Source organism: Mirounga angustirostris, unplaced genomic scaffold (genome assembly GCF_029215605.1).
Source record: "Mirounga angustirostris isolate CCGP_5_RB_7025 unplaced genomic scaffold, mMirAng1.0.hap1 SCAF_2, whole genome shotgun sequence".
NCBI lineage: Eukaryota > Metazoa > Chordata > Mammalia > Carnivora > Phocidae > Mirounga > Mirounga angustirostris.
In genome coordinates, this window is record NW_026991710.1 from 190741904 (window position 1) to 190886082 (window position 144179).

The window sequence follows — 144179 nt, forward strand, 5'->3', positions numbered from 1 at the left end:
CAGTCTATAAGACTGGATTAAAAAACAACCCATCGATATGCTGTCTGCAAGAGACTCATTTTAGAACCAAAGACACCCCCAGATTGAAAGTGAGGTGTGGAAAACCATTTACCATGCTAATGGACACCAAAAGAAAGCTGGGGTGGCAATCCTTACATCAGACAAATTAGATTTTAAACCAAAGACTGTAATAAGAGATGAGGAAGGACACTATATCCTACTTAAAGGATCTATCCAACAAGAAGATCTAACAATTGTAAATATCTATGCCCCTAACATGGGAGCAGCCAATTATATAAGGCAATTAATAACAAAAGCAAAGAAACACATTGACAACAATACAATAATAGTGGGGGACTTTAACATCCCCCTCACTGAAATGGACAGATCATCTAAGCAAAAGATCAACAAGGAAATAAAGACTTTAAAGGACACACAGACATATTCAGAACATTCCATCCCAAAGCAACAGAATACACATTCTTCTCTAGTGCCCATGGAACATTCTCCAGAATAGATCACATCCTAGGTCATAAATCAGGTCTCAACTGGTACCAAAAGATTGGGATCATTCCCTGCTATTTTCAGACCACAATGCTTTGAAACTAGAATTCAATCACAAGAGGGAAGTCGGAAAGAACTCAAATACATACAGGCTAAAGAGCATCCTACTGAAGAATGAATGGGTCAACCAGGAAATTAAAGAAGAATTTAAAAAATTTTTGGAAACCAATGAAAATGAAAACACAACTGTTCAAAATCTTTGGGATGCAGCAAAGGCAGTCCTAAGAGGCAAGTATATAGCAATACAAGCCTTTCTCAAGAAACAAGAAAGGTCTCAAGTACACAACCTAATCCTACACCTGAAGGAGCTGGAGAAAGAACAGCAAATAAAGCCTAAACCCAGCAGGAGAAGAGAAATAATAAAGATCAGAGCAGAAATCAATGAAATAGAAACTAAAAGAACAGTAGAACAGATCAACGAAACTAGGAGCTGGTTCTTTGAAAGAATTAACAAGATTGATAAACCCCTGGCCAGACTTATCAAAAAGAGAAGAGAAATGACCCCAATCAACAAAATCATGAATGAAAGAGGAGAGATCACAACCAACACCAAAGAAATACAAACAATTCTAAGAACATATTATGAGCAACTCTATGCCAGCAAATTAGATAACCTGGAAGAAATGGATGCATTCCTAGAGATGTATCAACTACCAAAACTGAACCAGGATGAAATAGAAAACCTGAACAGACGTATAACCACTAAAGAAATTGAAGCAGTCATCAAAAATCTCCCAAAAACAAAAGCCCAGGGCCAGATGGCTTCCCAGGGGAACTCTACCAAACATTTCAAGAAGAATTAATACCTATTCTTCTGAAACTGTTCCAAAAAATAGAAATGGAAGGAAAACTTCCAAACTCATTTTATGAGGCCAGCATTACCTTGATCCCAAAACCAGACAAAGACCCCATCAAAAAGGAGAATTACAGACCAATATCCCTGATGAACATGGATGCAAAAATTCTCACCAAAACACTAGCCAATAGGATCCAACAGTACATTAAAAGGATTATTCACCAGGACCAAGTGGGATTTATCCCTGGGCTGCAAGTTTGGTTCAACATCCGCAAATCAATCAATGTGATACAATACGTTAACAAAAGAAAGAACAAGAATCATATGATCCTCTCAATAGATGCAGAAACAGCTTTTGACAAAGTACAGCATCCTTTCTTGATCAAAACTCTTCAGAGTATAGGGATCGAGGGTACATACCTCAATATCATAAAAGCCATCTATGAAAAACCTACAGCGAATATCATTCTCAATGGGGAAAAACTGTGAGCTTTCCCCCTAAGGTCAGGAACGCGGCAGGGATGTCCACTATCACCACTGCTATTCAACATAGTATTGGAAGTCCTAACCTCAGCAATCAGACAACAAAAAGAAATCAAAGGCATCCAAATCGGCAAAGAAGAAGTCAAACTCTCACTCTTTGCAGATGATAGGATACTTTATGTGGAAAACCCAAAAGGCTCCACCCCAAAACTGCTAGAACTCATACAGGAATTCAGTAAAGTGGCAGGATATAAAATCAATGCACAGAAGTCAGTGACATTCCTATACACCAACAACAAGACAGAAGAAAGAGAAATTAAGGAGTCGATCCCATTTACAATTGCACCCAAAACCATAAGATACCTAGGAATAAATCTAACCAAAGAGACAAAGGATCTGTACTCAGAAAAGTATAAAATACTCATGAAAGAAATTGAGGAAGACACAAAGAAATGGAAAAACGTTCCATGCTCATGGATTGGAAGAACAAATATTGTGAAGATGTCAATGCTACCTAGAGCAATCTACACATTCAATGCAATCCCCATCAAAATACCATCCACTTTTTTCAAAGAAATGGAACAAATAATCCTAAAATTTGTATGGAACCAGAAAAGACCCCGCATAGCCAGAGGAATGTTGAAAAAGAAAAGCAAAGCCGGCGGCATCACAATTCCGGACTTCCAGCTCTATTACAAAGCTGTCATCATCAAGACAGTATGGTACTGGCACAAAAACAGGCACATAGATCAATGGAACAGAATAGAGAGCCCAGAAATGGACCCTGAACTCTATGGTCAACTAATCTTCGACAAAGCCGGAAAGAATGTCCAATGGAACAAAGACAGTCTCTTCAACAAATGGTGTTGGGAAAATTGGACAGCCATATGCAGAAGAATGAAACTGGACCATTTCCTTACACCACACACAAAAATAGACTCCAAATGGTTGAAAGACCTCAATGTGAGACAGGAGTCCATAAAAATCCTAAAGGAGAACACAGGCAGCAACCTCTTCGACCTCAGCCAAAGCAACTTCTTCCTAGAAACATCGCCAAAGACAAGGGAAGCAAGGGCAAAAATGAACTATTGGGACTTCATCAAGATAAAAAGCTTTTGCAAAGCAAAGGAAACAGTCAACAAAACCAAAAGACAACTGACAGAATGGGAGAAGATCTTTGCAAATGACCTATAAGATAAAGGGCTAGTATCCAAAATCTATAAAGAACTCATCAAACTCAACACCCAAAGAACAAAGAATCCAATCAAGAAATGGGCAGAAGACATGAACAGACATTTTTCCAAAGAAGACATCCAAATGGCCAACAGACACATGAAGAAGTGCTCAATATCGCTCAGCATCAGGGAAATCGAAATCAAAACTTCAATGAGATACCACCTCACACCAGTCAGAATGGCTAAAATTAACAAGTCAGGAAACGACAGATGTTGGCGGGGAGGCGGAGAAAGGGGAACCCTCCTACACTGTTGGTGGGAATGCAAGCTGGTGCAGCCACTCTGGAAAACTGTATGGAGGTTCCTCAAAAAGTTGAAAATAGAGCTACCATAGGATCCAGCAATTGCACTACTGGGTATTTACCCCAAAGATACAAAAGTAGGGATCCAAAGGGGTGCATGCACCCCGATGTTTATAGCAGCAATGTCGACAATAGCCAAACTGTGGAAAGAGCCAAGATGTCCATCGACAGATGAATGGATAAAGAAGAGTTGGTATATATATACAATGGAATATTATGCAGCCATCAAAAGGAATGAGATCTTGCCATTCGCAACGACGTGGATGGAACTGGAGGGTATTATGTTGAGTGAAATAAGTCTAACAGAGAAAGACATGTATCATATGATCTCACTGATATGAGGAATTCTTAATTGCAGGAAACAAACTGAGGGTTGCTGGAGTGGGGGGTGGGGTGGGAGGGATGGGTGACTGGATGATAGACACTGGGGAGGGTATGTGCTCTGGTAAGCGCTGTGAATTGTGCAAGACTGTTGAATCTCAGATCTGTACCTCTGAAACAAATAATGCAATATATGTTAAGAAAAAAAAAAGAAGAAGAAGGTAGCGGGAGGGGAAGAATGAAGCGGGGGAAATCAGAGGTGTAAACGAACCATGAGAGACGATGGACTCTGAAAAACAAACAGGGTTCTAGAGGGGACGGGGGTGGGAGGATGGGTTACCCTGGTGGTGGGTATTGAGGAGGGCACATTCTGCATGGAGCACTGGGTGTTATGCAGAAACAATGAATCATGGAACACTTCATCTAAAACTAATGATGTAATGTATGGGGATTAACATAAGAATTAAAAAAAAAAGAACAACACTGAGAATTGATCATCACGAAACTGGTAATATTAGTAAGGGACAAATAAATATTAATGGATGAACAAAAGCAATCTTAATACTAATATTCGGTAATTTAAATATCAAAAATACAAACAAAATGGCAAAGACTTAACTCAAGATACAAATATGTAAAAGCTATTAACCTATATAGCTCATAATAAAAGGACCAAAATGTACAAAGTAGGGGCACCTGGGTGCCTCAGATGGTTAAGCGTCTGCCTTCAGCTCAGGTTGTGATCCCAGGGTCCTGGGATTGAGCCCCATGTCGGGCTCCCAGCTCAGAGGGGAGTCTGCTTCTCCCTCTGTCTCTGGCTTTCTCCCCTGCTTATGCTCTCTCTGTGTCTTTCTCTCAAATGAATAAATAAAATCTTTTTTAAAAAAAGGCATTCTTTAAAAAAACAAAACAAACAAAACCAAAATGTACAAAGTAACAGGCCAAGGTAACATGAATTCCTGGACAATACCATGCTAAAAAAGGTTTTATTATTAGTTTTTTAAAATTTTTTGAAGTATCTGTTGTTAAGATCTACATCACCCTCATGAGATATGGACTTTTAACATTAATAAAATAGGTATAATAATTTAATAGAGCAAAGGGATATCATTAATATATAAAACCATTAATATTTAAGATCTTAATATTAGTTATGCCCAAGTGGCCCAGAGGAACAAAGTACAAGTGTGGAAAGAAGTCTATGTTCAAAAATGACACTTCATGAGAGCCTCTCATTTGACTGGATTTGCAGCATAATTACTTTGTATGTAAATAAAGGGGTAGATCTGTTTCTCTTTTATTTTTCTTTTTCCCCTCCTTCTCTCTTCCCCTCCCATTCCTCTTCTCTTTTCCCTTTTTCCTCCATAAAAGCATGTGTACCTTCCATGAATCTAAAAAGAATGTCTGAAACACTGAGAACTTTGTACAGCACTGAATATTAAAAACTGCTCCTAAGGGATACTTTTGTTAAATTTCGCCTTTGGCTACACTGTTATAAAATCTAGTATTAAAATCATCACGGTGAGCAAATATGCAGAGGGGGGAACTAGTATAATGTATAAGGGAAATAATTAGGATACAGATATTGGGATTGGGGCATCCTGAATGCCAGTCAAAGAATTTTCAACTTCATTCAAAAAACAGTAGGATACCAGTGAAGGTTTCTGAGCTGCGTGACATGGCCAATGTCATGTGTTAGAAAGAAAAGTCTGACAGCAGTGCTTGGATCCTTCAGGAAGGAGAAAACGAGGAACCAGGAAATTATTTAGGAAGCCCACTGAGCCATGCACAAAATAGTGCATGTGTCTATCATTATTGATCAAAATTAGATTTACAATATTTCTATTGCTTTGCAAATTAATCATTTCAAAATTTTGCCTAATATCACTGATTATGGCATTAGGCATTAATTATGCCTTGAGTCATAGGATCATAGGAATTAAAGAAGTTATCTTAAGGAATAATAGTGTTGAGGCATATTTAGAACAAAACTACCCCTTAGAGTTTAAGAGGGAGAGGGGGAGAGAGAGAGAGACTGTCAGAATCCTGTGAAAACTTGCCTTCTGCACTGAAAAATTAACCTCCAGTGAATTGCCTTCAGGCTGCATTTTCAGAAATTATATTCTAGTAGTGGTCAATTTTTCAACCCGAAGGGTGATACTTCTCTCCATAAATTTGATTCCAAGTCAATATTTCTTATGTATAATATGATCTAGGTATTTCACAGTTAAAAATAACCAAGGTTAAAATGCCTCATAAATACCCAGTATCATTAAACATTGGCCACATAAGGTGAGTGCCGGTACTGGGCTGTTGAGCTAAGTGTGTTATAGACCTACTTGTTATTCTTTCTTCTTCGACAATTTCAACAAATAAACACTGAAGCCCATTATTTACAGTTCCCACAGTCAGAAGCTGCCATTCTTATCCCTATCCAAATAGGAGAATGTGCCAGTTATTTCTGTAGGGGACAGGGCTACTTTTTATGATGCCCAAAACATGCTATAATTACAGTGAAGCTGATCACATCCAGATAGATGATAAAGACATGAACGATGAAGTTTAGGCTCATTCCAAGTACATGTTTATTTCTTGAGAATATAGCCCTACTACATGTGTAATGAACCTGCACACTCCCCCCCTTCCCCCCACTATATGACACATCAAATCCACCGAAGCTAGATTCTGGCACAGAACTGTGTACGATAGGAGGGCACTGAAATGGCCTGAGAAGCTGATATAACCTGGTTTACAGTATCTAAGAGCAGTCCATTCTCCCCTCTCCAATTCACTTATTCAACTCGGGGGCAATCATTCAGGCAAGTGACTTCAATCACTGCTTCTCTGCTTTAAGAGACTTGAGTCTCCAATACTGAGTTTTCAACCAAGTTCGTTATTTACAACTTAATAGGAAGCATTTAATTTGTTGCTATGGTTCTGAACTCAAACTTTTGTCCGCTATTAAATTCATTCTTTCCCTCCACCCCTCCACCCCCCCCCCCCCGATTCTTCCTCACCACCACCCGCAAGGCACTGGGCTGACTGGTGATATCGAGAAACTTGGAGCCTACTGGCAACTCTGGTCTCATCAGCACCCAAGTCCAGAGCATTATTTTTTGAGTCCTCCCTTTGCAGATTCCCTTGGATGTGCTTCTTCCTTGCTTGTCACGTTAATAGTGGAATACTTTACTCCAAACAATGGCGAGAGCCTTCTAGCTGTCTTCTTGGCTTCCTGTCTCTCCCTGCCTGTCCACCCTGTTGGCTGCACCACCACACAGAGCACCATGTTTATCACGACTCCCCTGCTCAAGAATCTGACACAGCTGCCTTTGTCCCTGCTTAGGTGGCAGACGCACCCGTGAGAGGTCTTACCCAAGAGAAAGGGCCTTTGTAAGTCCATGAATTTAAATGCGTTATGAATTATGATTTATCATGAGCATTCTATGGGAGGTCAAAAGAAAAAAAAATATTAACAGCCATTTCCAAATTAATCTTTTAGGCTTTTTACACCTGCTGATTGTTCTGGTTAAATGTATATTGCCAGGTAAAAATTTTTCCACTTAGATCTACACATCATATGTCACTTGGAAAGGACTGTCAAAATAAAAAATGGAGGGGGCAGAGATTTTCAACAGAGGGAAATCTGTGTGAATGGTAGAAACTTTATCCATTTACTTTCTCCTGTGAACTAAATTCCTTTTTAAGTGACATCTAAATATTAATTTACTTTTAATCTCGATGTTTTATATTCAATCAATATTGTAAAGAAGGTCCAGCTCAGGGGCTCTGTTCACTTTTATTTATGAACAGAATATACATGCATGCCTGATACATGCATCACCTAGAACATTTTTTTCTGGATAAGAGCTTCTGTCCTCTAAGAACATTTTATCTACATAGTAACAATAATCAACCTTTCCTGAACATGTAATTATGTGCACATATCGTACCTTGATTTATCTACAGTACCTTATTTAAACCTCACCATACCAGGTGAGGTTTAACAGATGTGAAAACTGAGGCTTACAGAGATTAACTTGCCAAGAAAACACATGAATAAATTTCCAAATGAGAATTTTGATATTATTTTCTGACTTCAAAGCCCAGGCATATAATCTCTATGCAATACTAACTATGATGCCAGTAGTAGGATATTTATCTTAATTTATCTTAATTATAGAAAACCATATGCTGTCCCATTTACTTGTCAGATATGAGCTTGAGGAAAGAATTTTGCTATCAATATTTAGTTTCAACATAATCTAAGATCTACATAGCAAGCAGCCCAATTACCATTGAACTGAACAAGCCCTATGTCAAAGTTAGCCCTGCCTGCCAATGGGGTATTCGATGCCCATGTCAGCGCAGAGGAAGAACAAAGCACATCCAAGAGAATCTGCAGAGGGAGGACTCAAAAAATAATGCTCTGGACTTGGGTGCTGATGAGACCAGAGTTGCCAGTAGGCTCCAAGTTTCTCGATATCACCAGTCAGCCCAGTGCCTTGCGGGTGGTGGTGAGGAAGAATCTGGGGGGCCCGAGGGGGAGGGGAGGAGGGAAAGAATGAATTTAATAGCGGACAAAAGTTTGAGTTCAGAACCATAGCAACAAATTAAATGCTTCCTATTAAGTTGTAAATAACGAACTTGGTTGAAAACTCAGTATTGGAGACTCAAGTCTCTTAAAGCAGAGAAGCAGTGATTGAAGTCACTTGCCTGAATGATTGCCCCCGAGTTGAATAAGTGAACTGGAGAGGGGAGAATGGACTGCTCTTAGATATCCATTTACTGTAAACCAGGTTATATCAGCTTCTCAGGCCATTTCAGTGCCCTCCTATCGTACACAGTTCTGTGCCAGAATCTAGCTTCGGTGGATTTGATGTGTCATATAGTGGGGGGAAGGGGGGGAGTGTGCAGGTTCATTACACATGTAGTAGGGCTATATTCTCAAGAAATAAACATGTACTTGGAATGAGCCTAAACTTCATCATTTATGTCTTTATCATCTTATTATACTTTGGGTTAGTATACAGAATACCTATTCTTTTGTGTAGAAATATAATATCCCATAGATTAAGTATATTATAATCTTAATATTTTACAAGAATATTTTAAAGGATTTTCTTTACAAAACACCAAAAAGTGCATTTTAAGAGGAGTGGACCATTTTTTTTTTTTCTGTGAAAGGCAGTGGGTTAGTGCAGACTAAAGGGAGCAGCCTGTGTGACATTAGAACAATGACTACAATCTTTTTGTGCCTCATTTTCCTCATGTGCACAACAGGACTGACAAGAGTAAAATGTTTGCTTAGTCTGATAGGAAAATTAAATCAATTAATACATACAAAAGCACATAGGTCACTGCCTAAGGCGTTGTTAACACTAAATGCTAGCTATTATCATTACTTACATGTAACACAGCCGTTTTCAAACATTTTGGTGTCATATGGGTCTTATTTTCATCTTTTTTGTCCTTAAAAATTAACAACATCGAAGAGCTTTTATGTGGGTTATATCTATTGTACATACCATATTAGAAACTAAAATTGAGACTATTAAAAATATTAACCTGAAATATTGATAACCCTAGATATTCTGACAAATGCTCATGACAAAATAACATTTTTCAAACACACACACAAAAAAATACTGAGGGGAATGCCATTATTTTATATTTGTTCAAGGCAACTTTTTTTTTTTTGCATTTTTTGTGCTGTGGTGAGCACTGTGAATTGAGTAGGAAGGGAAAAATCAAGTCAGCTTTTGCTTTATGATACCACACATTGCAGAGCCTCTGGAAAACTCACTGGACTTCAGTGGATGAAAAAGGCAAATGCTGTCTTAGCTGTTTCACTGGATGCAGTGGTTTTGAGCTTCAAGACCCCCTGAAAGGAGCTCAAGGAACCCTAGGGCTTCCCAGATCACACATGGTGAGAAGTGATGCTTCACACAAAAGGTTTTCTTTAAGCGGGTTGATTCTCTGGAGTACAATTGTAGGGGCTGCATAAATCCTTTGGCTGTGAACACTAATGGTTAATGCCAAGTTCTTCCGTATGTATCCAATATCGTCTCCGCCAAGATTTGGGCATGTAATACTGTTTACTTTGGGGGAAAAAAGGTAATTTTCTATCCATTAGGACAAGAAAATCAAAACTAAGTAGTCTTTCCCTCTCAACAGCTACTGGGCCATTCTGCCCTGCTCGACTCACTGATGTGCAGGATATGCCTGGGAACCTTCCTTACAGCCTTCCTCCAACACTTCTCTGGGCTGAGGCTATCGCCAGAGATGATCTTTCCAAATTAGAAATCTGAGCATGTCCCGGCATGTTTAAAATCTCCAGTAACTTTTCTTGTCCGCAGACTAAAATTGCAACTGTTCCGCATATTAGGCGGCACGAAATGAGCGGCCCTCCCTCACCTTTCTCTTCTAGGTTTTAATGGATGTCCTCTCTGCTCCCAAACGTTTCAACTCTTCAGACATTCTGCAGTTTTGGAAAGCACCATGTACAGAGTGCACACCGTCTTTTTGTGTGCCTGGGATTCTACCACTCGACTCCCACTAGCTCCTACTCACTTTTTAGGACATCTTGCCTCACAGAAGCTTTCTCTGACCTTTCGATTCCACTACTTTGTTCTTCCTCCACGCTGATATCAGGCTTCGATATCCCATTGGCAGGCAGGGCTAACTTTGACATAGGGCTTCTCTGTTTACTTGACTCTTCTCTCCACTTAATGGAAAGGATGGGACATGCTCATCTTTTCATCTCCAGCACCTGCCATACAGATGCCCAATAATTGTATGTTTAATGAAAGTTAACTTTATAAAGTTAAATGAACATTTTCTTTTTCCTTTGCTATGCTTAAAAAATACCTAATCAGATAATTAAATACTGGATCAATTTAAAATACTACTTTTCAGCAGTAGTTTAACAGTAGTAAGCTGAAAAAAAAGTTGAATCTCCTTTCTAATTTCAAATGAAACTTTTAGAATTGCTCTTTTTTATTTTTATTTATTTTTTATTTTTTTTAAAAAGATTTTATTTATTTATTTGAGAGAGAGAGACTGAGAGAGAGAGCACATGAGAGGGGGGAGGGTTGGGAGGGTCAGAGGGAGAAGCGATGCGGGACTCGATCCAGGGACTCCAGGATCATGACCTGAGCCGAAGGCAGTCGCTTAACCAACTGAGCCACCCAGGCGCCTTAGAATTGCTCTTTTTTAAATGCCATACCCTGTGTTCCCTTAACAACATTCTCAAAGAATCCATTCATCCATTAATCTCCAAAAAGCAAGGTTTGCATTGGTTTAAAAATATTTCAAAAAGCATTTTTTTAAATACATTTGGCTGCAATGATTAGAGGGTTCTTAGAAAATTTCAACTGTTCTGTGCAATATGACACATCGCTTAGATCATTGGTTCTAGAGTTAGCTTTACCTGGATTTCAGTTTTAGTTCTGTGATTTCTTAACTGTGCAGTTTTGGGGGAAATTAACCTCACGGAGGCTCCATTTCTTCAGCTATAAAATAAGGGCAGCCATAGTCTCTACCTCTTCAGTTGGGAGACAGACATAAAAGAAAGCATGTGTAAGACTAAATGCTTTGCCAAAGTGAGGCTCTGTAAGTGACTCCATTTGTTGATTTCATTTCCATTTATTATAACCTCAAAGGTACACTTAAAATTGACATTCCTTTGGAACCTATTCCATGGAGTACAACTTTATTCATAACCCACATGTGGCTGGCAGCACTCCTGAGCTGTGGCATTATCAGCCATGTCTTAAGGGGCATAGAAGTAGTTAGAGCATCTGGCTCTTCAAAACCAGCTGGCCTGTCTCTTAAACCCTACCTCCTGGTGTCCAAATTTCCAAAGTCAGCATGAAACTCAGGGGATTCAAGGAGAAGACAGTGCCGGCACTAAAGAAACAATAGTTTATGATTTGACGGGGTCACAATTCACTGTCTTTCTCAAGATGGGAAGCTCCTGATTTCACAATAACTGTTTTTGCCTAAATTACTCTATCAAGGCTTTCAGAGATGAGTTCTCTACTTAATGCCGGTGTAGAAACAGATGGTTAGCAGTGCCTGCACAAGGAATGAGTTAACTTATTTCAGGGATAAGGGCATGCAAATTGTCTGGATAAAGACCAGAATGGCATAATGATGAGGACCACCAGCCAGGTGCACTGTAACTAGGATCAGAAAGGACTCTTTATTCCTAGTAAATGGTCTCAAAGCCAAAGACAAGGACTAAAAGAATACCAGATGGAAGCAAGATATTTCGTCATTCCTTAATTCTTGACACCTCTTACTATTTTTATCTTTCTATTAAACTATTTGTATAACCATTTTACCAATTCTACTTGCTTGTGAATTCCACAAAAGCGGGTTTTATGTCCAATGTTGCTATATATGTGAGGACTGACAATTTGCCAAAGAAAGATGAGTAAATCAATTGGTAATAATGTATCTGCACTTTGGGGTGTCTGGGTGGTTCAGTCAGTTAAGCGTCTGCCTTCAACTCAGGTCATGATCCCACCGTCCTGGGATCGAACCCTGCATCAGGCATTCTGCTCAGCGGAGAGTCTGCTTCTCCCTGTCCCTCTGCCCACCTCTCCCACTCATGCTCTCGCTCTTGTTCTCTCTCTCAAATAAATAAATAAAATCTTAAAAAAAAAAATCTGCACTCAAACTCATATTGAATTAGATTAGATTCTCATATATGTTTTAGATATTAGAAATTAAGCCAAATAAATATGAATATCAATGGGATAATCCCAATTGCTCAAACTATTACAATAATAAAAGAAAATTGTCACAATTTATATTTCATATTTAAGTAAGAAGAAAAAGAAGTTAAAAGTAATGTTCTAGAGTAATTATAATTAGTCCAGTATTTAATCAGGGTTAATGGGGAACAATCTCTTCAATGATTGTAAGTGACTGTGTCTCCAAGACTCCATTCAAGATACTGTGAGGGAGGAGGTAAGATCAAAACAAGATAAAATATGGGATGAAATAGGCTAGAAACTCATTTGCAGATAACTCATTGCAGATAAGGAACATGTGTGAAAAACTAGGTGGATCAAATACCTGTTGTCTTTTTTTTGGGGGGGGGCTACCTTTGATTGAGTAGGCATCTCTAGAGAAAAAATGAGAGGAGTAAAATGTGTGAAAAAAATGTAATGATGTGTATAAAATCCCTAAAGACTAACAGGGCTTATAATCTACATTAACAAGGTCTACATTCAATGGAGGACTCAATTAGGTAAGATCAATTATAACAACTGCCCATTTTCAACAAGTTAAAAAAAGAGGGGCAAAAGTATATTATATCTACATGACATGTGACTAAAATTTGTTTATATTTCATGATAAGATTCCTGGGGCAGTAAAAATGTGACAACACTGACGAATTAGTTAGGAATTTCATAGATACTGTTTCTATGAATGTACCTAAGTTCCTAATAGATATTTAACCATATAAAAATACAAAGCTAAGTTATAAGTAATTCTTTCTGCTCAGGACAACTAGATAAGAGAGGTGGCCAATTGTTTCCCTTAGTTAATCACTGTTTCATGCTTTGCTGAAAGGAATTAATACAAATTACATCCCTTTCATTGGCAGAAAATTATCTTTCAGTTTCTTCTTCTCTATATAAGTGATAATCTCTAAAAATAGTTGGAAGTTTCTTCTGTACTTAGAGAATCCTAGAGTACATGTTCAGTGGCATGTAGATATTTCTTCAAATTGACCCTCTATATCCGCTGGAATTTCAATGAGCTCTCCGATATCTGTAGCAATTTGTTAAAAAAGAAAAGATTCCTCCTCATGAGAAGAAGGAAGGAAGGAAGGAAGGAAGGAAGGAAGGAAGGAAGGAAGGAAGGAAGGAAGGAAGGAAGGAAGGAAGGAAAAAGATATGGAAAAAGAATAAGAAAAAACTAACAAAGTTAATCTTCCAATACAGATTTTTAATATGTTTTCTACATAGGAAACTGAAGGATAGTATTAGATAGATAGGAAATTGAAGAATAGTATTAGATAAATAGGAAATAGGTAAATTTTAAGATTTTTTTGTATTTTTAAAATAAGGATCTCTGATTAATGCCTATTTATTGAGCTAATTATATACTATATATATGTATATATATATACATACACACATACACACACGTATATATCAGCTAAAGCTTTACACAATCTAGTTCTTTGGATGTTGAATTTTTATCCCTTTTAATAGCACTGTTCTTCCTCTGTGTACAATTCTCATAAATACCAAAATAAAAAACAAAAACAAAAGGATAGATGTATAGAGACAAGCTTACATTCTCTTGAAGAAACTGGAAAAGTTAGTCAAGAGTTGATTACAATTTTATGCACATGTATAGACTGTTACATCTCTTTTGACATTGAAACTACATAATTCTATCATTCTTTAGCCACTGTAGACAATTTAAGTATTTTTATATAATGTAGTACCATATATTTCAAACTTTAATGACAGTGACCCAGAGTAAGAACTATGATGTACTTGGCAACCTAATGCTTACATCTATTACAAAAGTTTTATGAAACATATACACCCTTACCAAATACAAAGTATAATTTTTTTCAATTCTTTATATTCTGTTCTAAGTCTAAGCTTATATATTCTTAGTCTAAGCTAAGTTATACATTTTTAAAATAATTTTTTTACAACACCATTAAAAGTATGTGAATTCAATGGGGTCTGAAGTTCATTTATGAAGGCAAGGTATTCTCTTTTTAAGTATAAAGGTCTAGAAAAGCCAAATATAAGATTCAGAATATCAATTAAAAGCTGATTCCAAAGGCAACCTTCAAGCAGTATGCAATAGAGAAATGTTAATTTGTTATAAAAATAAGAAATTTATAAGAGTTTTTAAAAGATATCTAACAATCACTTATGTGATGATTATTATATGGCAGGCACTGTGTTAAATGCTCTGTGAATATCATGTCACTTAACTCTATTAAACTCATGAGGTTCCCATTCACATTTTAGGGAACTAGAGTACAAAGTGTTCACTATCCAAAAAGCTGTCTATGAATGGAGGTTAAATTTGCAAATAGAGTACTAGAAACAGGGATGTGTGGTGGTGAGTACTGAGTATTCAATCATAAAAGACATCCAGATGAGACCTAAAATAACTAGACATTGGCCAGGACAAATATAGGGAGGAAAGTATTACAGATTAACCCTGGTATAAGCTAGGGATTCATGGAAGCAGATATAGGACATCACCTTCATTACTGAGGGAATAGGGTGCTAACAATAATAGCTGTAAGGATGCTTAAAAGTTTCTCACTGGTTTCAGAATTGGCCTGAAGATTTAGGTTTAAAATGCTACTGTGTATAATAATACAAACAATTGGTATTGACATAAAACAGACATGTGAATCAATAGGACAGAACAGAGCCCAGAAATAGACCTACATATATACAGTCAATCTATGACAATGGAGGCAAGAATATACAACAGGGAAAGCACAGTCTTCAATAAATGATGTTGAGAAAACGGGCCACATGAAAAAGAATGAAACTGGACCCCTATCACAAAAATGGACTCAAATGTATTAAAGACTATAAGACCTGAAACCATAAAAGTCCTAGAAGAAAACAGTCTGGTAAGCTCTTTGACATCAGTCTTGGCAATGATATATTTTTTTAATCCTACACAAAAAAGCAAAGGCAATAGAAGCAAAAATAAATACATGAGACTATGCCAAACTAAAAAGTTTCTGCACAGGGGCGCCTGGGTGGCTTAGTCGTTAAGCATCTGCCTTCGGCTCAGGTCATGATCCCAGGGTCCTGGGATTGAGCCCCAGATCGGGCTCCCTGCTCTGTGGGAAGCCTGCTTCTCCCTCTCCCGCTCCCCCTGCTTGTGTTCCCTCTCTCGCTGTGTATCTCTCTGTCAAATAAATAAATAAAATCTTAAAAAAAAAAAAAGTTTCTGCACAGCAAAGAAAACTTTCAACCAATGAAAAGGCAACCTAATGAATGGGAGAAAATATTTACACATCATGTATCTGTTAAGGGATTAATATCTAAAATATATAAAGAACTCATACAACTTAATGGCCAAAAGAAATCCAATTTAAAAATGCGCAGAATATTTGAATAGACATTTTTCTAAAGACAACATACAGATGGCCAAAAGGCACATACAAGATGCTCAGCATCACTCATCATCAGGGAAATGCAAATCAAAACCACAGTGAGATGGCACCTCACACCTGTCAGAATGGCTAATATCAAAAAAGTCAAGAAATAACAAGTATTGGCAAGGATGCAGAGAAAAGAGGACCCTTGTGCATTGTTGGTCGGAATGTAAATTGGTGCAGCCACTATGGAAAAACTGTATGGAGTTTCCCCCCAAAATTAAAAATAGAAATACCATATGATCCAGCAATTCCATTCTGGGAACATATCCAAAGAAAATGACAACACTAACTGGAAAAGACATCTGCATTCCCATGTTCATTTTTGCAGCATATTTACAATAGCCAAGATATGGAAATAACCTAAGTGCCCATCAATGGATGAACAAAGAAAATGTGGTACACACACACACACACACACACATACACACACACGAATATTATTCAGCCATAAAATGGAATGAAATTTTGCCATTTGCAACAACATGGACAGACTTCAAGGGCATTATGCTAAGTGACATAAGTCAGAGCAAGAAATATTATTTCACATATATATGAAATGAAAAAAAAAGTTCCTAGATACAGAGAATACATGGGTAGCTACCAGAGATAGGGCTCTGTGGGGGGGTACGCAAAATAGCTGGAGAGGATGAATGGTGCAAACTTCCAGTTATAAATAAGTCACAAGGATGTAATATACAGCATTGCGGATACATTTAATATTATATTACCTATTTGGAAATTGCTGAAAAAATAGAAAAAATTCTCATTACAAGTTGAAAAAATTGTAACTAAGTATGGTAACAGATGTTAACTAAACTTACTGTGGTGATCATTTCTCAGTGTGTATACTTATATTGTACACCTGAAACTAGTGTTATGTCAATTATATGTCAAAAGAAATGCTACCATGTGAACTTTGGCAAGTTTTTTTTTTCTTTCTTTTTTTTTTACCTCTGACTCTTCTAATAGAGTGTAACATCAACGTGTATATAATTGAGGATTATAATGAAAAGCATGTCCAAAGTGTTTAGTAAAACGTCTTGGACATAGAAAAACCATTATAAATAGTTTATGTTATATTTCAGTTTATTTTATCAGTTTACCACTCCCTCTCCAAAGCCAGACTGGGATAAAATTGTGAAATAAAACTAAATCCACAGAGTGGCCCTAGCTTTAAAGTAGAGGATGTACCGGTATTACGAAGGGCACGTGTTGTGATGAGCACTGGGTGTTATATGCAACTAATGAATCACTGACACTATATCAAAAACTAATGATGTACTAAACAGTGGCTAACTGAACATAATAAAAAAAAAATAATAAAAAATAAAGTAGAGGGATGGGAATCAGACTGGCAGTGTGTATTTATACTATATAATGACTAACTTGAATTTCTGTTTTGGAAATTCTTTAAATTTGGTTTTACATCAAGTGTTTGCTTCCATCTGTTTTTGAGTTTGGATATGTTCCCAGAGTGGAATTGCTGGATCATATGGTATTTCTATTTATATGTTAATATGTTATTACATATGTCTCTCTTGAAAGAAGGATAAAGGTTATATAACTGCCACTTCCCAAGGAGAGAGGTGGGGAAGAGATTAAACTAGTCTATTTGGTTAAAATTGTCAGGTGAATAGTGTTTTATTATTGGGTTTATGGTATTTAATGAAGTAAAATTTCAGTTTTTCTTTCCTTTTTAAAAAGAATAATACTCTCTACTGCATTTTTCCCAAAGAAAGCTAGGAATTTGGTATTTATGTCACAAGGGATATACGGTCACATTTTTTATTTAATAAATCATTTTGATTTCTTACCTGCTTCGACAATCTTTCAAAAATTGATAAGATTGATAAGTACTAAAGAAGTTGTACCCTTAGACTAAAGCCACAGGGAAGAAAATGCAAATTTTTAAATAAAAGATTTTTGAAAATACTTTTATTTTTTCACTAGTGAAAATTTGATTAAGAAATATGCCTAAAGATGGTGGAGGAGTAGGAGACCTGGATTTCGTCTGGTCTCAGGAATTCAGCTGGATAGGGATCAAACCATTCTGAACACCTACAAACTCAACAGGAGATCGAAGAAAAGAAGAGCAACAACTCTCTGAACAGAAAAGCGACCACTTTCTGGAAGGTAGGACGTGCGGAGAAGTGAATCCGCGGCGATATTCGGGAGGATAGACGGCGGGGGAGGGGCCTCCATCGGCCGCTTCTGGCAAGTGATAGAGCCGCGGAGCAAAAATCGGAACTTTCAAAAGTCTGCTCCGCTGAGGGACGTCACTCTGGTGGCTAAGCGGGGGGTGGAACCCTCGTGGGACAGTGTGGTCTCAGGACCCTCGGGGTCACAGAAAGACCAGGGGTGCCTGAGTGCGGCAGAGCCCCCAGGTAATGGAGCAGGGAAGCCGGCTGCAGAGGCGGAGCCCAGGCGCAGGCGCTCAGCTCGGGGTTGTCATAAACCGTGATCCACGACACAGTTGGGACACTGCTCCTCCAGCAGGGACTCAACAAGCAGCATATCTGGGGAGACTCACCTTCCCCCGGGAGGAGCGGCCCGGGAGCACACCGCAGGGATCTGCTGGGTTTGGAGACTCGACATGAGGTCAAGTGCCAGAGATAGAAACGCATGGTCACAGGCTGGGTGAGCATGGAGTGCGGCCAGAGACCGGGGAGACGGGAGTGACTGGCAGCTTTTCTCTGGGGGCTCACTGAGGAGCGGGACCCCGAGTTCTTGGCTTCTCTGGGGCGGAGATTGGGAGGCCGCCATTTTCACTCTCAGCCTCCAAAGCCGAATGGAAAGCTCGCAGGGAACAAAAGCCGCGGAGAGCAAACCCGAGCAGATGACTTAGCCGGGAGGGGGCAAGGGCGGGGCACTTCCGCCTCCGCAGAGACATTTGGGAACCACGGCAACAGGCCCCTCCCCAGAAGATCAGCGAGAACAGCCAGCCAAGACCAAGTTTACCGATCAATGAGAACGGCAGAACTCCAGCGCTAGGGGAATACTGCACATAGAATTCACGGCTTTTTTACCATGATTCTTTAGTCTTTCAAAGTTATTTTTTTTTTAACTGTCTTTTTTTTTTTAATTTTTCTTTTTCCCTTTTTCAACCAACATCTTATCAATCTCTTTTTTAAAACAAAACATTTTTATGTTTCATTTTTACTTTTCATTTTTAGAGTCATATTCAATCCCTTCATAGTAGTTACCCTTATTTTTGGCATATATATGTAAGTTGTTCTCTCTTTAAAATTTTGAGATAGTTTCTTCTAACAGATCAAAATATACCCTAAATTTCTAGTGTATGGTTTTTTTCTACTCCCCTGCCTGATCACATTCTTTCCCTTTCTTTTCTTTTCTTTTTTTTTAAATCCTCTTCTTTCTTTTTTCAAACAACTTCTTATCAATTCCTTTTATAAAATTTTTTATAATTTCCATCTTTACAGTCATATTCCATCCCTTCATCATATCAACCCTTATTTTTGTACATATATAAGTTTTTCTTTCTTTAAAATTTTGGGAGGCACTTTCTTCTAACAGACCAAAATACACCCCAAATCTAGGGCGTGGCACTGATCTATATACCAGCCTGAGCACATTTGATCATATTCCGTTTTTTTTTTCTTGTTTTGTTCTGTTTTTGTTTGTTTTTAACTTTTTCTTTTTCTTTTCCTCTCTTTCCCTTTCTTTTCCCACTGCTTCAGGTCTTTTCTGTTTGTTTAGAGTATATTTTCTGGGGACATTGTTACCCTGTTAGCATTTTGTTCTCTCATTAATCTATTCTCCTCTGGACAAAATGACAAGATGGAAAAAATCACCTCAAAAAAAGAACAAGAGGGAGTAACGACTGCCAGGGACCTACTCAATACAGACATTAGTACGATGTCAGATCTAAAGTTCAGAATCATCACTTTAAAGATACTAGCTGGGCTTGAAAAAAGCATGCAAGTTATTAGAGAAACACTTTCTGGAGAAATAAAAGAACTAAAATCTAACCAAGTCGAAATCAAAAAGGCTATTAATGAGGTGCAATCAAATATGGGGGTACTAACTGCTAGGATAAATGAGGCAGAAGAGAGAATCAGTGATATAGAAGACCAAATGATGGAAAATAAAGAAGCTGAGAAAAAGAGAGATAAACAACTATGGGGTCACGAGGGCAGAATTCGAGAGATAAGCGATACCATGAGATGAAACAACATTAGAATAATTGGGATCCCAGAAGAAGAAGAAAGAGAGAGAGGGGCAGAAGGTATAATGGAGCAAATTATAGCAGAGGCTTCCCTAATTTGGGGAAGGAAACAAGCATCAAAATCCAGGAAGCACAGAGAACCCCTCTCAAAATCAATAAAAATAGGTCAACACCCCGACATCTAATAGTAAAACTTATGAATCTTAGAGACAAAGAGAAAATCCTGAAAGCAGCTTGGGAGAAGAGATCCTTAACCTACAATGGTAGAAATATTAGATTGACAACAGACCTATCCACAGAGACCTGGCAGGCCAGAAAGGACTGGCAGGATATATTCAGAGCACTAAATGAGAAAAATATGCAGCCAAGAATACTCTATCCAGCTAGGCTGTCATTGAAAATTGAAGGAGAGATAAAAAGCTTCCAGGACAAACAAAAACTAAAGGAATTTGCAAACACAAAACCAAACCTACAAGAAATCTTCAAAGGGGTCCTCTAAGCAAAGAGAGACCTTAAAAGCAACAAAGACCAGAAAGGAACACAGACAATATACAGTAACAGTCACCTTACAGGCAATACAATGGCACTAAATTCCTATCTTTCAATAGTTACCCTGAATGTAAATGGGCCTAAATGCCCCAATCAAAAGACACAGGCTATAAGACTGGATTAAAAAACAAGCCATCGATATGCTGTCTGCAAGAGACTCATTTTAGAACCAAAGACAGCCCCAGATTGAAAGTGAGGGGGTGGAAAACCATTTCCCATGCTAATGGACACCAAAAGAAACCTGGGGTGGCAATCCTTATATCAGACAAATTAGATTTTAAACCAAAGACTGTAAAAAGAGATGAGGAAGGACACTATATCCTACTTAAAGGGTCTATCCAACAAGAAGATCTAAAAATTGTAAATATCTATGCCCCTAACATGGGAGCAGCCAATTATATAAGGCAATTAATAACAAAAGCAGAGAAACACATCGATAACAACACAATAATAGTGGGGGACTTTAACACCCCCCTCACTGAAATGGACAGATCATCTAAGCAAAAGATCAACAAGGAAATAAAGACTTTAAAGGACACACTAGATCAAATGGACTTCACAGACATATTCAGAACATTCCATCCCAAAGCAACAGAATACACATTCTTCTCTAGTGCCCATGGAACATTCTCCAGAATCAATCACATCCTAGGTCATAAATCAGGTCTCAACCAGTACCAAAAGACTGGGATCATTCCCTACTATTTTCAGACCACAATGCTTTGAAACTAGAACTCAATCACAAGAGGAAAGTCGGAAAGAACTCAAATACATGGAGGCTAAAGAGCATCCTACTGAAGAATGAATGGGTCAACCAGGAAATTAAAGAAGAATTTAAAAAACTTTTGGAAACCAATGAAAATGAAAACACAACTATTCAAAATCTTTGGGATGCAGCAAAGGCAGTCCTAAGAGGAAAGTATATAGCAATACAAGCCTTTCTCAAGAAACAAGAAAGGTCTCAAGTACACAACCTAACCCTACACCTAAAGGAGCTGGAGAAAGAACAGCAAATAAAGCCTAAACCCAGCAGGAGAAGAGAAATCATAAAGATCAGAGCAGAAATCAATGAAATAGAAACTAAAAGAACAGTAGAACAGATCAACGAAACTAGGAGCTGGTTCTTTGAAAGAATTAACAAGATTGATAAACCCCTGGCCAGACTTATCAAAAAGAGAAGAGAAATGACCCAAATCAACAAAATCATGAATGAAAGAGGAGAGATCACAACCAACACCAAAGAAATACAAACAATTATAAGAACATATTATGAGCAACTCTATGCCAGCAAATTAGATAACCTGGAAGAGATGGATGCATTCCTAGAGATGTATCAACTATCAAAACTGAACCAGGAAGAAATTGAAAACCTGAACAGACCTATAACCACTAAGGAAATTGAAGCAGTCATCAAAAATCTCCCAACAAACAAAAGCCCAGGGCCAGATGGCTTCCCAGGGGAATTCTACCAAACATTTAAAGAAGAATTAATATCTATTCTTCTGAAACTGTTGCAAAAAATAGAAATGGAAGGAAAACTTCCAAATTCATTTTATGAGGCCAGCATTACCTTGATCCCAAAACCAGACAAAGACCCCATGAAAAAGGAGAATTACAGACCAATATCCCTGATGAACATGGATGCAAAAATGCTCACCAAAATACTAGCCAATAGGATCCAACAGTACATTAAAAGGATTATTCACCACGACCAAGTGGGATTTATCCCTGGGCTGCAAGGTTCGTTCAACATCCGCAAATCAATCAATGTGATACAATTCATTAATAAAAGAAAGAACAAGAATCATATGATCTTCTCAATAGATGCAGAAAAAGCATTTGACAAAGTACAGCATCCTTTCTTGATCAAAACTCTTCAGAGTATAGGGATCGAGGGTACATACCTCAATATCATAAAAGCCATCTATGAAAAACCCACAGTGAATATCATTCTCAATGGGGAAAAACTGAGAGCTTTCCCCCTAAGGTCAGGAACGCGGCAGGGATGTCCACTATCACCACTGCTATTCAACATAGTATTGGAAGTCCTAGCCACAGCAATCAGACAACAAAAAGAAATCAAAGGCATCCAAATCGGCAAAGAAGAAGTCAAACTCTCATTCTTTGCAGATGATAGGATACTTTATGTGGAAAACCCAAAAGACTCCACCCCAAAACTGCTAGAACTCATACAGGAATTCAGTAAAGTGGCAGGATATAAAATCAATGCACAGAAGTCAGTGGCATTCCTATACACCAACAACAAGACACAAGAAAGAGAAATTAAGGAGTCGATCCCTTTTACAATTCCACCCAAAACCATAAGATACCTAGGCATAAATCTAACCAAAGAGGCAAAGGATCTGTACTCAGAAAACTATAAAATACTCATGAAAGTAATTGAGGAAAAGACACAAAGAAATGGAAAAACGTTCCATGCTCATGGATTTGAAGAACAAATATTGTGAAGATGTCAATGCTACCTAGAGCAATCTACACATTCAATGCAATCCCCATCAAAATACCATCCACTTTTTTCAAAGAAATGGAACAAATCATCCTAAAATTTGTATGGAACCAGAAAAGACCCCACATAGCCAGAGGAATGTTGAAAAAGAAGAGCAAAGCTGGCGGCATCACAATTCCGGACTTCCAGCTCTATTACAAAGCTGTCATCATCAAGACAGTATGGTACTGGCACAAAAACAGACACATAGATCAATGGAACAGAATACAGAGCCCAGAAATGGGCCCTCCACTCTATGGTCAGCTAATCTTTGACAAAGCAGGAAAGAATCTCCAATGGGAAAAAGACAGTCTCTTCAACAAATGGTGTTGGGAAAATTGGACAGCCACATGCAGAAGAATGAAACTGGACCATTTCCTTACACCACACACAAAAATAGACTCCAAATGGTTGAAAGACCTCAATGTGAGACAGAAGTCCATCAAAATCCTAAAGGAGAACACAGGCAGCAACTTCTTTGACCTCAGCCGAAGCAACTTCTTCCTAGAAACATCGCCAAAGACAAGGGAAGCAAGGGCAAGAATGAACTATTGGGACTTCATCAAGATAAAAAGCTTTTGCAAAGCAAAGGAAACAGTCAACAAAACCAAAAGACAACCGACAGAATGGGAGAAGATCTTTGCAAATGACCTATAAGATAAAGGGCTAGTATCCAAAATCTATAAAGAACTCATCAAACTCAACACCCAAAGAACAAAGAATCCAATCAAGAAATGGGCAGAAGACATGAACAGACATTTTTCCAAAGAAGACATCCAAATGGCCAACAGACACATGAAAAAGTGCTCAATATCGCTCAGCATCAGGGAAATCCAAATCAAAACCTCAATGAGATACCACCTCACACCAGTCAGAATGGCTAAAATTAACAAGTCAGGAAACGACAGATGTTGGCGGGGATGCGGAGAAAGGGGAACTGTCCTACACTGTTGGTGGGAATGCAAGCTGTGCAGCCACTCTGGAAAACTGTATGGAGGTTCCTCAAAAAGTTGAAAATAGAGCTACCATATGATCCAGCAATTGCTATACTGGGTATTTACCCCAAAGATACAAAAGTAGGGATCCGAAGGGGTACATGCACCCCGATGTTTATAGCAGCAATGTCCACAATAGCCAAACTGTGGAAAGAGCCAAGATGTCCATCGACAGATGAATGGATAAAGAAGAGCTGGTATATATATATACAATGGAATATTACGCAGCCATCAAAAGGAATGAGATCTTGCCATTCGCAATGACGTGGATGGAACTGGAGGGTATTATTCTGAGCTAATAAGTCAAACAGAGAAAGACATGTGTCATATGACCTCACTGATATGAGGAATTCTTAATCTCAGGAAACAAACTGAGGGTTGCTGGAGTGGTGGGTGGGGTGGGAGGGATAGGTTGACTGGGTGATAGACACTGGGGAGTATATGTGCTATGGTGAGCGCTGTGAATTGTGTAAGACTGTTGAATCACAGATGTACCTCTGAAACAAATAATACATTGTATCTTAAAAAAAAAAGGAAGATAGTAGGAAGGTAGAATTGAAGCGGGGGGGATCATGGGGGAGACGAAGCCTGAGAGACTATGGACTCTGAAAAACAAACTGAGGGTTCTAGAGCGGAGGAGCGTAGGGGGATGGGTTAGTCTGGTGATGGGTATTAAAGAGGGCACATACTGAATGGAGCACTGGGTGTTATACGCAAACATTGAATCCTGGAACACTACATCAAAAACTAATGATGTAATGTATGGGGATTAACATAACATAATAAAAAAAGAAAGAGGAAAAAAATAAATAAAATAAAAAATAAAGAATCATATCTCAGAAACTGATATAAAAGTCTATGGAATCACACACATACACACACAAAAAAGAGTTTATCAATCCAATCTTTTATCAAGGGTTGAGAGAACTACTTTTCTCTGCTACATTCTTTAATGTTTTGGTGACTAGTTTGTGCCTAGCTTTTAAAATAAATTCTGTAAGACAAATAAATAGCACTGATATGTAGTACAAAAATAAAGTTTGGCATTACATAGAACTTCACATTTAATTTCATTGAGACTTCTGGTGTCCCACGGGTATAGCCACACAAAGGCTCTATTGTAAGAGATGGACATAATCTTCATTTCTCATATTTAACAAGAAATTTATAGATTGCTAAAAATGAACTTTGATGGAAACTACTAGAATATTCAGAAATTAGATTAAAATTTAAAATTACATGTTTGGGTTTCTTCAGAACAAACACACAGAAGTCAGTGTGCCTACATGGTAGGGCTAACTTCCTTATGCTTCTGTAATCATTGAATTGAAACCTGCTTTTCCAATCTCAGAAGGAGTATTCACAGAGTAGAGGAAACACAGAGGAGTGGCACATGTTCTTTATTTGCCCCTGAAATTCATATTGTATGATCTCCTTTATTTGAATTTTTAGAAAAAAAATTACAAAGATAAAATCAGATCAGCAGTTTCTGAGAACAGAGGGTTGGTGTGGGAACTAACTGCAAAAAGGCACAAGGGGGATTTTTAGTGGTGAAGGTACTTTAAACTTGAATTTTACACAAATTTACTGTAATTCATGAACTTCAAACTTAAAATGGATGGATTTCATGCTATGTAAATTACACGTGAATAACACTGTTTTAAAAATTGAGTTTAGTTTACATTTGCTCTATTTGTTAATCTATTTAACTTATTTCTATGGTATTCTATGATTTATATTTATTAAGCTTTCTTCATTAGAATTGAACAGATCAAATTACCTTCGGTTGGCTTAACAGTAATAGCTTAGTTTATTCTATACCTAAGTGATTGAAATCCATTAAATTTTCAAATTTCCCCTATAACTAAATGTCTTATCAAAATAAACATCCTTAAACACTGAGCCAGACTATAATCATATTATGCTTTCACTTCTCCCTTATCATACATGAGAACAGTCTCCTCATCTTCTGCCATACTGGTGTTGCATTGAAAAATCCAGATTGTTATAGGAACGGTGTTTCATATCACCATTCATTTAGGTAACAGTGTATTTTTCTAAAGTCTTTTCTCACTCACACTTTTTCTATATTTGCTACTATATTCACCTTTATTTCCAGTTCTGGCATCTCTCAGGTTGAATTTGGGGAAAAACCCAAGAGCTCATGTCAACTCATGGTTCTCAAGCCCTTCCCCATGCACTGTATTACTCAGTGAATGTTCATCATCCTGACCTTTGTTAGCACTCACCAGCCACTCAATGGGCAGCTAATATGTATTAATTTGCATGCTTATTTCTAGTTTGATGCATATTCCTACCTTCTCAAAAAGAATATTTGATGAGTCTTAGGTCTTCTCTTGATTCCTTTTTACTCACCAAGTTTACCATAATGATTCCTCCACACCCTGCCCCAGGAAACTGTCTTCGGTAATGTTGATGATGATGTCTAATGACAGTATCACAATACTTCCTATTTCAGGTATGTTTTCTATTCAATGAAAAATAGTCCAGAGATGAAGTATCATTAAAAAATAAAACGTGGTCACTTTTAGAATTCAGTCTTAACCAATAGATGCAAGGTAGAATTTTGACCCTATCTTTTTTTTTAATTTTTTTTTATTATGTTATGTTTATCACCATACATTACATCATTAGTTTTTGATGTAGTGTTCCATGATTCATTGTTTGCATATAACACCCAGTGCTCCATGCAGTACGTGCCCTCTTTAATACCCATCACCAGGCTAACCCATCCTCCCACCCCCCTCTCCTCTAGAACCCTCAGTTTGTTTTTCAGAGTCCATAGTCTCTCATGGTTTGTCTCCCCCTCCGATTTCCATCCCCTTCATTCTTCCCCTCCTGCTATTTTTTCTTCTTCTTTTTTTTAACATATAATGTATTATTTGCTTCAGAGGGACAGATCTGTGATTCAACAGTCTTGCACACTTCACAGCACTCACCATAGCACATAGCCTCCCCAATGTCTATCACCCAGCCACCCCATCCCTCCCACCCCCCACCACTCCAGCAACCCTCAGTTTGTTTCCTGAGATTAAAAATTCCTCGTATCAGGCACCTGAGTGGCTCAGATGGTTAAGCGTCTGCCTTCGGCTCAGGTCATGATCCCAGGGTCCCGGGATCGAGTCCCACATCAGGCTCCCTGCTCAGTGCAGAGCCTGCTTCTCCCTCTCCCTCTGCCATTCCCTCTGCTTGTGCTCTTCTGTCTATCTCTCTGTCAAATAAATAAATACAATCTTTAAAAAAAAAATTCCTCATATCAGTGAGGAATTTTGACCGTATCTTATACCTCATCCAAACTTTAAAAAACACAAGGTTAAAAAAAAAGAAGGCTTGAGATTCTTGGCACTCATCTTATCTATGATGGAATACAACGAGAACCCAGCCAGCAGGTAGTGAGCTTGCCAGCAAAGTATAAATTGGGAAGTAGAATTTAATTATACCCAAATACTGTAAATGTATAGAAATGAAAATAAAATCTGAGATTATTTAACTTGGATGAGATTTCCATTTCTGATTTGTTTTATGTTACAGGGATAAATATTTATGCCAAAATATCCCAGTGTGTTCTAGAAGAGAATCTATTTTTAATTTTGCTTCCAATATTTAAGGTCACTTGTGTGTGAGAGGTTGGAGAAACTAGTTTTGCTTTTGTTTTTGTTTTGGAATAGTGTAACCAACAAATGGGGATTGTGGACAGCTTTAACACCAAAAAATTTTAAGAGATTCAGAGTAAGCTGATTAGACCCCAAAATTATAGGCATGTCAATTAGCAGACATACCTCTTTATTATTTTTTTTTTTTAAGATTTGAGAGAGAGAGAGTGAGCAGGGAGAGGGAGAGAGAGAATCTCAAGTAGACTCCCCACTGAACAGGGAGCCTGATGCAGGGCTCAATCTCACAACCTTGAGATGGAACTGAGCCAAAACCAAGAGTTGGATGATCAACTGACTGAGCCACCCAGGCACCCCAATATACCTTTTTTGTATTAACAACACTTTCTGTTTTAGGAGACAGGGCATGGTGACTACTGGCAACCTGGTAAGTACCAAAGGATGATAGGGCAAAGATACTCCCCTTCATTCTAAGCAAGATGCAATAAATTCAAGGTGTCCATAGCCAGGATGCACCTCCTACTAAGACTTCTGACTTTCTCCCTATTTGTTCAAGGAGTCTATGATGAAGGGTTGGAAATCTGCTTGCATAGAAATAAAGGGGATCTTGAATTTTTTCAGAGAAAGGAGTAGGAAACCTCTTATCCTTAAAGAGAGCATAACTAGCAGGGCCTAGGCAATGGCATCAAAACCAGGCTTGCTTCTGAACAAGAGTTTGTTTTCATGTTGTTGTTGTTTTTAAGGAAAATTCTTTTAAAAACTCTTTTAACTTCTGTGCTGGGTATTGGTATCTGAGATTTTACTGATTAGAAACGAATTTTAAAAATATAGAGATCAACAACATGCAGAACTTGCTATTATAAGTGAAAGTGACAGTTTTCCTCTTCTTTTTTAGGCTACTAACCTACTGGTAAATTACCAAAAAGCTTGAGAAAGTGAATTTCTTGTATATTTTCACTGACCAGCGTGTTTTCACTTATCTGGAGATTTCCCAGGCTTGGCACTAAAATGCCTGCACCCCAGCCAACTTCTCTATCCCATGTAAAACCAGACAGTTGGTTACTTTAGGATGAAAAGCTTAACTACAATAGACTATTTTGAAAATGATAACTACCATAGTTCCATTTTGAAAATGATAATGCCATCTTTAGACATGAGAAGGAAGAGTCTAGAGGACACAAGCTTTTTTTGAATAACATATGGTGAAGGGCTTTCTTGTCAAGTAAATGGAAATTCTTCATCTCAAATATGAAGGCATATGATGTTCTTGATTAATGACTATCCTATTTGCCCAATATGTTCCCTAGGTCTATTGTGCAGGCCAGATGCCAACCACTACTCATGTCCCTTCAAATGAAAAACCAAAAGTATTAAGCTAGAACACTTTATTTCTCCCCAGACTTAACTCAGTATTCAACTCCTGACATAAACATATCACTGGACCTGGCATACTGCTCAAAAATTATTTTCAAAGTATTTATTTACTTAAGTATTCAGACATATTACTACAATAAGACCTAACTGGTACATAAAAAATAACAGAGCCTATTGCTCTTCACAGAAGTTATACTGGAACTTTTGACTACTACCAATATTTCCATGATCTGTGCAAAAATATAGAATTTTTCAGGGTACTGACTACACAGGGACGAAATGTGCATTCACTTAAGGTCAGAGATCCAAGAAGGCAGTTGATTACTCTATAGTTGTGTTATATAAATCATGCTCTAATGTGTTACATGAATAACACTTGATCTGAATATTTCTTGACTGCATCAAATTTTCCTGACTTATACACTAAAACATTTCTGATGTGACTACTGCTTCAATAGATCAACAATCTGGTTACAAAAAATCATATCAACAGTGTTCTAAATGAATTATAAATTAGGACAAATGTACAATCTTTAAACCATTTGGAAGTATGAAATAATGAAAGATTATTAAACGGGCTGAATAAACATGACAATGTCAGTCTTGTGTGAAACAGAAAAACATCCTTACCAACATTGTAAAAATTAAATTGGTTCTCCAGATATTTTAGAAACATTCAAATGTTCAAATGCACAGATGTTTGGATTCACCATCTAGACAAAACATCCTAATGATTGCCTGAATTGATTAAATTTATTCACTGTCTTACAGATGCCAAGCACTATGTGGGCAGTCTACATATTTGACAGTTTGTCTAATGATATCTTGAAAAAATAGAATTTTTCTGGAAGAGATTTTTTTTTTCCTCCCCTAAAAAAGCTGATGCTTTCAGTCTTGGGAAACTTCAGATGCCAAAAGTGTTATTTTCTTCTTTTTTTCTTTGAAAGACATGAGTAAGAGGCTAATACAAAACAATTCATTATTCCAGGCTCTCTATATATAGATTTGAGCAGATCTTGGTATAATTTGATTTTGAAATAGTCAGTAGTATAATTAAGATCACAGATTTGGAATACATTTTCTACTATTCAATAACCATTTCTAAAGTACCCTTTTTCGGTCTGTGTTTAACACTGTAAGTTATAACCACCACATGCTTGTTCCTAATTCTAACAATATTCATTGCAAAAATCCTTCAAATAAGTGCAATTCCACGACCACATTTCTGTTTACTCTATCTAGAGTAAACAGCACTCCCAGCTACACATACATTCAGGCAATGATCAGGACTGGACTTTCTAGCTCGCCACGCTATTGGTGTTAGAAGTGCAGGAACCAGTATTTTGTGGATATTTCAAATTACTGGATGGAGTAGTCTTAAATGCAATAAAGGAAATTATGTAATATTATATTATATCTATATTATAAATGTTATGTTCTCATATTTCTCAGCATAAAATGTGGTTTTACATCAAATCTGGGGAAACAGATCTTAAGATACATGAAATCTCAATATCTTGTTTACCACTTTAACTGTATCATAAAAAATGTTATGTAGACAGAGCATCTTTCTTCCAAAAAAATATTGAGTTGCTAATCAAAATGCCTTCCATACAAGAACTTCAGACTTTAGAACTCAGTTAAGTGAGGAGAATTATGAATTACTAAATTGCTCTACTCCCAACTGGTCCCTACCACCCCCTTGTCTAAGTAACTCCTTTGTTACTGTTCATTTATAAAAATCACTAGTACTCTTGAGTATTTGTGACCTTAGAAAATCTGATCACTTCCTCAGCACACATTTTGGGAACAAAATTAACTACGCCTTTACTTTAGTCAAACTTCTCCCTTGTCTTCTCTATCTGCTTAAAGCCCCAACTTGTAAATGCAAAGACTAGCTGCCCGGAAAAACACCATAATGGGATAATTAACATTTACTAAAAAATCTCTTGATTCTTAACAATATTCTCAGTTTTATGCCTTTTGTATTATCTCTCAGGCACAAAATCTATGTTACTGATGAAGAAAGTAAACTCTGAAAAGATGTATCTAGAAATTTGTTATATTGTATTATGTATATTATATATTATAAGTGCCAGAGCTGATATTCTAACTGACGTGATTTCAAGGTCTTTGTTCTTTTCACAGTAATATACACCTTAAGAAGTGAAAGATTATAGATCACAAAATTGCTTAATCCCTTAGATCAAGATGGAAGATTCCTGAAAATCTTGTCCAACTTGCATGTTTTATGACCATATGAAACTGCTGGAAACTATGGTTCCCACCCTTGGTCTCTTGCTAGTAAGTACTGTGGTCTTGACCAAGTCATTTCACCTTTTCAGACTTAAGCATCTGTAAAATAAGAGAATTTAAGGTGAACTACTCAAATAGGAAACTCCTATGATTACATCTCTGATACAAGATTATTTTATCATTATTCTGCCACTAATCTCAAAGTATTTTCGTGAAAATATGTTGATTATATCATTTTTGAATTTTTTTTCTCAGTTTGAACACGAGGGTTATAATAAATGACATTTACTCCTTGTGAATCTTATTTATGATTCAAAATATAAAATTTTAAGTCACTCAAACAAATATCAATTTGGGTAAATATGCTATACATACAAGGACTCAGAGGAAACTGTTCATTTAAATGTGGAGAACATTATGTTAATTATACTTCAACAGAAAATAATTTAAGGAGGTATTAAGAGAATACTTGCATATCCACAAATGATGAAGATACTTACATGGAATTCAGCATCTCACAATAGTAATTGGCATAGTATAATGCATAGTTTTATAGAAGTACAGTATTTATGTAATATACCCACACAAAACAATTCGTAGCTAAATAACATTCAGGACCTTATGTGTTAAATCCACAAATTAAGTCGTATTACGTGTCATACAAATAAAATTAATTCAATAATTGTCATCTTTTCTACCTCTCTCTTAGAAGCAACCTAGAAAATGCTACTGGCCAGGGCTAATACACTAAGAACACAATGACAGTTGAGACAAATTAAAAAAAACAAAATAATTTCTAAGGGTTTTAGTTAATTCCTAGAAAAGGAAAAGAAAGCTGTATCAACATTTATGTTTTAAATTACATTTTCAGAAATATGGAAATTTCTGAAATTGAATCTAATGAAATTTATGGGACTTCTCCTGGTATAAAATATTTATTTTAACATTTGTTAAATGAAGCAAGGTAGAAACATATAAGTAACTGAAAGTTATTTGGCTGGGGGGAGGATTCGTGACTGTTCAATTTATTACAGACAGATAAACAGATAAATTTGTATGATGAGAATGTGTGATGTACCAAGGGTGAATCAATTCCCTATAATTGAATTTTCTTAAAAATGCTAACAAACCAAGTAGAAACTTGTATGTAATTATTTTTGTTTATCTTACAATATTAAGCTAGATAAGAATTTTTGTTGAGAAACGAGTAAATAGAATTTCTTTAAGAAAAAAAGGATTAAGCACATTTGGGTAATTACTGCAGATGAAAAAAATAAAATATATAGTTTATATATTGACAACTCATTAACATGCATAAGTTAAAACTTAAAAGTACTGGACAGTATAATTGTTGAACAAGCATTTAACATGGTGTTGCCAGTTCTAGTCATAGTGTTTAACATTTAAGTTAATTCACAATTAGTGAATGGAAAATGCATGCTCTTGTTGAAAATAAGGCATTCTTGTTCATAGCAGCAATGTCCACCATAGTCAAACTGTGGAAAGAGCCAAGATGCCCTTCAACAGATGAATGGATAAAGAAGATGTGGTCCATATATACAATGGAATATTACTCAGCCATCAGAAAGGATGAATACTCAACTTTTACATCAACATGGATGGGACTGGAGGAGATTATGCTAAATGAAATAAGTCAAGCAGAGAAAGTCAATTATCATATGGTTTCACTTATTTGTGGAACATAAGGAATAGCATGGAGAACACTGGGAGAAGGAAGGGAAAAATGAAGAGGGGGGAATCGGAGGTGGAGATGAACCATGATAGACTATGGACTCTGAGAAACACACTGAGGGTTTTAGAGGGGAGGGGGGTGAGGGGGATAGGTTAGCCTAGCGATGGGTATTAAGGAGGGCTCGTACTGCACGGAGCACTGGGTGTTATATATACAAAAACAATGAATCATGGATCACTACATCAAAAACTAATGATGTATTGTATGGTGACTAACATAACATAATAAAATAAAATAAAATTTTAAAAAAGAAAGAAAATAAGGCATTCTTTTCTATTCGCACGGTCCTTTGGAAAGCAAGTTAAAACAAAGCACCTTGGAGAGGAGGCTGAGGATTGAAGAAAAACAGAATTTGAGAACTAGATGTGTTCTGATCCTTCTTTAAAAAACACCCTTAAGGAAATAGGAAGGCATCTAGCCCTCACTTTGATTAATTAAGCATGTGTTAATTAAAGTTATCCAAAAATCACCATATCCATGGTTTACGATGGGCAGAGAATCTAAGTAAGACATTCTTGATTTATCACTATCATAATCAGCATCAATGTCACCACATTCTTCTTCCTTCTCCTCCTCCTCCTCCTCATTGGCATGATTCTACTCTAAAACTCTAACTCAAGGATGGCAGTGTAGGGAGCAAACATAAGTTCATCTGAAGTGTGGAGGAGAAACATAACGTTGAAATACAACTTTAAACAAGACAGCATACGCTATTTACTGCTAAGAGATGGCAGCATCAGGCAGCACGCAGTAATCTAAGTGGCCATCGGTCACTGGCCACAAAAATAGAGTAGAGCTTCTAAGGTGAAGAGATAGAAATATGAGCAGCAGTTGCCCCTACAAACCACAGCCACAGCTGCTACCCAGAAGACATACTACGAGTGAGCTCTCAATGCAAACTATTTAACTTTAAATCACACAGGGAGGAGCCACACTTTCTTCATGGTCTAAATGAAGTTCTGTTAAAATCAGTGCAGTGTTCAAGACCAGGGATTATAATTTTATCCTCAAAATATAAACACATTTCCAGTATGATTTAATAATATATATGAGTCAATATCTAGGAAATTTCCCTGGGATATTCTAATATTTTGAACCACTTCAAATCTGATCCAGGTTTTTAAATATTTAGGTCTCATGCCCTCATTTATTTGGCAGATGCCGAAAATACTTGTACCATTTGGTCTACTAAAGATAACATTATCAAATTCAGTATATAACACTTAATGTTCTAATTAGTATGTCCTATTCGGTTATTTTATCAGCACTATTTCATTGTTTATTGGGGGGGACTTATACCTCATTTATATTAGGTACTATTTTAGGTACCATACATACAATTTTTCACAAGACAAAGTACCTGCCCTAGGAAAACAATATTCTCAAGGTCAAAAAAGGCAATAAATAAGTAATAAATATTTAATTTATAACTATAAATGGTATGAAAAATACTGCATTGAAATGAAAAAAAATGCTTTGGAAGTATATTGGTCAAGGCAAATATTTCTGAGGAGATAGTATTTAGGAAAAAACTGGAAGGATGGAAAGGAAGGCAGTCACGTAAAGAATCGGGGGGACAAGTTCTAGGGACACGGAACAGCCTTGAAGCAGAAGAGAGCTCCCTTCGCGTATCCTAGAGTGCAGCATGCAAGCCAATGTGATGGGAGAGAGAGAACATGAAGTTAGAGAGGGAGGTCAGGGACCCAGCAGGGCATGTTAGACTGGAAAACAGATCGGACACAATGCTAACTTCAGTAGGAAGCTGGGAAAGGGATTTAAGCATCATCTTTTTCAAAGGTGATTCCAGCTTCTGGGTAGATACTAAAACTCAGGTTACAGCAGGGGAAAGAGATGATTGAAACAGGAAGATTTGTTGGGAGGATACTGCAAGAATTCAGGAAAGAAGCAATATTGCATTAAACTAAGATCAGTAAAGACAGACAATAGGGGCTGGGTCGAGGACGTTTTCAAAATAGGAACTACATATATACTACATATAGATACAATATGGGCAGTTATCCTAAAGGGGCTCAAAATAATGGCCTTGTACTAGTGTTTGGATGCATGATTCTATTCATTATGATGGGCGAGAAACCAGTTTAGAGGGATTGAAGGGTTCTGGCTTGGATATGTTATATGTGAAATGCCTATAATACATCTGATGAAATGGGGTGCCTGGGTGGCTGAGTTGGTTAAGCAGCAGACTCTTGATTTCAGGTCATATCAGGATCCCAGGGTCTTCAGATCAAGCCCCATGTTGAGCTCCATGCTCAGCAGAGAGTCAGCTTGAGATTCTCTTTCCCTCTCTCTACTGCTCCCTCCAGCACACTCTCTCTCTCTAAAATAAATTTAAAAATGTTAAAAAAAAAGACATCTTAGGAAATGGAGTTGCATATACACATCTAAAAATCAGAAGAGAGGTCTAATCTGGCCTTATAAAATCAGGAATTGTGGAGAAGTAGATGGCAGTTAAAACCATGGGCAATAAAATAACCCAAGAAAAAATATGAATTGATAAAAAGAGGTCAAAGTGGTTAATGTCACATTCTTCAAGATTTCAACGTACCAAAAATGGGTAAAGGAAAACAGAGAAGGATACTAATGCAAGTTGCCAGCAAATTCAAAAGGATGATGTGAATCTTTGGAAGTTTCAAGAAGAAAGAAGTGATTGTGCTGAAACCTGCTGGGAAATCTATGCAAGTCTGATCAGGACACACAGAATGATGCAGAATCCATCACTGTTCCTAATGAGAAAAATTCCAGGGGACTGTTGCATGAAGAATTCAGTTTGAGGTGGATGGAGGAGTTGATGGTAGTGGGAAGAGACAGCAAATCTAGGATATACTCTCAAGACAAGTAACAGGCAGATAACCAAGGGAAGAGAATTCCTTAAATAAGGTTGAGGAAATTGGGTCCAGAACATCTGAGAGGAATTTTAACTGGAAGAAAATGGAACAGATTGGTATAGAAGCAAGTACATTTACAGTTACAGTGAACCCTGAGAAGACAGCTGCCCAGTAACTTCCATTTCTCCACTACATGTGAGGAAAGGGTGCTCTGGAGAGATATGGATAGGAGGCTATACGAAAGATTTTAAGAGAAAGAATAAAGTTTGTCCTCTCAGAGTGTGGGAAAAGAAAATGCTAGAACAATAGCATGATTGCAAGGAAGTGATTATCCATGTAAGTTTAATGATCTGTGAATTTAAAGGAAAGTAGTGTATCAGTCTCTCTCTCTCTCTCTCTTTTCCCATCCCTCTGTCTCCCCTTGAACTTAAAGTTGTTTGTGTTTTAGGCACAGAGAACCTGGACTGGATCCAACAAAGGAAATTTACTTGCAACCTTGGCATTTTCCTCCACTGTTCCAAATATCTGTATGGTCGACTATTCAGTAGTGTGAGGATTAGGGGTACCCACCTCCCACATAGTTGAACATTTGTGTATAACGGACTCCCTGAAAACTGAACTTACTAATAGCCTACTGTTGACCTGAATAAAGCCTTACCAATAACATAAATACACACATTCTGTATGTTATTTGTATTATATTTGTATTCTTACAATAAAGTAAGTTAAAGAAGATGTTCGGAAGAGAAAATGAAATTATAGTATTACCCTGTATTTACTGAAAAAAAATCTGTATATAGGTGGACCTGCATAATTCAAACTGGTGTTGTTCAAAGGTTAACTGTGTACCCTTATGCCTACCTGATATCTTTTATGGATTTGGTATTTTCTAATTCCTTCTGTGCCTTTTTTAAAACCTGTGTCCTTTGTTTCCATTAAACTTGTTGTATCTCAGTTTAAGTCAGTATATGAATATATAAGATATATGTTATAATGTATATATGATAGAACCATATGTATTAGATTTTAACTCTAAAGCTAAACAAATGTGTGGGAATGGTGTGTGTATGTGAGTTATTATCCCTCCATTTACAGTCTTTCAATGGCCTCTGGCTGCCTTCAGAACAGACACCTTCAGAACAAACACCTTTTCATACAAGGTTTTTATGTTTTGCAGTGAGAGTGTCTCTGATCATCCTTTATATGACAGGGAAAATTGGGATACTTGCAACACTTTTTATCTTAAGATAATCACTTTAAAAATTATTTTTCATTTAAATGTGTATCTACCTAAGGGGCGCCTGGGTGGCTCAGTTGGTTAAGCGACTGCCTTCGGCTCAGGTCATGATCCTGGAGTCCCAGGATCGAGTCCCGCGTCGGGCTCCCTGCTCGGCAGAGAGCCTGCTTCTCCCTCTGACCCTCCCCCGTCTCGTGTGCTCTCTGTCTCTCTCATTCTCTCTGTCTCAAATAAATAAAAATCTTAAAAAAAATAAAAATAAAAATAAATAAATGTGTATCTACCTAAGACAAGCATAAATAACTGAAATACATATATATTCACACACACACATTTTCCATTTATCCTTAATTGACAGATATTTTCCCATGCCATTGGCCACTCCTACAAAATTATCATTAATTTCACAATACAGCAGATTAGGGGCATATATATTGCTTGTAACTATTCACTTTTATAAATAATGCTGTGATAAGTATGCTTTCACATAATTTTTTGATTCATCTCTGTTTATTTCTTAGAAATGAATGACTTAGCCAAAAGATAGAAGGATCCTGAACACACTGACAAATTACCGTTTAAAAAAGTTATATTAGTGGACACCTGGGTGGCTTGGTTGGTTGAGTGTCCGACTCTTGGTTTTTGCTCTGGTCATGATCTTGGGGTGCTGAGATAGAGCCCCATGTCGGGCTCTGTGCTAGGTGTGGAGGAGTCTGCTTGAGAGTCACTCTCTCACTCTCCCTCTGCCCCTCCCCCCACCTCACGATCTCTCTCTCTTTTTCAAAAAAATGTAAAATAAAATAATATCTTTGAAAAAATTTATACTAGATAATACTCCATCATAAGTGTATGAAATGGTCTATTTTACCACATCATTGACATCTCATGTTATTTAAAAGATGTTACTCAATTCCTATGAAAAAATGATCAATACCACCTATATACTTCACTGATCTATCTTTATGACTGAGGAGTATAGTATATTCAATGTGGGCACCTGGGAATTCTTTTTTATTGTTGAAGGATTAGAGCACTCAATGTTTGATCTTGGAATAAACAAACTGTTTCCCTGAGTCTCAAGTCTGTACGTCTAATTGCCTGTGGTATACCTCCATCTGATGAGCCACAAATAAATCCCAAACTCAATATATTGTAAGTTAAACTGATGTAACCTATGTTATACACACTTATCCCCAGAGTCACTGACATTTGAAAACTTCATTTTTGAGTGTTCTTCCCATCTGAAACTCTATTTGCAATAAGCCACAAAGTTACATAGATTATTCTTAAGTATTTATCCAATGTGCCTCCTGTAAAATGCCTTTAGTTCTAGTTTTCATTCTTTTATGATTCAACTATAGCAACTGTCTCCTAAATGGGCAGTCCACTGTGGACTTTTCTTTCTAACTACCCCCATAGGCTACATCAGGATTTCTTAATCAAAGAACTATGGATATTTTTGACCAGGTAATTCTTTTGCATGATCTGCCCTGTGTATTATAGGATGCTTAGCACCAGCCCAGGTCTTTACCCACTAGATGCCTATGAGAACATCCCCAGTTGTGACAACCAGATATATCTCTATATATTACCAAGTGAATCCTGTGAGGCAATATTGTCCCTACCCTCGTCTACCTCCTTGAGAATCACTGATGTACATTACAGCTTGTAATCCCTGGAGGTCTCATTTCCTGAGAGCTAAAGTCCAAATTTCTGATGATATTCAGGTTGCTTAAAATCTGACCTCATTTTATCTTTTCCATCCTCATTATCCACTATAAACTCTTTCTCCCATATCTTTCCCTTCAAATTAAATAAAACATCTTGCTATGTCTGGAGCATACCATGTGTTCTATTATGAATAGAACCTAGCCATTCTTCAAAGTCTGTCTGATTCCTTTCCTGATTCAGGTATGCTTTAATAGCTCTTATAGAAGTTAGTATTTAGTCCTATACAATTATTGATATGTTGGGTACTCCAAGATCAAATTGTTTTCCATTGATCTTTGAGCATAGTGATCAGCCCATGGCAATCATTCAATAAATACTTAATGAATTCAAGTGTCCTATTGATTGCTTTAGGTGTACACATATTCATATCTCAGCACAGATAAAGCATAGTATATATATATATTTTTTAACGTGAATGGCTCTAAGTTTTGGTGCCATCTAAGAGTACTTCCCTCTAAATACCAATACAAAACTCCTTGCAAATGTGAAAATATTTTTTTTTAAAGATTTTATTTATTTATTTGACAGAGAAAGACACAGCGAGAGAGGGAACACAAACGGGGAGTGGGAGAGGGAGAAGCAGACTCCCTGCCGAGCAGGGAGCCCGATGCGGGACTCGATCCAGGGACTCCAGGATCATGACCTGAGCCAAAGGCAGTCGCTTAACCAACTGAGCCACCCAGGTGCCCTGAAAATATTTTCATATGCTGTACATATCTTTATTTTTCTGGTACAATCCTTACATTATGTTATATAAGAAAACTATACAGAAAAATTTTACTTCAAAATTTTCATTAACAAATTATGTATAATACAAAATCACTTTGTACATGGTATATGATTATCATTTTTTTTTTTTTCAATTACTTCTGACTCTGGCTATCTTGATTTTGAATTTCCCTCTACACAGCCTGGATAATCAGGAGTTGGATAAAATTTCATTTTTAATGGAGTACACATAAGCTGAGCACTTAGCTAGCTTATTTCCTCCTATTTAACTGCAAGAGACAATTTCAGAGGAAAGTAGGAAATGGATATAGCCCTAGAAGTCCTGAAATATATTCCTACTGACTGTTCACAAAGAGTAGAAGAGATAATGATGAATTGCCTCTAAAGCTTATTGATGGCTTTCCTTGAAAAGGAGAGGAGATTGTTAGTACCAGTGGGTTGGAAAAACATATATTAACTATGGTTTTGTGGAAAAAGCCATGAGCCATTATCTGATTTGTACAGAGGTCAACACTGTAACACAGGTGAGGTCATCTTTTAAACATTTTTTTTTCCTCACCCTCATACCATTATCTGTTAGTGTACATGTTTTAAGGCAGTAAGTTTAAAATACTCAATAAATATTAATAATTTATTAAAATTGCCTACATTAGAGAGGTGAGAAATGCTGTTATTTTCACAGGATCAATAAAGAGATTCCAGAAGAAATTAAATGACTTAATCATTAGAGCAAAATCAGAAGGTAGGATTACGTTAGGATAGACAACATTCAACAATGAGCTGCTCTCTAGACCTGGATTGCCCTTTAAGCATTCTGCAGCTGGGGTTAAACATAACAGAAGATATACATATACTGTCTAAATATAATGAAATATTAAATAACAATTTTGTTATTTAATTTAATAAAATCACTACACAAAAGAATCTTCCGCTTTTTCCAGCAAAACCCCCACTAAGCTCTCTAAGATCAGAGTTTTAATAAATACCCTGATATAACAAGACAATACTGTGTTAACCAGACCACTGGCTCTTCAATGCATTAACAATTGTAAAATATTTTGGAGAGAAAAAAAATGCATAACTTAATTTCATTGCTTAAAATAACTCCAATGTAGAAATTTCATAAATCTGTCTGGTAGAGTGGAAAAAGAAACATGTTTGAAGTCAAAGTCTGAGTTTTAGCTCAGCTCCTGACTTGGCTACTGATTAGCTGTGGTATTTTAAATAGTCCTTTTAGGGAGATGATAGCATTATTAACCCCTACTTCTCTTGATTTTACAATTCTGGGTTAAAAGTAAGAAGTTGTATAAGCAGGAAACAACATTTGCACAAAAGTGAGGAAATTTACACATTTTTCTAAACGTCAGAAGCTATAGGGGAGATGGAGCTATTAAAATTTCCCCACCCTGCAACCCTAAATTATGATTGTTTAAATGGTCCATAACATTCTTTAGAGAAGGAAAGAAAAAAATTGAACTAGACAGCTTGAAAAAAACTGAATATATCATAAAGAATGAGTTTTCCAGAAAATATATTCACCTCCTTTCACTGACAGAGAATGTAAAAACCCAAAGTATAAAAATTTTGACATTTTTGACTGTGAAAGAACCATGGATGCTCCTTAATCCAAAACGTATATTACATTTGGAATTGCTTATGGGTAATGAAAAAAAATGTAAATGATAGAAACAAAAATGATGACATCATTCAGGGTTTTACAGCAGAAAAGAAAGAATATTGAAAGAAGTCTGCCTCTATGAGTTAAATCACAACTTCTTATTCACTATAACTACAAGTATTAGTTCCTGAACGCAGCAGAATGGAAACAGAACAGAGTGGCGCCTTGACAATGCAGTGGGCAAAGAAAGGTAATACATTTAAATAAAATTGCATGCATGTGTCCATTTGCATTTAACTGAAATGGTAATTTGAGGGCTAAGCACAAAATTATCTTAGGTGTAGAATACATACTGAGAAATGTATAATTCTGGTTGGAAATTGACAGGCTTTTGAAATGTTTGATGTGCAAAGATGTGTACTTGAAATAGAAAAGAAAAATGGAAGATAGAAGACATTGTCATTTCATATACCTTTGTAGTTATCTCCCTATTTTAAATTAATGCTAGAGTAAAATTGTAAACATAAATAATTTCCATTATTTGTTCTTTAGAATGTTTATCCTTTAAAAAAGCACAAAGGAATTACCTTTTCTAATTCTCCAATTATCTTCTGTTTTTCTGATATGTACTATAGAGTTAAGAAAACCATATCAGTTTAAAAAAAAAAAGGAGTATCTTATCAAAAAAATTCAAGTAAGGATTACTGAATATAGAAGAGTAATTGACAATCCTTATCAATAAAAGAAATGAAGGCTAGTCAGTTATTTAGTACCATGAAAAGGGACCATACAAAATGAGGTACAGATTTCAAGGGTAATTTTGTGGATTACTTGACAAAACCGTTCATGACATTTTCTACTTCCACTGACAAAGGAGGAAAAAAAAGATGGTTGTTAATAGGTGTTTGCATTTATATCTGTGAGTTCAAAAAGCAAAGTACATGGCAGTACTCAAGAGCATCTTTTTTCTCAAAATATACCATTTGGGTCACTTAATTGCACTAAACTGAGCCATTTATTAAATGAATCTCAAGCAGAATTTGGTGCAAGTATCTTAGCATTCTTAACAGAGAAAAACAATGAAGGGCCTCTATTCTTTGTCCTCAACAAAAACACATAGCTACCACCTAAGCCATCTCTGAGCTCCTTCCAGGGGCAGAATTATTCTGAATAACAGCCACCATGTATTAAGCACCCACCATATGCTAAGCACTGTACTCGCCATTTGATGTATACTTGATCATGTTTAAGTGTCATGCAAGTGAGCTGAGGTTATCCACATATAAGAAGACTGAAGAGGGGCGCCTGGGTGGCTCAGTCGTTAAGCGTCTACCTTCGGCTCAGGTCATGATCCCAGGGTCCTGGGATCGAGCCCCACATCGGGCTCCCTGCTTAGCGGGAAGGCTGCTTCTCCCTCTCCTGCTCCCCCTGCTTGTGTTCCCTCTCTCGCTGTGTCTCTCTGTCAAATAAATAAATAAAATCTTTAAAAAAAAAAGAAAAAAGAAGACTGAAGAAACTCCATGAGTTTCGGTAGATGGCAAAAGGTCATATGAAACATTCTATTATGCAGGGCCAGCAGGTTCCAGGGCTAAGTAAGATTTTCTGGTTCTAAAAGCATACCCTTTCTCTAGCATTAATCCCTTAATTTGGTACACTTCAAAGACTGGTGCTTGATGAAAATTTAAGAGTTTCCTTTAATGAGTAACAAACCACTTGACATTATATGTCTTTGTTCCTAACAAATGAATGGGGATAATTTTTCTACATTTCAACTGAAGTCACAGATCCTCATCCTTCTATGCAATGTGTAGAGAAGCTGCCAAGAGCTGATTGGCTTTCATTTATGAGCCCTCTGGTAACATAATGTAAACAAGATACCGAAACTCCTACCACCAACATAAGCCAGGGCAGTTTTACCAGAAATTACAAGAGTTGACAGAAGTTACAAGGATAGATAATTTTAATTTCCTCTGCATGCTCTAAGGTACACACTCAGTCATAAATCACTATATCCCTGAAGTAACATCTGGAAAATAAAATCACTACACATTATTTTCCTCTACACACAAATTTTCAGTGACTATAAAAATTTGAGTGTTTATAGCCTAATATGGAATTTGCTTGTAAGCAGCCATACCCACTCACACCACAAAAAAAAAAGAATAACACTTCTTTCACTTATGGCCTACTTCAATGACCACTTCCAATGCATATCTTGACCCATTCCCATTGTTATCTATGCCTTTAGTTATTGACATCAATATCCAAGTACAACCCAGCTCTCATTCAGATTCATTATGCGATTTGAATATTTTAATGCAGGGACACAATATTTATCTTTACAATTCGTTTTTTGAAAGAGAGAGCACACTCATGTGAGCAGGGGAGGGGCAAAGGGAGAGGGAGAGAGAGAATTCCAAGCAGTCTCCACACTCAGCACCGAGCCAGACTTGGGATCTGAGATCACGACCTAAGCCAAAACCAAGAATCGGACACTTAACTGACTTAGCCACCCAAGCACCCCCCTATCTTTACAAATTTTAGTATATGTGCTGCCGAAGCGAGCACTGTCTTTACAAATTTTAAACAAACTTTCTTTGGATTCTAATTTCTGTTTCTTATGTTAGAAATGAATCTCTGGAATGACTTGTGTAATGTCCCATCCAAGTAGGCTCACCACACAAGACCTGTCTCCCTAGATGCTACACTTAAAGAATACAGTCACACTTCTTTTTGTCTAACCATATAATGCCCCCTCCCATTTCTAAATAATACCAATTGAATACAAATTAGTGAAAGAAAATTGCTGTATCTAATTAGTTTTAACAAAATGTGTCCCTTTTTCTTCTTTAGAAATTGAATGATCCTGGCAGTTAGAAAAAAAAAAAAAAAACAATGAGTTAAAATAATTAACATTCCAGACAATTATGATTTGGGAGGCATAGGGAATGGAGGTGCATATATTCTTTTGTTCTACCAACATTTATTAACAACCTATTATTCTATCTGATATTATGTTGCTACGTGTTTCAATTAGGAATTTTTATGTTACAAGTGACTGAGATCTACTTAAGTCAAACATATTGCCTTAATTAAAAAGATAATTGATTAGATTAATTGAATAGGGTTCTTCTGGCTTTAGGCATGACTTGATCGGAGCTCAAATGATGATACCAATATACATCTTTCAGTTTTGCATCTTTACATGACATAGACTGGTCAACTCTCCACCAAACTTATTTACTTTCCCCCCTGAACACACAACTAAATTATATTACACAATCCTCTTTGCATGTAATGTGGCCATGGACTACATTCTAGCCAATAGAATGTGTGTGAAGATAACAACTTGCGAGCATGGCTCTTTAAAAACCTTCAAGTACTATCACCTTACGTCTTTCTGCCCCATATGTAAGCTAGCTGTCAACGTCAGGATACAGATGTTTAATATGGGTGTTTTGCCAATCTAGGTTCATGGAGCCACACATTACCAGTATTCCTACCAACTGGAATTTATATAAGTGAAAAAAATTTTTCTATTATATTAACCCCTATAGATTGAGTTTATCTGTTACAACAGGGAGTAGTGGCTTAATTAATCCACATGGTGGTGACTGCATTCTTGGAACGCTATCCTCTCATGACCACAAGAAGTCTGCCAGTACTTCTTCTACAGGTGCGTCTTCCATGAAAAATCTAACAAAATTGCTGAGTTTCACTATGATTGGACCAATTTAGATGTTATGTTCACTTCTGAATTAATCATTACTAAATAACTAGGTTCGTCTCTAGGCCCCACCCACGTTGCTGAGGCAATCAACTTCTTTTAAGCACATATGTGTGTTGTTGAGGGATCTAGCCAGGAGGAAACATTTACACAAACATGATGGTGGTTGTATTTCCTAGCATAGTAGGAAATGGGATCTGGAAGGCCAAAACCCATCAAATGTTTGCTACGCTAGAGAGACAAAGATGAAGAACTATCAAGTTTTGTTATCTTGAGTACACAATTTGTTTTTAGTTACAAAATTAGGCTGTATTCCAACTAGTCTCTAAAGAAATCTTATGGCCCAGAGGAGTTGTGAAATAAGAGCTGTTCAAAATCCTACTCATAAACTTTGTGGCTTAACTGGTAATATGTATTCACAAATTCTCTATTTGACCTAAGCTACAGTGGGGTAATTATTTTTCACTGCAAGCGTGTGCTTGTGTTTTTGTACAAATATTTTCATCTTTTCAGTTTGGGAAAGACTCAAAAAATCTTTTTAAAATTTATCTTATTTTATTTTTTACTAAATGATGGAGTAGGAGTATCAAGTAAAAGATCTTTTCCCTAGCTATCTTCATGATTTGCCTCCTCAAATTTTCGGTTCCTTCTTAAGTATCACTGACTAGCAAGCACTCAAGTCCTTCTGTAAAGAGCACCACCCCCTAGGACTCTCCCTCTCCCTAACACAATATAATTTTTCTTCAATGTATATTTCATCATCTAACATACTGCAACATATTAATGTATTGATTGGGTCTTCTCAGTAGAATCTAAGTTATACAAAAGGCAAGGATTTGTTTTGTTTACTTTATCTATCTGGCAATACTAGGCATGTAATAGATGGTCAGGATCTTCAGATGTGTAGTGAGTTGATTCCTTATTTACCTTTATCCTATACACACACCTGCTTCCAAAGTTCCAAGTATTTTACAGTTACCATAGTGACAATACAATCGACTCCACTGACAAGCAATACTAATACCAGGTTTAATACATTTTAAAAGATGTGTCTAAGAATATTAGTATCAGTTACATAATAGCTACTCCATAATTAGTTCTTCAAACTGTAACAATTTACTGAAATATTTCATTTCTTAAATATTGACTTTTGTCTTTTATATATTTGGAGTCCTATAAACACATTACTGGAACTTCTTTACAGTATTGTTAGCTTACATTTAAAGAGTTTTTTTCTTGATAAACAAAATATGTAACTTCCTTTTTTAATGTGATTAAAAGAAGGAAAGAAGTGAAAAGAAATAATTAGAAAAAAATACACGGATACGTATAGACTTTGCAAAGTAGAGTCAGTAGGGATCATGTTTTTCTGGTCTTGATCAATGGTTCTCAACTGAGAGCAAATTCCTCCTCCCTCTAGGAGACAGATGACAATATCTGGTGACATTAGTGGTTGTTACCACTCAGGGCAGGTACCACTCTGTTACTGGTATCTACTGGATAGGAGCTAAGGATGCTACTGACAGTTTCCACCTATAAATCATATAGTCAAAATGTAAATAGCCTGAGATCAAGAAACCTGGGGTTGACCTAGGATAGATTTTTTTAAAATAAAACAGATAAAGATTCTGAGAATAAATAAAATACGGTATATATATACATACATACATACATACATACATACATACACACACACACTGGAATATTACTCAGCCACCAAAAAGAATGAAATCTTCCCATTTGCAACCATGTAGATGGAACTAAGTGAAACATCATATGATTTCCCTCATATGTGGAATTTAAGAAACAAAACAAAGGATCATAAGGGAAGGGAGGGAAAAATAAAATAAGATGAAATCAGAGAGGGAGTCAAACCATAAGAGAATCTTAACTATGGAAACAAAGTGAGGGTTGCTGGAAAGGAGGTGAGTGGGAGGATGGGATAACAGGGTAATAAGGCATTAAGGAGGGCACTGATGTGATGAGCACTGGGTGTTATATGCAACTAATGAATCACTAAACTCTACCTCTGAAACTAATAATACACTATACGCTAACTAAATTGAAATTTAAAAAAAAGATCAAGACTGAGAACTGCTGAACCAAGCTAAGTCCTACATGGATTTGGAGCCAGAATTCACACTACATTTGTGGATCAAAACATTCAAGATAAAAAAAAAAAGTTCTAAACTAGTTCTTGGATGGTCACAAATGAAAGTGGGAGAAACTATACCTGCTGTGATATCTCAGCAACAATAACAGAGGCAGGAAAACAGATTTGAAAATCGCTAAAATTTCACTGAATTTAAGGTATTGACAAAATTTAAAAAGCACCTATTTAAAATACTGGGGAAAATCTATTAACCTAGAATGTGTATTATGATATCTTTAAAAAATTAGGGTAAAAAAGAAATTCTCAGGCAAGAAATGTGAGGATTTATTAGTAATTGAACCTTACTAAAGAAACTCTTTATAAAAAAAGTCTGAGCTATGAGAATTAATTGGTGAGGGGCGCCTGGGTGGCTCAGTTGGTTAAGCGACTGCCTTCGGCTCAGGTCATGATCCTGGAGTCCCTGGATCGAGTCCCACATCAGGCTCCCTGCTTGTCAGGGCGTCTGCTTCTCCCTCTGACCCTCCCCACTCTCATGTGCTTTCTCTCTCTCTCATTCTTTCTCTCTCAAATAAATAAATAAAATCTTTAAAAAAAAAAAGAATTAATTGGTGAGCAGGACAGAGTGAAACACCAAAAGGATGAAAATAAATTCAAATAGAAAGATGAGTGCAATTAATGAAATGGAATTAATTCTTCATCAAAGGGCAAATATGATCATATTTCATTCAGATATCTACGGTTATACATTTCTAGTAACTAGCCTAAAACATGGCACATAAAGAAAAAAGAGTGAAAACTTGTTAACTAAAAGAAAGTTTTGTGGATACATTCATTTCAGACAAAACATGTAGCAAGAAAAGAAAATTACTAAATACAAAAGGTATTGATAATGATAAAATGTTTAATGAACTAAAAAGATACTAGATAAATGCATGTAATATTATGTCTTCAACATATATATAAACCACAAAATGACAGACTTTCAAGGAGAAATTGACAGTTTTACCATTAGTTCAGTAGATTGTAAAAAAAAAAATGTCACTCAATAATTGATAAATCAGACAAAGAAGTCAGTGAGGCAGGAGATGATTTTCAATAGACTAAGCTCCTTCATTGATCATGTATAGCATATTGTCCTCAACAACTGAAGAATACATAGATTTTAGCAAGCACAAACAGAATATTTACCAAAATAGTCCCCATGTTAGGCCACCAAGGAATTCCCAACCAATTTCCAAGAGATGGTATCATGTAGGTATGTTTCTAACTGCTCTTCTATTAAGTTAGAAATCAATAAATAACCAGAGAGACACGTATATGAAAATGAAAAATTTAAAAATTTAAAAATAAAATTTAAAAGTAACTCATAAATCAGAATCATAATGTGGAAACTAAAATACTGAATACTCTATGGTAACAAATACACTATAATTCCAAATATAGAGGTAGCTACTCAGGTATTTTTCAAAGGAAAACAGGCATAACGCTTCTGTTAAAAAATAAGATATCCTGACCATGAATGACCTAATAATATCTTAGGATATCAGAGAAAGGACACTACAAAAATCCCAAAGATACTAGGACAATAATAAAGAACTAAACTTCCAGCAATTAAAAGAAAATCAAAGGGATAATGAAAAGGGAATACAATTGCATTTACATAGATAGTAAGAAAAGAGTTGTATATGAATAACTATATGCCAATGAAAACAGACAAATGGTTGAATTCATAAACAACTTGATTCACTAAAACTTATTCAAGGAAGAGTAAAAACCAACACAAATAAAAAAAAAAACACAAAACCACAATTGCCCTGTAAAATTTAAGGCATAATTTAAAAAGTTTGCAATTGGCACATGGATTAATAATCCTGAATCATCCAGCAAGGTTGAAAGTATACATATCTTATGCCCAGAAATTCCATTTCCTTGCTTATGTCCTCAAGAATCCTTTTCATATATCCACCAAATTCACAGCAGCAGAAGAAAAAAAAAATGCCATGAAAATATATTTGTGGACAAGCAAACAGATAAAACCTGTTGGAATCATAAAGCAGGGCCTTGAAGAAGTCAGTGACTCTCAGCTGCACACATCAACATGAATGATCACATGCATATGCTGAACAAAGGTATATTTATTGACTAACAAATAAGCAAATTTTTTATGGCTATATACATATATACTAAAACCACAAGTAGGACGCCTGGGTGGCTCAGTTGGTTAAGCGACTGCCTTCAGCTCAGGTCATGGTCCCAGGGTCCTGGGATCGAGTCCCGCATCGGGCTCCCTGCTCTGCGGGAGGCCTGCTTCTCCCTCTGACCCTCCCCCTGCTTGTGTTCCCTCTCTTGCTGTGTCTCTCTCTGTCAAATAAATAAATAAAATCTTAAAAAAAAAAAAAAAAAAAACAAGTAATATTCAGATAATTAAAATTATCACAAAATTTAGAAGCTCTCGCAGGGGACTCAGAATGGAATTAGAGAGCAAAGGAGCCTTCAAGACAGAAAATGTTCTATTCCTTAAGCATCAGGATGGATACATGTGTGGTTATTCTTATCTACATCTTCATAATTTGATGCCACACGTGATGAGATATTTAGTCTGCAGACTGGGTGGGAGAGGTCTGAATAAAGAGGTAGAGCACCGGGGCGCCTGGGTGCTCAGTCGTTAAGCGTCTGCCTTGGGCTCAGGTCATGATCCCAGGGTCCTGGGATCGAGCCCTGCATCGGGCTCCCTGCTCCGCAGGAAGCCTGCTTCTCCCTCTCCCACTCCCCCTACTTGTGTTCCCTCTCTAACTGTGTCTCTCTGTCAAATAACTAAATAAAATCTTTAAAAAAAAAAAAAAAGAGTTAGAGCACCAATATCAGCTAAGTAAGAAACAGTAACAATGTCATTATTGACATAGTTATATCACTCAACGTTTCTGTGCTACTCTCCGAAATATTAAGTTTTCACCTTTGGGGGGGCATACAAAAGAATTATGATGTGGTATTTGGAATTTCCTAATTACCGTAATTAATATCCTTAATTTTTCTAATTACCTTATAAAGGAACTTGTTATTTAGAAGATGCAACCAGCATACCAGCTTACACCTAAGTTCCCAGATATAAAAATGTAATTTTGTCTAAGATTTAATGATGTATTACCATAAGGTAGAAATAATTCTTGCTTTCAAAATGCTTTAACAAAATGACATTTTTTTTAAAGATTTTATTTATTTATTCATGAGAGACAGAGAGAGAGAGAGAGAGGCAGAGGGAGAAGCAGGCTCCCAAGGAGCAGAGAGCCCGACGTGGGACTCGATCCCAGGACCCTGGGATCACGACCTGAGCTGAAGGCAGACGCTTAACCATCTGAGCCACCCAGGCGCCCAACAAAATGACATTTTGACCAGTACGTGCTGAGAGGAGCAATGTCGGGAGAGGTGCCATGAGAAGAGCATTTAGTCTCCATCCCTGAGTGTTCACCATCTACTTCCTACACCTCTAACCCCCAAATAAAACAAATTCTAAGGAAAAATACTGACTTTTCTCTATAAGCATAATTTAAAAAAACAGCATATTAAACAGCTCCACATCCCCACTCCTGAAGCCAGCATTAAGCAGAAACAGTAAATAGCTTTTAAAAGTGTAAAAGGGGAAATAAAAGCATCAGGTGACATGAACTGCTCTTCTTACCCCTCACACAGGCTCACAGATTGTCTCCAGTAAGCCTTCCCACAGAAATGGTAGAAACACCACGCATCCCTCTAGCTTTACATCTTAGGTTGAATAAAAATATGCAAAACAAGGTGGTTGGATGATAGAAAAGGCTAGCTGAAATGCTAACTTGGTGTCTAACTGGAAAATGATATGGTATTAGTTAAGGAACCTGTGACCAAAGTGGGATCTTTGAAGATGTTCCCATTTGCTTGTTTTGTTTATATTGTTGCTCACACTCGGACATGAAGATGGCCGTCAACAACAGTAAGGAGGTGGTTGTGTGGGGAGTCCCGGGTGACCGACAGGAAGGCATGAGGCTCCCAAGACTGCAGACAGAAACTTGGGGACTCAGCCATGTTCCACTACAGCAATAGGTAAGAGAGGCTTCTCTCACACTCCTGTAAAATATATTGTGCTCAGAGGACCATGGATATGGAAAGAGGGAGTGTATATTCTGACAAACGAAAAACTACACTGGATACTCAGCCATCAGAGAATTCTATTTCCAAGAAGCTCCTGAATGTGAAAAGTGAGGGAGAATGTAAAAAGAAGTAGGGCATCATTTCCCAAGGAGAACTATTAAAAGTAAATTGGGAGACTCTTCTTATCAACACCCCTTCCTTTTCAAGGGGAGCAGTAGGCTTGTCCAAAAAAAAAAAAAAAATAGAATCTTTTCCCTAAAAAAAAATTCTTTTCCGAGAATGATAATCTATACATTTCCTATAAAAGCCATTTTTTAATTTTTATTTAGCATATAAGAAAACTATAGGAAAAATATAATTTGTTCTTCTGTTAACAAAAGGTTCTACAACATAAGTATGATAGTTTTTTTCCCCTATAACCACCTCACCTAAATAATATCCTTCTGATTATAATGTGTAGATTCAGTAAGATAACCATTTCCATTTACTTATGTGGATTTTAGCCATTTGACATTTTAGTCAGCAGATCCTGAAGAGAGGTTATACATTGTCCAGTGGATTTCTTTGGGACTTTTGCTCTCCACTTTGTATTCAGTGTCGAGAACTACATTTTCCCCTTCAACATGGCAATTATATTACAATTCAGTTTGGAAAAGTGGATCTATCATCCTTAGCTTTAGTTCTGTTACACAGAGGACAACTTGTTTTATTTTTATTGTCTGCTCATAAAGGATATAACACCTGCTTCAGAGTTGTGAATTGCAACTCTGATTTCTGAAGTACATGGTACTTGACTTTCCAGGTAATAACATTAGGAAAGAGGTGATGCATACAGCTCTATTCATCCCTTCTTATTGCTCTTAATATTAACCATCTGCTAGTTGCTTATTTTTCCTGGAGCTGCATTCTAACTGCCCACCCTTTCGTAAATCCATATGCTGGACTTGACTCCTCTGAGGTACTTGTTTCTGTAAAGTATGAACTGACAACTTTCAGGCTCAGGAAAAAAAAAATAAGACACTGATTAGCAAAGAAGTAATGGAAGAACTATCTTTTTCTTCTTGTTTGCTTTCAGATCCCTTTATTCTCTGCTCTGGAATTGAAACTTATTAGAACAAATTACATAAAAGTCTTTGCATACTGATTCACTTGAGATGATCCTATTACTGACTGTCATCCCCTTTTTCTAAAGCGGGAGTTGTCGAGCTTTTTCTGTAAAGGCCACACAGTAAATATTTGAGGATCTGCAGTCTATATTGTCTCCGTCACAACTCCTCATCTCTGCTGTTGTCACTACAAACGCAGTCATAGACCATATGTGAAAAATTTATGTGGCTCTGTTCCAATAAAACTTTAGGTATAGACAAGACAATCTGAATTTCTTATTTTCACAGGTCACAAATCTTTTTTTTTTTTTTTTTTTTTACGATGCTTTACAAATGCAAAAACCACTTCTAGTGGCAGTGGCCACATTTGGCCTATGGGCCATAATTTGCAAACCTCTGCTCTAAAGTTGTGTTTTTGAAACTCTGGATCCTTCACCTTGTCCATCACAAATGTTTTAGTCTACATTTTCTCTTTTAGAACAAGACAAAACAAAACAAAACCCACTAAGCAGCACTACAATATATGTTTCTGTTAGAGAATACAGGCAACCATTTTTCCCCTATGTATTTATATGTTGATATCTTTTTTTTTAAGATTTTATTTATTTATTTGAGACAGAGAGAATGAGAGAGAGCGAGCACATGAGAGGGGGGAGGGTCAGAGGGAGAAGCAGACTCCCTGCCGAGCAGGGAGCCCGATGCGGGACTCGATCCAGGGACTCCAGGATCATGACCTGAGCCGAAGGCAGTCGCTTAACCAACTGAGCCACCCAGGCGCCCCTATATGTTGATATCTTTTGAAAGCATGCTACCATTTGCTATATATTGAAGCTCTCTGCATAAGCTACTTTATAGAGACCAATCAATCTTCCTTCTCTGTTTGAATCTTTTGAGTAGTTATTTTTTTCCTCCTAAGATAGTAAGAATCAATTCTGCATTGTGGTCATCTGCGTGTGCATGTCCAACTGACGTCAGAGCAGCCTTGGATTACATCCATGGTGTGCAAAACCCATAGAGAATCATGTCCATGGGACTCCAAACACACGCAATAGCTACTATACACCCAGTAAGACAGGTCAAGAAAATCAGTTAGGAATTAAACTCTGCTACGATGCATTATGGCAATATTTTTCTTTGCAAGCATGAGAATTTCCCAATTGCCTTGTCTCAAGGTATCCATTTTTCTCTCCAAATCCCTGACAGGATCATCATTTCTACCTTTGCCATTACTAAGTAAATTGCACCCTTAGAAATTAGTGCTTACCTCAGTGAACTCTGCAACAAGGAAAGCATATAAATCTGTTAAATAGCCAAAGATTACTTATGAAAGCAGTATAAAGAGGCAATTCTCTCTTGCAAATTTTAATCATACATTAGCATTTCCCCCAACAATTCTTATTTGTTTCAATATTTCCTATATTCCTGAGAGTGAGTTAGCTTTCTAATCTGTCAGTGGTGGAAAACGAGCACAGAACCGAAGACCCTCCTCAAGGTAGCAGCACTGTTCAATGTCAGAAGTTCCTGTCTTCTCAGCAATCAATGTGTGTGGACAATATACTGGAGTCTGAGTGAAGCCAGCAAGGCTAGCTACAGACCAACGGTATAGGTCAAAAATAAGAATAGAAGGAGGGGCACCTGGGTGGCTCAGTCATTAAGGGTCTGCCTTCGGCTCAGGTCCGGAGCCCAGGGTCCTGGGATCAAGCCCCTGCATTGGAATCCCTGGTCCGCAGGAAGCCTCCTTCTCCCCCCTCCCACTCCCCCTGCTTGTGTTCCCTCTCTCGCTTTGTCTCTCTCTGTCAAATAAATAAATAAAATCTTTAAAAAAAAAAAAAAAAGAAGGGAAAGAGAAAAGAACATACATTTCCTATGCCACCGACTCTCCAGTCACCGGAATCCCTGAATAGGCCACATTTTATGTCATCCTCTTTTTTTTTTTTTTAAGATTTTATTTATTTATTTGACAGAGAGAGAGACAGCGAGAGAGGAAACACAAGCAGGGGGAGTGGGAGAGGGAGAAGCAGGCCTCCTGCTGAGCAGGGATCCCGACATGGGGCTCGATCCTAGGACCCCGGGACCATGACCCGAACTGAAGGCAGACGCCTCACCGACTGAGCCACCCAGGAGCCCCCTATGTCATCCTCTCTTTACCCATACTGCTTACTCAGGTAAGAATGTCTTATTTCTACATTCAAATGCTCAACCTGTATTCCATGCTCAGAGTCCCAAAGGGCTTTAATGATCTCTCCAGGCAACAAAGCACTCCTTCTGTGAGTTCCCATCCTCCATGTACATAGGGAACACTAAAACCCTCATGATAGGGTTGTAATGACTAGGGTATATTTTGGACTCAGTGCTTATTTCAGACAAGAATCTTTTCCTATTTATATTGTTATTCAGGTCACCTAGAACAATGTCTGCCAATAAATGCTCCGTGAATGGATGAATGAAGTCGAGCAAGTAAAGCATCAAGAGAGATGGATCTGACCTTCAGCTATACTACTCCAGAAAATTTCCAATTTTAGTATCTTCGTCTGGCAAAAGACATTGACTACTTGACCAGGGGAGAATCAAGACAGTTTCAGTTGCTAAGACCAACTTAATATTAACCAGAGTAATTAACATATTAGTAACAGTATCAGCTAAAAACAGCCAACAGGCCCTCCCAAACATTCACACTCTGCCTGAGAAGGAAGTTTTAGTTCTGCACAATGTTTTCACTTCCTTCAATCTGTACCTAGTTTATCAGGAAGACAGGAGTACAGAACAAAATTCATTTCCAATTACTCCTCTGCAAGTACATTAGGAAGAGAAAAGATAAAAAGCTAAGGGGAAAGAGCAGGAAGCAGTTATCAATGATGATTCATTTCAGTATGATATTGAGTATTGGCTTATCTTTTGCTCTTCTGTAAATTATATTTTTGAAAGGCTGAGAATCTTGTTACATTTTAGTTAATACATTTTAGTTAAGTTCTATAAGCAAGCCTTATACAAGTTAATGAGAATGGCATTAGAGGAACAATAAATCTCTTAATGAAAATGGTTATAAATGTCAGCAGATTTAATACTTTAAATGATAAAATGATGTTTTCATTTAAAAAGTGTTCAAATTTTAGTAATTTTTAACAAGGTCACTGAAGAATCCACTATTCTATCACATTTAATATTAAATGGTAAAATAATCCCAGGTCACATATTGGTAGGGAAATTTTCCTGGAATGGAAGAAACACATTTAACGGCACCCTCACATTGTTCCATAAGGATTCATTCATTATGCACTACAAAAACACACCCAATAACAACATCTTTCGTGAACCTAAAAATTGATAGTTTTTATCTTCAAATATTAAACAGAATATCTGAAACATACCTAGTTTTTTTTTTTAAGAGAGACTTTTTTTTTTAAAGATTTTATTTATTTATTTGAGAGAGAGGATGAGAGGAGAGAGAGAGAGCACATGAGAGGGTGGAGGGTCAGAGGGAGGAGCAGACTCCCCGCCGAGCAGGGAGCCTGATGTGGGACTCGATCCCGGGACTCCAGGATCATGACCTGAGCTGAAGGCAGTTGCTCAACCAACTGAGCCACCCAGGTGCCCTGAAACTTACCTAGTATTATTTATAGCTCAAAATTACTATCACCACCCTAAAAACTTCGAGCTAAGCACGTGTTTTAAAAATATACATCAGGTTAATATAGGTTAAGGGCTGGATCTGAAACCATCAACTGAATCATTATAAACACGAAGTCTGGAAATTGGAGATTTGTACACAGTTCATTCCTTTCAGCCCAGTTTGTAGTTGTACAATTTCAGCTAGTGTTACATTTAAATCATTTTGTCCAGTTAATCTTTCAGAGCTACAAAGAAATTCCCACTGTATCGGCAGCATTGCAATTTCATAATAAGATGCGTTCTGTGTACATTAACACCCCTGATGAGAGCAGATGGCAGTTACCCTCTTAATATTTTTTAAAATTATTATTTACTTCAGTTTAATTTCTGTTGTGTTGTACACTGGGCACTTAAAGGGTAACATGTTCAAGCTCAGAGTGAGTATTCGCAGCTCGTTTATTGCAAGATTGTAAGTGAAATTCTGCTGTCATTTTAATTAACTCATTTGGGATGCATCTAAATTCATCATTATTGATGGCTGTTTTTATAAAATTTATATAATAATGCTGTACCTTGCAAAATGAGAAGTGACATATCATATTTATTAGTAATCATAGAGCTGAAATAGCTTCTGCTAGATTTAAAAGCAAAGCTGTCCATGGTCTAATGAAAGTATTAGACACACATGAAATTTGAGGCAGTTCTTACCTCTTTACCTTGTTATGATAAAAACCTATTTTCTCTTACCTATTTGATAGAAGATCTACCAATGACTTTTAAAAATTTATTTCTAGATTTGAAGAAACAATATGAAGCATGTTCACAAATGAGCTTATCAATGACTAATAGTTAACATGTATTGACTCTTTACTAATTGGGCTAACTTTTCTACTTATATTTAACAACCTAATTTTTATTCTAGAAAGATACAAACAAATGACTAACAATGTGTTAAAAATAAAATCTCAAGAATTTTTTTGGTTTGGGGAAATTTTGTTTTATCTAATGTATTCCAGAAAGATTAATGCTTGTCAACTAGTCTTTAAAAAGTCTATAGAGGATTATATAATAGTCAAAATGCATCCATCTATCCATCCAGCTAATACAGACTAATTGAACTTCTACAATGTCCTAGGCATCTTCCTCAGGCACTGGGGACACTGTTATTAAAATAAACCTAAAACACTCTGATCTCCATGCACCATGCATTAGGGGGAAAAGGTGGATAATAAACACATTCACAAGTAAGTAACATATGCAGATGATAATGCTTTGAATATTTTAAAATCAGGATATGAAGAAGTCCTAGAGGAATGGCTGGGATTGTCAAAGTGTCTTTGACAATCTCACTAACTGCACAAATACACATTAACCATGTCCTCACAATCTATGGGGAAGAATCTTTGAGAACTAGTAAGATACACACATGAATGCACACATACATATATATACATATACATGTATGTGTGTATGTGTGTGTATATATATATATAAATTATATCAAGATAAGATGAAAATAAAATTATTTATGTTCTTTGAGAAAATGCTGAAGTTTTCTGAAAATTAAAGATTTTGAAGGTTTTGAGCAAGAGGGGATTAAAAATATTTCCTTTAAATCTTCAATTCACCTCAAGCTGCCTTTAAGCATGTTGACCAAGGAAGTCTCATACCTCCTTGCATTTCATTTGATAATTTTCAAATGAATGAATGTAAAATAATAGGCATTCGGTAATGAGAATACCTTGTATTCCAGAATATTTGGTAAGGTCTCATTCACTCCTACCATCCTCTTGCAAGATAGGTGTTATTGTTTCCTTTTTACAGAGAGGAAAAAACTTACAAGGGGCTATGTCACTTTCTTCAGTAGCACATAGCTGTAACTGTGTGGCAGACCTGAGATTTAAACCTCACCTCTACCTGATTTCCAATATTACATCAACCTTGAGCTATTTTATTAGCCCTGATTCTGCTACTGATGAATTAGTGAACGTTCATTCAGTCCCTTTTAAAAAGTTTGCCAATGCTATAAAATATTGTAGTTTCAGCCTAAAGTGCATACATGTAAGACAAAGCTAGGAACTAAAAGAAAAAAAAAATCATACACCTAAAAATTACCAAAAGAAATTAAAGAATAAAATCCTCCAAGAAGGCAAATGTCAAAAGAATCTGGTGAAAAAGCATTCACATTGGTAGGAGTAGTAGTCTCGAGAACCAAGCCCCAGATCTGGAAGTAATCATACCTTTAAAACAGAAATTAACAAATAGTCATGAATGAAGAAAACAAGAATGCAGTCATAATCAATTTGATGCATGTTACTGTATCCGTTACCTGTGTGTTATCTGGCCAACGATCATTTATATCATTAAAAATCACATTCTGCCTGGACTCTTACTGTAGGAGGCAGAGGCTACAATGTGTCAAGGAAGGGGCAGGTCACAATGACAACTCTAGCGGGAGCTTGGTGAAGCGTCATGCCCTGCACTGGCAAGAGTTAACGGGGTCTCCAGCCTAAGTGCATCCTGTGCTATCAGCCTAGAACTTTTATATTCTTCGTTGCACACTGTCAAAAAGGAAATATGTCTTACCAGAAAGTGCACTTAACCAGGAATAAAGAGATCAGAATTCTAGTGCTATATTTGTGCTCACCTTGCTTAAAGTAATTAAATATCTAGCTTGAACAATATGCAAAATGAAAGGATTGGTCTCAATTATTTTAGGAATCAATTACTTTGTCATTAAAATATATCATTGCAGAGGTTAGTACGTTTATGTATATGTGTCTGTTTATATTAATGCCTACCTCTCCAAGTGTTTTTTTTAAACTAAAAAAAGTTAACATGTCAAATGCAAATTGATTTGTATTCCAATGTGGTGAAATAAGTTCCTGCGAGGAATTATATTTAGTCAGTGCACTTGGTTATAATTCTACTGCACCTTATAACAGGATTTCACTTAAATCATGATGGAAGCTTATGAGGAATGTTGTAGAAATTAAAGGACTATAGACCAGAAACACCTAAAAAAAGCTTATTAAGAGGCTGGGGTGCTCAAGGAAATAGGAACATAATTGAAGAACTCTTAATGTACATTTTATGAGCACATTTGTTTCTGCAGAGGCTCATAAAGCAGAAAAGTAGCCAATGCAATCTCTCTATTCCTGAAAAACGGAAAGGATCCAAAAACGCATTGAGCTATTACTATCTAATTTAATGACCACCGTGGCAAATGTCATAGAAACAATTTAAAAGGATCAAGTGGAGAACATTTCACATTTTGATTAAGGCAAATACAAGTTATTTCACAAAATTCATCACTATTCTTTGAAAAAGCTATTTCTGTATTTTTAACACAAGATAATCACATCACATGAACACTCCCAGAAGTGTCTTTGACAATTTCAGGCTTTGAAGGAAGCGGTGCACGTTTAATAAAACCAGCCATTAAAAGGAACACATACTTTCAACATACATAATGCTAATTTAACTTTAGTTTTGAAAACATGGTGGGGGGGGGATTTTTTTCCTGAAAAGTTTTTTTATTGTATATCATAAAAGGTCCCGGAAAATAGCTTGACTATCTAAAAAAGTAAATGTCTGTGGAATGAAGTTACATTATTTTGAAATGTTAGAATAAGATTCATGTAGTTCTCTATAAACAGTAAATGTAGTACTATTTAAATCCTACTTCTGTCAGATTTCAAACATTAGATTAGAAATTTTCTATTTCTATTCTGAAGTTAAAGACAAGTGGGATATTTAAGTTTTCTTCTTTGATTCAGAGGATGGAGATTAACTATGGAAAGAAATATCCTTAATGTATCTTTTACTACAGTACATTAAAAAGACTTAATGAAGGGCCCTCGGGTGGTGCAGTAGGTTGAGCATCCAACTCTTGGTTTCAACTTGGGTCTTGATCTCAGGGTTGTGGGATTGAGATCCACATTGGGCTATGAGCCCAGCGAGGAGTATGCTAAAATTTCTCTTGCTCTCCCTCTGCCCTTGTGCTCCCTTGTGCATGCTCTCTCTCTCTCTCAAATAAACAAATAAATAAATCTTTAATACTTCATGAGAAGTTATAAAAAAATACACAGAAAGATACATCTGTATCATCAATATACAGCTAGAACTCAAATATCCACAAAGTTCACGAAATCATATCTCAAATGTAAATAACAAGGAAATCTATAGATCTTGACAAAGTAAACATTTTTTAGACAAAATAAGCATTTTTGGTTTTTAAGAGTTATTGCCAACAGTTTTAGCCTATTTATTGCCTTTCAAAACAAACCGATCGTGGAGAACATATATTAATTTATATTCATAACTTCTGATAGCCCCTGGAAAAGAGGAGCAAAATAAAAACTTGACAACTCACTCATTTCAGTCTGGCCTGCTTAAAAAAATTAGCTCTAGGTTAATTTGGTCATTTGTTCCACAAAGAGTTTATAACTTGAGAGCAAATGTGACCATATAAAGATCTAACGAGTGGATTTTATTCTTCCATTCCAAATAAAATTAAACATACTTGACAGCTATGGGTTTTCCAGAGATGCAGTTCTGGCCCCATTCCTACCTCTTTCATTGATGCCAACCCCCTTCACTAAGAGACCTCACAGACCAACTGTTAATAGGAGAGACATCTAAGTCGCCTTCAACTGGGAGAAATATCTTTCCTAAATTAATCTATAAACCTAAAATGTAATCAACTGGGATGGGCTGAATACAGTTCCTGAAAAATGTCCACATTCTTATCCATGGATCCTGTCAGGACATTTCCTTACGTGGCCAAAGGGATTCTACAGATGTGATTAAACGTAGAACCTTGAAATGGGAAGATTCTTCTGAATACCCAGGTAGGCACAGCACAATCACAAGGATCCTTATGAGAGAGACGCATGGAAGGTAAGAGTCAGACAAGGTATCACCATGGAAGCAGACGTACAGCACTGTAGGGTCAGGAGCCTAGAAACAAGAGCTTCTTGTAGAAGCCGCATTGGCAAAGAAATGAGTTTTCCCTTAGAACCTCCAGAAGAAATATAGTCTCACTGATTCACTTTATACTTCTGACCAATAGAGCGTAAGATAATAAATTTGTGGTGTTGGAAGCCCTTGTTTGGAGTCATTTGTTACAATAACAATCAAAAAGTAGCTCACCAACGAGGTGGCAAAGCCAACCAAAAATGGGTAATTCGGACCCTGGTTCTTCAGACACACTTAAACAGTTCGTCTGTGCTAAGACACTCCTGCAAGGTTATCCATGTCATTAAAGAAAATTGAGGACTAACCGGTACATGGTAAATCAAACATTTACTTCTATTTCATGATTTCAGTAACAAGTGCCTATTAATTATGTTTGTGCTAAAAGCCACTTAAGATTAGAAGACACGTTAGCATATCATCATGAAAACAGCTAGGAAACAATACCTTGTTTAAAGCCACCTCCAAATTTAGGGGGAAATGGTTAGAATGTTTTTTGATTATTTTTCCTTGTTGGTTGAAATAAATTAGTATATTCATATGTGACTTATTTTTCCCCCGCAAATGCTTGGTGAAAGTTGCATTTTTAAATATAAAATACAAATTACTAATAAATCTGTTGTTTAAACCAAAAAAATAAAACCTCAAAAAAAAACAAATTACCAATTTTTAAGCACTATTAGCCTCAGCCACTGCCTTAATTATGTTGAAGAACAGGTAACACTGATAAGAGATAAATCTTATTCTTTGCTAAATTATCTTTACTGGCACTTACTGTTTACTAAAGCCAAACAAATATCTGTTGCATATTGATATGCCAGGTTCTGTACTGGAAACAAATAGGTAAACAACCCATGGTTCTCTCTTTTTTTTTCCCCCTCTCTCTCTTGGTGTTCACTTGGTTGTAGAGGAAGCCCCAGATAATGAAATAGAACGTCTATTAGAAACACCAATTGTTGGAGTTATTCCAATGAGTGTCCGTGCAGTAGGTGGAATGCAGAAATTGCTAGAACCTTCATTACTGAAAAGTATGAGAGAGGAACCACCAGCCTTCATGAACTTTTCCTGGTCTCCTAACCAGAAGGAACCTGCCCTGTTTCTGAATTTCTGTCACAGTTGGCTTTCATGACTCCCAGGAGACATGGATGACTTAGGTTGCAATAAGATGTACTGTCTCTTACCAGCCCTCTTCCAAATTATAGGTTCTTGGAGAATAAGGATTTTGCCTTCTGAATGTTACATGTTTTTCAGCTAAATAAGCTGCAAATGCATCTGGGGTTGTATTTTGCCAGTGCAAATTTCTTTCAATACCTATTTTCATAATTTACACTTATCAATATCAACTATACCATGTGGGTCTACTTCTTGCCACAAGTATTTTGAAAAATGCAAATATCAAAACCATAAGGAAGGATTTTCTTGAACTTTACTACATTTTGGTATAAATCTTTGACTCAACCAAGAATAAGTCTTTCTAATTTTTGTACAAATTAGGCATGTGTGAATTATGCACAATTGCATAAATCCTAATTGTCAAGTAGTTCAATTAAATATTTTTTTTCTGAATCGTCTCCAAACTCTAAAAAATTTTATTAACTATTTAATGGATCGAAATTACATTTTTAGGTCTATTGCCCCTAGATATTTAATTAATAAAATATTAGCCCTAGTAGTATCAAAACACCCGATATGTAAAATTCGTTCTGGAAAGATTCAATTTCTCTTGTTATTTCACCAAAATAGATCTATCCTTTAAGCATAAGGTGAAATTAGAAGTAAACTTTCAAAGTATAACTATGTTTAAAGAAAAGCAATACAAACAATCACAGTAGGTCTGCATTAACTAGAAAATCAGCTGGTAAGTCTATATATGTTAATATAGGTTGTTGATCTTAAAAAAAAAAAAAAAAAATACTTCCAGTCTAAATGTTTTTCTCTGTCACTGGGATGCCACATTCTTAGTTACAGGCATTTAACTAGAATGATTTGTTCTGCTTTCCAACACAAGCAGAAAATGTCAGGTTTCCAATTCAACAGACTGTAAATAAAGAGTGGTGTGTGGACCTACTCACACACATACACACACAGTCAGTTGGAGGATAATTTTTTTTCTAGATGAACTCTAGAAAACACAGCCTCAGGATGATTGATTTCTGATGCTAATTGCTGTTCTGCACGTATCATACTCTTCTGGGTCCAGACAGTTATGACAGAAGAGGTGCTCCTTCCATAATCAATTCCGGCAGGAGGGATGCCATGCTGGGAGATGATGTGGAAAAATACGGACCAGACATTTCATCCATAATTGATTACAGACCTAATGTATTATTCCAAAAACCACAATTCTAGTCATAGCTTATTCCTGTTAAACTATTTCTTCCTGTTGCTGTTTTGCTTTTTATGGAGTATTTCCATGACTTTCTAAAATTGGATTATTAAGCTAAGACAAAGATCTCCTACAGTAATTAGAGCAATTGAATGCTCTAGAGTCCACGTTTCCCTGAAAGATCAAATTCCACAACCTGCGCACAAATGATCCATCTGCACTGGAAGATTATGAACATTAACTAAAAGATCTAGTTTCACTCAGAACCACATTTGTGATTCTTTTCTCCTTCATAAATATAATTATATTAATATTTGATGAGCATTATGTGAATGAACTATTACATTTGGCCTGTGAAAAATAAAATAGAATTTTAAGGATGTATTTGTATTTAGCTGGTAAAATGCAACACAGCAGTCAATATTCCAGCTTTTCCATTTGAATATGTACTACTTAAGAGTATTTTTATTAACACTTTGTAGTCATAACTTAAACATGAATTTATATTACATTCAATATGTAATTTTCCTACTACATCTAGGAAGCCTAAAACTTTTAAGATGTTCCTACGTACTTTCCCCTTTCATTAATCAAAGGGCCAGGTGATCAGTCCTTTACCAGTGACCAACTATGTGTCAGAAACAGTAAAATTTATTCAAGGAATACTCATTGAAAGAAACTGTATAATTAACCAGTGATTGGTTGATTAAGTGAATTAACTACCTAAATTTGCCTGGCTGCATCATTATAGACTTTAGCATTTTTCCAAAGGATGTGGTGGTTTTCATTTATTCAGCAAAGGTTGACTATGTGTATATGATGTTCAAAGGCAATCTGCTCGGGACTGAAAATTAAAGATGAGGCCGAATACACATTGATTTGGAGGCCTGGAGGGAATTCAGGCCAGTAGTCTCATGGCTCCATCATCACAGAGCACAGAGTAAGAAAACAAGCATGCTAGGAAATGAGGCTTTTGAAAGAAGAGAAGATATCAGAAATGGACATCTGAATGATGAGCAAGTGAAAGCAGCTGAAGACAATAACTGAGTGGAAATAAAAATGACTCCCAGCAGAGGAAAGGACATATGCAAATGTCTGGAGGCAAGAGATAATGTGGGGTAGAAATAAAAGTCTATGAGTCTGGCTGGAATACATTGAACAGGAGAGGATCAAGGAGCAGAACTTGGATGTAAGCAGAAGCTAGATCTTCGTGGGCATGTGAGGCATATTAAGAAATTTAGAATTTATCCTATTGGGAAACCAAAAGCAATTAAGCATATTAAAAAAAAATGATTGGGGCACCTGGGTGGCACAGCCAGGTAAGCATCCCAACTCTTGATTTCAGTTCAGGTCATGACCTCAGGGTCGTGAGATCGAGCCCCAAATGGGGCTCCACGCTCAGTCGGAATCTCCTTGAGATTCTCTCTCTCCCTCTCACTCTGCCCCTCCCCCCACGCTCTTGCTCTCTTTCTCTCTCTCTCTCTCTCTAAAATAAATGCATCTTAAAAGAAAAAAGAAAATGATTAGAACAGTCAGCTTTGCACCCTAGCAGTGTGGCAAAGGGAATGGAAATCATTCCAGCCAAGAAAGCACTGATCTGTAGTCACTGCAATTTCTGCTGTATCATTTACTTCCATACCGTTTCCCTTTGATTGGGCTGCATGGTTGGCAACACGATGAAGTGGAGGGATGGCAACAAGTACCTTTAAGAGGGGACTTCTAGCTTCCCTGTTACTGTTAACTTCCGTAAAAATAAAGCAAAATAAATGGATAAGTAGGAACAATTTGCTATCCTTCCATTCTTAATAATACTCCAACTTTCCTCAGGGATCATTTGGTCATGTCATTATTTCAATTTATTAACAAGACCTTAAGGACTATAATTTACTAAAAGAGAATATTAGAACGTAACTAGTACTTCAAATTAAAAAATGTTTTTCATAATGGATAAAATAAGGAATAGGGATGATAAAATATCTACATAAAACTATAGTTTTTTTAACATTTATTTATTTGTTTGAGAGACAGAAAAAGAGAGCATGTGTGCACATGAGCAGGGGTGGGGCAGAGAGAGAGGGAGAGGAAGAGAATCTCAAGCAGACTCTGCACTTAGCATAGAGCCCATCTTGGGGCTCGATCTCACAACCCCAAGATCATGATCTGAGTGAGCCAAAACAAAAAGTTGGATGCTTAACCCACTGAGCCACCCAGGTGCCCATAAAACTATATAGCTTTATTAGTTTAAAAACATTAATGTGTTTAAGCGTGTCTACATGTTTTATTTATCTACATTTCTAGGCCAAGCCTGTATCTTCATTGCTCCGACCCATAATACACATATTTTTATTGTTGAGAATATAAACGATAGAAATTTAAAATATTAGATTTTAATTTTACATATTTTATATTTGTATTATACTTACAAGTTTGTAATTTCTTTAACTCTGAAACCTTGATAGAACTTGTTTCTGACATCTCTTAGGCTCTTGACAAAAAATAAGCCTCTCTTCATACATGCTTCTTGGGGCAGTCATCCAGGACTATCTTCCCCAATAGGTAATACATACATGAATTCATAACAAAAGTGTGCTGACAAAAGAAAATTAGAACAAAACACCTGAATGTGTTCCTGTAGTGACAATCCCTACCAAAGTAGGATTTAAAAGGCCCATAGAACGCCTCCTCAGGTGTCCTAATATTATTGATACTACTCAAATTTATAATCTAGGACATTTTCACAACAGGGTATACACCTTATACAAGAGTCTGCTCTTGCCATTAACATTTTCAGAAGGTTCTTGAAAGAAAAGAGACTTAAAAAAAGTAGAAGCTGTATCAACAGTTCCAAGTATCATTAACTTATAGGGTACACTACCACAGTAAACTGCAACTCCTGAATAACCTTTGATAATAATTCTCAAACGGCAGCAAGCATTCACGTTCCTGACTGACTGTGTCACCCTCTCCTCCACATATTTACCTGTTCATTTATCTACCATCTTGCGGGTTTGTGTTTCACCATTTCCAAAAGAGTTTGATATACTTTATAGAAATACATTTAGTTCGACAGATAAAATGTAAAAAGAAGTAGAAAATTGACAAGGAGAGGCAGGCTGTTTTTTTGTTGTAATGGCAACAGTGAAATACATGCTAGGCATTTGGATGTTTGATGTTGTCAAAGGCCAAAGTCTTTGACTGCAAACACTGATTTAGCAAATCAGACAGCCTTACTTTAGGAGTTGTATATTTCAAAGGTAAAATCATAAAATTTAGACCACCAATCTCACACTTTCCTAACCTTCTCTCAACTATTACATTTTTAGTGATTGTATTTATTTCTAACCTTTATATTCAAGACGTGACGTTGATAATCTTCACTTCTAAAAACAACTTAAGAACATTGTTCTCCGGTTTTCAAGCCAGATGGCATTGCAACTGTCTTTTTCAAATAAGGTATAATGAAGCTAGTCAAAAAAATCTGCCTTTCAGAGTCAAATTATAAATGTAAACAAAAGAAAATTCATGTTTTTATCCTCAGTAAATATGTGTCAGTAGGAAATCTATTTCTGATACCTTTAAGAAAAAGTCAAAGATTTTCATGGTGTTAATCAAGGATCATTGGTACATGTGCTCCTTAATTATTTATGAAAACAAAGTAAGACACATATTTTTCCTATAATTTCCTTTTGAAAATGTAGAATCAATGAGCATCACTGAGAAAAACATAATTTAACTTTTCACCCCCACTGATCCACTCCTTATACCTCCCATGCCCTATATTTAACAGTAAGTTATTTAACCCATTATCTACTAAGATAATTTCTTTAAAAAAAGAGATATTTGGGGGCCCCTGGCTGGCTCAGTTGGTTAAGCATCTGCCTTAGGCTCAGGTCATGATCCCAGGTTTTCCAGGGATCGAGCCCCATGTTGGGCTCCCTGTTCAGTGGGGAGTCTGCTTCTCCCTCTTCCTCTGTTGCTCCCCCCACCTCCGGCTTATGCTCTCTCTCTCTCTCAAAATAAATAATAAATCTTAAAAAAATTAAAAATAATAAAAAATTAAAAAGAGATATTCACATTTAAGAAATCACATTAGCAGTTGTATATATGATGATTCCAATTTGTCTGCTTCCTAGAACTAATGATCAGTTCCTATCTTAACCAATGAAATCCACCCCAAATATACCAATCATCTACTGGCCAGATTTTCCTGTTTATCAATTCATATCCCTCTAATATATCTTGCAGACTGCCAACCATTTTTACTTCAAACACTATTAACTGTTCATGTCCCTAGTTCCCAGAACACATTTCCTTCTGTAGTATGGTCCCTACATACAGAATGAAATTGCCTTCTTAGTAGATGCACAGAAATATGTGAGGAACTTAGGGTGATAATAAAGATGTCTTTTATCAAATCATTACATACAACAGTACAAGATAACATAAGATAGATCCTTCTACAACAGTTTATGTGACAAACTGTGGGAAACAGGTATTAAGTACTGATGGAAGAGGGAGTTGGAATTTGAATACAGCCATGAAACATGAGCAGGTATCAGCTAGACTGAGGAAAGAAGAAAGAGTACTTCACACAAAAACAAGAGCAAACAACAATGTATATTTGTCAGTCATTGGGGAAATCATCTTGGTATTTTATAGAGAAAGTTGGCAAAGTGTTAAAGCATTTTATAAAAAAACAATATCTGGAAGATAGTTTGGACTTCGGAGGCAAACTTTAAAGACAAAAGGTATTCAGGGAAAGATATTCCATAGATTTTATAAAGAAGTTGTTTTAATAACCAACACTAAGAGAAAACATTAGTTTCCCACATAAGTCTTCCTGTATACCGTTAATTGGTCTTTAGCATTAGGTGAAATGCTTTCCTCACTTTATACAAAGTGTTAAAATACCCTATTGCTTCGAAAACTATTAATTGCTCAGCTGTGTGCCATAATTTAGTGAAATGGGAGAATGTATTAATTATCAGTGAGCCACCTTTATACTTCTGATTAATAGTTAGATGTTAACTGTGAAGTAGTAAAAGAGCCAATCATCTTCAGGATATCCACAGTCTTGTTACAAGATGGACTGACAGACAATTGTGACCATGTAATTCAAATCCCACATCTCCTTGAAGTAGTTTATTATTAATAACCTCATTTTAGAGAGGAGTACAATTAGATCTCATAGAAGGTAAGTGAATTGTCTAAGGTCTCAACAAGTACAGTGTAGATCCAGGGTTTGAACTGGAAGACAGTCCCTACTCAACAAGGATGTTATAGTTACTCTGCTAAAACTGCAAAATTACAAAAAAAAAAAAAATTTTTCTTGATTAAAACTGTTCTCCGAAAACTCAAATCTGTTTGAGAATGTGATTGCTAAAGCATTATATAATTCTATAGTTGTTCAGCGACCACTGGGAAATAAAATGTAAAATAATCAATTGTTCATGTTAAGTACAAGGACATGTACAAAGGACTAGGAAAGTAATGTTAGTTTTTAAAAGATGTGTTTCATGCTTGTAATGTCTAAACTATTTGCATTTTTAAGTAACAGTTGTAGACATCTTCACATGATCAGAACAAAAATTCATGGAAATCCACTGCCCATGGTATGGCAACATTACATTCCAGAAGCCCATTAGCTTTTTGCCAGATTGACTCAGAGTCTCAGAAGCCAGACAACCCTCTTAGGCACTTCAAGCCTGGGCAACAGGCTGTTGCCTCTGGAGTAATAATTACCAGTTGATTTGGTTTTCAGTATTGTTAATGAAGGCATTTTCATATGACAAAGGCATAACATCTTTTTTTTTTTTAAGGTTTTACTTATTTGCGAGAGAGAGAATGAGAGACAGAGAGCATGAGAGGGAGGAGGGTCAGAGGGAGAAGCAGACTCCCTGCTGAGCAGGGAGCCCGACGCGGGACTCGATCCCGGGACTCCAGGATCATGACCTGAGCCGAAGGCAGTCGCTTAACCAACTGAGCCACCCAGGCGCCTGACAAAGGCATAACATCTTATTGCTACTGAATTACTATGTGTTCACCCTAGAGGGTGACATATCCACTCTTCAGTCTCTATTCCCTGGCCCCCACTCCCACTTTTTTTTTAAGTAAGCCCTATCCCGAAGGTAGGGTTTGAACTCAAGATCAAGAGTTGCATGCCCTATAGACTGAGCCCGCCAGGCACCCCTCTGTTTTTCCCCTTTAATCTGTCTGTTGCATGTGGTACTCTGAATACGCCAAAAAGATTTCATGGAATTTCCCCTCAGAATACCAACAGACACACTTTCAAAACTAAGGATCTGATGAAACAGTCCCAGTGATTTGGGATTACTGACCAGCATATTAATGCCCACAGCATATACACACTTAAATAATTCTGTAGTTGCCACAGTGAAGACAGCAGATAAGTGTAAGTTAATGTCATTTACTCCATAATCTATCCTAAGGGTAAAAACTCTAAGTCAGAAGTATACTGCTTGTTTAATTTTTCATTAAAATGTACAGGTAGTTATTTAATTCGACTTAATTTCCAGTTGGGTATTGTCTAAATTTTCCACCAGAAACAGTCCTATCCTGTGTAGAGCGCAGCATCAGATGAAAACAAACCAAACCCACGGCTAAAGATGCATTTGTCCAAAGTAGTCTGACGAGGTCAGAATTACGTAACTTTTCATATTTATCATTATTAGTCTATGTTGCCTCCAGGCATATCCTAATGAAACTCCTGGTATCCATATCCAGTTGCTGCTGGTAACACATTTTAAGCTGCCAGAATGTACAACAGAAGGAGAAATGAAATATAAATTTATTTAATGCACATAGTGAGCAGCAGGTTATCAAACACTCTAAACAAAACATTTATTTTTTTGTTGTCCCTCCCTCCCCTGAGGCACACCTAAATGTCAATGGATCACTGACAGTCTCAATTTTCAGTAAAAAATTAAGAGCAAAAAAAAAAAAAAAACCCTTAAGTATGATTGAACTCTATAATGTTCAACATATAGAATAGCATGTTCTTAAAGAATATCATGGATATTGCTTTCTACCAGATCTTTATTGTTTGCTTAATTTTGATTTCTGGATCAAATCGTGGGAAGTTTTAAGCAAGTCTCAGGAGTACGCACAATCAAAAACAAGAATCAGATCTGAGTATCAGGATAAATCTTCTTTTAGTCAGTTACCTCGTCAATTGCCTTTCAATGAATTTTGCATGAGGGTCTGTTCACTAAACTGATAAACCAAAGTAATGATATCAAAAAAGTGTTTTTCAAAAACAGGTTTTAGATACATCAACTCTTTCCTCATGAACAATCCTAAGTTCGCATATGAAAATATTTTTGGTGATAACATTTTAAGCTGCTAGAAACAGCAGTGTGGTGAGATCTAAAATTAATTTAATCAAATCAAGTCTATGAGATGACATTACAAATTTCAAAACAATATCAATGCAAATCTAGGGGGACAGCAGTTGGGCCGGCCAATTCCTATAAAATAGTATTAGAATACAAATTACTTGAAAAATTGGGAAAGCAATCAAAAGTAAATTTGCTGCTCAATCTAGGTAAATGTTGAGAGAGAGAGAAAAAAATCACTATGCAAATCCTAAGGGTAAATAAACAGAATGATATCTAGCTCATCACTAAAAAGGCTTGAAGTTAATTCACAGGTTTATACAGGATTTGAAATCTTTTCAACTCACCTTGCTTTACTGTTGGTTTCTATGAGATAATACTATAGTGTGAAAGTCTTTATTCACACTAGGTCTGACTCGCTCAAGAGAGGCAAGATTATATTGCGTAATAGAATCTGTTTTTGAAACATCTATTGAATATACATGACAACCAAATGTGCTTATAAATCTTAAAAGTATCTAACTAGATTAAGTTCAAACAGGGACTATTTTTCCAAGGTAAAAAAGCAACCTTTTCTCTCCTGTAACTCAATCCTTTTTTTTTTTTTTACAATGTAACAATGCCAGTCAGGGTTTATAAAAATAGCCGCATTCTTGGGGTGCCTGGGTGGCTTGGTGGGTTTAGTGTCCAATTCTTGATTTTAGCTCAGATCAAGATCTCAGGGTCTTAGGATCGAGACCCTCATGGGGCTCCATGCTCAGCGCAGAGTCTGCATGTCCCTCTCCCTCTGCTTTGCTCCCCTCCTCCACCTCATGCAGTCTCTCTAATAAGTAGATAAAATATATATATATATATATATATATATATTTTTTTTAAGATTTTATTTATTTGACAGAGAGAGACCCAGCGAGAGAGGGAACGCAAGCAAGGGGAGTGGGAGAGGGAGAAGCAGGCTTCCCGCACAGCAGGGAGCCCGATGGGGGGCTCGATCCCAGGACCCTGAGACCATGACCTGAGCCGAAGGCAGAAGCTTAACGGCTGAGCCACCCAGGCGCCCCAGATAAATATATTTTTAAAAATAGCCACATTCTTAATATAGAGTCATTCTAACTCAGTTTAGTTTCAATCACGAGAAACTTGCCAGTATTAAAACCGTCTTTGCCTCACAAAACCAGTAATCTCAAATACTTCAACGTAGTATGTGTACTCCCCTCAAATCTTCATCAGAATCTTTCCTAAAGACCCATGTTTTAAAATAAAGAGAAAGAAAGCTCTCTTACAGCTACTACATTCAGTCTATACCATTTGTCCCCACAGTTGTGTTTGCCATAGTAGACATTGCTAACCTCAGGGTTAGCAAAACTCTTTTCCCCATTGTGTATGGACGTTCTGACTCCTAGTACTTGTGAATGTGACCTTATCTGGAAATAGGGTCTTTGCCCATATAATCAAGTTGAGTTCATTTTAGATTAGAGTGGCCCTTAATCCAAAGCCTGGGGTCACTATAACAGCAAATAAAGTCAGAGGGACACGCACACTCATGAGAACACCAGGCCACAGGGGAGGAAGAGTTTGATGTGCTGCACCTACAAGCTAAGAAACACCCAGGGTTGTTGTCAACCACCAGACACAAAGGCAGAGCCACAGAAAAGATCCTCCCTCTGAACCCCAAGAAGAAACTACTCATAATGATGCCTTAATTGTGGGCTTCTGTCCTTGAGAACTCTGAGAATAAATTTCTGTTGTTTTAAGCTCCCAAACTGTGTTAATTTGTTATGGCCACCCTAGGAAATACAAGTCAAGGGCACCTTCACCTGAGGTTCCCATAAGTACCACAGTTGTCTTCCCCTGTGGACACTGTCTTCCACTCACCGAAAGTTGCAAGAAGAGGGTAGCACTGACATTGGATATGTCAAATTATATTATCAGGAGCCCACAATATATGTAAGACAACTCCGCCTACCATGAGGAAAATGATGCTCCTCCATCCTTCCTTATGCTCTGTTAGATGGGAGCAAAGCAATAGTCCTTGTGACCAAATCATTTTACAGTATATTATGGACTAGATGTTTATATCTCACCAGAATGCATGTGTTGAAATCCTAAACATCCACCCCCTCATGTGATGGTCTACAGAAGTGGGGATCTTTGGGAGGTCATTAGGTCTTGAGGGGAGAGCCGGCATGAGGGATCAGTGCCCTTATCAAAGCCAAAAGACAGCTATCATTTTTGGGCCCTCAACCAGACACCCACTTGGCTAGTGCCTTGGTCATAGACTTCACAGCTTCCCGAACTGTGAGAAATCAGTGTGTGTTATTTAATCCACCCTATCTATGGTATACTGTTACAGCAATCCAAACAGACTGTTACCACATTGCACCAGTGAGAAGAACCCTTCTGTGTTTGTTTTTGTTTTGTTTGCAGTTCCCTCTTCCCTGAGAAACGTCATGAACAGTTGGTGGTTGAGCTGAAGGACAGTCATCTTGTCATCTGCAGAATTCACTCTTCTCTATGAATCTGCTTTTCTCTTTCTCCTAAACAAGCACTTCTTTCAAAACCTGTAGGAGTCCAGAGTTTAGATTGGGAGCAGGGTGGTGGTGGGGATGAGGAATTTTCTTCTAGAAATATATGGATATGTTTGTGTCCTACAGGTTAAGCTCAAGCTGGGAATCAACCATATCGAGCAGAATTTACTAAATCTCTGTTTCACAAATGTTCTTGGGTTCTTCAATATCTGCTGTAGTAATGTAGGAGAAAGAGATGCAGATATTTACTACAAAGATGTTGGGCATGTGAAATCCAAAGAAGGAAAATATCTTAGGAGAAATCAAGAAAAAGAGGTAAATTCTTGATTAAATATTCAGGGAATTTAAAATATGTTTTACATCAACTACTAAAGTAAACAAACAAAAAACATGGATCAGAAAAAAAACGGATACATTAAGCATGTCTATCCATATCTAAGCAAAGCTAACAGGATTCCCATAAAGTTCACAAAGTCACATGTACTCGAATATTGAGGCTCACAAAGCATGCATATGATCTTAAAAACAACTTCACATATAACACTGAAAGGGTTTGTTAACTATTCTTCATATTGAAGGGGAACAGAATATTCCATCCCAAAAGGTGTCACTTTGGCATGTAGATCATTTTGAACTGAAATTAATCCAGACCTAGCCTGCTCATGAAAAAAACTCTGACCTCTCCTTAACTGTCTAAAATAACTTAGATAGCGGAGCTATACGCACAGACAGCTATGACCTGGGGTAACTTTTTAGATCTGAAAAGCTTACCTACCTGGTGGGGCAAACATCTGATTACTAAACATCTGCTCTTACCTTCCTGAAAATCATTCCCTTCCCCTTTGAAGCCTCAGCTCCTCAGGCCCCCCTTCCATCCCTTTGCCCGACTTGTCTTTGGGTCTCATATTTTTATAGGAATCCCATACACATGAAATTTGTTTTTCTCCTGTTCATCTGTTTGTTTGGTTTTTTTTTTTTTGCCTTTTTTTTATTATGTTCAGTTAGCCACTGTATAGTACATCATTAGTTTTTGATGTAGTGTTCAATGATTCATTAGTTATGTATAACACCCAGTGCTCATCACAACACGTGCCCTCCTTAATACCCATCACCCTGTTACCCTATCCCCCGCCCCCCTCCCCTCTGAAACTCTCAGTTTGGTTCCCAGAGTCCAGAGTCTCTCATGGTTCATCTCCCTCTCTGAGTCATTTTTTAAATACTCCAACATATTAGCTGTTCTCATAACAGATATACTCCAGATATCAGCTGGGAGCCTTCCTGACAGGGATCCCCAAGTAAACTAGATGTACTCAAACTTTTAGACTGAACTCACTTTAGTTCATTTGTTAGCTCAGTTAAGACCCGAGGGGAGGGGCAAGATGGTGGAGGAGTGGGGGACTCCGTTTCAGCCAGTCCCCTGAACTTAGCTGGATATCCTGTTCATCTGTCTTATGTCAATTATTAAACCAGCCAGAGAACCAGGAAGCAAAGAAGGGAAAATATTCCCACCCTTACAATACTGAACAATTAGTAGAACACTTAAGTTTGTGAGAGATAAAGTATACTGAGGGTCAAAAAAAATAGATTTGCTTTCTTTAAAAATAAAATATGAGGATGATTTCACCACTTGGAAATGGACATGAATGGAGACAGCACTCAGGATGTTCTAATAAACTGAGAGAAGACAGATGTACCAGTAAGCTCAGTTGATGGTAACCTGGGAATTTTGAAAGAACTTGGTTTTGCAAGGGCCAACTGCTGCTGATCCAACATGAATGTACCTTTGTTTGGGCTGCACTCAGCTCAAGAAAAAGAAATGCAATGCCTTTCTAGGGAAGTTCTTCACACCTACTACCCCTCCTTGTTGACATTATCTCCCTCTATGATCTCCAGGCAGGAGGGGGAAACACTCCTCATTGTTCAAGGGGTGTGGTGCTGGTAAAGAGGTTCATTCATGACTCTACCACAACAACTAGGTGAGGTAGTGAGTTTATTATAAAGTTCAGCTTCATTAATGAAAAAAGGATAATTTACTGGGGAAAAACAAGGTTCTGTCAAAGACAAATAGAATCATAATCAGGTTGTAAGAAATCTATTGGAATAATGTTTAAGAAGATAAACACGTATAGAGATTAATAAGACTTAAAAGTTGTAATTTACCTGAGTATCTCTCAAGTCATTAAGTTCCCTGTCAATGACGTTTTAATAAAGGCAATCACCAAGGGCATTTGAAGGAGAGGGACTAGTTTCATCCTAAGTGAAAACACTTACAGGTAATAAAAGAAAAGTCTATATGGCCATGTCTCTGCCTAAGAACTGAAGGAATAACAATATTGATATAACAAACCATTAGGCTAATTGAATATGAACATAAGGTAAACATTTTTACTCTTTATCATAAATATGCCCTTATTCAATGGAAATTAGGTCTGAATAGAAGTTTAAAAGCTAATGAGTCTCAACTCTTGCTTCAGTGAGGTTTATCCTCTCTCAAAGGATCCTGCCTGTGGGGCCACTGCTATCAGGAGTTAATTAGGTTTTCTGGCCATCACAGCAAGAAAAGGTAACAGTTTATTGTGCTCTTTAATAAACACCTGATTTCTTAATTTTATATTTCTCCTATTTTTGGCATATCATATCTAAAAAGTGTAATGGTTGCTTAACTCTAATTTCAGAATGGTAAGAAAATTACCTGATTTTGGTCACTTGTAGATCACTTATTTAACCAAATAGCTTTTTTCAGATATATTAAAACGTAGGATCCTTGAGAGTTTTTGTGGACACAGCATGCGACACTGTGAAAACAATCCCATGTCCTCCAAAACAGAGATGCTGGGGTGAGGTGGGTGGGGATAGTGAGCTTCTCTTCATTAAGGTGCAAAACCTGTTTCACCATTTTCTAAACACAGAAGATATGCATAAAACATGTCCTGTGACTACAGACCATAATTAGCTTCGTGCCAAGGCTGTCTGTCTTAATAAGTACATAAATAAATAACATTTATATTAGTATTTTATGGCTATTGAGGAAGTAAATTACAAGGAACTTCTCTTATATGGATTTTCCATGGTATATTTATTTATCAGATGCTATGTGAATGCCTACAACACAGTCCTCAATATTTTTAAATATACTAACAGGTAAAATAAACCTACTGAATTGTAATATCTTCTGTATGATGGGATCCTAATAGTTTCCTTATCACCACCTTATAAGACATATTTAAAGAAACAGATCCTGTATTTGTGTAAAGCCTCTCATAGTGAACAATTTCAGTTCTACACATAAGAAATCCTAAGTGTTCACAAAAATGTGCAAAATTTAATGACAAGAACGTTCATTACCAAAGTTTTGTTGATATTGAAAAATTGATAGTAACTTAATAGCTCCATAGTAGACAATGGTTAAATTATAGTACACTCATTAGGCAATATGATGAAGCAATTAAAAATGAGGTTGGGGAAGAGTTATCACTAATTGAAAAATGTGTAAATACAGCTTAAATAAAACGGAGCTTAAAAACTAAAAATACAAGGGTGCCTGGGTGGCCTAGTCAGTTAAGCAACCAACTCTTGGTTTTGGCTCAGGTCATGATCTTGGAGTCATGGGATAGAGCCTTGCATAGGGCTCCACGCCCAGCATCGAGTCTGCTTGGGATCCTCTCTCTTCTCTCCCTCTGCTCCTCCTGCCACGCACTCTCTCTCTCTCAAATAAAAAAAAATCTTAAAACAAAACCTAAAAATACAGGGACACCTGGGGTAGGTTAAGTGTCTGCCTTTGGCTCTGTTGTGATCCCAGGATCCTGAGATCAAGCCCCAAGTCAGGCTCCTTGCTCAGCAGGGAGTCTGCTTCTCCCTCTGCCTGTTGCTTCCTCTGCTTGTGTGTTCTCTCTCTCCCTCTAACAAATAAATGGATAAAATCTTAAAAAAAAAAAAAACAACAAACCAAACCAAACCAACAAAAACCCTAGAAATACAGAACAATCCAATTTTATAAAAGAACCACCAAACGAAACCAGAAAAAATTTTCATCACACACAACTTAAACACTCTAAGTATGTTCAAAAAATATAAGCAATGCTTTAGACCTGGGTGTTGGGGTAGGTTATCAATTGCTTTTTTTCTTTTCTTTTTTTTTTTTATATTATGCTTTCCCCATCTTCTAAAATTAATACCATAGTGCTATGATAATAAGATAATTTTTTTCAAGTTCAAAAGCATATACATGATTTCTAACTGTCTTTATCAATGTATATAAGATCACAGAGTATCATAAAACACAGTTTCCAAAGTTTAATTCTCTCTGGTTCTCAAAAAAAAAAAAATAATTGAGTTATCATGTTACCACCTAGAAAATGGAGGATCTCCATCTGGTTTTAAAAAGGCAAACAAAATAGGCTTGTCATAGAGATCTAGTTAAACAAGGAAAACTGAGCTACATTTAGCAAAATGTATCTCTTAGTTATTTTCATTTTCATTTTATAAGTCATACCAACAACAGCATAGTTCATAAGGGGAGAGTTATGGCTAAAAGTAGAAACATTCCTGAGTGAAGGGTAAAGAATAAGAGCACACCATACAACAAGAAATGCTAATGTAAAAATAGAAACGACTTAAAAAAGAATCCCTCAGCCAGGAGATTTATGACAAACACAATGAAAAGCAAAGTGATATAGTCTGAAATGTTTTAAAGGATAATATATGCTGTCAGTGGCCACATTTGGTTTTTATCTGCTCATGGAAAGTGTCTTTATGTACTGTTTTGTAACAAAGATGTGTTGAAAATGCTCAGAAATGTTTGAAATATATGTATATATTTTGTCTCCCTATTTTGGCCATAGGTAGCTAACTGAATTGAAACAGCCAAGGCGTGGATGGTTGAGGATTTTGTCTCTTTAGTGATCAATTTAGACTGTGCCATGCTCAATTTAACCATAATAAACCAATCCATCAAAATATACCTATTCAGTTGCCATGCTCAGACAGGGATTTAAGTAAAATCAAGAAGAATTTCAGCAACAGTTACCTTCCAATATTAGAGATAGAGAGGCAGACAGAGACTCAGAGACAGACACACAGAGACGGAGACAGAGAAAAAGACCCAAATCAGATATAGTCCCTACCACAGTTACTCACAGGGTACAATTAACAACACATTCAAAATTGTCTCTCCCTGCTAATGGTTGGAATTTTGCAATGTTTCTCAAATGTGTTCATTTGGAAACAAGTATCATAGGTCTTGCCATAACTCAAAGTTCATGAGGTATTTCATGTTATGTCTTAATTCTTTTTTAAGTATACTTGCCTACAACCTATACTATGTCTAGGACACTGTGGAAGGTGGTAGAGATACAAGTTTTATGGATGCAACACATCTCTTGCTCTCAAGAGAGCTTATAGACTGATGGGAGAGACAGAATGTAGTCAATTAAATAGAGTCAGTGTTAGGGAGAGAATTGTAACCGAAGTCTGCAATAACCACTCCAAGAAGAGACATTACTGAGAAAATTCATCCATCAGGTCTTTCAGGGAACCATAAGTAATGCAACAGGGATGCGTCCTAGGATGAATAGTGAGCCAAGAAGTAACATTTGAGAGGGAATGCTAACAGGAACCAAACTTTAGGAATAACTGTCTGAAGTTTTCCTCCTTAAACTCATCCAAGAAAGTTTCTAAATCTGTGTCTGTTTATTTTCCTCTATTAGTGGACCCTTTCCCTTGGGATTCCAATTTCCCATATGATCCATAATGTATTTTCTAAAGAAAAATATGATGCAGAAGATGACTGCCCACAGGATTTCAAAACCCCTGAAGTACCAACATGAATGATGTTTCTTTACAATAAGGTCTGTTTTTTTGTTTAATGATAAAAATGATCACCAGCTCATTTGAAGGAGTTCAAATATAATAATGGATCCAAGAATAACACGTTGTTATAAATATACAAATGTTTATGACACACGAACAGTATTTTATTCTATTTATTTTTCACATATCTAAAGAAATATATAATCAATATATATTTCTAAGTATAATGTTACCAACAAAAGTTTTTTTAGCATATTGATCATGCATGTGTACTCTAAAAGTTATTAGATAAGAACTCAAAACCTAGAAAATTCAAATGCAAAATTTTAACCCTAATTATATTTAAATTGCTTATTTTTACATATAGCAAGTACAACTATATTGAGCAATATTTTTGTTCTCTTTCAACAGATACAAAACAAAAAATGCTTATAAAATAAAGAGAACTCAAAGGAGAGTTGCACCATTAACTGCAATTTAGGCCACATTTTGGGCATCTGTAAATATTTATCATACTTTAGGTTCAGATAATAACAAGGTCTTAGTGCAGAATTAATCTATATTTACCATTAGCTTTGAATTTTATTTGAATAAAATGTACCTATGAAAGAGAAACATCAAAGTGGTTTGGAAAATAAGCTTTCTTCTTCAAACATAAAGCCATAGTTTGAGCTATAGAGAGTAAGATGGAAGTGAAGGAAGTTAGATCTGTGAGAATAAATCACTTTTCCACTCACATTATGGTTTTAAAAGTTAAAATAATAATATATTCAGTAACAATATCATACATAATTGCCAGGGTTCCTAATTTTAAGAGCATTCACAGTGTCCAATTCTTGTTCCAGGGTCTACCACTTTACCTGGGTCTTAGATTTTCCCGTTCCCACTTCCCTATGAGGTCATTTCTACAGCAGGAAATTTTCTAAACCAGAGAAAAAAGTTTCCAGAAATGAAGAACCTTGTCACTTAGTACTTTTGATATTTACTCTCCTCATTGAGATACACACACCAAATTGTCAAAGAGCCTTTCAAAACCCCATTGTTTATGCTTAAATTTAACACTCAGCACATCCAAAATTATTGCATGCAATTACTGTATGGGTCAACTTCTTCTACATCTCTACACCTGCCTACTGACCATTCCAGGAAGGAGCCATGTGTAATTGTTACTCCCCTATGTCTTTTTTCACACTCTTGTCACAGACTATATTACCCTTTGAACTCTTCCCTCTCCTCTGCCCTAAACTCAACACATACCTGAACCAAGCACAATTTTTTTAGCTAAGGAAATTTTATCCATCCTTCAAAGTCAAGCACAACAGATGGCTTTATTTCTGTAGAGACTTCTTCAGCATCTTCTACTTCATACTAAAATGCCCCACATCAGTGTTTCCAGCTTATTTTTCCATTTTATGACTTTTGTTGTATCTTATTTTATTCTCTTCCATCTTGCCTTTCCTACCCAATGGTCAAGACCTTGAAGGTAGTCGAACAATGTGTCAGTTAAAAGCACAGACATCATGTGTACATATATACCACTCAATATCTTTTATATAACAAGCAAAGACACCTGGCAAGCTGTTTAACCTTTTCAGTCACCTTTTAATTCTTATACATGCAAGTGAGTCTATCACAAAATAATATGATGAACATTAAGTTAAATGAGATAGTGCATGTAAGTAAAATGCCTGAAACAAAGTAAATACTGGGAAAAAATAGTTATGAGCTTAAAGTACTGGCCATGTTATCAATGCAGATTCGTCTTGTGAATTCTTCATAAAATCTACCATAGTGGTTTACATGTAAGAGGCACTCAAATGTGGAATTAATTGGTATCTGCAACTGCACTCTTTAAAATCTGAAAGCCAAGAGCCAATTTCTTCCAGCAGCAAAATTATTCAGGAATTCTTAAGTTCAAAATATGTTTCTGGGGTTGATGTACTTTCCTAAGTTACCAGCATGATCTTAACTTTTAGTTACATAAACCCCAGTTTCTGCTTGATATTGTCTTCTTTGGATAACTAAGTGAATCCTGGAGCACAAAATCCCAGGCTCAGACAGATAATAACAGCTAGGCTTAGGCAGGAGAAAACATAGAAGTTTAACATCACATATCTCCCACTCTCCTACAGCGCTGAGCACTTCTAACATCAGGCTGCTGGAGACATGAAGCTCTCACTTGATAAGCAAGAAGGGGGTGTGGCAGAGATGCACTTAACCTGCACCTTGTGAAGGAGAGAACTTCACCGTATGTTTTCTGGGCAGCAAGAAAAACAGCTGTTCATTGGATATATGGATAATTTCACTATAGCTGATTTGGCACAAATGCAATAAAAATGAGTCTCTTTAGTGGACTTGAATCTCAGGCTCATATCTTACTTGCAATAATGAACTCTGATAATTTGCATTACCTTGTAGTTGTACAGAACATGATTACATCAAGTAAGCATTAAAATCATCCACTGGAAGGAAATCCTGTGAGATATAAAGATGCTTATATGTAGATTTTAATCTTGTAAGTTCCATTAACAACAAAGCAGTCTCTTTAAGTATATATGTATATATTCTTCCAGCCAACTCCAAATCTTTTCTTTATATTTTTTTCCCTAAAGTTAATGGTAATGATAGTAGCTAAAGGGGTCCTGGTCAGCTCAGTCAGTAGAGTGTGCTACTCTTGATCTCGGGGTTGTGAGTTTGAGCCCCACGATGGGTGTAGAGATTACTTAAAAAAAACTTAAAAAAAGTAATAGTAGCTAAATAAATTTTGGAGACTATTCTCTCAGTGACAGTATAAATATTTAGATTCAGGAGAAGCAGATTGAATTGCAGTGGAAGAGAGAATGGAGACAAACTGAACACCTTGGGTAGCACAGAAAGATCCTAGAAATAATGTTTAGAGTTTTCTTTAATGATTCTCTGCTAGCCAAAGAAGGCTGGTGCTTTATTACTATGCAGGCTGACCGGTGGAGATATTAGTATCAACTTGGTTCTTCCCCAAGTAAAATTTCTGAGTGGAATGAAAGACAAGTAGAGTTGAATAAAGGAGAAAACAATTCTCTTGAATCTGTTAAAGAAGATCCCACCTGGATCTACTGATTCAATGCAGTTCCAATCAAGATTCCAGCAAATTATTTTGTATATATTGACATACTGATTCGGAAGTTTATGTAGAAAGGCAAAAGGCTCAGAACAGCCAACAAAACATAGGAGAACAATGCTCAGGACTGACACTACCCCATGTCAAGGCTTAAGAGTGCAGTAATCAAGACAGCATGCTATTGGTGAAAGAATAGATCAATAGAGCAGAATAGAGAGCCCAGAAGTAGACCCTCATAAACACAGTCCACTGGTATTTGACAAAGGAACAAAGGCAATATAATGGAGCAAAACAAAAAAAAGTCTCAACATATGGTGCTGGAACAACTGGACATCCACATGCAAAAAATAAACTTAGACACAGACTTCACAACCTTCATCAAAATTAAATCAAAATGGATCATAGGCCTAAATGTAAAATGCAAAACTACAAAATTCTAGGACTTGGAGAAAACCTCAAAGACCTCAGGTATGATTATGTAATTTAGATAGAATTCCAAAAGCATGACTCATGAAAGAAATAATGAATAAGCTGTATTTCATTACAATTAAAAACTTCTGCCCCGTGAAAGACAATGCCAAGAGAATGAGAAGACAAGTCACAGAGTGGGAGAAAATATTTACAAAAAGTGTATCTAATCAATAACAACCCAAGAAATACTAATAACTTCTAAAACTCAAGGAAACCTCATTTTAAAAATGGGTGAAATAGCTTAACAGACACCTCACCAAAAAAGATATACAGACAGCAGATAAGCATATGAAAAAATTCCACATATGTCACCAGGAAAATGTAAGTTAAAACAATGGAATAGTACTATACACCTATTACAATGGCCAAATCTAGAACACTGACAACACCAAATATTGGTGAGGATGTGGAGCAACAGTAACTCTCATACTTGTTGATGGGGATGCCAGACGGTCTCACTGCTTTGGAAGACAGTTTGGTAGTTTCTTACAAAACTCCACATGCTCTGTCCATATGATCCAGCAATCACACTCCTTGGTATTTACCCAAAGGAGATGAGAAATGATGGTGGACACAAAAGCCTGCACATATGTTTATACCCCCAGTACTTGTACTTGATTAAACTTGGAAGCAACCAAGATGTCTCAAAGGGTTATCTACCATATGATTCTAATTATATGACAAGTTACATATATCATTATATTGTAATTATATGAAAAAGGCAAAACCATGGCGATAAACTACCAGTAGTTGTGGGGAAAGGAGAATGAACATGCAGACCACAGAGGGTTTTTAGGGCAGTGAAAATACTCTGATACAATAATGGATACATGTCATTATACATTACACATTATAATGTATACATTATACGTTATACATCATAAAATGTATGACACCAAGAATGAATCCTAATGCTCTAACTATGGATTTTAGGTGATACTGTGTCAGTGTAAGTTCATCAGTTTTAAGATAGGTGGCACTGTGATAAGTGATGTGAATAATGGGGCAAACTGCGTGGGAGGGAAGAAGATATGGGGAAATCTCTGTCCCTTCCTTTCAGTTTTGCTGTCAATCTAATACTGCTCTAAAAAAATAATAAAGTCCTTAAAAAATGAATGTGGGAAGAATGAAGAGGGGGAAATCGGAGGGGGAGACGAACCATGAGAGACTATGGACTCTGAAAAACAAACTGAGGGTTCTAGAGGGGAGGAGTGTGGGGGGATGGGTTAGCCTGGTGATGGGTATTAAAGAGGGCACGTTCTGCATGCAGCACTGGGTGTTATACGCAAACAATGAATCATGGAACACTACAGCAAAAACTAATGATGTAATGTATGGTGATTAACATAACATAATAAAAAAAGTAGGAAAAAAATGAATGTGATGTTATATAACACGTAATCTGAAATAGTACAAACGAGTTTTCACACCTTAAACGTTTAAATATCCAAAATGAAAAGCAACTGTAAAACAATTTTTCTAAAATATAAGTGTGAAAGTAGGACTTAAGGGATATTGTTAGCATGATGACATAGTGACTAATTTAAATTGAAGAATGTAGCTTTCAATTGTGCAAGGTTGAACAAGTTATAGAATTGTATTAAAATGTTAAATAGATATCAGTTATTACCCAGGCATGATGGGTACATTTATAAGTAGTATTTTCTACCATGTACTTGTACATTTTAATATTTTTGAGAAGGGCAAAATTTGGCTATAAAATAAGGGATATTAAACCAAATAAAGGTATATGTAGGTGATAAAAATACATATTACCAGAGAAGCAACTTCAATCCAGGTCTGCTTGAACTGTGCAATTCATGTTTCAAAATCTTTCCATTGATCTAGAACTACACTGATAATTACAAATACAACATTTTAAAGTTTTATTATCTTTAGAATAGAAACTAGACAAAGTTCATTGGCGAGATGATCTTGAATGGAGATTTTTCAAGAGGTTTATATTGTCACACAATAGGTCTATGTAGCCTATCAGTGGCTAAAAGAACTACTCCCATGCCTTTGGAGAGTAGACACAAAATCTCAAGTGTAGAGAGAAAAGCCCATGCCTAGTTAAACAGGTAATCCAAGAGTCCCCTGTAATACCATCTCGCTCTTGTGAATTATTTCCAAACTATGGTACGAAACTTGGCTTTCCATTTGTCAGAAAGACAGGGAATATACTAGTGATACCCACTTCATTCCTCCTCCCTCCAAATCCCCAGGGCACAGGTCTGTCATCCTATGCGGCTCAGAGATTCCTGTCCAAAAACGGATGGAAAGTGGGTGGCCTGGTGCTATGACTTCTAAGTACCATCTCTGTATCCCTCCTTCCTTGAGTCCACAAATTCCACAACCCATCCAGCTTTCCTTTGATTATATTTTTCAAGGAAAAAAAAATCAAAACAGTTCTTCACAATATTTATTTGTTTTGGACTTTGGTTGCGAGAAATATTTTAGATCCGCACAAAGTTATCAAATGACAAGACACCAAGCTCAGCACCTGGGATGCAGCACTCCCTTGCCGTGGGTTCAGGGACTCTAAACTCGCCTAATTTACGGGGTACAAGTATATGCTCACTTAGTATTAAAAAATGTAAGAGAGGGCATCCAAATATAGAAGATCCTTTCACAGCACTATGGTAATCTGACAAATTCTCCATATTAAAATATGATCATTATATTCTAATTTAAGGAGAGTGAAATCGATACTGAAAACCAATGCCTTATTTCAGATGCACAGCACAACATATCTCAGGAAATGTGCCTCTGCCTAGTTACAGGGCTCCAGGTGCTTTAGGAAACAAAGTGATCCCCCCTCATGTTGCTATAGCTACACTTGTGTACCTTTAAAAGGACTGCAAAAATGAATTCCATTATGTTGGAGAACAAAACACCAGAGACATTTGACTTGACAGAAATTTTAAATATATCTCCTTGCAGAAGACCCCTAACTTTTACTCACTTTGCAGGTGAATGACCTGTTATCGTAGTTGTTCCATTCATTATATGCACAAATTTCCAAGACTACTGCCATTTGCAAAGTACAAAAGGAATGTTTGCATGCTGGGACATAATGAGAATCCATCACAATGAAAAGTTTCACAGCTTATGTAAAATGTTTAGTTTTAATGGGCTTAGTTCATCCACTTGGGGATTTACCAGTCTTTTGTGAATTCCTCTAAGTTGGAAAAATGCCCCCCTCTTCCTTGTGAAATGTCTTCAGACTGTGAGTTTAACCTTTGTTGCTTGTCCTGGTCAAGAAAATTTGATAGAATAAAAGGGAAAAAAGGGATTCTTTTTTCTAAAATGACTAAGATTATTAAAAAATCAGTGCTACTTCATGCCAGAGTAAAAAATTACGGTTCATTATAAATATTCATATAGTTTATATAACTCTCCTACTGCTAATAACATTTCAAGGCACTGACCTTATAAGCCATAATGTCCTAAAACTACTTTATTCTTATTTTTATTTTTTTTAATGACTCCCTATTAACCTTTTCTCATAAAGAAGAAAGAATCATGATAGGCACAATCCCTTATGCCTGAGACCTGCACTTGAAACCTGTCCATGTTCTTGAATAGTGGGGCTACTTCCTGATCTGCTAAATGGTGCTAATCATAGAATCTACTTCTTAGGTTAGTTGTGTGTTTAAATGACAACTCTTTACCCCAGCATTTAGTCTGGTAAGTTCTCAGTAAGTGTTCACTGTTACCGTTTTTTGTTTAAGATTTTATTTATTTACTTGAGAGACAGAGAGAGAGAGCACAGAGTGGGGGAAGGGGCAGAGGGAGAGAATCTTCGAGGCGACTCCCCCCCGACCCCGCAACATCAGGGCTCCAACCCATCACCCATGAGATCATGCCCTGAGCTGAAACAAAGAGTCAGATGCTTAACTGACTGAGCCACCCAGGCTCCCCACCGTTACTGTTTTTGAAGAAATATTAACTTACATGATAGTTTCTGACAGACTGTACTAGCAGGTAGATGGCAAACAGAATAGATCTACTCCCTCCCTATGATTTAAGTTGATTCCATCCCTAGGAGTTGAGCCATTGATAACCTGAATTTTGAATACAATGCTTTGTTTTCATACTTTAAGGTAAGCATTAACCCTCAAGCAAAGGCATGAAATCATTTTTTTTTAAAGGTTTTATTTATTCATTTGAGACACAGAGATACAGAGAGAGAGAGAAAGCATGAGCAGGGAGAGAGGCAGAGGGAGAGGGAGAAGCAGGCTCCTCGCTGAAATCATTTAAAAACAAATAATATATGTTATTTTTCCCTAGGGGTATTTCCTATAGCATTGGCCCTAAGGATAACTTTGTAGTAAAGAAAAAAAAAAAGCTCAAATTCATGGATTTAACAGCTACTTACAGAACACTGTGTTAGAGATCAAGTAATAAATCAAAGGAAACCTGTGCCCTAACACTCAAGTGTTAATTATATCCACATCTAAATTTAGATCCAGATCGTATTCACATCAATAGCTACATATAGAAGTGCAAATTGTAATGAATACTTGAAAAATTATAATTATATATATATATATTTTAAAGATTTTATTTATTTATTTGACAGAGAGAGAGCACAAGCAGGGGGGGCAGGAGAGGGAGAAGCAGGCTCCCCGCAGAGCAGGGAGCCGGTTGGGGGACTAGATCCCAGGACACTGGGATCATGACCTGAGCTGAAGGCAGATGCTTAACCATCTGAGCCACACAGGTGCCCTCTCTCTATATTTTTTTTGCAAATTTGTCCTGTTAATGATAAAATCCATTTTGTACCTCATAGTGAAAATGCTTTCCTACCTGTCACATCTGAACTACTTCCCAATCCTGCTTTTGATACTTTTCTCCAAAAAAAATCCAGTTTCTATCAATGTTTGCCAGCCTGTCCAATTCTACTTTTTTCTGTATCAGACTGTTTTAAAACCACATGTGAGCACATGATTTTCCATGTATTTTTAGCTTTGAGTTTTGCCTTCTTTCTTATTTTACCACCCCTTTCATGCTGTCTGACCATTATTATGTAAAAGATGAAACTCTGCAAATCAACTGGTCACTTGTTTTTCTTCTTTTTCTTTTCTTTTAACTTTGAGGCATCCATTGACCTACAAAGTCTCCCTTCCATTAAATGGGTATAGTTTATGATGAAAGCTACATAAATCTTTCCACTACTATCAACACAGTATATCATGGAAAAACAGTAAGAAATCAGCTTAGAAATCATAAGCCTAAATAGAAATCATAAACCTAAATATGTATTTTTTACCCTGTTCAGTAGACTAGTACTCCTCAGACTTTAATGGGTAGGGCACATCACGTAAGGAAATTGTTAAAATCAAAGTTCAAATGCAATAGGTCTGGGGTGGAAGCCTGAGAATATGCATTTCCACAAGTTCCCAGATGATGCTGATGCTATCCATAGAAGGACAGCACCTGGACCAGCCAAGACCTGGAGTGATCCCAATCCCATTCTTCATTTTGACAATGATTTCATTCCATGCCATTTACACAATGTTTCATATGTTCTACAATTTTTGTCTAATTTCAGCCTTCTATACTTTACTAGCAGGATATAAAATACTTCCAGGGATTTTAACGCACACCTTCTCATAGAGCCTTTCATGAATTGAAGAATCTCTTCCAATATATTTCCTAGTCTTCTAAACACTGAGCATGGGACATATACACACAGAGAGACATACACAGTGAGGAAGAGTGGCTATTTCATGGTATGAAATTCAAACCATCTATAATCCTCATCAAAAGGACATTTTAGAACAGTATCAGATTAGTAGACTCACGTTACACCAGTTATGTATTTATTTTTTTCCTTTTACTTTCCAGTGGTGGAAGGCAGGGGGTAACTGGAGAAAGAGTTAAGTTATAGGTCTTTCTTGATGACATGTGGTGGAAACAAGTCCCAAGGCTTCTCACTTATGTCATAAAAAGCTCTTCTAAACAAGTAAGTAAGGTCTTTTATGTGGCAGAATTTGATTTTATCCTACAGTGATTCATGATAATACTTTCCATTCTTAACAAAAGGGAGACTGGTGGCAAAGTTGTCTTAAATCTTAATTTTGTCACTTACTAACTTTGTGACTCAGAGCACATTCATAGAAAAATGCCTGTTTCTTAATATATGTACATTTGATGGGAGTTATTATGAATATGAACCATACTGGTATATTTCAGAGAAGTCTGAAATGATAGTTGTGGGCATGAGTGTATGGCAAGTTAGAGTGGACGGATCCCTTTGAACAAAGCAGAAGGGAAATCTTTAGGAGGTTCTACAGATCATCAAATAATCCCTCCTCTGCTCCTTTCTTTACATTTCTAGCTTTTTTTCATTATTAATCTGAGTGAAGGAAAATAACATCACAGAATATAATGAAGAGCAGTAATGAAATTAACAGAAAATTAGCAGTAGAAATTCAGAAATTAAGTCCTCAAATTCACAAACTGACAAACATTTCAACAATGAATTGACTAATAAGGAAAGCCAAAAATATATTCTAAACATTTCGGTGGAGTGAGGATGTATTTTGTTAATTTTTCTAATTATTACCTTTTTTGGCATTCCTAAAAATTTGTGTGGGAAACATACATCATTTATGTATCTATATTTTGAAGTGAAATTAAATCATGCATAAATTCTTCCACTTTAGGTTAGCTATACGCCTTGAAGATCCATGTTCAACTTAGTTACTAAAAAATGTACACTGATAGATGGTCAAGAAACCTATTTTTATATGTATATATAATTTAATATCAATATAATGTGACTGTGAATCCAAGAATATTCATGATTTCCACAATAATGATATTCAATAATGAGAAAATTTAATGTAACTACAGTGCATTCATTAAAATGTTCCATTACACCTTATCAAATGTAGTCATTTCCAATTCAGGGTGCAGCTAGATGTCAAGTCAAATGTGGTGACACATATTTAATGTCATGGCATAGATAATTATTTACATTTGATCACTTAGCAAAAATACTGTTATGATACAGTTCCTTCGTATATTTCCTTTTTAGTTTTGTTGATTGTGTCCTGTTATTTCCTCCTGATTTGAGAAATAAAACTTCTGTTTATTCTGAAGAATTAAAATATGCTAATGAATTAAGATACGTATTTATAATTCGATTTCCTTCAACAGTGCAATAATACAAATGTGGAAACATTGCTTTCTAGGTCTATGGGGATGCATAATGCAAAATTTTAAATAACTTAAACCATACTGAATATCTTTGAATAAAATTGTTACTGCTGATTCTCCCTATATTTAATTCTAAGTTATAAAATGTACTTTTCTTCCAGGTACTGGATACTTTAACACATGCTATTTCTGTGGTACATTATATCATCATTTAGAATATGCATCCGTCATATATCTGAATTGAGTTACACATCATTTTTATCCATGATGCTGATTTGTATACATTCCTGTCCTGCCAACTCAGAAAAGACATCAGCTAACATTTGATAGGACAACAGAGAAACCCAGACAAACATTTGGCTCTGAACTCAAGTGAGCGCATCTGATTAAATCTAAATTGCTATGGCATAACATTATCTAGTGATGTTAACATAAAGGAACTGCTGCTAGAATCCAAATTTTCCTTAAGGTATCACAAAAGTTAAGTGTTGTTACTAAAATCTGAATCCTGTTTCTACAGAAGGTAAGTGTATTCAAATGTTCTGTGCAATTTGCCTCAAGATGTCTTTTTCAGTAATGATCATTTATAAGGCTTGTAATGAAACACAAAGAGAGAGAGAACACATGGTTATGTGGGTGTTAGAAGTGTAAATTTAAATTTTGGGTTCTGGAACCAGTTTCTTGGAAAGGGCTTCCTTTTCCTGTTACCCGATCCTAGTTCCAAACATCTAATTGCACTTCAAAATTTTAAGGCACAAGATAAATAAGGGCAAGAACCAATGTTTTACTATTATTGCCAAGTTGCAATTATTCCTAATGATATGAAACCATTTCTAAGTATCTCACTTGAAGATCTTGAATTACTGGACAGAACTGAGTTTGGGGATTAACTCTGTGAAGTCTTAGTTAAATCTCTACTACACCGATGGGACCCATGCTTTTGCTGAGTGCTTTCCCCATTTAAGACTGTTAATAAGAATAAACTCTAAGGAATATCAGAGAGGCTATTCCATCTGGGTGGAGGGATACTGAACAAACTGGCAGAGTACCAACAAGAACGTCCACCCAGAATGAAATCTGAAAGTAGATATTCAAATATGTTTTGCAGGTGTTATAAACTCCCTCCTTGGCCTTCTCTTTCATAGAATGATTCCTGGACTAAATTCCCCACATATGTTCCTTTAACTATTCATGAAAACTGAATTGGGATGCAGAGCAAAAGTGAAGTAACTATTGCTATATACAAAAAGACATGCATGAATCTCGCAAACACAATAGTGAGTGAAAAGAAGACACAGCAAGTATGATTCAATTTATATCAGGTTCAAAACTGACAAAACTAACCTACAGCATTAGAATTAAGCATAGCAGTTACACTTGGAGAGAGGGAAGTACAAAAGGAAATAATAGTGAATAGGAAGCGTTTCCAGATGCTAGTAATATTCCTTTTTTTTTTTTTGATGAGGTGCCGATTACACAGGTAAATTATATTTGTGAAAATTCTTTCAACTTCACACCTTAATTTTTACCCCATTATAGGGCAATCATAAAGGCAAGATAAGATATCCCTATATGGTCTACTGGGGTGTTTACACTGTGGGGAAATAATAAGTATTAACCTGTTTACAATAACCAATCAGATCAATGCATGCAGAGTCAGAAATTTTTAATCATAACCCAGGTCCATTCCTAAAAAACTGCTGGTCTTATAATGATAGACTTCATTTTTATGTGAAATGGAAAATAATTTGACACCCGGACACCTACAGGGTAATAAAATCAGTTTCCTCACTTAAAGTGTTTTGCTTCATCAAGAAACTCTATATAAACACCTATATTCACTATTTGCCAGGTATTGTGTCATGGGACTCTCAGGGAAAAACAAAACCAAAAAAAACCCAACCTTTCAAATATTCCTGATTTGACAAAGAAGGAAAAACGAGACTCAAAAAATTTAAGTATCTGTGCTCAAATTACCAGTAAGAAAAAGATGTTTGTTGATCACATTTTGTTTTCATGCATCATGTCAGTGGTTCTCAAACTCTAGTGTGAAACTGGGCTGTTAGAAACAGGCTGCTAGAATCCACCTCCAGGACTTCTGATGTGATGACTCTGGGGTGGGCTACTGCATTTCGGCATTTCTAACAAGCTTTCAAGTGATGCTGGTGCTGCTACAGGAAACACACTCTGGGACCACAGTACTCACACCTGGCTCCATGTCATCCCTCTTACTTCCTTCCTGTCCTCTCTATGAGGGCTGGGTCTGGCCTCTTACTGGGCACCTCTCTGTTCCCATCGCCTGGGACAGGAAAAGGGATACTGGAGAGAATTTCTAAGTCTACATGAATAAACAGATGATTGAAGAAATGTCTTTGCAAGATACTCACAAAGACGCAGCTCCTTTTTGAATCTAATCAGGCATAGATTACTGTGATAAAATCACAGAACGTAAGGTCAGCTTCTTCATTTTACAGGTGATGGAACAGAGTTTGGGAAAGTTTAAGTAGCTGCCTGAGGGTCAGCCAGCCAAGACAAGAACAATAGCTGCCTCCTAGGATCTTCCTTACTTAAAAGAACGGAGTGTATTAAACTATGTAGGGAAACTATGAGGACAATTGAACTAGCAATCACTTATCTTAGTGTTTTATCTTTTGTTCCAAATGGAGATGTGAAAAATCTAAGAATTTGAATGTGTATGTTCAACACATGTTTTTGTTGTTGTTGTTTTGTTTTGTTTTTTTGTCTATGATGTGGCTGGCAGACATGGTGCAAAGTAAGATTTCTAAAACACAGTCCCTTCCATCAAAATTTTACCTTCTAGTTAGGGAGACAAAATTCACACATGAATCACACACAAGATACCAGACAGCATAAATTGGAAGTAGCATGGGAGTTGTTATACATACAGTACCACTGACAAAATAAGAGTTCACTGAAGATGATAAAGCTTCACGGAGGCAGAGTGTGAAACAGGCCCCCCAAAATATTTTGGACCGGCAGGGGGAGATGAGGCAAGGAGTACAATGGCCCAATGTAAGAGCAGAGTGTAGTATGAAACATATGAAAACACGTCTCTTGTAATGTGGGCCAGGGGCGTATCTGTGAGTAAGTGACTTGATCCAGTACGATTCGCATGTTGGCAGGCTTTGGGGAACACTGGGAAGTTACTCAGTATTGTGAAGTGGTTATAGTTACTTGGGCAGGGTAGGGACTCAGGGAAAGACACATCTGAATGTTCTACTGTTGCTCTCCTGGTCTCCACCCACACTACCCCAGCCTCCCTGCAGGCAAAAACCGTCAGTGAGGAAAATGCCCTTCACCATGTTCATCTGAACGTATCCATGGCATCCAGATAGCTACCAACAGCACTGACTAGGTTGTCTTAAACTCTGTGAGAATCCTTTTTTTTTTTTTAAGATTTTATTTATTGATTTGACAGGGAGAGATACACAGCGAGAGAGGGAACACAAGCAGGGGGAGTGGGAGAGGGAGAAGAAGGCTCCTGGCTGAGCAGGGAGCCCGATATGGGACTCGATCCCAGAATCCCGGGATCATGACCTGAGCCAAAGGCAGACGCTTAACAACTGAGCCACCCAGGTGCTCCTAACTATGTGAGAATCCTAAATGTGTCTGCCTGCATATGAAAAATTTGAACAGTTTATTCTGTAGCTACTGCCTATTTCCAGAAAGCCAGCTCCTTTGGCCCTCGTTTGCCCTGAACCCATTCCATTCACCCACACTTACTTGCCCCATCTTTACCAACAATTGCAATTCTTTCCCGGGACAGGGGAAGAAAAAAAAAAAAAGTAGCAAGCAAACAAACAAACAAAAACATGTTTTTCGGTCTGCTGTTTAATTCTTAAGTCAAAACTGTTGTCCCTAAAGTTACCTGAAACTCGGTGCATAAGATTCCCTGAGAATATTCCCAGATTCCCTAATCTTTTCTCTGTTCTGCCTACATTCACCATAATAAGCCTTTTGTGTCTATGATTCAACTAGCCCATCTGTTCCTGTTTGTAGTAATTTTCTAGCACACTGGTTAGTTCGGCAGGCCTTCCAATCACAACAAGACCTGACTCATTTATTTATTTCACTCTGAAAGGCTGCCTTTCACCTTAGAGCACCCAGCTTCCTATAACGACTCCTTACCCCTATGGTTGGGATTCTACCGTCTCGACTTCCCGATTTAATGTATTGTTCAGATGTTTTAATTAATAGGATTAATTCTTGGTCTTAGCAACAACTTTCTAATTTGTTATTATTTCCCTCTTCCCAACTAAGGGTAAAGCCCGGATACAGATTCTAGGGGATATTTGAGTCCTTTTTAAAATTTGATTTTACAAAGATTAGGGGTCCATAGGGCAGATCAAAATGGAAAAGGACTGGTCAGGACACTGTATGTAGCAGAGCTCTCCCACTGCAATCTATTGAAAGTCAGCTCTGGACACAAGGGTTTGGAAAAAGATGAGAAACAAAGAAACCCCCCAAAGTTATAATGACTCTTCCAAGAGGACCATCCCAAGAGGTTGCTGTTTTTGTGTCTGTTAATCTCTGTGACATTACACATTGCTTCCTTTCAGAATTTGGTTATTCCAATAATAAACCTGTTTGCTGTTACAGATTTTTGTAAAAGTCTTTACAGTTAGTAGGGATATTATACCATATGTATTTAATTGCCCGTCTCCCTGAATGTATAGGTTAGACATCTAAGGATTTGAAAATTAAGGGCTGAGGTTGAAAAATGCATCAAAGTTTAACACATACAAAAGAATAGGCACTAAAAAATCACTTTAGTCCATATATAATCAAGTGAAATACACTGTAAACTCATAGCATTTATTATGCTACTTGACAAAAAAAAAAAATCAGTGCTAGCCTGTGAATTAAAATTCTAACAGAAGATCAAGTATAAAAACTGAGCATTAATGATGGTTGGAGAGCATTATCTATATTGCCTAAATCTCTGCATTTCTCACGTTTATTCCTTAATTCTATTAGTTTCTGATTATGGGTTGTTGAAATAAGAATTTATTACTCTAATAAATGTTTGAAGTTAGAAACCTATAATTATTCCCAAAGACTTTTTAATTAGTAATTTTATAAACCATAAGGCAAATTAATTACTACTTCAGTGAAGAGCATTTTTTAAAGCTCATTTTTAATAGAAGGTCAATGATTAAAAATAAAAAAAAGTGAGTTCTTAGTTCTAAAATAATGGCCAATAAATTTGTAAATATGTGATTTTATTAAAAAATGAAGTCGCTGTGGTGTTGACTAAATTTCTGAATGTATACTATGAGATTTTCTTGTATTGAAAATCTAGTGAAGAACTACTATCAATATAGAATAACAATGTATTTCTATTGTTTCATTCTTATCTAGTTGTGTGTATCTACTCTGCAACTACACCTTTAGGGAATTTTATTTCAGCAAAATAAGTGTAGAAAATACTTCATATCACATAGCTTTCATTCTAGCTATGGGCAACAATATGGGAAATTTTTTAACTGGTTAAAAGAAAAACTATTTCAGATTCTATATTGTCACACACTCATTAGGTGAAAAGCATGAAAAATGTCATTTAAAATTATGCTCAGGGGGTAAATTGTAAGTTCACTTTACCCTGACATGATCTACTACTCTGTGTGCGTGTGCATTTGAGAGAAAGACACACAGACGTATATGGCCAATGAAGTTAAAAAAATACTATTAAAAAGGGGGTGAAGCCTCTAAATTCGTTTGTACTGTGGATTTACCAACATGGTTTCAGTTTATGTCTTCCCCAAGGCAATGAGCCTGTGCAGATGTTGTCGGAATCAACTTCCAAACACAAATCATTAACTTGTTACCAGTCTAGATTGGAAGTCAGAATAAAAAACAGTTTAAATATGTTAACTTAGATGCAGTCAAGCTTTCTCCACATTCATCTGAACTACTGAGAAGTCAGTACAAAATCCACAAACTTCCTATGCCTTGGAGGGTTTCTTTGTTCTCTTAAGAATACACCACTATGTCTGAATATGTTCTCCAGATAGTTCTGTAGTTCAGCAGTTTGATGGACACATTCACTGTGAGGGAAAAAAATACAATTCAACAACAACAACAACAAAAAGAATACAGAACCTTAGTGGAAAAAACCATACACAAGATTTCATTGTTTGATTCATTCATTCAATGTGCTCTAAATGTGCTAAACATTTTTAATACTTCATTATGGTTTAAGTGACTCAGCCCATGTATGCTAAATTCATTAATTCAATTATTAATTCAATTATTAATTTAATTATTAATCTAATTATTTTAGTTAGTCACTATTTCCCCAAATGTGTTCAAGAAATGTAAGTTATCCTAAGTGGAAAAATAAAACCCTGTTTTATTCAAGTTTGAGGAGCAGAAGTAAAAGAAATCAAATGTATAGAATATTAAATGTACTCAACAAGGATGAATAAAACTCATAAGGAAAATAGAGTAGGGGAAGAGTTGCCAACTTAGATAGGACACTGAGGCAGGTCTGAGACTGGAGGAGAACAGATCTTGATGAGAAACAAGGCAAAGAAATATCTAGGGAAGAACATTCCAGATAGAGGGAACCATCCAGGCAAAATTCTTGAGATTTATAATGGCACATCACTTTCTATGTAACTTATTCAGTTACTGAACATCAGATTTTTCATACCCAGTAGAGCATAGTGTAGTTGTATTGATTAAATGAATAATGCTTGTAAAGAACTGTGCCCAGAACCTGGAAAATATCTCATTACATTTTAGTCATTGTCATAACATGATAATACCCACTATGGTTCCCCATTTTTCCAATCCCACCCCAAGGTATCATGAATATGAACAACCACTTATCAAGCAACTGAGTTATATGCTCAGGGAATTATAGTATGAAATACATGTGTTGAATTCCAGGATTCCCATTCTGTGTAGATAACAAACATACACATGGTCAATACGTATATAATTCAAAGACAGAGCTTATATGCTAAGGAGCTGGTTAAAGTAATACTATCATTATTCGTCAGTAGTTGTCCAACCAAGACTAAAGACAATTTCAGTTTTTCATAGTTTTATATGGTACAGTTAGGTTTATAACTGATGAGAAAATTCATCTACACTTCTTTACTTGACCTTCACATAGTACAAGTATAGATTTTGTGTAGTCTACCATAGCTTTGAAATGTTGCCAGAGAATTTCTCCTCTGTTCACAGAAACTTCTCGTTTCCTACTTTTTCTTATCATACATACAATCACTGAAGACATTGATTCCTTATTCCTAGAGTAATAAAGAGAGCTCACAAAAATCAATATCCATATTATCTATTGGAGCTTAGTGGTCAGATATAGCTCCATTGTCTTTGCAGACCTTGCTTCATTTATAAAAAAAATAAATAAAAAACAAAAACAAATAAAAGCATTCAAGTTAGTGGTACAGATACCATCCCACCTTTCAAGAGCGTTGACTTACCACCTATTTGGGAGGGAGTGATTACTACCGAAAGAACATCAGCTATTTTCTTCTTTACTTGCCACCTAGCACCTTAAACTCCACGTGTGCACTAAAATTTCATGTGAGGTACCTCACCACCAGTATGTGCCTCCTTTATTTTGAAGATAAAACAATTCACCTTCAAAACTAGCGAAGACACAGGTGTTCCTCAGAGCACCCAAGGTGAAGGGACAGAACATTTAAGACCTGAGTAGACTGAAGACCAATAGGATAGTAAAGCAGAATAGAGAGTCACCAATGTCTCACAATGAATTTCAAATTCACAGAGGATAAATATTGGCTAACTGCCCTAAAATCACTCATCTTGAACAGTCGAGAAGTACACATTTCTGTGCAGACTGTTGTGGAAACTAAGGCTTTGCTATACTTAGGATTATGATCAATATAGATAAAATGTGGATAAACCCTTTGTCAGAATCCACCCAAATGAAAATCTGCCTTGCTGGCAAAATTGTAGCTGGTCTAAGTATTTTATGACTGTGGACTAGGTAGCACTCTCCCACCTCATACAACATGGTCAAGGTGGAGATCTTGTTTCCCATTCCTGATAGATTTTCCATCCATGTGCAGGTGCATACTGATTAACAAAAAATTCAGACTTTCCTCTGCCCCATTATTCCAACACAGTGGAGGGAGAACTGTCAGATTGGTACATTTGAGAACTATGAACTATATGAGTTCCTCTGAGCTCCATCTCTGTCCTCCGTAGAAACAATTTTTCCTGCAGGGAGAGAGAATTCAGTACTCCACTAGGGTCAGACAATTCCTTACCAGTTAATAACAAATATGTTTTGGCCTCAATCTGCCACACTTTTGTTTTATTTCTCAAATTGAAAGCTACGTGGGCAAGACAGATTCCATTTATGGAATCTTGCCGGAGACCTCAACAATACTAGCTTAGTGTCTTTGGAGGGATGGCTCTTGCGATTAACCAGATGAGAAAGTATTTTATGGCAGTGTGTCCAGCAAAACAAGAAGCACAGCCTTAGCGCTATGTGCCCAGACATGAACCCTGAAGTACCACAGTAATAAGATTGATCAAATGTTCAGGGCTTACTGTGTATGAATCATTTTAGACACTTTGTAGTAGCCCATTTGGTCTCCACAACACCATCTTACAGATGAAACTGAAACACAATTTCGGTGACTTGCAAAGGTCCACCAGAGAATGGTAGGAGGCCTGGGACTCAGGCAATCTTGTTCTAAAGCTGCACCCTCAAGCACCGTGCTCTACAAGTGGAAGTGACTAGAAGAAAAGAAACATCAAGTCTAGGTCTGTAAGCCTGAGTACTGAGAGCAAAGGAGGAGGTACCCCAAGTCTCAGGGGTAACTCTCCACAAGTATCTGAAATCTCCTTAAAATGATAGTAAATTGCTCTTGGAGTGAATTGATTCAAGATATCCAAAAATGATAAAGAACTCTATAATGAGTTTAAAATCCCTCCCTGCTCATGCATGCCATACATATTAATAGAGCACACGGGGCAAGTCCGGAGATGCCCAAGGTGACAGATTTTTCTCATAAGGCGAAGCTGTCAAGCTGATTAGTTGGGAAAGGTTCTCTTGACCATTCAGCTAAGCAAAACTAAAGAAATTTTCTGAGTCTTCAAGTCCTCGGTCCTGAGTTCTCAAACCATGATGGCCCTAACAGTCCCCAAAACGCGGAGTTGTCTGCGAGGTGACTGCTACCTGTATGACATTTAATATATTAAATTATAACTTTCAATTGAAGGTGTGATTTCACACAGAAAAGTTCAGCTATAATAGACACCACAGGGTGAAAATTTGTCAGGTTATAACTCAAAGTATCTAACTGATTCTCAAAACAATATACCCTGGGTATGTAATAGGATTGTTTTATACTTTGCTTAAAAATAAAAAATCTATACATATCTGGCAATTATTCAAAAAATAGACTGGAGAAATGGGAATATTAAGAACATTCAGAATATCTGAAAGACTTTGCATTTGTTTTCTAGTTTATGACTACTTTAGTGCTCCATTGAAGTGTTAATGAAGTAATTTTTTCTAAGCACAAGGGCAGAAGGATCCAGGTGTAACAAATATGCTTTGTCTGCATGAATGCTAAACTCGAGGTCACTACCTAGCGGAAAACTTAATTCAAATATGCTAAGGTCCCTGTCCAGCATATTTTCACTAATAACATAGGGAGATCTAAGTAGTGCAACTTGATATTTAGAAAAAAAGAAAAGGACCACAAGAAATATATCTAAAATATTTGTCCAATTGTACATACATTAGAGTAAGGGCAATTGTCTTAAACTTATTTCCACAGAATAAAGTGGCTTAAAATTAAGGAGTATCATCTCTGGAGCTTAAAAAAAAGGGAAGAAAAAGAAAGCAAAGTATCCTAAATATCTTCTCCCCACACTTTCCCAGAATGAGAGAGCAGTTCCTGTAGAATTAACTACTTAGGGCGCCTGGGTGGCTCAGTTGGTTAAGCGACTGCCTTCGGCTCAGGTCATGATCCTGGAGTCCCGGGATCGAGTCCCGCATCGGGCTCCCTGCTCGGCAGGGAGTCTGCTTCTCCCTCTGACCCTCCCCCCTCTCATGTGCTCTCTCTCTCTCATTCTCTCTGTCTCAAATAAATAAATAAAATCTTTAAAAAAAAAAAAAAGAATTAACTACTTAATCATGCCCTCAAGTGCTTTAAATTTGAGCTATCAGGTGAACGACAGCCAAATAGACCATGTTAGTTCCTTTAAGTTTTCAGCTGTACAAAGTAGTATTTGGTGTCAAACCAGAAATTTGCTGAATCTAGATTTCTTTGGGCAATGTGTCTGTTTTTATTTATTTTTTTATTATTTTTTAAAGATTTTATTTATTTGACAGAGAGAGAGACAGCGAGGGAACACAAGCAGGGGGAGTGGGAAAGAGAGAAGCAGGCTTCCCGACGAGCAGGGAGCCCGATGTGGGGCTCGATCCCAGGACCCTGAGATCATGACCTGAGCCGAAGGCAGTCGCTTAACCAACTGAGCCACCCAGGCGCCCCAAGTGTGTCTGTTTTTAAAAACCAAAAATATTCTAGATTACTGCTATCTAGTCAACAGTTCAGAAAGAACAAAACCTATCACATCATTGTGACTTGTGATCCACCAAAAAAATAGCTTATAGACCAACTGCTATCATGAATGTATCATGAAGATATAAAGCTGTTTTTTGCACAGGCAAAATAGTGTAAATCAAGAATGATGTCTCCCGGGCACCTGGGTGGCTCAGATGGTTAAGCGTCTGCCTTCGGCTCAGGTCATGATCCCAGGGTCCTGGGATCGAGTCCCACATCGGGCTCCCTGCTCCTTCGGAGCCTGCTTCTCCCTCTGCCTCTCTCTCTCTCTCTCTCTGTCTCTCATGAATAAATAAATCAAATCTTAAAAAAAAAAAAGAATGATGTCTCCCATTCCTTTTGATAGATTTATAAAAGGGGCATTTTAATTGTTTTCATAATACTTTTGGACTATAAAGGTAAATAGTTTAAGGAAAGTACCTATTGCTGAACGGGACAAACCCAGCCATTCCTATTTTATTCTATTTCACATCAACTTAAGTGATACCAATCATTTGATCAAAAAAGGCAGTTCATCTTGAGAGATTTAAAGCTAGTGATTTTGTTGTACTCAAAACAGGAGTTTAGAACTGGTTCATACTACCTCACTCAGGAAACAATAGAACTGCGCTACAAATTTACCTGAAATTTTAACCTTCAAATCAGTCTGAAATACCGAATTGATAGCACATTTACAGACCATTTTTATTAACACTTATTTTGGAATTCTATTCCTTGTTTAGTTATATTCATGTCTATATTTTAAATGACAATTTGAATATACATAATGAAGTGATTTTATCCATCACTATTAACTATATGCTGTTCTAAAGTCAATTTTATATTCTTTTCCGAAAAAGAAACTTTATAACCATTTAGTCTACTATTCTAAAATAAGATTCTAACCAACTAAGATTTCAATTTCTTAAAAAAATGTCAATTCTTGGGAGTTAAAGGTCTTTGATACAATCTTTGATACACTTCAACTTAAACCTGTGACCCTGATAATTTTTTTTAATATTTTGATGTACTTCCTTTAAATTTTATTTTTCCCCATGCATTTTAATTTTTATTGTTATGTTAATCACCATACATTACATCATTAGTTTTTGATGTAGTGTTCCATGATTCATTGTTTGTGCATAACACCCAGTGCTCCGTGCAGAACGTGCCCTCTTTAATACCCATCACCAGGCTAACCCATCCTCCCAACCCCCTCCCCTCTAGAACCCTCAGTTTGTTTTTCAGAGTCCATCGTCTCTCATGGTTCGTCTCCCCCTCCGATTACCCCCCTTCATTCTTCCCCTCCTGCTTTCTTCTTTTTTTTTTTTTTCTTAACACATAATGTATTATTTGTTTCAGAGGTACAGATCTGTGATTCAAAAGTCTTGCACAATTCACAGCGCTCACCATAGCACATACCCTCCCCAGTGTCTATCACCCAGCCACCCATCCCTCCCACCCCAACCCCCACTCCAGCAACTCTGTTTGTTTCCTGAGATTAAGAATTCCTCGTATCAGTGAGGTCATATGATACATGTCTTTCTCTGTTTGACTTATTTCACTCAACATAATACCCTCCAGTTCCATCCACGTCGTTGCAAAGGGCAAGATCTCATTCCTTTTGATGGCTGCATAATATTCCATTATATATATATACCACATCTTCTTTATCCAGTCATCTGTCGATGGACATCTTGGCTCTTTCCACAGTTTGGCTATTGTGGACATTGCTGCTATAAACATCGGGGTGCACATAGCCCTTTGGATCCCTACTTTTGTATCTTTGGGGTAAATACCCAGTAGTGCAATTGCTGAGTAATATTGTAGCTCTATCTTCAACTTTTTGAGGAACCTCCATACTGTTTTCCAGAGTGGTTGCGCCAGCTTGCATTCCCATCAACAGTGTAGGAGGGTTCCCCTTTCTCCGCATCCCCGCCAACATCTGTCCTTTCCTGACTTGTTAATTTTAGCCATTCTGACTGGTGTGAGGTGGTATCTCATTGAGGTTTTGATTTGGATTTCCCTGATGCAGAGTGATGTTGAGCACTTCTTCATGTGTCTGTTGGCCATTTGGATGTCTTCTTTGGAAAAATGTCTGTTCGTGTCTTCTGCCCATTTCTTGATTGGATTCTTTGTTCTTTGGGTGTTGAGTTTGGTAAGTTCTTTATAGATTTTGGATACTAGCCCTTCATCTGATATGTCATTTGCAAATATCTTCTCCCATTCTCTCGGTTGTTTTTTGGTTTTGTTGACTGTTTCCTTTGCTGTGCAAAAGCTTTTTATCTTGATGAAGTCCCAATAGTTCACTTTTGCCCTTGCTTCCCTTGCCTTTGGCGATGTTTCTAGGAAGACGTTGCTTCGGCTGAGGTCAAAGAGGTTGTTGCCTGTGTTCTCCTTTAGGATTTTGATGGACTCCTGTCTCACGTTGAGGTCTTTCAACCATTTGGAGTTTATTTTTGTGTGTGGTGTAAGGAAATGGTCCAGTTTCATTCTTCTGCATGTGGCTGTCCAATTTTCCCAATACCATTTGTTGAAGAGACTGTCTTTTTCCCATTGGACATTCTTTCCTGCTTTGTCAAAGATTAGTTGACCGTAGAGTTGAGGATCCATTTCTGGGCTCTGTATTCTGTTCCACTGATCTATGTGTCTGTTTTTGTGCCAGTACCCTACTGTCTTGATGATGACAGCTTTGTAATAGAGCTGGAAGTCCGGAATTGTGATGCCGCCAGCTTTGCTCTTCTTTTTCAACATCCCTCTGGCTATGCGGGGTCTTTTCTGGTTCCATATAAATTTTAGGATTATTTGTTCCATTTCTTTGAAAAAAGTGGATGGTATTTTGATAGGGATTGCACTGAATGTGTAGATTGCTCTAGGTAGCATTGACATCTTCACAAGATTTGTTCTTCCAATCCATGAGCATGGAACGTTTTTCCATTTCTTTGTGTCTTCCTCATTTCTTTCATGAGTATTTTATAGTTTTCTGAGTACAGATCCTTTGCCTCTTTGGTTAGATTTATGCCTAGGTATCTTATGGTTTTGGGTGGAATTGTAAAAGGGATCGACTCCTTAATTTCTCTTTCTTCTGTCTTGTTGTTGGTGTATAGGAATGCCACTGATTTCTGTGCATTGATTTTATATCCTGCCACTTTACTGAATTCCTGTATGAGTTCTGGCAGTTTTGCGGTGGAGCCTTTTGGGTTTTCCACATAAAGTATCATATCATCTGCAAAGAGTGAGAGTTTGACTTCTTCTTTGCCAATTTGGATGCCTTTGGTTTCTTTTTGTTTTCTGATTGCTGTGACTAGGACTTCTAATACTATGTTGAACAGCAGTGGTGATAGTGGACATCCCTGCCACGTTCCTGACCTTAGGGGGAAAGCTCTCAGTTTTTCCCCATTGAGAATGATATTTGCTGTGGGTTTTCATAGATGGCTTTTATGATATTGAGGTATGTACCCACGATCCCTATACTCTGAAGAGTTTTGATTAAAAAGGATGCTGTACTTTGTTAAATGCTTTTTCTGCATCTATTGAGAGGATCATATGATTCTTGTTCTTTCTTTTGTTAAGATATTGTATCACGTTGATTGATTTGCGGATGTTGAACCAACCTTGCAGCCCAGGGATAAATCCCACTTGGTCGTGGTGAATAATCCTTTTAATGTACTGTTGGATCCTATTGGCTAGTATTTTGGTGAGAATTTTTGCATCCATGTTCATCAGGGATATTGGTCTGTAATTCTCCTTTTTCATGGGGTCTTTGTCTGGTTTGGGGATCAGGGTAATAGTGGCCTCATAAAACAAGTTTGGAGGTTTTCCTTCCATTTCTATTTTTTGGAACACTTTCAGAAGATTAGGTATTAATTCTTCTTGAAATGTTTGGGAGAATTCTCCTGGGAAGCCATGTGGCCCTGGGCTTTTGTTTTTTGGGAGATTTTTGATGACTGCTTCAATTTCCTTAGTGGTTATAGGTCTGTTCAGGTTTTCAATATCCTCCTGGTTCAGTTTTGGTACTTGATACATCTCTAGGAATGCATCCATTTCTTCCAGGTTATCTAATTTGCTGGCATAGAGTTGCTCATAATATGTTCTTATAATTGTTTGTATTTCTTTGGTGTTGGTTGTGATCTCTCCTCTTTCATTCATGATTTTGTTGATTTGGGTCATTTCTCTTTTCTTTTTGATGAGTCTGGCCAGGGGTTTATCAATCTTGTTAATTCTTTCAAAGAACCAGCTCTTTGTTTCGTTGATCTGTTCTACTGTTCTTTTAGTTTCTATTTCATTGATTTTTGCTCTGATCTTTATTTTTTCTCTTCTCCTGCTGGGTTTAGACTTTATTTGCTGTTCTTTCTCCAGGTCCTTTAGGTATAGGGTTAGGTTGTGTACTTGAGACCTTTCTTGTTTCTTGACAAAGGCTTGTATTGCTATACACTTGCCTCTTAGGACTGCTTTTGCTGCATCCCAAAGATTTTGAACAGTGTGTTTTCATTTTCATTGGTTTCCTTAAATTTTTTAAATTCTTCTTTAATTTCCTGGTTGACCCATTCATTCTTTAGTAGGATGCTCTTTAGCCTCCATGTATTTGAGTTCTTTCCGACTTTCCTCTTGTGATTGAGTTCTAGTTTCAAAGCATTGTGGTCTGACAATATGCAGGGAATGATCCCAATCTTTTGGTACCGGTTGAGACCTGATTTATGATCTAGGATGTGATCAATTCTGGAGAATGTTCCATGGGCACTAGAGAAGGTGTATTCCATTGCTTTGGGATGGATTGTTCTGAATATGTCTGTGAAGTCCATTTGGTCCAGTGTGTCATTTAAAGTCTTTATTTCCTTGTTGATCTTTTGCTTAGATAATCTGTCCATTTCAGTGAGGGGGGTATTAAAGTCCCCCACTATTATTGTATTGTTGTCCATGTGTTTCTTTGCTTTTGTTATTAATTGCCTTATATAATTGGCTGCTCCCATGTTCGGGGCATAGATCTTTACAATTGTTAGATCTTCTTGTTGGATAGACCCTTTAAGTATAATATATTGTCCTTCCTTATCTCTTATTACAGTCTTTGGTTTAAAATCTAATTTGTCTGATGTAAGGATTGCCACACCAGCTTTTTTTTGGTGTCCATTAGCTTGGTAAATGGTTTTCCACCCCCTTACTTTCAACCTGGGGGTGTCTTTGGGTTGTGACCCTGATAATTTTTATACTAGGTCTTACTTCTCCATCTAGTCTACTATTTAGAACAACATGTTTTGTTTATATTCCTTTTATTAGAAGCCTAAAAACAAATGTGTTTAATGCTATCAATTTTTTTCTTACTACAATAAATATGATTAATTTTCCTAAGTTGTTAATGGTTATGTTCTCCTAAACTAAAATCTTATTTGCTATACTTCCATCTGTTTTAGTATATTTCAAGGAATGCCTCATTGTCAGGAAAAAGTAGCACAGGACAAATATTAGAAAAATTAACTTTTTTTTTCTTTAAATGATTTTATTTATTTGACAGGGAGAGATACAGAGAGAGAGCGAGAGAGAGAGAGCATGAGCAGGGGGAGAGGCAGAGGGAGAGGGAGAAGCAGGCTCCCCGCTGAGTAAGGAGCTCAACCCTGGGCTCAATCCCAGGACTCTGGGATCTTGACCTGAGCCAAATGCAGACACTTAACCAAGACATGCAGGTGCTCTGAAAAATTAACTTTTTCAAAAATATGCTTATTGGAAAACTTCTTTCATTAAAAAGTCAGCTTCAATTTCCAATTAAGTCAAAAGGTATTACAAATGCCAGAGAAATGAGAGCATGAAGATTCAAAATAAAAGCCTCAATGTGAAACAGAATACATGTGAAAAAAATCCTACACCCTAAAAAAGTATATGGAACTTACACCAACATACACCAACCACACAAAAGTCACATTCATACTCCCAGGATATTTTGAGGAAAATATTTACATGGTGCTATTTAATCCAAGGAAATGTTTCATTTTAGAGAAGTTACACACCAACACGTTCAACAGAGATTTGAATTCTAGGCCTGTAAGGAACTCTTTCCACTTGTTCTGATGTTGTGAGTGGTATTTTCCCCAAAGAAATCCCATCCTTTCTTTGGCCTCCTACTGTTACAGCCAGGATTTTAACTGATTGTCTTCTTTGATCAAAGATTAGCTTTCCTAAAACACTGCATTTATGGTGCCATTTCTTTGCTCAAAATAGTTCAGTCACCCCCCATTAATGTTATTTAATGCTTTCAGTTGGCTTGCTCTGTGCTAGGCTCTGATCTAAGCAGTTTCATACATTAACTCTGTCAACTCTCACCGGTTTTACAAAGGAACTGCTAGTGAACACAGCAGTATCCAAGAGATTCTAGAACATACTTCTAGGTGAAGTAATGTTCCTGAGGTCAGCCAGCCCATGAAGTGTTGTAGTGTGGAGATGGCAAACTGGGGGACCTCAGAGCTGGGCATGTCCACTCCCCACAGGTTTATGCCCACACCCCTGAGTCTAAACACTCCAAGCTCTCCCATCTGTCTCCTAGTCACCTTTCTAATCTGCTATTACTCTCTTTATCAACAATTGCCACGCAGGTCTCAGGAGATGTGAGAGCTTCCCCAAGACAGTTTCAAGGATCATAAGAGCATGAAAGAATTCCTGGTAAAAAGGCCCTGAGAAGTCCTGTAGTGAATAAATGTGTTTATTTTACCAAACATTTCTCTAACTCATGCTCTTCCAGAAACTTATTTTTCTTTATATCTGGTATCTCACTGGCATAGTTTGTTCCAGAAAGGATGGTCTATAAAAATACTGTACTTGAAACAGATACATTAACTCCCCCTGAGTTTCACTGATGGATTGTCATTTCTCTTTGTTCCCATCCTTTAGGACTCAGCTCAAACCTCACCTTCTCACTAGTAAGGTCTCTGAATGTCTGCAGGTCACATTGCAGGCACCTCATCATGCCCATCCATTTTATTGCTTCTTAACACCTCTGTTGCTCACTTTGTTATTTGTACAAAGCTCCACTCACAACCTACAGTCAACTCCTTAAAGGGTGTAAGCATGAAATGCTTTCACAAGCATTCCTTCAAATTCACCCTCCAGCCATCAGAGAGAATTCGCATTATAGTACCTGGAATATAATAATCCCACTCTAACTTGCCTAGCGTGTTTTAAATGAGAACTTAGATTTTTAGAGCTGAAAGGTAGGAGAGAACATTGGAAGTGTTTATGAAAACTGAGTCCCAAGGAAGTTACTATTTACTGTTTATATCCACATTCTTTAATATTTCTAATAAGAGGCAGATAACAGAATATTAGGAATAAAGTAAAAGGTAAATAATGCGATATGACAAGGTAGTTCTAACATTAATTGTCATCAATAAGGTGCAAGAGCAATGAAATATAAGCTATATTTTGACAGTCCAGCCGAAAAGAAAAACGTGTTTTCCAAGTTCTCCCTATCTAATAAACAATGCATCCAATTCCTCAAATGAAAGCCAAAAAGTTATAAATTAATCAAGAAACTCCTATGGGCCAGACACAGGACAAATCCATTTTTGGTCTAATCGCTTAAATGCCGTAAAAACCCTAGAAGTTAAAATTATCATTTCTCTCTCTTTCATATTAAGAAAGAAGCTCAGTGTGATTATAAAGGCCATAGAAATGAATTTTATTAGTAAGAGTCAAAGCCTGTTCTAGAACTCAAGTCCACCTAATTTCAAAGCCACTAAAAATTCTAATGGGGTGAGTTACAAGGCAGCTCACAGGCAGGGTTGAGTTGTTTATGAGAGTGGCTTTGGATCTACTTCTCAGTGCTGGCACTGTGAACCACAGTTCTAGAAGAAAAGAGAAAAACTTCATTTCCTGGAAAAGCTGGAGGCTGAGTTGTCAGTTATCTGCTTCTGGCATGAGAGGGCTTTAATGTGACTCTTGTGGAAAATAAAATCTTGAGCAGACTGCTTCCCAGCGGGTTTGCCAGGATAAATCATCTGTAAGACATACCCCCAGACAACTAAATTAGTTAATCTGTTGAATCAAGTTGCTTACTACTATCCATCTGCATGATATATAGTGCTAAATATAACTATTTTTTTGTTATTTATATTTAGCCTTATCTTTGCTGAGAGAAACTGGTGAAGAATTGTAGTTGAATCTTAAAATCAATACTGAAATGAGAGTTAACACCACAGTGATATCAGAATAAGCAGAATGTCAGATCACCCGTTTGTTATGGTAGGTAATCTAGAAATCTTTTAAGTTTTATTACTATTTATTTATTTATTTTTAATTTTATTTATTTATTTGAGACAGAGAGAATGAGAGACAGAGAGCATGAGAGGGAGGAGGGTCAGAGGGAGAAGCAGACTGCCTGCCGAGCAGGGAGCCCGATGCGGGACTCGATCCCGGGACTCCAGGATCATGACCTGAGCCGAAGGCAGTTGCTTAACCAACTGAGCCACCCAGGCACCCATTACTATTTATTTTTTTGTTTGTTTATTTTAGAGATGGGGTGGAGCGAGAGAGAGCGAGCAAGCAGGGGAGGAGCAGAAGGAGAGGGACAAGCAGACTCCATGCTGAGCCCAGAGCCCAATGCGGGGCTCCATCCCACAACTTTGAGATCATGACTGGAGCTGAAACCAAGAGTCCAATGCTTAACCGAGCCACCCAGGCACCCCTACTGCTTATTTTTTTTTAATTTTTTATTGTTATGTTAATCACTATACATTACATCATTAGTTTTAGATGAAGTGTTCCATGATTCATTGTTTGTGCATAACACCCAGTGCTCCATGCAGAACGTGCCCTCTTTAATACCCATCACCAGGCTGACCCATCCTCCCGCCCCCCTCCCCTCTAGAACCCTCAGTTTGTTTTTCAGAGTCCATCGTCTCTCATGGTTCGTCTACCCCTCCGATTCCCCCCCTTCATTTTTCCCCTCCTGCTATCTTCTTCTTTTTTTTTTTCTTAACATATATTGCATTATTTGTTTCAGAGGTACAGATCTGAGATTCAACAGTCTTGCACAATTCACAGCGCTTACCAGAGCACATACCCTCCCCAGTGTCTATCACCCAGCCACCCCATCCCTCCCACCCCACCCCCACTCCAGCAACCCTCAGTTTGTTTCCTGAGATTAAGAATTCCTCATATCAGTGAGGTCATATGATACATGTCTTTCCCTTTTTGACTTATTTTGCTCAGCATAATACCCTCCAGTTCCATCCACGTCGTTGCAAATGGCAAGATCTCATTCCTTTTGATGGCTGCATAATATTCCATTGTAGATATGTGTATATATATATGTATATATATACATATATATATATACACACCACATCTTCTTTATCCATTCATCTGTCGATTTGCATCTTGGCTCCTTCCACAGTTTCGCTATTGTGGACATTACCTACTGCTTATTTTTAAAAAGCTATAATTCCCATTGAAATTTGTTCTATAATAAAGTCCACTCCCAATATCTGATTCACAAGGGTGTACTTCTGATACTTTTGCCTTCACATGGCATGGGTCTTAGGAATTCTTCCTCAATCCCCAGATACTTTATCTTTCATACTCTAATGATATTTTATATGGAATTTTTCCTAGTACCAATCATGTTACACTCATTATCTGCATACAGTGTCCCACTACTCCATTAGATTTTAAGTACCTTGTGGATGGGAGGTTTATGTTAACCCTCCTTGCATTTCCAGCATGTCATTCAACGGAGGCACACACACACACACACACACAGACCTCATTAAACAAACGGACATATAAAAGCTATAAAAAATCTTAAGTTGGTAACAAAATTCACATGAAAGTAATTGCCATGAGGAGTGACCATGGAAAATGAGGCATAAAGCCTTGCTGTACTCAGATTTTAGATGCAAGAGTTCCCGGGCTAGAACTTAGGCCTAAAAGCAAGCTTAGAGTTCTGCAGAAGCATCTAGCCAATTGGTGAACATACAACTCAGGGTGAGTTTAAGATTATCCATCATCTGCCCTGAGAGGGAGCGAGGCAAGACATGCGAGGCAAGGTGAAAAGAGAGAACACAGACTTGTATTTAGAGTATTTCCAGTATTTTTTCACTGTAATTTTTCTCAAGTGTTACTCTCCCAAGAGGAAGGACATAGACCAATGGAAGTATATGTTCTATGACAAAGAGTTTTAAATACTGAGTTTCATAAAGCAGTCACAAATGGCAAAAATTTAAAAAAAAGTTTCACAGGAAACCACCCTTATCACAAACTCCCCAACTGCTCACTCTCCCCCACTCCCGATTTCAGCAGTCACTCATGGTATCCAATTAGAACACACGAAGTGTGAAACCAGAGGGAAACCATAAGGACTCTAATGCTTCCTACCTGCTGTTCTTTGCACAGTCACGGTCAAGAGTCAAGTGGTCAGCTCCCTGTGAGTGATGAATCCAGGATCAATATAATACCATACACTTCAGGGAGAGGTTGCAATTACTGACTTGGAAAGCACTCTAGCGAAATTTCAATATTAAGTCAATGCTCTAAATGCCTCTATTTTGATCTGTGTTATATAAGCTAAAATGAGGAAAGATATTTTAGGCTGATTCTTAAGACAGGTTAATGTGTATGTATGGAGTTGGCTACTATAAAAGCTGTAAAAATGGAGGAAGTTAGGCAGCCAGGTCTAAAACCACCTTTCATGAAACAATATTTATAGCATGCAAATGAAATGATGCAGAGAATCTTAGATTAACCAAGTGCTGTTTTGTACTTTTTTTTTGTCTTAATCTAACCCACAATGTGCAAAGGTACTATAATTATACCTCTGCAAATTCTCTTTATTGGATAATGTGAGATAAATCATCGAGTGTGACTCTGGTTGTGGAAGATGGGCTGTCTGAATGCTGTTGGGGGGAAGTTACACAATAAAGCTTTGTTTGTTCTCAATCGGTGACCCCCTTCCAGGTCCCAGAGCCTTGAGGACCTGTTAATTCTGTTAAAATGTGAATGGGATGTGGCTTTCTAGACGAGGACTTTCTCAGTCATGATAGTTTAAAATAAGGGGAATTATGCTAACAATAAAAATGCTTCAAGCCTTTGTATGTATTCTCATCAGAAAATTGCTGAAATATGTTTTAGAAAGTTTTATTTTCAGCAAAAATGTCAATTGCATTCTAATGAATGTCATGCTCAACACTTTTTGCTCCTTCACAGATGAGTTTTCCTAACTTTTTAGGTGGAAGTTTAGTCGATGTAAATGCCGTTACTAACAAAGATCAGAATACTATGTTTTCAGTTTTCTGTTAAGATACAGAAATTAGCACTCATCTTTCAGTTGGAAAAGAAAAAAAAAAAAAAACACCACCACCAACAACAACAGCAAAAAAACAGGATATGTAAAGAAGAAAGGTTTTGAAAACAGGATACCATGTATAGACTACAATGCTAAGCATATACTTTACATGTGAATTTAAAATAGCAATGACATATGAACAGGTTCTTTTGACCCAAGTAACAGCTTAGAAAAAAACAAAAATAAATAAAACTTGCATATCCAAGTATTTGTTTGTAATTATTCGTTTGGGAAGTTCACAGCAATCAGTTTTCTGGGACTTCCTAAACTCAGAATATATTCTTACATATCTGATGCAATATACTGGTTATTTTTTATTTTAAAATAAGATGCACATCTAGAGCATGAACAATGGGCTCTGACTTCAGATAAAGTGAGATATGAATGTTGCCTCCACCACTTCTCAGTTGTGGCCTCTTTGAGAAGTGGAACATCCTTGAGCTCCTGTTTACAAACTTAGGAGGTAGAAAATAACCATTCTTAAAGAGAATTCATAACACATACAGATCACCTAACAGTTTCCAGGGGGCTCTCAATAATGGATATATGCAACAATCCTATTAAAAAGAAGAATGTAATCAGAGGTAAGGATAAAAAGGTAAAGAAGGTGGTTTGTTTTGGACAATGATCTTTTTTAGCTGATGTCTTACAAGATTAAAGCAAAGGCAAAAATAAATTATGTCATTCAAGTATTGATGAACAACAACATAGGTTACATTTTCCAGCACCTCTGGTTAATTCTAATCCTACAAATTAACAACTAAAATGTGCTTAAGGGCACTTTTTAATCTAGCTTTTCCCCAGAAAACACAAACTAGGATGCGGGGAAGAGCTTCTTTGTCAAGCTGGGGAGCTGAAAAAGTCACAAAAAGAAATATTTAGGGGTTGGTGTGGTGGATATGTATGTTACGGTGTCTTGAAGCAAGAAATATTTTCAGGAGAAGAAAAGAAATTCCTATGACCGCTGATGGTCAAGGTTTGGTTACAGAAATAAACTGGGCTGAATCCAGGGAAATGGCTGTATCATTCAGATAGCCACCGGGGGTCATTTTGGATGGATGAATTGGAAATGGACAGACAGGAAACTGGCAGAAATCATTAATAGGAAGACCACCTTATTGACAATTCTTTGTTCAGGAAATACTTAGATAGTGGACGACAGAATGGAGGAAGTGGGAACTGTAATGGAATGTGTGCAGGTGTCAGGAGGGACGAGTACCGGCTCAATGGCCAACTCTTGAGTTCTCTCATGTTACTCTCACTATAGCAATGTCGAACTTGAAACACCAGAGTCAACACCCTTCAGATTGAAAAAAAAAAATCTAACATTGTGACACATGTAACAAAATACCTGGTGTTTGATCAAGAATAATCACAATGGGTTTACACAACTGGAAATTATATGACTGATGTAAAGTGAGCAACCGAATGTTAGGAATGAAATGTATTTAGTTACTAGGATACAGTGCAAGGCATAAAACTTAAATGTGAATTTAAAATACTGATGTTTTATAGACGGGCAGAGAAAGGCAGGCTAATATACAATGTTCCAGATGAAAGAGAAGTTACCTTTGTTTAAAGGATAAGTTTAGGTGGTGTTATCCTGAGGTAATAATCCTATTTGGTCAAATATTAATTTTGGATTAGCTAACTTTCCTTCTACTTCTAGTTTTTCCACTGGTTTTAATTTATTAGTTTTGTTAAGTAAGTAAGTATATAGTGCAAGCAGATGAGGCAAATTTAAAAGAGAACTGGTATGGGAAAAAATAAATAAAAGAGTGAATACTGTGTGTAATTTGGAACTAATCCATTTTCATAGTGTTTAAAACTTGTAATGTTAATTTTCTCTGTTATTAAATATTTACCATGTAACTGAAAATGAAATTACTGAATAGAAAATAATTAGATGAGTAAAGCAAACCAACTACGTACAGAGCTTATCATTAGTCACTTGGAATGTATTTTAACATAGTTTTCTATCATAAGACATTTTACATTTGAATGAATGCCAGGCCCCTTCTTTTACTCATGTTAGCACAGTATGTGTAGAATGTTGGTACATTAACGATCATATCTGCAAACATTCCGCTTAACTAGTAAGCCTGATTTTTAATAATGTGGGTTTCTTTAGCAATCACATGACTTTTCACAAATATTTGAACGTATATTTAAAGAAGCTCCATAGGAAAAAAAATACTAATCAACAATAAAGTTTAACCTCTTGCTTTTTTATGTTGATTTACCATTTCTTTCAAATTTATGGCTATTTGATAAAATCCGATCACTTATTTTATATTTTAGGTATGTCATTATAATGTATATCACCATACTCAATTTTCATGTATTTTAAATGCCATTACTAAAAGGATCATAAGTCTGTGCTGAAACCAGGTGTATTACTCTTCCTATATCATTCAAACAATACAGAATCCTTAAAAATTATTTTTTTAATCAAATACCATTTAACTCATACAGATTGATTCCTACTATACTGATCAACCTATGTGTGTGTGTGTGTGTGTGTGTGGACTTTGATAACTTCAGTATAAGAATGCAATTACTCAAATTAGAAAAAATTAAGTGTTTTGATTTCTTTAACAAGGCACTTCAAAAATGTCATCACAAAGTCATTAAATTGCTACAAGATTTAGTTTGTCTTTCCTGAACAGCAAATATGTCACCACTCTTCTTCGAAAGTCTCAAAGGAAAATTCAAATATGAAAATGCTAAATAGCAGTATTATAAAAAATATATATATAGATTATTTCATTGCAAAATAAATCCTCAAAGATGATCCAGAATTCACAAAACTTCAATTATTTTCACTTCCAAACACTATTTCACCCCTTGAAACTTATCCTAAAAATGGCAATATGCCCTTGGCTGCACTATAACTTTAATGCTTTGTCAAGTATAAAATTAGTGCATTCAAGCATTGTTTTCACCTAAATTCTGACAATATCACTGAGAACAAAAAGTTTTAAAAAGCAGATAAGAACATAACTATGTATTATGCTAAGCGGTATCTTTAATTACAGAAATACAGGTATTTTTTTCCTTCAACAAGTCAGTCTAGCAATAAGGAGCTGGTGTGCAAATATATTAAATCTCACTTGTATCATTTAATTATAAAACCAAAAACAGAATGTGCTTTAACAGAGTGAAAACAGGTGTCATGTGACCTGTAATTGAATGTTGTCTGGGATGAAATCACAAATTTATAAAGTGTTTTAAGCAGAAGACTGAATGAACGGTAGATTTATAGACCTGGAAACCATACTGGTTTTATTTGTTAGTGTTCCAAGAGAAAGGAAAAACAATGCAAATGGGACCCTTTAAAGTCACACTGTAACATTATGAAGTCACTCTAGAAGGAGAAGTCAGGTAGATTGTTTCGTTCCTTTTCCCTCCCTTTCAGGGCAATATTCAATCTTTTAGTATCACATTACAGTAACTCAGTTAAAAGCTCAAGACACACTGACAAAGATGTTCTCTATGTTAAGGCTCTGAGTTCAATAACCATTCACCTCGTTTCTAATAATATGTACACTCAACCTTTCCAAAGTTTGAGGGATAGGAATTCCATCTTTAGCCAAGTTTGGTTCATCTCACTATCTTCTAGTTCCTTTTCAAGCAGGTTTATCCTAACTCTGGGTTGCCCAAAACTCAAAAGTTGAGGAGCAGATGGTGAAATCTGGCATTCTGAATCTTCACGCACAAAATGCTGGAAGTCTTCTCATGCTAGGAGGCCAGGTGTTTGTAGAGAACTGAGCATTCAGTCAGATGTATACGGACCGGTAAGTAGACACTTGAAGCATTATCATGTGAAACTAGACACTAAACTGCCTTCTTTAGCATACCTATTACTCTCCCTTCACTCTTAACCATATTTTAAGAACAACCACAATTTGAAGAATTACCTTCTATCACCTTGTACAATCATTTGATGCTAAAACAGAGACTACTTTTTTTTTATAGTTCACTCTTTGTCCCTGCACAGAGGGCTCTCAATCTCTGACGCTTCATGACTCTCCAACTCCATTTCCTGCCAATCTCCCCCCACTAATTAAGCAGACACGTTGACAGGTCCTATAGCAACACCAGCTCTCCCCACCATTCAGGGCCTTTGCCCCTTCCTTACCGTTTGCCAGGGAGGCTCTCCCTCAAGATCTTCAGGCTGTTCAAGTTCCGGATCTCAGCTTAAATGACAAGTCCTTGGAGAAACCTTCCTGACCACCCACATAAAGCCTGTATAACTCTTCTCTTCAAGGCACCCCGTTAGTACTTTTCAGTTAGAAAACGTTATGCTATTTATTTAGGCTATCTCCCTGACTGGAATATAAGCTCCATGAGGCAAGAGATCCATTTGTTTTGTTCACATTTGATTTTTATAAAGTATGTACTACCCAGATATCAAGTGTACATGCATATTTACTGTGCTTGGTGATGAGCAAAATAATCCTTGACCTCTGGAAGCTCCCTGTCTAATGGGCTGAGAAGCTATGGGGAGAGGGAAGCAGATGGGTCTCTAGTAAATAGAACTTGAGAGGAAGGTGCTCAAATACATCTTTATTAACAGACAAGTAGGGTTTTCATTTCATTATCATTCAATTCAGCTAATGCCAAGACATTAATGATGTAGCTTACATTTTCCCGAGAATGATATTTTGTTGTTATTGTTCAATATCTCCTGACTATCTAGAAGACTCTATGATTCTGAAGTGAATTTATAAACAGGAGATACCACAATGGTTAGACAAGTCAGTGGATTTGAACTTCAATGCGTATCAGAACCACTTGGAGGGACTGTTTAAACGCTATTCTGGGTCCCATCCTCAGTTTCTGACTCAGCAGCTCAGGGGGGCATTTCTAACCCTTTCTCTGGTGACATTGCTGCTTCCAGGACATCACTTTAGGAAACCACTGCTTTAAGTAGCAAATCAATATATATTTGGAGACAAATTTTCCTCTTAAAGATTAATTTTCTGTTCACACCTCTATTTTACTCCCGGCCTCCCTTCTGCCCATGCTCTTTTGCATTGCCCGAATGATTTAGGAGTTAGGAAGCATCTCATTTTTTCTACAAGAGATGAAGTAGTTTCTCTGGTAACTTCTAAAACTGCAAAGCTAACTAAGCATGGAAGATTTCAAAGCAACACTTTAAGAACTGAGACCAGATCGCATGGCTTTGCTAGTTCTCCTGCTCAATGTTTCTACCTGACAAATGCACTTTGCATTTCTTGTGATGTTAATCTCATCTTGTTTGTCATGTTTTGGTTTTGAGGACTTTGTAATTCCCCCAGAATGACCAATATTACTTTTGCACTTTTATATGTCAATAATTTAATTAGGTGAAAATACTTCTGTTGAGTAATTTAACATGAAGCATGTATCCAAAGATGTGTATTGATCAGAAACTACATACAACCTCGAAGACGTGCATGGCCATTTTCTTGAATTGGCTTAAAATGCAATGATATACACACAAAGAATACTTTCAACTATTCCTTTCAAAGAAAATATTCGGTAAGTACCATATAAGAGGCATAAGCTCTCATAGGAGAACAAGGCAGAGGAAGAGAGTGTATTAAATTAGGACAAAAAGAAAATGAAGTTGTCCATCATCTGTTCCCCAAATAGATTTCAGCAAGTGGATACTGGAGGCTTCATTTTGGACTCCAGAAAGACAAGAACAAAGCGACACAGGGGAACACAAGGGAGAGGGACTGGTTCAGACCAGCAGATGCCTGGAGAATATATGGGGAAGGCAAAGGAGGCTGCAAGAGAGATTTGGCCGTGAGAAGTGAGTCTAACGGGGAGAATACAGGAGAGTCCTCTAGTGAGTCACTACAGTCCAGTGAAGATAGCACAAATTGCTGTTAGAAAGGATGAGAGACTGGGACCAGAGCATCAGATAAGTCTGCCATATGGATTTTTGAGTACCAGAAAATGGGTGAGAGAGGAACAACTCTGAGCAAAGAACAAATGTTCCTAAAGAAGAGATAGTGTTTTGAAGTTGGCCAACAGTAAGGTTGAGTATAAGGAGGTTTTAAAAAATCAGGTTCCCAAAAGGGAACTTTGTCAAACCCTTCGGACTGAACAGTGAAACTGTTCATAGGTAGGTCACGTCAAAGAACAAGAACATCCCTCCGACTTCCTGAAGATTTTTGCAGAGTAGAAAAAGGCACGGTGCACATTAGAGAAAGCTATAGGAAAAGTCATCCACTACTGGTGTCAGAGTGCAACTGTTAATCCAAGGAAGCTCTCACAATGCAGAGGAGGCCCCACAGGATACAATGACTGGCGCATCTTCATCAGCATGGCTGTCTTTATCCACAGCAGTTGAAGAAATTTTGGAGCTCAGCTTTAGAAATCAGGGCAAATCTGGGTTTATGAGCTCAGGATTGGATTCTGCTTTAGAAATCTTGCATCGTGAGTTTTCTGTAACTTCCAGGTAGATCTCTAAGAAATAACACTATCAGGGTGCCTGGGTGGCTCGGTTGTTAAGCGTCTGCCTTCGGCTCAGTCATGATCCCAGGGTCCTGGGATCGAGTCCCACATAGGGCTCCCTGCTCTGCGGGGAGCCTGCTTCTCCCTCTCCCACTCCCCCTGCTTGTGTTCCCTCTCTCACTGTGTCTCTCTCTGTCAGATAAATAAATAAAATCTTAAAAAAAAAGAAAGAAAGAACACTATCTTCTTATGCCTCTAGAGCCTCCCATTATTTAGATAGTCTAATGATGTACCCCATAAAGCATAGGAAGATCACATATGCTCAGGAACAAAATACAAGAGAACAACAAAGGGTGGCAAAGATTCAACAATGGGGAGGCCACTTTGGGCTGCAGTGGTAGATATTCTTCATTGACAAATTCCTAAAGCAATCCCAACACATCTAGCTCTTGTCTGCCTTTTACTCTAGGGCAAAAAATGGAGTTATTTTTTAGGTCTCACAAATTTAGAGTAACCATGGGACCCAGTTCTGTTCAATGAGACACAGAACATAGGGTAAGGCACTTCTAGGAGATTTTTCCTCTAGTCTGCCTCTTGCTAACTGCCTATGCCTTCAAACTATTGATTTTTGCTTGTGAATAGGATAATGATATCTGCGGAGGTTTTAGCCATATTAGGATCATAAGCCAACAAACGTGGAAATAGAAAGCCAGTAATTAATGATGGTAATAGAAAACACTTGATGCTAAGAACCATCTAAAAAGCTGGAACAAGGCATTTAACTGTGTTCCTACAAAGTTCCACGGAGAAAGCGCCAGTGTTTAAGATACTATTTTCTTTTTCCCTTACTTGCAACTAAATGCATTTTTGACTGTCACAAATGTCCTAGGACACATTTTAAACCTAGGAGAGTGAAGTAGCTAACAGGCCTGAGGACATCAGGAAGTAGGTGAAAAGGCCAAGTACTATGACGTTTGTTGAAAGAACTCTCAACTGTCAGCTATTTTGTCAACTGGAGAGCTGATTATACTCTAGCATCCTAAACATGGAATATTGGGATGATGGAATGTGACCCTCCCTGATCGGGTGGGGTAAATTCTATGTTTTCAACAAGAAACTAGCCATTTCAGTGATTGTGTGCAGAAATCTCCTTGTGATTTGGGCATTTTTTCACTATGTTCTCCTTTTACAACATGTTGGTCTTACAGGTTGATTTAATCAAGACCCAAAGTAGTGCTTTTATTCACCTGGCGCACAAAAAAGACAAATGGACATCTTTTAAGATAGGATCCCTAATGTTATTCTGTCAATTTTACTTTGACAATCTCTCAATGGGACTTTAAACAAGTTCTTAAAAGCTACTGTCTTTTAGCTCTTAGAGAAACATATGCCCTGCCTAGTCTTCCTAAAGGAATTTATTAGAGTATTTTAAAGAAGTGAAAATATTTTTCATTATCCACTCTAATATTCTGCTTACCCCACCCCACCATATTAATATGAACATGACAACAAAAACCATGACAGACTTATTAAACAATCTCGTTTGCCAATACTCAAAATTCATTCACATTTCATTTATTTCTTAGCCTAAGACACCAATGTAACTTTGGCGTATATATTCACGTACCATCTCCAATTCAATATAGTGTATTAAATACACTAAAACAACCATGATGGAAGATTATCATCTATGCTTGTCTTTGGGGCCACAAACAAGAATCACCAACATCTCTAAGATAGAGATAATAAAATTATAAATTTATAGTTGTAAGCACCTCCTCCTTCACCTCCAGAAACTCTGTATTAAGTGCTCTGATGAAGTTATTTCAATAATGCAATAATCAAGTTGTTTAGGTATAAATCAGAAATGTAGCCACCATAATGGCAGCCTGGTGACCCAGCGTCATCAGTGTGATGTCTTTGAGGGGATGTGAAGAGACACAAATGTTCCCTTCAAATAAATTTGAACTTCTAAAATACATTGCAGAATTGCCATAGGCAAATTTCAACACTAAGTCTTAGAGTTTCAAATTATGATCAGGTTATAGAGATTATTTCCCCCATAATACAGCCAATGATAGAAATAATGAGCTGCTTAGAACCATGTGACTTGAGGGGAAAGAAATGTATCACCAGTTTACACTTTATGGAAGTCAGAGTAACGGGATGTTTAAGGGTCAGTATCTCAACTCAAGAAACAAGTTTAGTGAGGAAATGATCTTCAATTCATGTGTTATATGTTACTTTAATGTTAGCATTTACCTAGCTGTCCGAATGTTTTCTACCAAGTGCCACATATTCTTGGGCAATGCATTTCCAAGTATAGAGTATGCTAATGGTTTTTCTCTTAAATGTGAGTATCAAATAATTCTTCTATTCGAGTACTAATTACCTTTGGTCTAAGCTATCTCATAAATGCATGCCGTACTACCTAAGAGGTGTGTCAGACTTAAAGCCCATACTTATTACTTCAAGAAATACTCAGGTCATTTTACTTCAAAACTTAAAGCCCAAGACACTAGCTGAATAGAAGCAACTTTTTTTTTTTTTTAAACATGTGCATACATTAGTGTCCTTTTGATTTTTGGAGATTAAAGTTTACTAAACTTTGTGTTCCAAGGTGATTTTGGGAATGAGTCTAAGTTTTTTAGAATAGGATTTAAGATTGACAACTGGTGGTAGTGGGGGGAGGGGAGTCCTTTTCAATCAAAGATGGCAGCCTCTGTCCTCCAGTCATCTGTCATGCCAGGCTACAGAAGCATGGATTGTAAATATAAGAGCACCCACTGTTCTGAGATCTCCTCATACCCAGTTGCAATACTTTAAGAAATGACAGCCTCAAGCTTTAGAGAGAAGCTCACTAGGCTTTTCTTTTTAATTCTGACTTTCTAGCTCCATTCCCTTTTTCTGAACTTTCTCAAATTTTAATGTACGTTATCACAGGAAAATGAATCCATTATTTCCTTTCACCTGATTTCTATTCACATTCTCCCAAAAATCGGCACGAGTGCATTTACTCACATCTTTAAGTCCTATTTCTTTGTGCCTTAATGGAAAGGGCATTCCTGTCATAAGGAAAGAGCTAGAAATTGGAAAATGGAAAAAGATAAGGCATAGGTATTCCAAGAGCTGTCAGTGGAAAAATCAGTCATTAGTTAATACAACATATAAGAAAGCTGTGTGTCAAAGTGAAAATTGAAAACCTTTATGGTAAAACGAGCTCAAACTCAGTTTAAATCGCATAGTTTAAAGTCTCTATCTTACATGTTTTTAATCACTCTTCACTTGGGCTTCTGTGAGTTACCAAAAAAAAAAGTCTAGATTATACTTATTTTTTTTAAAGATGTTATAATAGTTCAGCTATATTCTGTGATGCTTCATTCTTTGCTTTCACTGTCCTCTGAGCAACTACAGGCATTTTCCTAGTATGGTACGAGAGATCAATTTCTCACAGCTTAGATATAAGTGTCGTTGGTTCTAAGATTTTAAGCTAACATTAGGAGTCCAGAAGGGGTGGAGGTGGGGGAAGGAAACTGCTCCAGGTGAAGGGTTAAGGTAGGAATGGCATTAACAGCATTCAGAGGTGATGTGACCATTGAGGTCATTGGAATGTAACCCAAAGTGAGGACTCCATTTCAGACTTATTATCTTGCTGGCTTTATGCTGAATCTTTAATTAAAGTCATATCTTTCCAAATTTAAAGTGATGTTTGAGTATCCTGTGCCAAATTTGGGTTTGCAGTATGGTTCCAAGTCAAAATACTGCTTGTGTTCCTACTAACCATCTCCTCACCTCCTGGAGAGACAACTCATAGTTTTCTCATGCATAAAATCCCTCCTTTCATTAGTATTCCCAGAGTTTCTACAGCATCCCTTCCAATTTTTATTACAGGTAGTTCTCATTTCACTCAAGTTTTTAATACAAAACTTTTGCATTATTTCCTTATGGTCTCTCACCCACATTTCAACAAGAGCAGTATAGTGAATACGTTTTCTCTTAATATAAAGATCAAGAAACAAAGTGTACAGGAAATACACTTACTACAAAAAATACATGTATTTCAAAGATTCCTTCACTGTTAGAAGTTATTTAAACATTTCCTTTTAGGGGTGGCTCAGTTGGTTAAACATCTGCCTTCAGCTGAGGTCATGATTTCATCAGGGTCCTGGGATCGAGCCCCGCATTGGGCTCCCCGCTTAGCGGGGAGTCTGCTTCTCTCTCTCCCTCTGCCTGCTCCCCCTGCTTGTGTTTTCTCTCTCTCGCTCTCTGTCAAATAAATAAATAAAGTCTTTAAAAAATTTCCTTCTAGTGTGTACATTCCTTATAAAATTCAAGGATTACTTAATCCAAGAAGGGCAATGGACAGCAGAAGCCTGAGGCATCTAGAATAAGATGGCTTGGGTTTCGGTCCTGCTGATGTGTAGTTTCGTGAACTTGAGCAAATTATTTTAACTTCCTAAGCCTCAGCTTCTCATCGATATCCAGAAGGTATCAATGTTGCCTGCCTTCTAAAAGTAGCTCACAACTATTCAAAGAATTTAGCACCAGGCACATAACTGGTTAAGATACTAAAATTTGTTGTAATTATTAAAAACGACATTATAGTATCATTCAAATATTCTTGGCTTTTAAATGGAGGTTTAGCTATTCTCAACTGTGCTCATACAATAAAATGTATTCACTCTTCATAATGAAATAGGGTATCAAGAATTAAGGCCTTTCATTGAAAGGTATCACAAGGAAATGTTTTAAAGTAAAATACTACCTAAACTCTCATCATTTTTGAACCGGTCTGAGCTTAGAAGTGTTCTGAGGGAACGTTTATAGATAGGAGAGGTTGATACGTTAGGACAAATTCTGAGGTTTATTTTTACTACTTTCTAGGTGTTTGTTCAGATTCATAATGCCAAACCTTGTCAAGGTCTGTTATGGAAATCTCTTAAGGACAAACAGCACTGAACTGTACATCAGATCACCTGAGTTCTGGAACTGGCTCTAACTCAATCTTATAAACTTGGTTCATTTATTCAACTTTCTCAAGTCCTCATCTATGAGATTAGGTTCTGGGATAGGCGATGTTGATGTTCTTTCCAGCTCAGATAGGTGATAGGTCTGTTCCATTTGACACAGACACTGAGTTTTAAAGCTTCAAATTTCAGGTGAAATTTCCATTTTGATTACGGAATGAGAGAGTCCTAGACTGAGAATTGTCAATTCAGTTTTAACATGGATCCTTAGGTGGGTTCCCTAACTTCTTGCTTTTAATTATTAAAACCTGTCCAATTTAAAGATTCTGTCTCAACTGCAATCCCCTCCCCTAGGCTTATCAGAGCCTTGACCTGAAGCTTCAGTGACCTCTAGTGGGGGAATGTGCAATGGTAGGCTCTTTGACCTCTCTTTCCACTTGAGAGTGGGAGAGATCCCTTTGATCTAGGATTGTGGTAACTTCCTGCCCTCTTTCTTCTCAAAGATTAGACCATAGTGTGTTGGGACTGGCAGAAGAAATTGGAGGAAAAGGGGCAGGGATCTTTGGATGTCACTGGTGGAGTTACAGATCTTGCGCTAGCTTACTCAGTTTCTACGGCTAGTGGCCTTCTGGGAAATATAACATGTTAAAGGAGCTAGGCCTCCTTGCAATAAAAGCTAAAATATTTTCAGTAAGTTAAATCACAAACAGGGATGAAATTATAATGCCCATTTAAAAAAAAAAAGGCTCTAAGTATTCTCACTACAAAAGGGAATTAGGGAAATCGTTAACATTTGTCTCTGTAACTAGTTTATACAACGCTGAAAAGTATTGGCCAATTGAACATAAAGGAGAAGGATCTAAGTTCTGATTGAGCACTTTTACTATTCCCACCATTCTAATGTGGTTGAGTAAAAAGTTTATGTACATCCTTAGATTTTTCTTTTATTTTTCAAAGAACACTAATGTAATGAACATTCAGGTGTTTTTTGTTTGTTTGTTTGTTTGGTTGGTTTTTTTATTATTATTATGTTATGTTAATCACCATACAGTACATCATTTGTTTTAGATGTAGTGTTCCATGATTCATTGTTTGCGTATAACACCCAGTGCTCCATGCAGTACATGCCCTCTTTAATACCCATCACCAGGCTAACTCATCCCCCCCACCCCCTTCCCCTCTAGAACCCTCAGTTTGTTTCTCAGAGTCCCTAGTCTGTCATGGTTCATCTCCCCCTCCGATTTCCACCCCCCTTCATTTTTCCCTTCCTGCTTTTTTTTTTTTTTTTTTTAACATATAATGTATTATTTGTTTCAGAGGTACAGGTCTGTGATTCAACAGTCTTATACAATTCACAGCGCTCACCAGAGCACATACCCTCCCCAATGTCTATCACCCAGCCACCCCAACCCTCCGACCCCACCCCCCACTCCAGCAACACTCAGTTTGTTTCCTGAGATTAAGAATTCCCCTTATCAGTGAGATCATATGATACATGTCTTTCTCTGATTGACTTATTTCGCTTAACATAATACCCTCTAGTTTTAATGTATTTTTTATATAAGGGATATAAGTTATTCCTCAGAGTCTATGTAAAATTAGGCTTAAAGTATTAAAGTATTGTGATATTTGTGTCTGAATTTCTATTTCCCAAAATATCATCATTTTTATTCGAGATACTTCAGAATATTGTTTTTAAAATAGTTTTTAAAAATGTTTAAAAGTATCATTTTAATTTGGTCCAGAACAGCAAGATACCCCAGTCACTAGGGAGGATTTATAACTCAAAACAAAACAGCTGATGATATTGTTCCTGGACAATTTGTACTGTATTTAAACTTTCTCTTGGTCTTAAATAGAACACAGATCCTGGTACCTTGGTTGTTGAAATGCCTCATGGTCAACTTATTTTCCTTGAGATTTATTTTTAATTTTTTAGAAATTTTATTTATTTACTTGAGAGAGAGAGAGCATGCGCACAAGCAGGGTGAGGGGCAGAGGGAGAGGAAGAAGCAGACTCCCAACTGAGCACAGAGCCCAACACAGGTCTTGACCCCAGGACCCTGAGATCATGACCTGAGCTGAAGTCAGAGGCTTAACTGACTGAGCCACCCAAGTGCCCCTCTGTGAGCTTTATTTAAAGACAAATGAACACATGTCACTTATGGTTAGTCATCGATTCTATTTAGCTATGCTATTTCATAGAGGTAAATGGCAGCCGTAAGTAAAAAGTGCATTTGGTGGTTTCTGTGGCCAAGGTAATAGGTACCCAAGGTGGACATGGGGTGTTAGGGACCGGGAAAGTGAGTAATAGGCTGATACACAACATTTGATGACACTGGTCCTCTCTTTTCTTATTTATCATGCTCATGCGGGCAGATTAATCTCAAAAGGTCTTCTACTATTTCCCCCCCTCAAAATCTGAGCAGAATTCCAAAGTCTCTTTGAATTATGCACATGGAAAAATCTACAAAATGTAGAAAGCAACTCTTCCGATCTAATACTGTAATAAGAGCCCTCTTACCCCCATACACACACACAAAATCTTTGTTTTAGGGCAATCCTCAGTATGTGCATTTGTGACTGCACCGGGCACAGGGGATCCCCGGTTGTTTTACAACAACTGTCTAGTGTACAATCAGTCTTTAATAAAACTGAGAGAAAAACAAGCATTAAGGTAAGCCTTCCAAAATTTCTTAAATTACATTTATATTTATGTTTGCTTTCAAACCCTTAAACAATTATCAAATACAAGTAAAAACTGAGAAACCTTTCTGCTGTTTACACGTATAAAGCCAATTTCAGAGATTTTTTTCTAGGAAGAGTGCCCTCTGTTTACAGCTGAGTTGACAATCTTGTCTCCTATAGACATTTAGTGGGCAAAACATTCTGTACCTTAACAAGTCCCTAATGCAAACATAAAGAAGACTGATGTCTCAGCAATAACAATAGCACACCATTATGCTCTTTTTTTAACACATTTACCGCATATGATATTGACAGATAAGAGCTTTATGGCTTAGAGCACGCTCCTTGGGGTTCATCTTCTTCAAACTACCTGTCCTTTGGGATTTCACTACTTTCTAAAAGGATAGATTAGATATTTGGGTAATACAGATATACTTTTGTTTACTAGTTTGGCATCATAAACCTTTCAAAAAAAAAACAGTATGTAACTTGCTTCTCAGCATCATGTCAACGTATATTGTATAGTTCAACGTGTCTCAAGTTGAGCACAAGTTGTCTGTCAACAGTAGGACTAAAACTGCATAAATTGTTCCCTGTAATATCTGATATGCATAAAAGCTCTAGAGGCTTGCCTGCATGCAGTGTAGGCCTGTCACTCATTTTCTTTACAAACATCTTGCCTGATTGTTTCAGAGTAAAATCCTTCCAGGTGGCATAGTATGCTATGGGGAAAGTACAGTCCCCTTTCGCATCTGCAAATGAAATCACCTCTCTTAATGAGCCAGGCCAGAAGTGAGCATGAGTTAGATATCATCCTCATCCATGCATATAAAACTGCAATCTAGAATGGGCAACACTGCCTCAAAAATAAAATGAAAACACTCAAACTGAAGATGATTTCACTATAGCATTTGAAAAGGTACACCGTACCTACCTGCCCAAGGTTTACAGTAGCTAGCAGATGCCCTTAGGCAATACCCTTCAGGAAAGAAAAATATAATAAACAGGTTTTCTAGAATTAAGGCACACATTGAATTGTATGCAAATCATAGAGAATTGCCAAACCGAAAACCAATTAAAAATGAAATTGTATTTACCCTGGTTCTTAATGTAGATTTACAAATCTGACTTATATAGGTGACTGATGTTTTAACTAAGATTTGAAATCTGTTTGTGATATACTTCATGCCACAGGAGAAGAGTAATTTTACATTCCATAATGCCTGTTTTCCAGATGTTGAAAATATGTATTTAATAAAATCATAAAAATCAAAATGTTGTTTAAATATATTGCTATCAAACTTTTCAAAGCACTCTGACTATAAAAGAAGAGTTTAATTGTTAGAATTTTGTGAAATTAAAGATGGCATAATATTTGGTCCATCTGAAGACATACTAAACAATTTTATATTAGCTTAAAGGTGATCTCACACACCTTTACTATTTTCCGGAATCTGTGTTTGTTTGGGTTACTTCCTGCCCAGTGATTTATGTTTGCAAAGATGCTCTAATAGCAGCACAATAGACACTAACTCATTCAACATCCAATCATCATCTGGTTATTGAGCACGATCTTGGTAACCAGTAGTTAAATGAACAATTGATATAGAGATGATGAAGCTGCATGGGAATTCAAAAAGCTCACAGCTTAATGCATAAATACACACACACAAAAATCAAGGATTGTAACAGGTGTTAGGGATAGGCTACCAGCATATGGTGAATTAGGTGGGTCAAAACTCAAAGGCTTAGGAGAAATTACCAAGAGAGTGGTATAGAGAAAGACCCTAAGCTTATATCTGAAGGAAAACAAGTTGGCAAAGCATAAGCTGGGGGAGAGAGGACCACATTTGTTGGAATACATGTCCCTCTATATGCCTGAAACATTCGGGCCTATAGTGAAGAGATAGGACATGAAGACTAGGACCAAGAGTTCCTCAGTCTTGGACTACATGCCAAAGAGCTTAAGTTCTATTCTGAAAGCAGTAGGAGGACAACTGCCAGAAGATCTTAAGTGGAGTTGTAACTATTTTGCATTACTGAAAGATCTGCCTGTAGTGTAGAGGATGGTACAGACCATCATGATTGAAGACAGTTTAAGGAGGATGTTACAATACGTGAGAGAATTTGTAACTACTGAACTACATCAACAGATGTTTATGAGGCAGCATCAGTTTACCAGGATGTGAAGACTGATCTTTTGTTTGCTTTGGTTTTGTTTTGGGAGTGGAGAAGAGAGGTGGGAAAAACGTTTAATTGTAAAATGTATTCTCATTGTAAAATAACCCATGCAATTTCAGTTATAAAAAGAAAGTTAAAGTTCACCATAATCTTTCTACTCAAGGTTATCATTTTTATTCTTCCACGTTTTCCAATTAATAAATGAAATTTAGATATTTTTGTTATATACAAATAACTTTTTCATCAATTAAAAGGTATTTAATGTAAAATGATTGGTATAAGTTTGACACATATTGCCATAATATCATTAACTTAGTTTTTGAACCTACAAATTCTTACTGATTCTTCTGTTCAATTTATCTGCTTGATTTAACTTATATACTATACAGCATTGTAATGTCTGGCAAACTATTTCCACTACAGATGAAATGAACATTAAATCTAGCAGCAATTCAATTGCTTATATGAATAGAATAGTTTACATTATTTCCAGATAAACAAAGCTGAGCCAGTGGAAATTCAAGTATTTTAAAATGTATTTCAATGTTCCAAACCTAATTTAAAGTTCTAAAGTTTCCTAATAACCTATTTATTCATGTTAATGAAATACAGGATTAAGATATATATTCAGGAAGAGCATGCTTTTGATAACACTAAATATTAATGGATTTATGGCAACAGATTGATTTGTAGAGAGCTAATCAAAATTGGACTTAAATTGGACAGTAGGGCATAAATAGGGGGTTATACAAGGGAGAAGGGAAACTAATAAAATTCTGTAGGAAGATGAATTTCATGCTAACACATAGCCAGGAATGATGATGAAACAATGCAAATCACAAATATGACTTCCTGATTGTAGCCAAGATAAAGTGTCTTCTAGAACAGGAGAGGATCATGAAAATACATTTCCTTAATGGGCTGACAAAAATACTGCTTTAAGACCATGAATTGAGAAATGAAATGAAATAGGTTTTATCTGTTTGAAATCAGACCTTTTCTTTCCCCTCATTTTATGGAGACTAAGCTATTTTTCTCACTGTAAATTCACTTTCATGAAACCATCTTTTTGAACTAAAACTGATACTCCTAACTGGGAAGTGAGCATATGCGTTTTTTCAATCAATTAAAATTTTTGGACCCAGAATTGGTAATGCATTGGGTAAGAGAGCAAGAACATGCTAGTTAGAGGGGTTTTTGTTTGTTTTTTGGTGTTGTTTTTAATGTGCAATAAAAAATGTGTATTAATATGGAATAAAAACATGGTCTTTTAAAAACTAGCTATAAGAAACATTTCTGAGAATATATGTGTGTATATTTGCAGTTATGTACATATGAACATAAAAAGTATCTTCTGTATTATAAAATCACATTGTCCTTCTGTGCATAAGTAAGAATTATGTGTATTTCCAGGACGTGCTTGTTGTCATCCGATCAATGCTGCCAGACCAGCTAGAAGATCAGAACCAATTTAGTACAAAGGAGATATTTTTCATTCATTAATTTGTCAATTTTAATTCAGCACTCTGTTTCAGAAACTATTCTAGGCTAGTTCTAACGCAGTAGGAAGCAAAACAGAAAAAGTCTCTTTACTATCCTAACTTTCTTTCTAGTGGACAGGGAACACAATAATCAAAAAATCCATTAATATATCAGGTGATGATAAATGGTATGTGAAAAATATAAAGGAAGATAATGAAGTAAGAATGTTCCAGGTGTAGGGGAAAAGTGTTATTTAGGTAAGTAGGTGTCTGGGGCAGTCTCTGTGGTGAAGTGACATTTGAGCAAAAACGTGAAAGAAATTGGGGAATGATCTTTGTAGATATGAGGAAAGGGTACTGTAAGCAAAGAGATCTGCAAGAGCAAATAACTCTGATTTAGGAGAATGTTCCCAACAATAGCTAACCGCCTCAAGGTCCTGGAAACCTTGCTTCCAAAATTTCTTAGAGACTTACGCTATCCCTAACCCCCTCCCAACTTGAAAATATGTAATGGGCCACTCCTCATGACCCCAGTGCCGCTCTTTCTGCCCACGGGTCCTGTCTCATGCTTTAATAAACCCACCTATTTGCACCAAAGACATATCAAGAATTCTTACTTGGCCATCGGCTTTGAACCTTAATGTTTTTCCTACATCAGTAGCACAAGGCTAACCTGGCTAGTTAAAGAACACTGGCATAACCCAGGTAAGATTTTTGTGGTGAGCTGGACAAGAAAATTTTTGTTGAACATGGGAAAGACTGGTGGGATTCTGGACATAGTCTGAAGTGAACACAAATAGAGTTTGTGAATATACTGGTTGTGGGGTACTTGAGAAAGAGAGGAGCCCAGGGTTACTCCAAGGGGTTTGGCCTTAGGATGAAGTTGCCATTTATTAAGATAGGGAAGGATTTGTAAGGCTCAGGTTTTGTGAATGGAGTAAGTCAGGAGTTTGGTTTAGTTGTGTTACATTTGTGCTATCTGTTAGACATCCAAATGTAACAGGATATGTCAGTTTAGTGTCAGGGGTGCGGGGTGGGGTAGGGAGGGGAGGTTGAGGTTGGAAATGTGGATCTGGAGGACTGTATATGAAGGCCTAAGTCTGGATGACATCACACAGAGGTAACCTGGGTGGTAATGGACAAGAGTTCAAAGGAAGACACTTCAATTTGCAAAGGTAGGGGGATGACCAGAAACTAGCAAAGGAAACTAAACAAAAGTGGCCTTTAGGGGCAGGGGAGAAAAAAAGTCAATGGAGCACCAAAAGCCAAATAAGCCTTTTTAAGCAAGAGTGAACAAAGTGTCAAAAGAGGATAGAAAATTAACCAATTTATGAAGTTAAGAGCGTTGGTGACCTTAATACTGCTAATTCTGGTGGAGTTATTTTAAGAGCTACTCCAAAGGAATGCTGCAAAGTGACCATAGACAGTTCTCTTAAGGAGTTCTGAGAGTAATTTGGCAGCAGAGAAATGAAGTAGTATCTGGAAAGGGACATGAGATCCGGGCAAAGTTTTTCCATTTAAGATAGATTTTATCACAGTTATATGTACTGGTGAGAACAATCCAGTAGAGAAAGAATTGACATATGATATGGAAGGAAGGTAATTTCTCAAGAATTGTGATTAGATACAACAGAAAGAGGAGACAGTGCATATAGGAAGGCAGGGTGTTGATCTACAGAAATGGGAGGTAGAAGAAAAATGAACACAGTCAGGGTTTGTGGTGACTGGAACAATGTAGAGGTTCTTCTCTAATGGATTCTCTCGGTTTCATGGGAGGAAAGTCATCAGCTGATGGGGAATATAGGGAAAAAGAGCAGGATTTATATACTGAGGAGACATGTATGACATAATGGATGTGGGAGAGTAAAAATACACTAATATAGAAGATCTGCCAAACATTTGAGCCTGGAGGTCATAATTTTAAAGAAAAATTCATCTTCAGCTGCATGAGAAATGGCAGAAATTGTAATTGAAAAACCATATAGAATTTTAAACCTACAAAGGAGAGCTCCAGTGGCCAGGGGGTTGGTGTAAATAGGGGATTTCCTAGAGCACAGTTGGAAGGATTTTGGTGTCATGTGAGGAGATGAAATGTCAGATTAAGAGACAGCAGAGTCCCAGGTCAGGGTGATGGGAAAGGTCCTGGGTGGGTGTGGGTTTTTTGTTTTGTTTTGTTTTGTTTTTGTTTGTTTTGTTTTGAGGGGCAACTGATTTAGAGAGTGCTGAGCACATGCCAGGACTGGCCATGGTGTTACTGAAGCTTCCTGTAGTGATGAGACAGTGCTTGAGAGAAGGCAGGCACAGGGATGCTACTAGAATTCCAGTATCTTTGACCTTTGTCATCACTAATCTCTACCTCCTAGAGGGAACAGTGGAAGAGGTTGGTACTCAAATGATGGATCCTTAGTCTTAGGGATGGAAGCACATCTGAAACACAGTAACCAAAGGGAGTGACAAGCATCATCTGCTGCATTTAATAATTAATGCAAGGAGATAAGTAGTCCAGAGGCTTTCAAACTGGTCTACAGAAGCTTGGAGAAACAAGTTTCTCAGAGCCACCATGTGGGACGAGCAGAAGAAAAACATGTAACCCTGGAGCCCCCCCTTCCACTTTAACCAGGGAAGCTCTATTCTTGTTGTCAAGCAAACACATGGAAGTCATAGGTGATTTTTTTAAATGTTGTCATTAAAAACGAGTGAACAAAAAACTCTTAAAAATCATCGGTCTCCTCTAAACCAGTTTTTTTAAATCTTGCTTGAGATTACGCTGCTAAAACATGTTGAAGGCTGTATTTAACACAAAAAAAGTCTACTTACAAAGCTCATGTTATTTCTTTCATGCTTTAGTTCTCTACAGCTTCAACTCCCACAGGTATATAGGGGCCAAGGGCAGTCTGCCCCAAGATGGGCCACTTTAGAGTTGAAGTAATGAGAATCCAGCAGATGAAGAAAAGCTCTCTGCCTCCCCCTCAACTGTCTAAGTTACATACTGAGAATATCCCCAATATTCGCAGTGGTGAAGTAGAGAGCTATTAGCAGAGACTCCCCTTTACCTAAGAAAGGTATTGCATTGTAGGGCAACCTTTGTTTTTTAAATCATCTCTTTTCTCCTTCCTGCCATTGGCCTTCCTCACTTTGGATCCTCAGGCGCCCCCCCTTTCTTGGCTCAAGTAAGTTTCCTGTTGACTCACTGTCTTCTGGAATCTCATGTCTGTGTGGATTCTCTGTACAGAAGCCTATTAAATTTGATTATCTCCTGTTAATCTTCTCATGGCAATTTGTTCTATGTCCTGCTAGAAGGACCATAGAGCAGAGGAAGGTCTTTCTCCTGAACAGTTATGTTCTACTATTTCATTGTTTATATTACATTGGTGATCTGGTCAAAAGTTGTACTAGAAAACACAAATGCATTCCTCAGGTATAAGGTCAATTAAGTTTTTTTAAAAAATATTTTCTTAAGATCCTAAAAAAAAGTAATTTTCCTTAGAAAAATCCATGCTTTGTGAGTTGTTTTGTTTTGTTTTTTCTGAGTAGCAGGAAATCACACTAAGAGTTGATGTGAAACTTAACACTGGTCTCTCTGGAGTTAAAAGGACTGGAGGAGTCCCTCACAATTCTTAAGTGACACCCACAAAAATACGAATTATTAATAAGTTTCTTACATCTAGACAGAATACCATTCTTGAGAATAGGACCTTATAGTTATCAAGACATGATGCCACAGAAGATTGCTAGAATGGAAGAAAAAACACCAGGATCATTCTTATAATGTAAACAGTGATGTCAATTCTTTTTAAGGTAAGTACCTTCAGGATATCACAGTGAAGTCTGTGAAAGGAGCCAGTTGCTTAACAAGTCACTGGGGGAATACTTTGGAATTGAAGTGCTAACATCACAACAACTAGACATAGTGTAGCATTTATATAAACTCCTTGTCAAATATAAGTACATTTTTTTCCCAGTAGACACAGTGGGAACTCTAGTTCACTCTTGATCATTTTGAACAGAGAAAGGAACTAAATAGATTCTAGATTAACAATTTTGGGGAAAACTGCTCTCCTAACACTGGGTCTTACAAAATAATGCCAGCTTCTTGATGACAGAATTGGGTAGAAAATAAAATAACAGTGTAACAAAAGATCAGTAGGGAATTAGTGATAAAATCAGCAGGAAATCCACGGTGCTCCAAACAACCGTTCAACCAGCTGACTACTTGATAAACAGGGTTTGGGGGCGCCAAGCACAGTGATTCAGAGCAGCCGGAAAATGGGGAGCATCAGCAGGAAACAATGGAAGCTGATGGGGGTCCATTGAAAAGTTAATTGAAGCAACAAAGCTGAGAGCCCTTTAAGTCAGAGAGCAAACTCATGGAGACAGATGGAGAAGTGCAGCAAGAAGGAACTGAAATACCAAGAAGGAAGAGAAAGCAGATAGTGGAATGGGTGAAGAAACATCAATATGAGCCAAGCCTTGAATAATTCTTGGGTCATCCATGTGGGCTACAGATGGAACTGTAACAGTCCCAGCTAACAGTCAGAGAAAATAGTCATATGTTAGATGTAGTGTAAAATATGCCTTTGAGTGATATGCTATTTGTAGTCTTTCTTAATCATTTGTTTTAATGGCCCATTTAAATTGAATTCATTCAAAGCACAAACCATAAGAACAAAAAATTATTTTGAGCTACTGTGATTCAGAAAATTATGGTAGTCCATGCAGTTAATACATCATGGACACCCGAAGTTTTAGACATTGTGTTTGGAAGACACAATTATGTTGGACAACAAGAAATAGGAGCTTTTCTTCTCACGGGTTCTAGTAAGTAGCCAACTTTATACACAAGTTGCGCTTACTCTGCAAATTCTGTGGAATACACTTGTTGATATACAAGTCAACATACACGAGGGATGCTTTTGTATATTTTATACATTGAGACACAGGTGGCATTAGAATTATGCCAGGTCAGTCTCCAGAAGGAGAAAAAAAAGAAACCTTAAAAAACCACTCCATTTTTTGGTCTCCACTACAAAAATTCCACATTATAGAGGCAGAAAGGAATATCTAGGCAAACCCAGTTGAGATTACTTCTCTTTCAAATGCAACTATTCAGAAATGGACATTACTGCAAAATACATTAAAGGATATGGACCCCATTTCACTCTCAGTGCTGAGTTTGGAGACTCACTTCTTTTGTTATAAAGTGTGTTTTCTGACCAGTAAACAAGAAACTCCTTTCACTAGTAGCATTGCTACAAAATACATGTAACTTGAGAGGTATGCATCATTTCTCTTTAATAAAATTGAAGTATATAAAAAGATCCTGATCATTTAAAAAAGTACCCACTTATCCATTTAAACTTTCTATCAAAAAATTTAACAAGTTCTCAAGTCATAGTGTTTATACTTACTGACAAAAGAATGAAAGAAACAAAGTCAATTAGGGTAAGTTAATTAAGAATGAATGGCATTTTAAGCAAGTGAAGAGAATAATTTCACAAAATAAACATAGTAGAATCAGCAATTAGATGTGAAAACTTATTTCCTCAAAGAATATTCATCTTAATATGCATTATTTAGTGTGGGTATAGTTTGAAATTTTTGAGCAAAGTAACTTAACGTCAATTTTACCAGAAAACTCAAAACAGAGAATTGTAGATCCTATTAAATTTAGATATAACACCGTTAATGGTACCTTAAGATATAAGGCCAATAAAAGTAATTTGATGAAAGATTAAACAGTGCATGAAAGAGCATCCTTTCTCATAGAATAAACTAATTCCCCAAGAGTATAAGCTTTTGAGTAGTTTCGTTCCCATAATCAGAAATGAGATGTGTGTAATCTATATGGAATCTGATCTTTAATTTACATTTATGTTAAGCTGATTTAAATGGATTTTTTAAAAGCCCGTAAATACCAAACAGTGTACAAAGATGAAAAGAATCCTCTATCTTGAATCATTCTCTTAAGTTTTTTATTTGAACTTGACTCCCGTGTTGTCACTCCTGTGACTGTCATTTTATTTTTTAAGATAGGATTTATTGAATGTTATTTGTTAGATAGTGTGATTTTATATATACGATTGCATTTATGCCTTAAAGTGTCTCCACTTTATAAATGAGGAAGAGTTTAGGGATTAGACATTGTATATTCACTGTATACCAATATTCACATTGGTGAAGTAAAAACAGACATTCTTTTTGATGTACATGCATGTAACTAGGAATCTCAGGGTGTCATATAAGCTATTCTCAGTCTGAACTAAGTTTATAGTATTAGAAAGCATCTTTAAAATGTACCTCTGAGGGGCGCCTGGATGGCTCAGTTGGTTAAGCGACTGCCTTCGGCACAGGTCATGATCCTGGAGTCCCGGGATCGAGTCCCACATCGGGCTCCCTGCTCAGCGGGGAGTCTGCTTCTCCCTCTGACCCTCCCCACTCTCATGTGCTCTCTCTCATTCTCTCTCTCAAATAAATAAATAAAATCTTAAAAAAAATGTACCTCTGAAAAAATCCTAGAGAAGAAATCTGCATTATATAAAAAGGATATGGTATCTGTGAAAAGGTTTACGAGTATGTTTTACTTTCAGATTTTATTCTTATCACCATTTATCCATTTTTTTGAAGCCCTGATAAATTCGAAGACAAAGGAAGGGGGAGAAAAGGTCTCTAATAATTTTAAGCCATGAGAAACAGTTAAGGAAAACCAGACTGTGTATCAGAAGACTTGGCTTGGAATTCCAGCCCTTCCGGTTCTTAAATTTTGAGCAAGTCAAATAACCTTCTTGAACCTCAACATCTTCCTCTGAAAAATAGGGTAACACTGAACTCTACACCAGTAACAATTTTAAGAGTTTCAAATGATATCCTGCTGCTTAAAGCAATTTGTAAAATTAGAAGTTACTATATCATATAAACTTTATTTTAATTACCATCAGTGTCCCAGTCGTCCTACATACTCATTTGCAAATCCAACCTGCTTTTTTAGTTTTTATTCAAAATATCTGCATTACATTATAGAACATTTTACTGTATGCCAAAAAATATGGGAATAAAAAAATTGTGTAGTGAATAGAAGTAGCTCTTATTTTGATTTCTATTTCTAACTTTTAAGAAATTGAGCAGCGAACAACATTTTAGAAAATACAAAAGCTTTTAAGCCTCCTGTGGAAAGCCTGCTGCTGGAAGGACAGGTCTTTGAATATGTACAAAGGAAGAAAATATGGTACTCTGCACTCTGCTTGTCTCAGAGCTTAATGGTCATACATACAAAAGCATCAAGGAAATTTAGCATGCACATTTTCTAAACCCCTCAAATATATGTTTATGCCGTGAATAAGAAGGCTAAATAAATGGAGAGAGAACAGAAGTGATAAAATAGACATTTCTACCAGTGCTTTGTGAAAATATAAGGAAATACCTTTTAAAACTCAAATATATTACCTCATGTTTCTTAACATTATAAACACCCATGGTCCAAGGTTATTTTCTCACTCACTGCTACAGTAGTTGTATGAGCAATACAGCCTGCAAATATTTTTCACATACTAAAAATATTCTGTATCTAGTTACTCAGAAAATCTTAAATTTTTACATACAATATTGATCACACATTAAAACCACCTCTCACCTGGGTTTGAATGGTTATTCCGAAGCATAATGTTATGTCCAAGTCTTCCAAAGGGTCATCCTGAGAACACGTACTTACTCAAAAGGAGTTGATGAAATTTTATCTTGAAATATTTAATAATCCAAATAGCCCTTTTTTATTGCAATTAATCAAATGAAAGTGAGGTTTCCTATTTAAAATCCAACCACCCCTCTGTCCTTTTGGTCTTTTAGCAATAGTATGCAACTCTAAACCTACACAAGACTCTTGGACTTCATTTGCTTGGCAATGAAATGCCATTAACTGTTAATGAAGAGGCAACTGAGAGCCAAAGAACCTACAGTGAACTCCTAGTACATTCAAGGCATTATTATAGAACTGGGCATATGCAAATCATTAACATGGATTCTGCTCTTCAGGATTAAGGAGTATATACACGAGTAAAGCAAATACTTAAATAAGCATTATGAAAGGCAAGGAATATAAGGGAAACAAAAGAGAAACATGTTTCCTGAGAGCCACTGGAAATACTCATGGGGATGTAGAGGTTTTAGCAAGAAGCTGCAAGTTAAAGAGGATTATTTCAATCCTGAGAAAGGGGTGGCATCTAGGAAAGGGGTAGAAATCTAGGTCTAAAAGTATGATAACCAAGAGTAGAGAGAGCAACTACAAAGAACTGAGAAAATCTGTCACCAGAGAAATGATGATTCCCTACTGTCAGGCAGGTGGGTAGAGGCAGGAGGGCACCAGTGCCCTGAGGGTAGGAATGATGGGACCGATCATATGTGCGCAGGGACTAGAGAACAGAGAAGCCAAAATGATGGAAAGGGGCTAGAAACTTCAGTCAGGGCAGACTACATAAAGGGCTCAGTGCAAAATGAAAAGGAAGGGTTCTTTTTTCCAAGATGCAGGAAAAGAGTGCTGTTGAATGTACTCCAATCTGTTTCTTTCTTCAGTCTCCCTTTTGACAAGTCATGATTTTTCCCCCAGTCCATGCCATGAGACATGATCTCAGAGCATCAAACCCAAGTCCATGGCCTTTCTGTGCATTAAGCTCTGTGCCAAGACACTAGTTGTAGGTCCACGAAGCTGGGGCTGCCAACAGCCCTGACGTTAAACACCAAAAGCTTAGAGTAAGACCCCATTAGTTGAAATGGAAATGTTCACAGAGGAAGTCTATCTCCAAGTATCAAGGTACATCCAGATTGATGTACCCATTTGATATGCATACTAATGGTCATTTAGTCCATAGTTTTAATGCAAGTTTCCTAGAGGAATAGTGTTATATACCCAGGAAAAACTCCAGAGGGATAATATGATGCTTGTGAAGGAAGGAGAGGATAGATTTAAGGCCAGTTTGCTTTAACACGACTACTGCATATAAGTGAAGAGGTTAAAAAGGCTCATAGAAATATGATCTTGATCCTGGCTGTAAGAGAATACATTTGGCAATCATTAACATAGACTTAACAGTACAAACAGTAGTGAGTGAAGATGGGATAAATAGAATATTCTGGTCTAGAAACCTGTGCCTGCCTAGGATGGGGCAACACAATTTTCTCAATTTTGAAGAAAAAATGGTTACTCAGTAAATCTTTGCAACTAGTATAACATCACTCAGCTAAGTTCTGAATTCAGCCCCTAACTTCTCTAATATATTAGTGAATGAATACAGTTATCAGGCAAAAAACCAATATGGAACAAAATCCAAGGAAGGAGACTCTGTAAGAAGTTTTCACTAGGGGGGGGCGGAAGAAACAAGGAAGCATATATAGACAATGAAGCCAAGAGATCAAGTTAAGCACAATTTTATATTTTGCTGATTTTGACATATAAACCCAGTTAAGCACCCAGGTAACTAATGGATTCATTTAGAATGGTAATTCACAGATTTTATTGATTTTGAGATTCTGAAAATAGTAGCAGTAATTCAAGTTATCTTCCTTATGCTTATTAACATTTAAAGTCAGGTTTTCTTGTCTACATATAAAATTTGAACTTGGGGCATTGTCAGTAGAATACTGCGATGGTCATAGCTATTTTTCCACAATTTCACATTCTAACTGTGCCTATCCACACACCCCATGTATTTCTCAGATTTTTAACACTCTATTAATAAACTGGTTGGCTCTAGGTTGATTTATGATTGCATTTGATATAGAAGACATGACTCTAAGAAACCTATTTTAATAATTTAATAATAGTACAAGTATGCATGCATGTATGTTTTCTTAAGTGAGTATATACATTAATATGTATATATTTTCAGTTTTACATATATGATATTTTGTGTTTATATGCAACTAAGATGTACATATATATTCATGTGTAGAAATTCTATATGCATTTATAAATGAAAGATATTCTTTATTTTAAAAAAAACAGAGCATAAAGTGATGTTAGTCTGTCTGCTTTATCATTATGTCCATGTCATAGGTTAATTATTGAGAAAGGCACTCTAATGAAATCACAGCTGGTCTATTGTGAATGTTCTCCCTTTAAAACAGCAGGATTTCTTCTATACTGTATGTGCCATATAATTACTTCACTTGAATGCAATACTTTAATGAAGACCAGTTTAATTAAATTAAATTTCTCCCTTGAGGCAACTCCATCAAAATGCATCATACCCTCATTATAATATTATCTGTAGGAGTCCAACATTATAAGTGCTATAAGGAGGGTTTATTTTAATGAGGGCAGCAATAATAAACTACTTTATCAAGTTACACAATACAATATTGGAACTGAAAATCTGGTATTAAGTTCACAGCATATGCATTTTAGTTCCTAATTAGTTTAGCCTGTTTATGTAGCTTTATTAGCCATCTAATGCCATTCAAATGATTATCTTTTGTTTGAGTAATATTTATGACAAGCCTCTAAACTGGTATAATTAAATTTATATAAGAAATTAAACAATTTCTTTCCATTTCAGCGGTTATCATCATAAGCTTGGTTTAAACACAAGTCATTTCTATTTCAGAGAGGTTTTTTTGTTTTTTGTTCTTTGTTTGTTTGTTTCTTTTTTGGTTTCTGGAGTTTTTTTGAGCCCAACATGGAGTTTGAACTCACAACCCTGAGATCAAGACCTGAGTCGAGATTGAGAGTCAGATGCTTAACTGACTGAGCCATCCAGGTGCCCCATATTTCAGAGAGTTCTAACTGGACTGAAGGTACTGCAACTTCAAAGACTTCCATCTACACTTTAAGGGCTCAGGTTGGGTTCAAGAAGATCTTCAATAAAGTCCATGAACTAAGTCATGTAAGTGGGATGTTATCTGGTTCCTTGTAACTAGTAGTATTTCGAATGAGCCCAACTGCTTATGTTTTGATTGGATTTGAAACTATACCACACTAAATTATATGATTAGGTCTTTTAAGTATACTTAACTGGAAGGATAAATAGATGTGCCTTCAATGTATGCATTCCTTAGACAAAATGCTTGAAAAATATAATTTATTTTCATTTTATGGTTTTACAGCTTGATTTTCATCAGATAATTATCCTCCAGATTTCTGCTGCCTACTGCTTTAAAACCTAAGATACAGCATGGTGCAAAGAGAACCATAGAATCAATTTGTCTGTTTGCTGGTCTCCCTACAATGAGCTCAGATCCATCCTATTCCAACTCTTTTCCTTTCCTCTTGGGATTCAGTTGGCCATTGGGCTCTATTGATTATACCACCTATTTATCATTCTGAATCTGTCCACCCCTTCATCTGTACTGCCACTCTCCCAATTAAGGTTGACCGAAATATTGAAGTAGCTCCTTGGTCTTTACACCTTCAGACTCAGGCCCTTCCACACCATCCCTCATATTGCTTCCACATTAAGTTTCAGAGACCAAAGGGACTACACAGTTTCATTCCAAAGTTAGGCTAAACAAAGAGGTAGCCCTACTTTGGGCTCTGCCCTTTAGAGGACCTTAGTATTTACTTCCTTCAGCCAGATCCCTCCTGAAGGTGGAAGAAATACACAAGGCAAACAATATGTGGCCATCCAGAGCCCACCACATCTTTGTTGCAAGACCTTAAACCCTCAGCATCATTGATGAAGCTTCTAAGACCTCCTTGAAACTCTTCCCTAGGTCCTCCTTCCTAGGATTGAGAAGGGGCCCAAAAGACAGAACTTGGACCAATGGGCTGGGCTCAAGTTGTTGGAACTGGGGTGGGAAGGGGCAGACAAAGAGCTATGGGAACTCCTTCTACTGCCATATTGTCACATGGATCTGAGTAAGCAGAAACAGAGTCATAAGATCTCCAGAGGTATGATTATATTCACAATGGTGTGTATATGGATGCATTGATGTATTTGAGATAAAATTGTGCATGTGTAATTCAAGGAGAGGGCCTAAGATTCAAATTCATTTTATGTTTTAATTTAGAAAGATTGTATACAAATAGGGTATGGTGAAATACTGCATAAACAGTATTTGTTTGCTTGAAACAAGAGCTTAAAATTTGAGGTGACCACACATTAAGTGCAGAGGTAGTTACAGAAATTTCAGGATGGGTATTAGTTTATCTAATCATCCTAAATTTCAAGTCAATTACTGTTGATAACCATAGGGCTGAGGTGATCCCAGAGGATATTTTGGTTATATAATATAATCATTACTAATAACTAAATTCATTGGAAATAGAAGGTCCAGATCTAAATGGAGTGAATCCCTTCAACTATAGCCTTGGTTTCCTTGCTTGTAAAATATTATTTATTGATGGAAAAATATATATTAAATTATGACTTGCCTAGTATATAACTGATATTGAATAAATGCTTCAGAATATGATTCCAAATGCTAGATTATTCATTTAAATTAGAGAATATATAATTCAATTTTTCCTAGGCAAACAAAATTCCTACTGGAAATTCAGTAAGAAAACAAAAGTTCTATGCCTGGATTACCCAGACCTTTCAATAGAAATGAAGAAATATGAATAGGTAACATTTGTGAACTTTGTATTCTCCCTGAAATTTTGCACGTATACATCCATATGTATTTGCATGTATACATCCATGTCCATCATTCTGGGAAGTATGGATGATTGTGAAAATTCCTTGTGTGTCCAGAGAAATGTCCAAACTAAGGACCACCCTGCTTTGGTGTACTCCCACCTCCACACTTCCTCAATTCCTCTGATTAAGACTCAATCCCATCCTTCTTCATGACTCCCTTGTAATCTATAAAACCCCAGGCTTCCTTCCTTGTAAGCTATTTCTCATTAATGAACATTCTTCCAAATGCAAAAGATTGAATTAAGCCATCTCCTTAGGTTACCTGGTGCACATTTTTTTTTTTTTTTGCTTGAAATTCAGTCTTTGTAAGTCTTTAGACACTTGTTCTATGTCAGGGTAAAGAGTCCAGTAACATTATTCAATGACTAAATAGTGATTATCCATTACTGCACTGAGAACAAGGTGCAAAAATCAAAAGAAAACTATCACAGTATTTGTTCTTTTCTCGATCACAACAGTTTTGGTGTTGCATATTCCTTTTCTCAAGGGAAAACATGCTGTTTTAGAAAATACTCATAGAGTTTACTGAACTGTTTAATAAAGTAGCCACTAGCCACATGTGGTTATATAAGTTTAGTTTACCTGGAATTTAAAATTTCATTCCTCAGTTGCACTAGACACAGTTCAAATACTCAACAGCCATATTTGGCTAGTGACCACCATATTGGATATGCAGATATAAAGGAGTTCTATGGTTGTAGAAAAGTGCTCAATGAAAGTGCTGGTATAGAGCTTCTGGTACTGAAAACTATTAAGGGCATATATTAAGCAAAAGGTACCATGGAAAGAAAAATATATTGGTAGATAAACTACCCAGATCCACCTTCAAATTCTGATTAATTTCAGAAATAGTTTTCTGTATCTTGGTTCTTCAAATGAGGAATTTAGACTGCATGATCCCTTCCAACTCAAAGACTCTTACCTTCAACATTGAGTTTTCTACTACTACTGGTGATTATACCAAACATAAACTCAGAAGTTTAAAGGCATTTTTTCAGAAATAAAATTGAGTGAGTAGTATGAAATATTTGATACTATAAAAATAATGCTAATTCTGATTAGAGGTATATGGTGAAGGATTTCTGGAAGAGACAGGTGAACTTGGATGCAAGGGATGGGTGGCATGTTGACAACGGAAGCAGAAACAAGACAGTGCATGCTAAATAAACACAAAGAAACAGTGATTGAGAAGTACAACAAGTGCTCAGAGATTTCTGTGGCTGAAACACGTGTATAAAAGAAATGTGATGTGTAAGAAATGTGTGTAGGGGGAGGGGTGTTGATGGCAACAGATCGTAAGGGGACATTAAATTCCTAAATCGGTGTTTGGAATTCTACCTCAGGCAGAGGAAATATTGGTCTGCACCTTCAGAGAATAACTTTGTCTCCAGGGTGAAGGATAAGACAGGGTAGATAATAAAAGGACCACTGGAAGGCTTTGTAACCAGGCCCAAAAATAAAGTTCTAGCAACAAACAGGGATGGTGAGGTAGCTCTTAAGGCTATTTCTGGACTCCATGTACCAGAATTGTCAAGTAATTGAGAAAATAAAGGACTGTTCTATAAAGACTCAAATTATATCACAAAGTGAAACTAGAATATATCACGACTCTCCAGTGAAAGCATTCTTTACTGCCAAATGACTGTGTATGCGGTTCAGGCAATTAAACATGCTCACACAAGCCAAGAATAGGTAATAAATTCTTCCTACTTTTCCTAATGATTCAACTTTACCTTCAAAATCATTTATTGACTTCCTACTCTGTATGGTGCTCTAATTGTCTCCAGAGTCACAAAAGATGAATGACAGAAACTTCCTAAACTCAGAAAATATGTTATGGCTGGAGAGAAACATTAGCATGTCCTAGGACATATTAAAACAATCTTCTAAGGCACAAGCACATCTGGAGTGCTCAATGAGCACTGGTGACAAGCATCTACCCCACACAAGAATGTCAGGCTTCTCTTCAATGGATGAATAACTTGGGAAAAAAAATATTTGTAATAAAGCAAATAGTTCATGAATTCCGGTGACAAACAAAACAAAACAAAACAAAAACATGGGCAAATCCATGCATTCATTGGATGGTGAGAAATGCTAAAAAAGGCACAGGTAGGGGTTTTGGGCAGGAGAGTTGCTTAGAAACTCTGGCTCTTCTGTAGAACATGGAGAAGATTCAACCACTGGTC